Here is a 144,179-nt window from a genome sequence, read left to right on the forward strand (position 1 = left end):
CAACTGGACTTTCTAGTTTTTTTCTTTGAAGACGTTTCACTTCTCATCCAAGAAGCTTCTTCAGCTTTGACAGGATAGTGGGGAATGGACGGATTTATATTCCTTGCAAACAGTTGGTAATTTGCATCCTGCTTTGAGCTGAAGGACCTTTTTGGATGAGAAACGAAACGTCTTCAAAGAAAAAACCAGAAAGCCCAGTTGCCTTGTGGAAAAAGCATCTTTGGGACAACCATGACATAGATGGCTGAGACTCTCCATAGATAAATAGGTTCTTGTTGTTGTTATCACTCGCGACTTTTGTTGCCGAGTGGAGGCAGCAGCAACTAGACCGGTCCATTACTGTCCCAGGATTTTCTTCTGTTTCGGAAAAGAGGTCTTCCCTGAGGAAGGAAAACAGGATACAAACACGAAGCTTTGCCTTATGTTCCGAAGTTACGTCCGCCGTTTCGGAGGTCGCGATTCGTCGGAAGTATTGGCCGGGTCTCGAGCGCGCACTTCCGGGGCTTGTCTAGCCGCGTTCCTTCCCCTTGGTGTTGGTTGGGAGCGGCCTGGGCGAAGTAATACTGTAGCAGCACCATGGCCGGCATCAAAGGTAGCCTTGTTGGGGGTTGATTTCGGGGGAGGGCACGGGGAGGAGGGGAGCTACTTGGGGACCGGATCCCCCATCCAGATCAGGTCGTTGGTGGAGGGGAGGGACGTTGCCCCCACCCTGACGATGACGCACGCCGGCAATGTTGGGGGGGGGAACCTCGCTGCGTTTCCATGACAACGCAGCCTGCCCCGGTGCAATGGCTGCGCCGCTGAGGTTTGAAAGAGGGCCTGTGGAGAGCTCCTATTGTCTCCTTTTCTCTACCTCTGCCCGATCAGACACAGGGCTTGACTAGGCAACCGCTGCAGGGCAGCCTTGAAAAGCACAGTGAGAGAGAGGCCTGTGCTTTTCACTGGACTCAACTTTCAGGCTGTTAGGTCTAGAATGGCAGCTCTAGGTGGCTGTGTTGCAGATAAATATACGTGATTATTAGTCCTGGCGGTTTCCATAAAACTTCCGGCTGCAGAGATCTATGAGTGCCAGATAGCTGCATACAGGCAGGGTGTCAGCTGATGGACGGGAATTAGGACAGGAATGAAATCTTAGGCTCCACCAGACTTCACTAAATTCATGCTCTCCAACAATATTCGACTGCGGTCCCCGTTTTTCATCTGTCTGCATGTAGATGCTCATTCTTGCAGCATTCTTAAGATGAAATAGATTTTTAGTGGGATAAGCCTGGCAGGAAGAGAATATATAGTCTGATATAGTCCTGACACAGATCAATGCAATGCATATTACTATTTGTGAAATAGACTTAATACCAGTACTCGTATGGAGTTCTTCACTATTCAGAAATCTCTAATAATTCTAAATAAGTTCTGTATGTATATGTTGGAAATGCATATCTTTTTTATATCGGTTTGATAGAAACATCTATTTTGTATTAAACACAAGAGTAAAAAGATAGCACTACTGTACATTTAATGAGAGAGAGTGGGAGGGAGAGGGAGAGAGAGAGAGAGAGTGTGTGTGTGTGTGTGTGTGTGTGTATTTTGAACTTTTAGCTTTGTTTGATGTGTTTAAATCATTAACCATATCTATGAGGACCCATAGCAGTATTTGTGGGTATTTTATATTTCTATTTTCCATACATACATGGAAAAAGGCTGAAATATGTGTGCTACATAGCAATTTAGGGGAATATTACAAGGAGAATCATAAAAATAACAATGTGACAAGTTGAGATGCTATTTATCATAATAATAATAAAGTTTGGTTAGTATACATGGCAGAACCTGAAGATAGCAGAATAGAACAGAAAGAATTGGAGAAAATCACAAAATACTGAAACCTGCAAATTGAAATAAAATGACTGTGACAAAAGAAAGTGAAATGCCAATAGTAATAGTAATGAAATCCCAAAACAACCAGACCACCACTTGAACACATTCAACATTGACAAAATAACCATTGGTCAATTTGAAAGGGCAGCTTTACTTGGAACATCTTGAATCCTCTTATCATACCTTTAACATTATCAGACATCAACATTTGCATATCCCAGGCCCTTGTGAAGTACTTGATAGGTGGCTAAAAATGCCAAATACAGTCTAAATACCTGGCTGACTGTGCAACCAACCATAATAAAATATCCACTGGAAGCTGCCAGTTCTTCCACTGGTTTTGATCTTCATATGCATTGAGTTCTTCCCAAGAACCTAGAATGTTGTAATGTATTGGCATTCTATATGTGCAGTTCCAAGCAGCATGGCTTATTGTAATTGATAGATGGAAATTTTGTTAGTGCACAAATTTACCAAGTTCTGCCAAAGAGTTTTTGATATGGCATCCAGTCTATCAATAACTACTGGGACCACAAGGGCCAGGTTATGCCATAGTATTTCAATTTTCACATCCTGGTACTTTGTGATGTTCTCCAGTTCATTGTCTTCTGCTATCCCCTGGTATTGCCCCATCAATTATCCAAATGTTCCTCTTTTCATTAACAGTTATATTTGGTGTATTACGAGCCTATTATTATATATACACAACAACATGAAATCATAGCTGCCAATTTTTAGCTGGGCTTTCATATAATCATTATTATAGTTGGTTGCACAATCAGCCAGATGTTGAGGCTGGATCCTAGCTGCCAATTTTTTAGCAGGGCTTTCATATAATCATCACTATGATTGGTTGCACAGTCAGCCAGATGTTGAGGCTGGATTTGGCATTTTTATCCATTTTATTGAATCCTATTGAAGAATTTGGGAGAGGCAAATCTGTCTGTCTGTTTGATGCCATTAAAGGTATTGTTATTATGGTTTGTCACCCAGATGTTTAGACTGGATTTGGCATTTTTATTCATCTTTTAAGTCCTTCCCAATGACTTATAAGCATATATTGTTTATTATTATTTAAATACTAATAAGCTGCTTCACTCAATTATAAAGATTATTGATGAAAAATCATTTTACCACGCAATGTATTATGTCAGGTGTTTATTGTTCAAAGAGGAAATGGCTGTTTTGGCAAAAGAACCTGAGTCAGGAGTGACGTAATAGTACCAGGCAAAACTTGCTAGAGACTAGTTACAAAGCTGGTGGGAATTGGATGCTGCAAAGTGGGTGGAAACACATCAGACATTTGAATGAGCATACTTTGACAAAAAACATGAGAGCCAGTTTGGGCTAGTGATTTAGGCACCAGGCTAGAAATCAGGAAACCATGTGTTCTAGTTTTGCCTTACACATGAAAGCTGGTTGTGTGACTGAGCCAGTGACTCTCTCAGCCCAACCCAATTTATGAGTTGTTATGGGGAAAATAGGAAGTGGAAGGAGAAACATTAAAGTAAAACTGGTCATAAATATTTGATTATTGATCAGTAAGGTTACAGTTAATGTAACTAAAACATAATACAGTCCTTATCTCAGAGATTAGTCACATAAATGTTAGTGGCTCCAGGATCTTGCTTCCTCTATAAATTCATAAAGACAATTCAGTTTTTTCTCAATATACCTTGACCTCCTATCTTTATAACAGCAATACAAAGATGATTCAGGTATTTTCTATAAATTATTTTTAACATCAGTGAATAGTTTTTTGAATTTTCCTGTGTTCACGATACTTAATGTAGTATCAATTAATACACTATTAATGTCCTGGCTTTTCTCTTGAAAATCTGCAGCAATAATATAAATAACAGTAAAACCTGTGGCAACTTGGCAGAAAGAGACAAATAAGAAAAAATAGCCAGAAAAATCAGTTATCAATAGCAGTGCCATATTATTACAAAGCATAAACACGCATATATAAGCTCTTTTTTATTTTATGGAATCATTACATATAAGAATATAAATGTAATATGGAAAATACATAATATAATTTATAAACATATCTAAATGTGTGTGTAGATAGATAGATAGATAGATAGATAGATAGATAGATAGATAGATAGATAGTAGATGATAGATAGATAGATAGTAGATGATAGATAGATAGATAGATAGATGATAGATAGATAGATAGATAGATAGATAGATAGATAGATAGATAGATAGATAGGGGTATTTTACATTGAATGTTTCACTTTTCCTTCAAGTTTATTGGAGTTTTTATGGTAAAAATATAAGTGTTCTGTATTTTAATTATGCACAATAGTTGAACAAGAAGTAACTCTTTCAAAAAACAGAAACAAAATATTGATTTTTATTTTTCCTATATTTAGTGTTTATTGATGCAAAACCATACAGTTTTGTAACTGACAAGGGTTTACATCTGCCTTTACAGCTTTAATCAGCTTGTCTTTTGGAGGAGCTGTTGGACTAATGTTCCTGATGCTTGGTTGTGCCCTTCCAGATTACAGGTATCCTACAATATTTCCTTGTTTTTTCTTGCAGTTTATAAAATTAAATAAACAGAGAACACCTGTGCTGATTTCAGTAAAGGTCCAGCAGCCCTTTGATGCTGGGAGAGAGTAAAAGAAGGCAATTCTTCCAAGCTAAGAATAGCCATTTCAAACATTCTATGAAATTATAGTTATGTTTTGTTTATGTTGACTGCTTTTCAGCCTAAACTAAAGTAGTACCTTGGTACTCGTTAATTGACTCTGGGAGGCAACATGAATACCAAACAAATTTTTCTCATAAGGAATAATGTAGTGAATCAAAGGCAGCTGACACCAAAAGCTCTAGTTTGTGCATTGAGTACCAAACAAATGATGAATACCAGGACAAAATGTTCACATCAAAATGCATTGTATACCAGTAAGTTTCAAAGCAGTTGAGTATCAGGGTACCACTGTATCTTCCAGGTTGGCATGTAACAAACACATCTTTTCAAGACTTATAGTAAAAGTGACAATTGAATTTCAGTCTGTTTTATAATTTTCAGCCTGTTTTATAATTTTCAGCCTGATTTATAATGATATGCAAATGGAAATATTTGGAAGTGCAATATTTTATTCCTAGTACCTTTAATTAATCACTTTCTCCTGTTCTGATTGAGGGACACTTAAAGGACCATGTTCTGATTAGATTTCAGGCTAACACAATGTATTACACTTGCCTGCCAAAATCTGTCTGTTCAATTTCTTGTTTGTGCTATCTGCACATTACTACCTGGGGATTCTTCACCTATGGAGAAACTATTCCCAAAAGCTACTACAACTTGATTAGCAATATAGGTGGAGAGTCCTGTCACTAGCCATCTGTTACATACATCATGCTGAGTATTGTCTTTGTGTGGTATTTTCGGCTGTCATAAGAAAAAGTATTTTTAAAACTAGACAAAACAAGATAAGTTTCTCCACACACCCACATCCACACCCAATGGGAAAATAGATAAAATATTTACATGAGAGTAGTATGATTTTTGAAGCAAATATAAGTGAAAGAATATCTATAAAATAAAAACACGTCTTTTTATTTACTTTCAGCAAATATTGGCCACTGTTTGTTTTGTTCTTCTATACCCTATCTCCAATTCCATATTGCATAGCAAGAAGAGTTGCTGATGATACAGATGCTACAAGTAATGCTTGCAAGGAACTTGCCATATTTCTTACAACAGGCATTGTTGTTTCAGCATTTGGACTTCCAATTGTATTTGCCAGAGCAGAACTGGTTAGTAATTCCTTCTTTTTAGCAACCTTCCTTTAATGTTTGATACCTGCTTTCAGAATAAGACACAGGTCTGTAGAGATTCTCAGTCATCCAGGTCACAGTTGTCTCAAAGGTGTTTTCCCCCCCAAAAGGCAACTGGATTGTTTTTTCCTTGAGGGAGATGTTTTGTTTCTCATTCAAGATGCTTCATTGATCCAGAACTGATGAAGCTTCTTGGATGAGAAACGAAACATCTTTCTCAAGGACAAAACAGTCCAGCTGCCTTTTGGAAAAAAAAATACCTTTGAGACAAGATGCAGAAGCCTACAAAGCACAAGTTAGCAAGATTTTGTTAATATATGCAAACTGTCATTAAGCGTTGTGATGGGGGGAAAAAACCTTGAAAGTTCCCCAGATTAACATTTTATATATCCTTTGATACATAACATTCAGTCAGTGGATGTTGGGCACCACCTGGTAAAAATAGTTTGAGGGTATTGAAATTCAGAGGATACCAAGTTGTTTGCCTTCCCACTAGGCAACTAAGTCTAAGTGTTAACAAATACTGTAATTTAAACATTGCATTAACTTATCTGGATCCCTTTCAGTCTGGATTCAGGCCTGGCTTCAGCACGGAAACCGCTTTGGTCGCACTGACCGATGATCTCTGGAGAGCCAGGGATGGAGGTCATGCCTCCGTCCTAGTGCTTCTTGACCTCTCAGCGGCCTTTGATACCATCGACCATGGTATCCTTCTGCGACAGTTACGAGAGGTGGGGGTGGGAGGCACCGTCCTTCGGTGGTTCTCCTCCCTCTCAGACAGGTCGCAGTCGGTGTTGGTCGGGAGGCAGAGGTGGACCCCTAGGCCCCTGAAATAGGGGGTCCCACAGGGTTCGGTCCTGTCCCCCCCTCCTGTTTAACATCTACATGAAGCCGTTGGGTGAGATCATTCGGCGGCACGGGATAAAATACCATCAGTATGCGGACGATACCCAGTTGTATCTGTCTGCCCCGTGCCAACTCAGTGAAGCGGTTGACGTGATGTGCCAGTGCCTGGAGGCTGTCAAGGTCTGGATGGGGGTTAACAAGCTTGCGCTCAATCCAGACAAGACCGAGTGGCTGTTGTGTTTCCCTCCCAAAAATTTGGCTAGTATTCCATCACTCAGGCTGGGGGTGTGAAATTTTACGCCCCTCAGACAGGGTTCGCAATTTGGGAGTCCTCTTGGACCCACAGCTGACCTTAGAACATCATTTGTCGGCTGTGACCAGGGGGGCATTTGCCCAGGTTCGCCTGGTGCACCAGTTGCGTCCCTACCTGAACCGGGAGGCACTTGCAACAGTCACTCATGCCCTCGTGACCTCAAGACTGGACTACTGCAATGCGCTCTACATGGGGCAGCCCTTGAAGAGCATTCGGAGACTTCAGCTCGTCCAGAATGCAGCCGCACGAGTGATTGTGGGTGCACCTCGGTACACCCACGTTACACCTATCCTCCGCGAGCTGCACTGGTTACCGATTGGTCTCCGGATATGCTTCAAGGTGCTAGTCGTCACTTATAAAGCCCTTCATGGTATTGGACCTGTGTACTTGAGAGACCGCCTGCTGCCAATTACCTCCCAAAGACCCATTAGATCACACAGATTAGGCCTCCTCCGGGTTCCGTCTACTAGCCAATGTCATCTGGCTACTACCCGGGGGAGGGCCTTCTCTGTGGCAGCTCCGGCCCTTTGGAACAAGCTCCCCGCAGAGATTTGGACCCTCACCTCTCTCCAGGCCTTCCGAAAAGCCGTTAAAACCTGGCTGTGTCGGCAGGCCTGGGGTCGATGAGTTCCCTTCCCCTCTCGAATCGTGTAGCTGTTGGTTGTTTTAAATTCCCTGTACTTTTTGTTGTAGTTCTTGTGTTTCCCTTCCCCTCCTTTGGGTTTGTGCGCCGCTCTGAGTCCCGCCCGGAATAGGGCGGCATATAAATAAAATGAACCTTGAACTTTGAACCTTGAACTAGAACTACTTTGTGAAAGGATGTTTTCCCCATTCACAGAACAATTAATGTATGTTGGGGTTTTTTTGTGTATGTAAAACTTGCCTTTCCTTTTTCCACAGATTAAGTGGGGTGCCTGCGCACTTGTCCTCACAGGAAACATAGTCATATTTGCTACCATCCTAGGGTTTTTCTTGGTTTTTGGCAGCAATGATGATTTCAGTTGGCAACAGTGGTGAAAAGAGTTGGAGTGAGAACTATCAACATGTCATGTCATTCAGTGGCCATCCATACTCAAGAAAGAATGGGCAATAAAGTGAATGTACTGTTTTCACAGAGGGGACCTGGGGTAGGACACTCGGTAGCCACTTTTCTTCTCTTTTCACAAAGAACATTAACATTTTGCTTGATTTAAATTTTTTAACAGGTTGATGCTGTTTTATTTTAATACTTTATTTTGATGTGAGAACAGAATGCTTAAATGTGATGTTTAAAATGTATCTTTTTTAAAGAACATGATAGTGGTGTTTAAATATAAAGTCAAACTTTTCACCATTGATTATTTTAAAACTAATGTCTGGTTATGAAACCAAGAAAGAAAGAAAAAAACAAGAATGCCCCAATCCAGTCAAAAGTATGAAATTTTTGACTGGGTCATGGGCACAGGTTTGGAAGTAGCTGCCAAATTCAGCAAAGATTATGGTTATGCAGAGAACTGTGCATATGGCTTGTTGATTTTAATAAGAGAATTAAGCATGTGTTCAGTACTCTTAATTCTTTTCTGAAAATTAGTATGATTCTGGAATGCTGAAGTGTGCCCTTCAAGAGCAGTTATGGATTTTGTTGTGGGATTTTGGAAAAGAACTGAAAAGAAAAGCATTCATAGTAGCTGGCTGGTAGTTTTTTTTATTATGTATGCGTCTGAAAATGTTACATTTCCATTAATTCCATTTAAATGAGAGTGAGCGAACTTTTTATGATAATGGAGTATCTAAGTGTTCATTACTTTAAAAGTTTGTCCAATGTACACATATTTTGACAGTTTTTATTTTTGATTATCTGAAGGGGGGGGGAGATGGAATTTTAATTTTTCTTGAGGAATAGAAGACAGGACATTTAATGTTAATTTTTAAAGCCTTTTCTGAAAACTTTGTGTTTATGTATTGTATGATTCAACATTCTATATCAATTGTTTTTTACGTTTTACCAAAGGAAAGTGTAATGAAACTACTGAGTATAGTTATAACCAGGAGGAGGAAACCCTGCACCAGGCATGTGGAAATAAGTGGTCCTGCTCCTTTACTATTCACTTGTACTTATTACCACAAAGTATAAAAAGATAATTTCTGCTCCCCCGTTTTTTACTTTGTACATGGTATAAAAAGGTTTTTCAGATGTAGATAAACATTCCCACTGTAGATAAACATTTACCTGGAAGACTAATTACTGCATACATATACAGTCAGAGCTTGGTTGCATTGCAAATCTTTGACTCTGAACATTTTATAGTAATTCTGTTAATGTTTTAGTTTATGCACTAATGTATTAAATGTTAGATCAAAAGTGTAGTTCTGTTAAATATAACACATGTAATTTGCAATATTGAATATCTGTTCCATGCCACTTGGTTTTTTTTGTTTCTATTAACCATAAATTACCATGTTTGTAGATATAATTCTTTTATAGTCATGCTTTCCTGGTAACTCCTTAATAAGATACCCAAATGTCTCTGTCTATGCTTGCATGTTATCTTATGCAAACTAGGCAAGATTTGATATAGTCACTTAAACATAGTCCCATTTTAAAACAATGCTATTGACATAGTCCTCTCCATTATCAGCCAAGTCCAGAGTGCCTTGTCTCCTCTCTCCTTGGCTGCTCAGTAGATGTATATGTTTCACAGTGTGTCAGATCCATGGTATAAGAGACAGGTAAATGCATATAAAGGTACTGCGCAGAGGTGTCCATTACAAATAATGCTTGGGGCACTGCAATACTTGGCTTGAAGAGAAAGGAGGGACGAAGACAATTTACCGATCTCTTTCTACTGACAGAACTCCGACTGGTGAAGTAGAGTTGAATCATGGTCTACGTTTGCAGAGTTCATAAGATAAAGTGAATGTTATACAGACTGTAGTAGTTATCAGTGCGGCATTATATAAAAAAACAAGGATTCCTATGCCTCTCTTTTAAAACTGTATGATATAGATTTCAGATAGAGAATGAACTCTAAAGCCCGATAATTATTAGTTTTATCTGTACTGCATTGAATCTTCAGAAATATTTTTTCCTGAGAGTTAAAGACAGAAAATTGGCAAGTACAAGTGTACTTTGCAAAACCTGCAATTATTTACATCACAGTCCAACTTTTAAATCTCTGAACCATAGCAGTCTTAGAAACTATGTGCAACTTCTGTTGCATGATACTAAGATTGATGCAATCACGTCCCTGAAACTCCCTGCACTGCACTGATGGTGGACTAGGCTTAGCCATCATATAGACAGATGTGAACTCATTTTGTGATTCCCCCGCAATCCTGTATTGTATCAAGATGGGTTCTCATTTTTACTGTAATATTCTTGCTTTATGACGACAGGCTACTCTTAGAGAGTGCCTACTCTATTATATTTTATAGTAATGTTTGTCGTCTTAATATTTTTGGGCAGCATTGTGGCTACAGAGCCCATTAGACATACCGCTGCCTCCAATTATCAGGTGTTAAGATATTTGAGACATATGTCTTTTCCCATGTAATATGCACTGAGAAGCATTGCCATCCTACAGGCAGAAATTTTGATGAAAAAACAATAAACGATTTAAATATCAGATGGTTTTGGATTTTTAATGAGCATCCCTTAGCAATAAGTTTTTTTATAAGAAAAAACTGTTTCATTCTTTAGCAGAAAGGAAGTTGTAATAACTTGGCAATATATGTAGCTTTTGACATATTCTATGCATTTTATTACATGTACCGGTAAATATAATGCTACCTGCAATAATTCAAATTCTGCTAATTTTGGCTAATTAGTAAGATTTGAAATAGCATTTGTAAAGATCGTTAGCATTTTCTTTAAATTTAAATTAAAAAACAAACAAACCGAGAATACACTGAGGTGTTTTAAGTGGGAACTGATATACAAATGTTTTAAATTAATAAAGAAACAAAAAATTGCTGTAATAAGCCATTTAAACCTGAGGTAGGGGAGGGAAAGGGATGAAATACAACTTGATCTCTTATGTGAACCATGACCAATTACTTCTTTTGGCAAGAATATTTCTTAAAGCAGATAAAAATGGAGGGAAGAAAAAGTCAACATGCAACTGCCCTGGTAATTTTAATTTTACTATTTTTATATAATGTTTTTCCCTTGTTACAATAAATAAGGGGCTCTGCTGTGTGCCAGAGTATCATATTTCATTCAGAAGTGCAAATTGCTTCTGAAATTTTAAATTTCAATTTTAAAGTGGCGCAGTGGTTAGAGTGCAGTAGTGCAGTCTACTGCAGATCATCGTCTGCCAGCAGTTTGGCAGATCGAATCTCACCAGGCTCAAGGTTGACTCAGCCTTCCATCCTTCTGAGGTGGGTAAAATGAGGAGTTGGGGGGCAATATGCTAACTGTAAACAGCTCAGAGAGGGCTGCAAAGCACTGTGAAGTGGTATATAAGTCTAGGTGCTATTGCTCTTGAGATTGCATAGTATTCTTACGAAAAGTAAGTAGAAGCTTCCAATTTAGACATTACTGGATACATTCTTTTAAATTACAGATTAACCAAAACACCTTTTATAATAAGAAAGAGCTTCCAGTCTAAAGATGCTGGTATGTATCTCAAAATCTAGGTTTGGAAGGAATGGTTTTGACAGAATTTGTAGATTGGGTTACTTTGTAGTATAATAGTTTGGTACTAGATTTGGAAGGTAAAATTACAACAACTTTTTTTTAAAAAAACAAACCCTAATGTTCGACAATGCAGTATCTTTGGGAGCATGGATTCTATTAGTTAAATATCCAACTTGCTGCCTAAAATTCTCCCCAAGTGGAGAAAACTAAGTGGATGGCCCTACATTTTCTATTACTAACTACTAATTTCCAGGAACTCAATAAAATATAAATTTTTAATGCACTTGGGAACTTGGTCTTCTTGGATGAGAAGCCCCTTACACACTGTAGAAAACCAGTTGTTGCTTGAGTTATTTGGGACTAATGACAGGATAATAATTATAGTACTAATCTATTGGACTGACCCCAAATTGGAATCAAGTTTGAAATGGACTCTATTATAATGAATACTAAGAAGATAACATCAAATATCTAAAATAATTAGAGGTCAGAATGGTTTACAAAGTGTGCTTTGTTCTCTGCCACAGCTTTGCAACTAGTGTTCTGCAAAAACATCATTAGACTGCAGATTCCAGTTGTTAAGGAGATTTTTTTTTCTTTTTTGGAAAATGCAATGTGGATCCTGCAATTTAGGTTTAAAAAAGAGATTACAGCTGGTGATGATGTGTTATATGTTTTTCTAATTTCTTTCATCCCATGAAAATGTGATGACCAAATTCTGAAGGGCTGGGAAATTCATTTGGCTTTATTCCTTCATTTTGTTTATTATGGTAACATAGCAGTAGGAGAATACAACTACATAGGTCTGTTGTCTTGAAATTAATTAAGTTTATTTTGTTATTTCAGTGTTGGAGGAAAAAAACCCTGCATGTTTATATAGAATTTGATTTTTTTAGAAGATAAAAACTAATACAAACTAAGAAAAACAAACCAAAGAGAAAGTTAAAAGTGCAAGGAACAAAAAGTAAAAGAAAAGAAAACAAAGAAAAAAGGGGGAAGAGACAAAGATGTAGTTTCTGATCTTTACAGTAATCCAAGTATAAATCTAGCTCTTAGTCTTTGGCTACAAGTATAAAAGCCCGTTTTAAACAATTCTATTAGATCTTCTATATTCATATTTTTGCTAACATCTCCGTCTTCTCTCATTTACTCTTGAAACCTGCTAATGCACTAATTATTTTAGTTTTCTCATTAATGTTTCAATTCCCTTTAAAGGATCTTCCAGGAGCAAAACTTTCAAGGTTTAAGTTATACTAACACGTTCAAAGTTTTCCAGATTAGGGTGGGCCAAAAACTAAAAACCCCGTGACCAAAAATATTCAGAAAATTTTCGAGGCGGAAGACCTCTCGACAGTCAAAAAGCCAACTTGTCGCCACCTAGCGCCGCACCCCCCCCCCCCCCCGCTGGGCACGCTTGCGCCCTAGAGAAATCGCGAAGCACCATAGAGAGCATTACACGACAACAGAACACGGGTCTCGATTTACTTCCGGTATCAAGGGGGCATGTTCAGCTGTTTCCTCTGCTCGTATAGTTCAGTTACTTCTCTACCTCTGTCAAGATGGCGGCGGGCGCGGGGAGCGGAAGTGGCTCCGGCGCGGCTGGAGCTGCCTCGGTAGCCTCGCTCTGGAGCGAAGTGAATCGCTGCGGCCAGAATGGGGACTTCGGGCGCGCGCTGAAGTCCGTCAATAAAAGTGAGCAAGTGTTGCCGCCCTACCGGCGTATTATTCTCTATTCTTTTGAGACGGAGTGCGGGGAGGGGGGTCAGTGTGGACCGGCAACCCTACGTTGTAGACAATTGCAGGAGCACAAGTGACGATGCATTTGTCTTCAGTGGAGTTCTTCCGACTTTGCGAGGCAGATTGCTACCTGCCTTGCCCCTGCCGTAGGTAGAGCAGCGGCAAAGGAGTAACAGCTGATCTTGCCTGAGGTGAAATTCAACTGGAGCTTGTTATTCTGGAGTGCTGCGCTTCTCTATTAAAGATACAATGTATCTGTTTTCACGCTGATCTCGCCATGAAAGGGGGAAAAACTCGCCTCTGAGAATGGTTGCTGGCTACTTTGCTTTGGCCTTAGCCGATTAATGTGCCTTTTTGCCCCAAGATCTGTGATATAGGAATGGTAGTAAAGCCGGTGTTTACTTTCTGCGACTCTGTAAAAAATAGTGTGACAGAATGACAACTACTACTCAAAAATATTTTATAATAAGTATATAGCCTTTAATGGAGTTAAACAAGCTTCCGAAAGTGTTGTTACTGTAAAGCTTCAACAGAAATGCTTCATTTCTATTAACATGCTCTGCAAAATATCCATTTCATGAGCAAACCCTTTTCTATATGTTCATCTCAAGCGAGCTCTGATGGCTTTTAACAGCTGTGTGACAGGTAGGAATTCATTACACGCCTTTCTAGTCACTGTATTAAAAAGTGCTTCCTTTGCTGAATGGCCCCTTGTTATATAGTTTTTAAAAGTATAGGGAAAATGGAAAGTTAACAGCCTTTCATGGAAAAAGCACCTGTACTTACTATAACAAGCTGGCCTTCCTCACAATTGTCCTAAACAGCCATACCTTTTTAATGTTTCCAGGCACAGCTTAACTGTAATTAGGCAAAAGAAAAATTAACTAATATTTATGATGATCCCATTCCCTAGTAGTATTAGCATATTATTTGTCTCCTTTATCATACTATGTGAATTTAAAACTCAGTTCCATTTTAAATTATTTGGAGAAAATTGAGATAGACATCCTTTCAATTAGATACAGTAGTTCAGGAAAGACAGTAATTATGTTAGTGATTTTAGTCCAATATGGAAACCTTCCACCAAATAATTCACTCTCCAAAAATAAAATTGACATGCACATGAGCATATATTCTTCAAAATGTTCAGTTTATAAATCCAGCTAAGTTTTCAAAATCAGAGATATGAATAGGTAACAGGTGCAAACCATTTTTAGTATATATTCATTCTGTAGCTTAATGCATTGAATTTGCTTCTAGTACTACAAATCAGTAAGGATGATGTGACTGCTTTACACTGCAAAGTGGTATGTCTTATACAAAATGGAAGCTTTAAAGAAGCCTTGAGTGTGATTCACACCCATGTCAAAGTATTAACTAGGTAAGTATTATTAAATATTATTAGACAGACTATCTCTGCTATGTTTTCTGTATTTTTTGAAATATGAAAAATTACATAGATGTGTAAAAGTAAAACACATTTATAGAAAACATAGGGATGCACTTAATTCAAAACACATTTGAAGGAAGTTTTTCAGAACTCATACAATTACTATACCTCTGATACTTATTAAAGCAACCCAGTCTTTCTCAGTTTTGTGAGCCTGAAAAAAAGAAATGGCTGCCTTAATAAGTCCACTGATGAGATTGTTGGAGCAGTCATGTCTTTTCAGGTGTGCTCATTAATTATCAATGCATAGAGAGCTGTATTCTCTTACAGTGGGGCAAAAAAGTATTTAATCAGCCACCAATTGTGCAAGTTCTCCCACTTAAAAAGATGAGAGAGGCCTGTAATTGACATCATAGGTAGACCTCAACTATGAGAGACAAAATGAGAAAACAAATCCAGACAATCACATTGTCTGATTTGGAAAGAATTTTTTTGCAAATTATGGTGGAAAATAAGTATTTGGTCAATATCAAAAGTTCATCTCAATACTTTGTTATATATCCTTTGTTGGCAATGACAGAGGTCAAACGTTTTCTGTAAGTCTTCACAAGGTTGGCACACACTGTTGCTGGTATGTTGTCCCATTCCTCCATGCAGATCTTCTCTAGAGCAATGATGTTTGGGGCTGTCGCTGGGCAACATGGACTTTCAACTCCCTCCAAAGGTTTTCTATGGGGTTGAGATCTGGAGACTGGCTAGGCCACTCCAGGACCTTGAAATACTTCTTACGAAGCCATTCCTTCATTGCCCGGGCGGTGTTTTTGGGATCATTGTCCTGCTGAAAGACCCAGCCACGTTTCATCTTCAATGCCCTTGCTGATGGAAGGAGGTTTGCACTCAAAATCTCACGATACATGGCCCCATTCATTCTTTCCTGTGTACACGGATCAGTCGTCCTGGTCCCTTTGCAGAGAAACAGTCCCAAAGCATGAATTTGCCACCCCCGTGCTTCACAGTAGGTATGGTGTTCTTTGGATGCAACTCAGCATTCTCTCTCCTCCAAACACTACGAGTTGTGTTTCTACCAAACAGTTCTACTTTGGTTTCATCTGACCATATGACATTCTCCCAATCCTCTTCTGGATCATCCAAATGCTCTCTAGCAAACTTCAGATGGGCCCGGACATGTACTGGCTTAAGCAGGAGGACATGTGTGGCACTGCAGGATCTGAGTCCCTGGCGGCGTAGTGTGTTACTGATGGTAGTTTTTGTTACATTGGTCCCAGCTCTCTGCAGGTCATTCACTAGGTCCCCCCCGTGTAGTTCTGGGATTTTTGCTCACCATTCTTGTGATCATTTTGACCGCACAGGGTGAGATCTTGCGTGGAGCCCCAGATCGAGGGAGATTATCAGTAGTCTTGTATGTCTTCCATTTTCTAATTATTGCTCCCACAGTTGATTTCTTCACTCCAGGCTGCTTGCAGATTCAGTCTTCCCAGCCTGGTGCAGGTCTACAATTTTGTTTCTGGTGTCCTTCGACAGCTCTTTAGTCTTCACCATAGTGGAGTTTGGAGTGTGACTGTTTGAGGTTGTGGACAGGTGTCGTTTATACAGCTAACAAGTTCAAACAGGTGCTATTAATACAGGCAATGAGTGGAGGACAGAGGAGCCTCTTAAAGAAGAAGTTACAGGACCGTGAGAGCCAAAAATCTTGCTTGTTTGTAGGTGACCAAATACTTATTTTTTTACCATAATTTGCAAAAAAATTCTTTCCAAATCAGACAATATGATTGTCTGGATTTGTTTTCTCATTTTGTCTCTCATAGTTGAGGTCTACCTATGATGTCAATTACAGGCCTCTCTCATCTTTTTAAATGGGAGAACTTGCACAATTGGTGGCTGACTAAATACTTTTTTGCCCCACTGTATAATATAAGGTGACTCAGAATGCAGCTACAACTATATATGCTGATATATATTATCCCTCCTGAACTTGATATTGAATTGAAGTAAATCTGCTCATATAAAATGATTTTAGAATATTAGTATCCAATTAGTAAGTCTGCTAAATATTCCAGAATTTCAGCTTCATAAATACATAAGTGTCCGTGGAGACAGAAATAATATTATTCTCTATGCCTTTTGTTTGTTTCTGCCATTGGTATAGCATGCATTGTTTTAGGTATTTTTTGCTATTACTTCCATGGTAATCCCTTTTCCCCAACCTGTAGATTTGTTAAAGACCAGATATAGTAATAGAAGTCTTAGGAATGATGAACTCATTCTCTTAAATCCTTTATTTTGTAGTTTAACAAATGTCAGTTATCCATTAGGGGTTAGGTTAGAAGGTAAATGCTAAACCTTAGCTGTGTTACAGATGCACCTGAGTTAGTCTCGGAACTGGCAGTTTTATCTATTCATTAAACCTCTGCTAACATCCTTTGCAAGGTTTTTATGCTTATATTTACTCTTCACGGGAAACAGCTGGGTTTTCTTAACTTTTAAATACTTACAGTGCATTAAATTCCAGTATGTTGTGATCATATTTCATTACATTAATATCCTCAACATAGAATATAGGTTCAGATGTGAATTGCATCAATTATAATTAATCAATTATTATTACATGCTGCAACTTTGAGCAGTTCCATAATATGTTTCTAGAATTTAAACTTTATTCTCCATTGTACAGTGTAAGAAAGTAACCTCTCCCATAGGTAAAATGTTAAGCTACATACTAATATAATATATCAATGTTTTGAGAAAAATGAATAGTGAGAAATAACCTCCGTATTTCATTTATATGTTGCAGTGACTTGATAGCTTTTGAGAAGGCTTATTGTGAATACAGGTTGAACAGAATTGAAAATGCTCTGAAGACCATTCAGGGAGCCAGCCACCAGACAAACAAACTAAAGGAGCTCTATGGACAAGTGGTAATTACTCCTTTGTTTCAAATGCAAAGTCCTCCTGTTGGTCTAGTGTACATTTAATGATTATGCAAGTAAAAAAACTGGAGGTCAACCATTACTGCCCCAAATGTAGCATTAATTATGAAATAACTTGATATTACATTTCCTTCTATCATATTAAAGTGTAAACTAAAAATATTGTTGGACATTATGTGTCCAGGGCTCAGGTCTGAGGCCCCGAGGGTATGAAAGAACCTGTCTCCTGGTTATGTGGATGGTCGTTTTTCTCAGTTACTACATATTTTAATTTTTGTACATATATTTGTTTATTGTTTTTATTTTTATTATTATCCATTGTTTAGTGTACACAATTTTACAGAAAACCTTTTCCACAAAAAGTATTTTGTTTTTTTCCACAAAACAGTTTTTTATATCCAAGTGTTTAAATATTGTGAATATCATTATGACTGTGTGATTATTTTTTTTAACTTCACACTTTTATACACTGTAGATTCTTTCAACTATAGAGGAAAGAGCAACATTTTACACTTCTGTGTAGGTTGTGAATTGAGGGCAGATAAAAATATAGCTGCTACTGGTTAGAAGTATCCTGACTCAGATTGAGGAACCAGCTTTGTCCGAAAACTTGTAGAAGCTTTCTCTGTTGTTTTTTGGAATTGCTAAAATGTGATGCTAAATAAAATGAACTGCAGTAACTGTATGTTTATCCAGGGATTTGATTTTATACATGTTTATTCTGTATCTGATTTACCAAGTTATTATTTTTTTTCTTTTCAGTTGTACAGATTAGAGCGTTATGATGACTGCTTGGCTGTGTATCGGGATCTTATCCGTAATTCACAGGATGACTATGAAGAAGAACGGAAAACCAATCTTTCTGCAGTAGTTGCTGCACAGAGCACCTGGGAGAAAGTGGTGCCAGTAAGTAAGTTTATAGTAACAATATATAGAATATGTGAATCATTCCTTTCACACCTCAGTTCTGTCACTCTGCCATAGATTAATTATTCACCAGCATTGTTATAAAATGACTAATGAGAATGGAGAGATTAAGAATTGTTCCTGAGCCATAGACTTATGCAACTGCTTTTTCATCAGCTCTAACTTGGCAGCAAAATTAAAAGAAAGCAAAAAAGAAAAAGAAAAAAGTTCATCAACACATCCTTTTGCTGTGTGAAAGTGTCAAGTCTCTATAGTACCCTAAGGGGTAGCAGGATTTTCCCCTCAACTGTGGCATCCATGGATCTCAGTTCTCTATAGCCAAAAGGGAGCAGCAAATACAGCGAAGACCAAAGTATCTACAGTAGTAGCGAACAAGTTGTACATCTTGTACATCTTCTCTCTTGCCCGAGAGAATTGTACATTGGCAAATTATAGTCATCTGTGACCCAACAATAATGCTGCCTTTCCGAATCAGTAGAAGGTAGAGAATCTTAGTTATAGAATCCAGTGATGAAACAAGAGTTTTACTAGGTATGCACTCTGAAAATAAGGATTGCAGTCTTTTTCTACTTTCAAGATATGAGCATATGTTTTAAGCATTGCATTGATTTTTCATATCGTATTTCATACTCTGCCTTCTTTTAGATAGGAAGCAGAGAAGTAGAGTTTGGGAGTTATTAATTTAATTTAATCAATTCTAGCTTTAACAACGCAAGTACCCCTCCAATAGTCAAGCAAAGAACTAAGGCAAGTGTCCTTTAGCATGCCACCGTTATCTGTTAAGCAGGCACACAAGTTGAGAAATTGCACCATAGCTGGAAAGATACTGTGCTAGAGAGGTAACATCTTTTGATGGTGCTGAAGAAAGATAGAGATTGGAGAGCCACCCAGACCCTGAGGCCTCAAAATATATTTGCCACACATTGAAGTTTACAATGGACATATTAATAGAAGTCTTCCTATGGATAATTTCCTAGGTTTTGGTGGATATGACAGAGACCTATCAAACATCACAGAGGCCCATCACACACTTCTCCCTTATCAGAGGTCTCTCAGGTTTGGATCCAATAATGATCAATTTTAGTTGAGAAAGTTGTCCTTCAATCTGATATCAGTAGCAAAAATATTCATTGAGGTGAGGGTGGGACTTACAAGTCATTTAGGATGCTTATATGTGCTTGCTATGACAAGTTGTTTCAAATCCATATCCCTATTTATTTATTTAGCGAATGGCATATAAGTATAATCTTTATTGTCATTATACTTAAATACAACAAAATTGGTTTTAACCTCACTGGTGCAAAATTATTATGGTCTCATAAACTGTCCATATGACTCCAAGGTTGAGGTCCTTAGACCCTTAAGTGCATTATGCTAACTGTTAGACATTGTCCATTTAACTTACCAGTTATAATTTGGTTGTAACAAGAGGATGTACAATAATCACTGTTAGCTTAAGTATGTTCATGCAACTGAAGGGAAGATTTTTTCCTCCATGAGATAGGAAGAAGTACTGTCCTCTAGCTCTACATGTAGATTTCACCCTTTCCTTCAGATGATCAAAAAGGTAAATTTTGAAACTACCCATTCATATTGGAATAGTTTAAATAAACAAGCAGATGCTATTTAAACTTACTCAAACTAAATTTCTTCTTAATTAATTTTGCTCTGCTCAGGAAGACCTGGGCCTTCAGGAAGCTACCTATGAACTGTGTTACAATGCTGCCTGTGCTTTGATTGGACAAGGCAGGATGAACGAGGCAATGAAAATGCTGCAGAAAGCTGAAGGTAATGAGTAGTAAATTTAATTCCCTTCCATATTTAGAAAAAAATATTTCCCCTGGATTTTGTGTTTATAAGCAGTGGTATTCAATTTTTTTAGAACAATAAATCTGAAAAAGTACATTAAAAAGATCATTCATTCGTATGTCCTCAGTTCATTGCTTGATCCATCTGCCTAGTTAGATGGTAGTAAATAACCAGACTCAAAAACAGATTGAAACCTGAGTAATATCTTGGTGGACAAAACTAGGAAATTACAGAACTTCACTAGGTGTTTTAATGTACTTGTTAGAGCCACTTATATACACACACCATATCCAGGGCAAACTCGTAATTGGGCAGAGACTAATGATACCACCTTTCACAGCCCAGTACTCACAAATGTTTTCTCATATAATTCAATTTTGGAGGCTAATGCGTTGAATGTTCATGCTGATGCTGCTATATTGCTGGTGGAGACCGATGCATACAATGAGCTCCAGCTTGGGGAAATAATCATGGCTCATCAGGAGTGAACTGCATTCTAATGTTTATAGATGGTTTGCTTTCTGATTAGTTCTTCATTCTTGTCCCTAGAATCACTGCAAAAACAGCAGTAATCTAAACACTTTAAATGTAGCTCTATTTCTTATAAATCTTGAAACCCGAATGTTTCTGTTGGGGGAGGCGTAACTTTTTGACTTGCTAACATTCTGTCACTGCCTCGATGTTTGATTTGTGGTTTTGTATCTTCCAAAATTAATTTGTTACATTTTCCCTATAGATTTGTGTCGCCAGTCTCTCTCTGAAGACTCAGTAAGTGTTTCAGTTCAATTGAACAATATATTTTTGTGTCAAATATGTTTAGCTGGTTGTAGCTGATATTTGCTATCCAAAGGTTTATTAAATTGGGGAAAGTCATTTGTGTTTTGTATTTCATAACATTTTAATGTTGTTTTTATATATTTTGTACTTATTCTGAATTTTAATTTAGAATTATAAACCACCTCAAAATGTGGGCTGAAATATAATAAATAAACAGATAAGCAATTTATAAGAATCATTTCTCAGAGATTCTGAAACAGCACTCTTTCTATGAGCCTTTAAGTAACATCGTATCTTTTTTTCTAACTCCTTCACTAAAATGTAGTAGTGAAAATCTAGCTATAGACTTGTTAGCAAGGTCTTTAAAAGATAAATAGTAAAATTGCTAAGTTTCATTGTTTTTTAAAAGTTTTAAATACTTGCAGTTACTGATTTGTAGCAAAATATATTTATTGTGTTTGTAATTTAATCTAATGGGGTTCTGTTATCATAAATCATGTGCCATATTATTTGTTTTAGGATGTTTATTGATTTCTTAAAAGCATTTAAAAGTTTAAAATACTTGCAGTTACTGATTTGTAGCAAAATATATTTATTGTGTTTGTAATTTAAACTAATAGGATTCAGTTATCATAAATCATGTGTGTCATATTATTTGTTTTAGGATGTGACTGAAGAAGATGTTGAGGCAGAATTGGCCATTATTCATGGTCAAATGGCTTATATTTTGCAACTCCAAGGTCATACAGAGGAAGCACTACAACTTTACAATCAGATAATCAAACTAAAGTAAGTAGTTGTCAGTGTATGTTTTGATAGTGCTTTTAACACTTTTAAAAAATGTCATACTTTCAAAAGTGGATGTATTCTATTTTTACAGACCCACAGATGTAGGATTGCTTGCTGTCATTGCCAATAACATCATCACTATTAACAAGGTATAGAATATTTGCCACAATTCCTGAGAAGTCTTTGTAATATGGTACTGTTTTGAATTACATTATATTTTTGTAAAGCTCCGCCTTCTGCTTGCAAAGCAGTAGATGAACAGATTGTCATAAGGCGCTTATGAAATACCACATTTATGTTAATTCCATTCTACACCTTTCACAGGACCAAAATGTCTTTGATTCAAAGAAAAAAGTTAAACTGACCAATGCTGAAGGTGTTGAACATAAACTGTCCAAGAAACAACTCCAAGCAATAGAATTCAATAAAGCTTTGTTGGCCATGTATACTAATCAGGTAATGTAGATTTTGTACCAGTTTAAGTGGATTGATTAAGACAAGGCATCAGATTAGAACTCAGAAGCCTGAATTCTAGTCCTGCCTTGGATACAAAGCCAGGGTGAGTCAGTCTGTCTCAATCTTGGGAAGGAAGCAGTGGCAAATCATTTCTGAAATCTTGCCAAGAAAACCTCAGGGGCTCATCCAGGCAAACACAAGGAGTCAACTCATTTATTATGTCACATGGCTCCGAAATACACAGCTTAAAAATATGTGACTTCCTCACATAAGAAAGTAAACATCCATGCATATAAGAATCCTAACTTGCTAAAGAAAGAGTAGATCAACAATTTCCTAAAAAGCAGAGAGCTTATGTTAGAAGGAAGTTTGTGATACAAGAGTCCTGTCTCTAAAGAATTATGTTCTCAGTGGCTTTTCTTTCTCCAAAAAAGCTTTGTAAAATCTACCATACAATTGTTGCACTGTCCTAGGCTCATATGATCACCATTTGTAGTCTTCTCAGCTGGCTTCCAACAAGCAAAGTCAATGGGGAATGTCAAATTTGCTTAAGAACTGCATGATTCACTTAATAACTGCAGTAATTTGCTTAACAACTATGGCAAAAAGGTGATAAAATGGGTCAAAACTCCCTTAACAACTCCATGTATACTATTTTGGAAAATTACAATAGCAATAGCACTTAAACTTATATACTGCCCCATAGCACTTTACAGCACTCTCTGGGCAATGTCAGCATATTGCCCCCAACAATTTGGATTCTCATTTTACCAACCTCAGAAGGATGGAAGGCTGAGTGAACCTTGAGCTGGTCAAAATCGAACTCCAGATTGTGGGCAGTGTTAGTCTGTAATCTAACTACTGTGGTGTCTACATAGGTTCTTTATTATAATTCCTACACATATATTATATTCTCTTTTGAGAAATGTTGGGCAAAGTCACTACAAACTGGATATCCTGTTAATGTAGTATTCAAGATGTTTATTTGTTACATATATGTCTAGCCTTCTTTCTTTTGAATTGGTTTTCTGAACGTGACAATTTTTTAATCTTACCTCTTAGGCAGATCAGTGCCGCAAACTGGCATCAGGTTTACAGTCGCAAAGCCCTGAACACCTCCTTCCTGTTTTAATCCATGCAGCTCAGTTGTGTCGAGAGAAACAACATACTAAGGCAATAGAGCTCCTACAGGTATAGTTGGCTACTAGAAAAAAAAAACAATAAATTTCCTGCAGGGGGACAAATCAACATTCTGATACAATTTTCCCCAATGGTTTCCTTTTAAAGATTCTTTTATTTTGATATTTCTGTATATCACTGAAAATCATTTCATTCTCTAATAATCATGGCCCATGGTAAACTGTTAGTACTAACTGTATTTGTAGTCTTATTTCCGATAGAGGTTAAAAATAATCAATATAGATGTAATGCTGTTAAATTCCTAATAGAGGTCTATAGCAACCAACATCTTTCTCCGATACTTGCTCCGATAACATTAGTAGAAATATTATACTGCACTACAGCGGCTAAACTTCTAAGAGAAAATTAGTATATCTGGATTTTTTTAAAAAGCTTGCAGCATAGGCAATAAAGGAAGACATGATGATTCATAACATTACTTCTGGTATAGAAAATAGAGATAAGTGTTCCTCATTTCCAACATTTAAATTTTGAGGGACGTTCAAAGCCTATAAAAAGAAGGTCTTTTTATATAGGTCATAGTTAAGCTATCATTAATTCTATAAAGACTTTGCTCTCGTGGCTATTAAGCTTTGCAATCTCCAAGATCATAGGCTACATGTCTTGGATATTGCTGCTAGGAGAAACAGTGGAATTATGAATCAACCTCTGTGCTTCTGATTGGCCAAATGCTTCACTAAGTGACCAATCAGCTTGATTCAGCAGAACTACTTTCTTAGGCTTTTACAATTAGACTAGTCTTTGCATATTCACATCTAAGAGTTTATTACTGGGAGGTAAATATTCCCCTATGTCATAGTCACTCAAAATAAAGTTCCTATTTTGAAACAAAGAAACTCTGATTTGAATTCTTTCTTTTTTCTTTTTGCCCTGAAGGAGTTTGCAGATCAACATCCTGAGAAAGCATCTGAGATTAAATTGACCATGGCACAATTAAAAGTTGCTCAAGGTACTCTGCCCCCACTCCCCAATTCTTTAAAGAACTTTCATATGCTTACAGTAGCACTGTTACAGTCATATGTTGTGTTTTTGTGTTCAATTATTATTTCTGTGGAACATATTGCTGTTTTCTTGTAAGAATAGCATTAGAAGAAAATAGTTAATTGAGCATCAGTTGTTGGGAGACACTTAAGACAGGAATTGCTTCTTTTGTGCTTAAGGGTCAGATGAATTCTTTGCTTTATAGAAATATTATAATTTTAATATCATTTATGGTTGTGCATTTTTTAATATTTTGTATGGTTGGTTTTGATTTTCAAAGGAATTATATAAATAATGCTGTGACCAGAGTGACATATAAATTTGATAAATAAATAAAAACTTAACTGTGATGAATCGCATTTGTATTCCGTCATCTCTTGTGCTTCTAAGATTTCAGGCATTTCCTATATGTTTGTAAGGATATTTTTGTATTCATTAGAGGCAGAAGCCTTCTAAATTTTTCTATTAACTCTTGTCTGCTTAAATAACAACCAACATTCCGACAATGCTGGCTTATGCAATATTGTATGTCTGCAAGCCACCTGGAGTCGCTTCTAGCAAGATTGGCAGCACACCGGTTTAATAATAAATAATTAAATATTGTGGTACACCAGTAGCTCTAACTGAAGATTTGTTTGGTGTTGCCCTCTTTCTTCTTATTTAGATGGTAAATTTAATGTCCAATAAAAGACAGGATAAGAATATTGACAATTATGTCATTTGTTCTCTATCAAAGGCAGTGTCACGAAAGCATGCATCATCCTAAGGAGCATAGATGAGCTAAGGCATAAACCTGGCATGGTGAGTTATAGATATAATTCAGCATATATGAACGTAGTTATAAATTCCATGATAAAACAAATTCAAAATTTGCTTTGGGAGTCATTCTAGCACAACTGACAACTAACTTGTACAAGCAGTGACATTGAGAATCACGACCAGTGTATTGTATTATAAAGGAAGTTTGTGATACACACACACACACATGGTCAGGATGCCTCTTTAGTTATGCATAAGAACAAGAGTTGCAGCCAATGCAATAATAGCAATAATAAGTAATAGAAATATGCAATTTCAGTAAAAATTTTGATTACAATAATTCTTGTGCTGGACATTTTATAGCAGTCTACTCCCAAAGGCCTTCTGGATTAGGTTTTTATGAGCTTCTGGAAGGCCAAAAGAATAGGGCTATTCCTTCCTTGGTATATTATTGGCAAGAAAAACTTTTTTGTTTATAAAATTTGTATCATTTAGTTGTTTGATTTTATTTTAGTTCTGAAAGATATTTTATTTCTTGAGTAGTGATTCAATTACTCTTGATTCTATTCATTTTACACACAATTTATGCAGTGAAAAGGTTACAATTAAAACACAATGATAGTCTTTGTTTCAGCATTTATTACTTAAATAAATGTTCTCTTTCTGCTATCGCCTATCCATTCCTGAATGGCTATAGATATCAGCATTGGTGACAATGTATAGCCATGAAGAAGATATTGACAGTGCAATAGAAGTCTTGGCACAAGCCATTGAATGGTATCAAGAATTCCAGGTAAGTTATAGAATGTAGATGTGATTCAAGAGATAAGGTAGTAATGTATATTTATAGGAGTGAAGATCTTGCTTTTGAATTAAATGCCATTTTCTCTAGAATAGTAAGCACCCAGGTGTTTATTTTCTTAAAAGATTGCTGTGATTTCTTAAGCAACTCTGGGTGGCTTACAATTATCATAAAAATCAATAAAAACAACAATAAAAACAATAAACAAAACCCTCCACATTTGAATAGTTTCTTTCCTCCTTTCAAAAAAATCTGCAATGCCATGGTTATTCCATTAGGTTTTGGGGCAGGTTGAATATAATGTATGATTTAGAAAATTCAGAGAAACAGCAGAATAATCTATTGAAGAAGTGCAGATAGAAATAAGCAGTAGTTCTTTATTTTGCATAAAGTATGCCTCCAATTATAATTAATAATAACAACATATCCCCCAGTTATCAGATAACTGAGACATTCTATGGCCTGTAATTATGCATTATCCCCATCTCAATGGATTACTCTTGTTAGGTGTTAAAATAATTCCACAACAATAAGTGGTTTTTTTTATAGCTGTAGCTTTGTTGATTTGGGACAGAATTGGTAAGGAACAGAAATGTGTATTCAGGGAAAAGATTATTGATAATTGGGAAGTACTGAAATCAATGTACTATTTTTTTAAAAAAATTAAAAACTATATCATCTAGCTTAGCCATTACTACTTGCCTACTTATAAATTATTTCTTGAACTTCAATATTAAAAAACTTGAGTTTCAAAGGCATAAATTTTCTCAGTGTTCTATAGGATACTGTACTACAATAAATATCTATGTATAACAAAAATTATATATCATTTGTAAATTCTTGCCAACTTATACTTCTAATAAAAAGTTAAATATAAAAATAACCGAAGAAGATTATACATGAGCTTCAAATCGGGATATAGATTTGCTACTCAGATTGATAAATAATTGACTTTGGAGGCCCCTAACGTTCTGAAAGCCCAGAGCAGGCATCATCTCACACCAGCATATTAGTTGCTTTCAAATTAATTGTAAACAAATACTGTATTTTTTCAGCCCAAGTCTCCGATACTTTTGTCACTAATAAGAGAAGCTGCTAACTTCAAGCTAAAGCATGGCCGAAAGAAGGAAGCCATCAGTGACCTTGAGGAACTGTGGAAGTAAGTCTGTCTGAGAACCCCTAAAAAATGAGGCTTACCAGGAAGTGAGAAAGACATTCACAAGTATGCTCCTGAGCAAATATATTAAAAATAACATACACTTAAGTATGTTAAATCCAAACATGGTAGTAATTAAAGCATGGATAAAAATTAAACATGGTCTAGTTTCACAGTTCATAACTTTGAGACAGATGGATAAAAATAATGATTCTCCTCACATTTCAGCCAGGCTAGAAGTATTTTGAGACATTGTTCAGGAAACAAAGCTCAAGGGTCCCTTGGTAAATATTGAAAGAAAAATTCACTACAAATATGGGTTTAACCTGTGTGTTTATTAATAGGCTTTAAAAAGCAATTTTTAAAGCAATCAAATATATAACCTGTTAGCCAACATTCAGATAAAGTTTCATTGCTTTTGATGTTTCATGATCCAAATTCCACACTTTTCCTCTTCCCCAAGAGCAATTTCATTCTTTTGTTAGAGAAGATTGTCTTTTCAGTTAAATACAAAGTCCCATGGCTCCTTGCCTCTATCTTTATCTTGGTAGTTCAGTGGATATTCTATTGAATTTAAAATTGAAACATTATTCCTTACATTATTCATTAGATTTTTTAAATTGTTCTTGGACTAAACATTTATGAATAAGCAAACTTATAATCTTCCTCTTAGAGAACATATTAGCTACCCTGTGATTCTTTCTAGTTTGCAAGCATTTGATGTATAAAATCTGACTTAGGGTACTGCCACTGCACTAAGTGCTCTCTAATAAAAATAGATTTTTGGATGCAATTTAGATTTTTTACCTTACTATTTTTGTATACAGTGGTCATGTTTTGTTACATTAACGGATCTGATGTTGTTTAGAGAAATTACTATAGATCTTTGTAATAATCCTGTGAAGCTGGTCGCTGTTGAAGTATTTTGGCAGATTTGGTAGAGCAAAGGCAGCACTTTCCACAGTAGTCGGTGGTTTTAAATCTGAGTCAATATTCAACCTCAGTTAATTCAAGTATAGTGGTACTTCAGTACTCATTGTTAATTGGTTCTGGGAGGCACAACGAGTACCAAAAACAATATCACACAGGTTTTTCCCATAAGGAATAATGTAGTGAGTCATGAGGCAGTTGACACTGATAAGTTCTAGCTTGTGAATTGAGTACCAAACAAAGTATGAGTACTGGGACAAAGTTTTCATATCAAAATGCATTGACAACCAAATTTGATGAGTTTCAAAGCAGTTGAGTACCAAGGTACCACTGTATTATATTGACTTATCTCAAGGTTTTTTCTAGCTGTAGCTTGAATAAACTTATTCCATCCAGCAAAATCTTAGGTTTGTAGCCATGCTGATTCTTGGCCAAGTAAGTGAGGGTTGGGTTAATAAAACAATATATAAATCATCTCAATCCAACTGGATTTTCCTGTCTCTTTTCTGATATGGAGGTAGGTGACAAGCAACTGTGAGCTACAGCTATGCTTGAAGTAAGAAATAAAGAAATAGCACTGGGATACTTCATGGTTGCTAATATCCAGAAATAATTTATCTGCTGTTAGTGGAAAAGATATCTGATTAATTCAGCTCTTTATTTTCATAGACAAAATCCAGATGATGTCCATACCTTGGCTCAGCTGATTTCTGCCTACTCACTGGTTGATGCTGAGAAAGCCAAAGTGTATCCTTTCTATGAGATTGAGGAGATGAATCTACAGGCAGTGTTTGGTCATTCCATCAAGTAGACCTGTTTGCCACAGTAAACTTGTACATCAAGTTATTTTTTTAAATTCATCTTCATGTTGTTTGTTTCAATATTTAAATCATCCCCTTGCTTTTATTTATTTTATCTGTTGTTATCCCTAAACTCTTTCCTTGCAATAGTCTCAGCAAACATTTGCCTTCTTCAGACACAATGTCTTTGAAAGTAGATATAGAGGCACTGGAAAGCTCACATGGAGCAACATACATTCGGAAAAAAGGCGGGAAACCCACAACTGAAAATCAACAAAAAGAACAAGGGTAAAATAAGCTTTCTAAACTGATTATAAAATGAATTATAATGTCAAGCAAAGGGGATATGGAGAAGACCAGTTCCATAAACAAAACAAATATACTGGTTATACATTTCTTTCTTTCTCCCTTTGAAATTCTAAATCAAAGTCCTAAAATTTATCTTGGGCAACCATTAACTTCAAATCTTCTCATGCACTTCATTTCAAACATTTTCTTGCTTTTTTTTTTAGGCAAGGGGATGTTAAGAAAAAGAAGAAGAAAAAGAAGGGTGAGTGTCTTATTGTTACAGTACTAGCTTGTTGTAAAACATACATTTGGGGATTTGGTTATTAGGATCTAAACACTTCCCAGCTAAAAATAAAATTGAAAAATATAGATTTGATTTGATTTTATATTGCAGCATTAGCTGTAGCCTCTCTTACTAAATTATTATTTAGAAGGTAATACATTTCTAATATCTAATTGCTGGATGAAACAAAGAAGACCTGCTATCCTGCTTCCCAAAAGTAATTGTTTAGTCACAGCTGGATGCAAGATTAGATAGATTTTGGTAGTTTTTAATGCATCTTCTAAACTTCTAAAAAGACTGCCATGCTTGAAACAAATCCAATTTCCACAAGCCCGAGTTCCATCTTTGCATAGTATGCTATTTGTGGTGATATTGTATTACTGCAAAAAGGGACCTTAATAAAAGGCATATAGCTTACAATTAATATAAAAGTCAAAGTCCCATACATAAAACGTTTGGATTATATGAGTTTTGCAGTGGAATAAAATTTTGGGTTATATGAGTTTTGCAATGCAGCTATTCTTAAACATACAAATAATCATTATATTCCAAACACTATGTAGGAAAACCGCCGAAGAATCATGATCCTAAAATGACACCTGATCCTGAACGGTGGCTTCCAATGCGAGAACGCACTTACTATCGAGGGAGAAAGAAAGGCAAGAAGAAGGACCAAATTGGGAAAGGAACTCAGGGAGCAATGACAACAGCTTCCTCTGAATTGTGAGTAATTAGTTATCTAAACTTATGGATGTTAGTTTTGGGCCTAGTGCTGCCCAAGAACTAATACAGGTAGTCCTTAACTTACAAACATTCATTTAGTGACCATTCGAAGTTACAACAGCACTGAAAAAAGTGACTTATGTCCATTTTTTATAGTTATGGCCACTTGGCAACAGGAAGCCAGACTCAGCAACTATGTTACTAACTTAACTAACTTAACAACTGCAGTGATTCACTTAACAACTGTGGCAAGAAAGGTTGTACAACTGTTATGCTTAGCAGTGGAAATTTTGAGCTCAGTTGTGTTGTAAGTTGAGGATTACTTGTAAGAAGGATGAAAGGATAGATATTTCATGTTTGGAACAAAAGATGGTAATTTTTTGCTGTGATAAATAAGCACATTGACCAGGAATCCGAAATAATTTTATATTAGATATATATAGTTGCGTTTAGTTAACTTATAATTAATTATAGTATATACAATGAGTTGAGAAAAGGAAAGTTGGGTGAGCATTTTATGTTATAGACAAAGGGAAAAGTAAGTTATAAAACAACAATGTTCTGTTCTGAATTATGTCTTGAATTACTTTGTTTGCCTGCATAGGTTTACTACATGGCTACTTCTATACACAATATTCTTCTTATACCTTTTTGCAGATGTTCTCTTTTAAGTATTTTATCATTAATGCTGTCAAGAAATTGCTTTCTACTGTCTTTGGAAAAGCAGAATGTGGGGCACAGTGTTGCTGCTTAGTTAATTGACACATTGTGATCTGAAGTGCTCAGGAAGATGAGGTTGCCAGTTTAAAATCATTTAATATGGCTTCCTGTTTTGTCCCATAGTGAAGCAGATGAGGCTTTTCTAACTTTGGGTACAGGTAGTCCTGGACTGCCCATTTAGCAGTCTGAAAGTATGCAAATTTGAGTAGATAAATAGGAACCACTTTGGTGGGAAGGTAACAGGGTATCATGTACCTCGTCATATAGTTTTGCTGGCCACATGATCATGGAAATGTCTTTGGACAATGTTGGTGCTCTCGGGTAAGAAACAGAGATGAGCACCGCCCCCTAGAGTTGGAAAAGAACTGGTCAGGGGAAAACCTTTACATTCACATTTATTCACGGACTTAACACTTTTTGTTTAATGATGGTTCAAAGTTATGATGGCCTCAGAAAAAATGACTTGTAACCTGTCCTTAAAGTACAATTGTCATACAAACACCAGGGTCATGTGATTATAATTTAGGCAATTGGCAATTGCTTGCGGTTACAACTGTTACAGCAACTTGTGGTCACATGATTGCAATTTGTGACCTTCGTAGCTAGCCTCTGATAAGCCAATTCAATTGGGGAAGCCAGATTCACTTAACAATTGCATGATTTACATTAACAGATGATTCATTTAACAACCATGCTAAAAATGGTCATAAAGTTCGGTCTGATCATTAGATAATTTATTTATGACTACACTGACAGATATTCTGATCCCAATATGGTCATAAATTGAGGATTACCTGTATTGCCTTCTTAATATCTGAATAGGGAAGGCAAAGGACAAGTCTTATAGAATCCATTGCTCTCAAAGTATGAGCCTGCAAACAAAAGCGTGATGTGGCAAAAAATAGTATCTGAGAACATTCTCACTTTGTTCCAGTTCTTGAAGCCCAGCTTTCTATTCAAACATCCCCTTTAGTCCCATTTCTGCAGCTATTTCTGCCGTTTCCTGAGCAGTTCAGGCAGAAGTTGGAGAGAATGGAAGGTTGTAGTTCTATTTGGGGAAATAGTAATTTTATCTTTTACAGTTAGGGCATTCCATGGGAAATTTTTGCTTTTTAAAAGGCTTTGAAACGTTTTGTGGTAGCATCGAATGGTAGCATATCTCCATCTTTAGTCACCTCTAATCATGGGGCAAAAGCTGCTGCATTTGTTGGTTTTGAAACAAAGGATGTGTAATAAATTTGGCATACCAAGCAGCAAGCCATCACAACTATCTAGTTTACTTTCCCACTGCTTAGTGGACATTATTGGTCAACTATATATTGCTGTGTGTCTCTGAGATAAATTCTCTACAGCTTAATAACAAAATTGTTTACAAGTTCTTTGATTAGAGTTGGAACTCAGTACAGATTGTCAAAGATAGTAAGTTGTCAGATAACTTCTTGTAGATGGAAATTAATCCTTGGAAAATAGCCTTATATACTATTTAAATATTTGTCAACCTTACAGAGCTTTCTAGAGGAAGAAACCACTGCCATGTTGGTCTAAAACTTCTTTTATTACAATAGATTTAGTAACAAAATATTTCAAATCTGAATGTGCTTCCTCCTTATATTTTATCTTTGTATGGATTAGTGAGGGGGACTATCTGAAGTGTTTTCTCAAGTTACCATAGTTTCTGGGAAAGGACTCAGATCCCACTTGTCTGATTGTTGCCCTGGTAGCAGTTCTTCCAACTGTCCTCCAAAGCCATTTTCAGTGGCCTCTTCAGTTCTTTGCAAGCAAAAGTTAGAATTCATATGTAGTTTATCTGTCTTAAATATGTGAACACTGTAAATTTTTTGCATGTAATGTATTTTGGTCTGTTTGTAACTAAAAATCAACTTTATATTACTCTTTTTTTTTTTTGCAGGGATGCTAGTAAAACTGCTAGTAGCCCACCTACATCCCCACGGCCTGGCAGTATAACAGCTATTCCATCAGCATCAACAAGCAACATGATACCACCCAGGCACCAAAAGCCTCCTGGTGCAGCAGCAACAAAAAAGAAACAGCAACAGAAAAAAAAGAAAGGTGGAAAGGGAGGCTGGTGATCAGGACAAGCAGCTGAAATTGCTATATTTTTTTCTTGTTATGACAACTATGAACATAATAAAGGTCAAACAAAAACAAGGTGAATTTTTCAAAATTGTGTTTGGTCTCTAAATTTTTTTACAGAGAAAGCTTGTTTTTGTATTAGAATCTATTGTTGGGGGCATTATTTATTTTTGAATTAACTGAACATTTCAAGGAGACATTAAACCAAATGGGAACTGAATAGCAACGCTAAGAAGGAATTGAGTTCTGATTATTTTTTTTACTTGAAAATGTTTTAAAAATAATGTCTTTAGCTGATTTTTCCACATGTTGACTGGCTAGTAGCAACTAGCAGAGATTGCTAGATAGACTGTTTATGGCACTGAATGAAAAATAAAAAAGCCTGGAACTCCTACAGGTTCCATTCTTTTCTATGACTTGAGTTTTGTTCCAATTATATCTCTGACCTTCTTCAAGTTTAATTTCATTAAAATGCACTTAGAATAGCCTAACAAAACTTGTGTATTGATAATATAAGAGAATCAAAATTGAGCATAGATAACAAATGCTCAACATTTGACTCCAAAATGGAAAAAAAACCAGCTATAATACTGTCATTAAGCATTTTACTGCAGTAACATTTTAAAATGCTGTATCATGCTTTTGTATTTTATCCGTTTCTATATTCCCTAATTTTCCATTTATGGACTATTAAGAGAGTACAAGTCATCCTCGACTTATGACCACAATTGAGCCCAGAATTTATGTTGCTAAGTGAGAAATTTGTTAAGTGAGTTTTGCCCCATTCAATGACTTTTTTGCCACAATTGTTAAGTGAATCACTCTAGTTGTTAAGTTAGTAACATGGTTGTTAAGTGAATCTGGCTTCTCCATTGACTTTGCTTGTCAGAAAGTCGCAAAAGATGATCACATCACCCCGGGACACTGCAACTGTCACAAATATGAACCAGTTGTCCAATATCCAATGAAAATCACATGACCATTTGGATGTTGCGACTGTCATAAGTGTGAAAAATCGTCACTTTTTTGAGTACTGTTGTAACTTTGAATGGTCACTAAATGAACTGTTGTAAGTCAAGCACTACCTGTAGTTTAGTTATGATAAGGTACTCATCCAGTTTAAAACAATAAAGTGTAGCTCTTGGCAAGTTCCAAACAAAAAATGTAAAAAAAGGGGGGGGGGGGACAGGTTTTTAAGCAGCAATGCACCTTGCAATCGCGATGTCATAAGTAAACGAATGTTGCAGTAGTATTTAAACTTTTTTAAAATATCTAATTGGTAATGACTTTCTTAGTGGGTAGAAAATATACCCACTTAACGTGTTCAGAAAGAGCCTAGAATCAATGATCTGTATTTGCGCTCAGGCGATAGCATTGCTGGAGCTCTTGAATCAAGTGGTAAAGCCATTCCTTGCCTAATTTAAAAGAAACTGCATATTAGTGCAACAGACTGAACGCCAAACGCCATGTCTTGCGCAAGTAAAGCGATCCTTTCTCTGGCTGCCCAGAGCCTCTGAGAGATTTTATCGCTTATCCCTCTCGCTCGCTTCAGTGGGAATAACTGCTCCGTAAACGAGTAGGCAGGATCGTGCTTTAGGCCCCAAATCCTACACGCCTGTTGTTCGCACAATACTAAGGCTCATCCGCTTGGAAGAAACCGCAGGGACCCTCCTTCCGGCATAGGTTGTTGGGGACGCAGCGGGGGCGGAGCCCCAACGAGAAGAGGCGGGCCTTGGAATCGGGCTCCGCCTCCGCACCGGAGGGGACCGAAGTAAACGTCGCCGATCTTGTTGCTTCCCGTCCCGCCCGAGCTCCCCGCCCGAGCTCTTTTCTCCCGGGCGGTCATGGCGGGCAGCCTGCGGCAATTCGCGTTCGTGGGCACGGCGGTTGCCGTCACCGGTGGGGTCGCCTATGCTCTTTGGCGCAATTACCTCTCCCCCCAAGAGCCTCCGGGACGCGACGATCAGCAGTCTCGGCTCCGGGTGCAAGAAGAAGGCACAGGGCCGCCGGCGGGACAGGTAGTGAACTCGTGGGAATTAACTTCCAAGGCTGCAAGTAGAGCCCCGTGCATTTAGGCACTGTTCTTGTCAGTAGAAGTCGAACGGGTAAAACTCTAATTACTTGTAACTTTTTTTCTTTAAAAAAATGTAAACTGTTTGCTGCTTCTCCCTTTTCACAAATGGAGTTAAAGAAGAATGGTTCTGGTGGGAACTGTATTTTTGGGACATTTTTCCTAATCTCAGTATTATAACAGTTCTGGTCGGAAAGAGGAAAGCCACGGGGAAAAAAGTAATTCAACATCTACTTTCTGGAAAACCTTGCAAAAGTGGTTTTTTTAAAAAAAGAAGAAGATGGTTGTTGGTTTAAAATTAGGTGTTGGGTTGAAATATGGGAGACTCAGCCTCCTGGAAGTCAAAACATTTGCTCCTGGGTAAGTACAGGTAGGATCAGACCACACTATTGATGGGAGGTTATAAAAGAAGAATGTTGTTGTTAGTTGTGAAGTCATGTCCCACCCATCGCGACCCCATGGACAATGTTCCTCCAGGCCTTTCTGCCCTCCACCATCCTCTGGAGTCCATTTAAGCTCACACCTTCTGCTTCCATGTGACTCCACTCCATCCAGCCATCTCATTCTCTGTCGTCCCCTTCTTCTTTTGCCCTCAATCTTTCCCAGCATTAGGCTCTTCTCCAGTGAGAAGAATAAATAGAAACAAATCTTGCTTTATCCCACCTGCTTAGAATCTGTCCATTTGATTTTGGTTCCAACAGTCACTCAAAGCAAATAATAATCCGTAGAAGTTTTTGTAAAACATAATTTTGTAAGGTATAATTTGTAAGAATTTTAAGTTAGATTTAATTGGGGAATTATATGAAACTAGATTACATTTATTTAAATTAATTTAAAATTTTAATTAATTAGATTAATTGGCAAGTTAGTTTAAACGTGCCAATATACCACTACCCTAAGAGGATAATTGGTGTTCATGGTATCTGCTAGTTAGGTCTAGCACTAGAAGAACAGGTGTTGAAAACTATGGCAAGAAGTTACATTTTAACTCTGGTTTCCCACTAATTTTTCCAATGGGAACATTTATTTCTATTATTGTTGGATCCTCATCTGTTTGGAAATTGTTTGGGTTTTGCCCCAGGCGTTGGAAACAAAAACAATTCTTCCATTTCAATGTTCCACCAAACATGGTCATATCACTTTGTTTTCCAACTATACTCATTTGTTTGCAGGCCTGATTACAACTTGATTGCATTTGAAGATTTTTTTTTTTAATAAGGAGCTACTAAAAGGTTATACATCAACTAGTAAATTTATACAAACTTAGCTTTTGGAATAAATACATTGAGGAAGAAAAGTGGCCAAGACTGTAACTCCAGATTTTGTAAGCTCTTGGTTCTTTTTAACTATCTGAAGGCAGGCATAGATCTTAACCATTACAGATTTATTTATCTCTTTGAGATCATGAAAGGCTTAGATAAAATCAGTCAGGTAGAATCCTATTAATGCAGAGTGGAAAGAGATAAGAATAGAAACCTTCCAGAGGGCTAGCCCTCCTTTGTTTTACCTTGGTATCTTAGCAATTTGAATGCCAAATCAACATAATAGTGAGCCATTTGGATTTGTTTGTTTCATTGCTGTTGTGTACACATATCATTTTCTTCACTTGATACAAGTTTCTGTTATGAGATGACTATCAATATATGCTCTTCTTATTTATAGAGGGAAATCCAAAAATCTGTTGTCTTTGTTGGCTGGTGCATTACATGGAGGCAAATTAATGAAGGAAGCCATTTTTTTGTTTCAGTTGCCTTTCCAACATCCTAGCATGTTTTGCACATCCATTCTGGATACTTTTATAATATTTGCACATTATTGGCTGAGGCCGATTTAAAGACATGAAAGATTTTAGATTGAGAAGACTGGTTTGTCTGTTTTGATATGTTACTATTGATGGATTTGGTACCCATTATGATTTTTTAGGATGGGAAATATTTGACCCTCTGGATTTGGTCATTATACGTTTGATTGGTTAAGGCAGCCCAAATTCCAAGAAGACATGTTTTGTAGAGCTACAATGCAGAACATCCTTGGTTATATTGGCTGCCTGACTTGAAGTTTAGTAACCACTGGAGCAGAGGTGTCAAACTGGTGGCCTGCGGGTCAGATGCGTCACTTGCAGACCGTGCCCACTCCCGCTCCTCAAATGAGGAAAACATAGCAATACGCCATATGAGAGCAATGTGAAGTGGCAAGTTCGACACCCGTGCACTAGAGGATCACCAGATACCTATCCCAGCTGTAAATGATGATATCAGTATAATTTTCCGAGTATTACGCATGTTTTGGATAGTAGTTTATAGGCTTGTCTTTAATTATAATCCCTTTGTGTAGTTTTCTAAGGTCCAGATTTCTTATCTACTTTTACTTGTCTGCTTAGAACTCTTAAGTATCTATCAACCCAACTAGCTACTCCAATTATGATCAGAAACAGTGAACTACGATTCAACAATTGCTATAACAACATTTGGAAAATTAGCTATTTCGGTTTCTAAACATCTTTTGTCACTTGTAACAATTTTATGCTGATTTAGCCAAAACAAATCTAATTAAAACATTTGATAGATACAGTACTTACATTGAATAATGTAACTATGCTGACCTGGAATTCTAACCCAATTTATGTGTAGTCGGTATATGTATGGTCAGTCACTAGTAAGGAAGGTTGACCACATAATCACCACTCCATTATTTTATTTGTTCAAATGTCTACTTTTCTGATAATTGTTTTGTCTTGTATTTTGTAGGATATACCATCCAACAAGCAAATCTTGGTTCTAGGCTTAGATGGGGCAGGAAAAACCAGTGTTCTCTATTCACTAGCAACTAACCACGTAAAGCGCAACACAGTTCCCACCAAAGGTTTCAATGCAGTGTGCGTCAACACAGAAGAAACAAAGATGGAATTCCTAGAAAGTAAGTATAGCTATCTTATAAGAAACACATTTCACATTTGCGAACCGATAGGGAAAGTAAGTGAATACCATCCCTGACACAGACATTCAATTTAAAAAGTGCTGTGTCATAAGATCCATCCCATCTATTGGTCATTAAAGAGAAGTCATATTTGTCAGGGTTCCAAATAGCATCCAAAAGTAAATCAGAGTCCAAAGCAAAGTATTGCTCAAATTTTGTTATGGCTACATAGCATCTATCTCCATACAATCCCCCTCCCATTTTCCCACAATAGAAAATGCATAGTAGAATAATAAAAAGTGTGGCAGGGCAAAAATCCAAAAAAAAAAAAAGATGGATGCAGGCCTGACAATATTATCATTTTTTATTCTATATCTTAATTCCAGTTGAATGTATGCACTTTAACAGTATTTTTCTGCTATATTTTGAATTATGCATGATAACTTTTGGCAAGATTTTCTATCATGTACTTCAGCATTTCCATGAAATGAGTTTGAAACGTAGCTGCCTCCCGTTGAAAGTTTTACTATGCTGATGGGAGTTTTAATTGATAATTGCTGATTCTTTTCCTATATTATTGATTTACAGTTGGGGGCAGTGAGTCTTTAAGAGAGTATTGGAAGATGTATATGCCGAGAGTCCTGCTGCTGATCTATGTTGTAGACTCAGCAGATCACGAACGCTTCCCAGTTGCAAAAACACTTCTTCATCAGTTGGTCCAGAATAATTCTACGTTGCCAGTAATGATTCTAGCCAATAAGCAGGTAAATATAAGCTGTAGAACCCAGAGCAGAATGGTAGCTTTCTGGTGAGTGTGTGAGAAACCTTAATTCTATAACAAGAGTATCATTCAATAATTTCTATAATGGTTCAGTGCAGGAAGAAAGGATCAGAGTTGTGGTCCTTGATTATAATCAATTTGTCTTAATGGTATTGCATTATTATTTATGCTGCACTTTCTGTAAGTAAAATTAATGGTTTGGTTCAAACAATGACCCTTTGGTTTTCATTTCTAGCAAAATATGTGCCCAGCTATATATACTACTGTATATATTGATGTGCTAATAGTATATGGTAGCATTGTTTGTTTGTTTTGGGACTTCAACTCAGTCTTGATGTCTGGTGACTACCTGGTCTAGTCCCTGTACTTTTCTTGCAAATATTTTTTGAAGGTGGTTTGCCTTTTACAGTTTCCTAGGTCTATGCTATGGTTTTCCTAGTTGCAATGTATGGCTGTGAAAGTTGGACCATTAGAAAGGCTGAGCACCAAAGAATTGAGGCCTTTGAACTATGGTGCTGGAGAAGACTCCTGCCAGTCCCTTGAACTGCAAGGAGATCAAACCGGTCAGTCCTAAAGGAGATCAACCCTGACTGCTCTTTAGAAGGCCATATCCTGAAGATGAATCTCAAATACTTTAGCTACCAAATGAGAAGGAAGGACTCATCGGAGAAGAGCCTAATTCTGGGAAAGATTGAGAGCAAAAGATGGAGACAACAGAGAATGAGGTGGCTGGATGGAATCACTGAAGCAGTAGGCATGAGCTTAAATGGACTCCAGAGGATGGTAGAGGACAAGAAGGCCTGGAGGAACATTGTCCATGGGGTTGCAATGGGTCAGACACAACTTTGCAGCTGACAACAACAAGGACTGAGAAGAATAACTGAACTGACCCAGCTAAGCTTTATGCCTAAGACTGGATTAAAACTCATGGTCTCCAGTTTCTAGCCTGGTGCCTTATCCACTACACAAAACTGGGTCTCCATATAGGAGCATGGTAATGGCCAGGACAGTGGCTTCAAATCCCCGACAAGCTTCCTGACCCATATTTTATAGACCTCTTGTACTTACATACGGCAAAGTATATGTAATTTCTATCTATAAAACCTAAATACTGAATGCTATTCTCTGGTATCATTACTGTAGTTGGGATTATTTAAATCTCAAAAATCATTGGACTTTATCTCAGAATTAAAGAGACAATTGTTGAGACAGATGTGATAGCATTTACTAAGATATTTGCCAAAGCCAGATAACAGTAATATGTTAGGTAAAGTTTGTTCTTCAAAGGTTTTCAGCTTCCATTTTAAAACTTTTCCTAGTTATCTCCTGGTTGGAATGAGCAAAAATATATTCTAAAATCCTATAAAATGTATTTTTTTAACTATACGCTTTACCTTTTAAGTTCCTTGGATTCTGCTTTCGTTAGTAATTGCATACAGGTATTCCTCAACTTACAACCATTTATTCAGAGTTATTGCGGTGCTGAGTTATGCTCACACTTACAACAGTTATCCAATGTCTCTTGTGGTCACATGATCAAAATAGGGCCCTTGGCAAGCGGCATGGATTTATGATGGTTGCAGCATCCCAGGGTCATGTGATCCTTGTTTTTAATTTTCTGACGGCCTCTTATAACTAAAATCAATGGGGGAAGCCAGATTTGCTTTGCTTAATGAACTCAGGGATTCGCTCAATGACCACGGCAAAAAAGGTTGTAAAATAAAGTGTGGTTCACTTAAGAACTGCCTCACTGAGCAAGACGTCTCAAATGTGGTCATAAGTCAAAGACTATCTGTGGCCAATAACAGCTTTCAATCAACTCTCAAATACAATAGAGAGAGAGCCTCTCTTGATTCAGATGTCCAAGAAAAGGTTCAATGTTATCTAAAAACTGATGACAGAATTTTTTTTGATAAATATCAAAATTATCATCTCAGTAGCTTCCTATAGCGGCAAAGAGCAGCAGAGAAAGAATAGAAACTTGTGAGGTCTCGCGATACAAATGCTTAGCAGAAATCATCTACTGTAAATCTGCGATGGTATTATTGCTACAGATAGGAAGGGATCCATCCATCTCTATTATTTTGGTGGGATCTACCAGAATAAGCTGTGTTATTTTGGCGTGATCTACTTATTTATTTTCTCTTTTAAGACAGTTGCTAATCAGTAAAATTATAAAAGTGATATGCAAAAAGCAAATCCATCTAGTCAATTTACTTCTCATGTTATCAAATCAATAAGAAAAGCAAGGAACCTTGAAGCAAGTTATCTATCACATACAAAAAGTCTTATGCCATCCTTAGAAAATTAATCTGTAAGACTTTTGCTTGACTCTCATTTGGGGCTTAGTTTCTCAGCCTCGGGGCAGTAATAGAGGACTACCTTTTTGTATTTTATCTTACAGGTAAGAACTGTGAACTTAGAATTGAAACTGAAAAGATCCAGGCAGATAACCTTTTTTTACCACAAGGCTTGTTAATTGATTTTATATTTTCTGACACCAAAAATCTGTACAGGGCCCCAGCAGGTGTTGTCACAGGGATCCATTGTGCACAAAGAAAAGGATTGCTTTAAGCACAAGCTCTTTGAAGATGAGATCAGTTGCTCCAGACTTCAGAGATAAAACAAATCCAATACAAAGTAATATTACAGCATTTTAATCTGTTAGGATATTCAATTACAGAATTTAAAATTGCTATCTTAGAGCAATCAAATTTCTCCAGCATCATACAGCTGAATTCATATCCATCAAAAGTCTATCTCAGAGAATCTTAACCCACACAATGGATTTTTAATCTTTTGTATGTATGTTAACATGCACTTTCAATCACTGTTAATTGCTGGTGACTGCCTGAATTAGTCCTTGCAATTTTCTTTGCAAATCTGAAAGAGAAAACATCTTCCTAATTTTTATTCATTTGGAGAAAAAATTAAATATCATCCTGAGAAATATTTCAGCATGTACTGTCTCTTATAAGTTCAGTGGAGAAAAAACAATGGAGAAGATTCCATTCAGAAAAGATTCCATGTAAGGAACATTAATTATATATGAGAAAGTTAAACAGTCAGATCTGGTTAAAATGTGGATGAGATACCCTCAAGAATTTGCAGCAATGTAGATTGAAAAGAAATAATGGAAGAAGACAAGTGTTTCCACATTGCATCTGTATCTAAATAGGAAACAGATATAGCTAAGATTGATCTTCCTACAGGTTTGTTGAATTTCTTATGCATCAATCACTGTCCTAACAGATTTCCCCCTCCCCCCAGTGCTTGAACAACAGAAAAATGCTGCTTCTGGGACGTGTGTGGCCCAAATGACAGCTGTAAATTTGGTCTTTTTTGAATGCCTATATTTTAATGTATGTAGATTACTTACAGTACATCTTGTGTAAAGGACTCATCCCATGAAAAACTTGTATAATAAAATAATAAATTCTTTGCCCCTAGGAATATTGTTTCTTCATAGTTTTACTAGGTGTTTTGACAGGTCTGTGAGGGAGATGATTGTAACCCTGCTTTGAAAAAGCCAAACTGAATAGATTAATGTCTCTTTTCTTTTGTCGGACAGGATCTTGCAGACGCATATTGTATCACAGACATTCATGATGCTTTGGCTTTATCTGAAATTGGAGACGAAAGGAAGATATTTCTGATTGGTACACATGTGGCAAAGGAGGGCTTAGAGATCTCTTCCGGCTTGAAAGATACCCGGGAACTGATTACACAGCTGGTGTCAGAAATTGTGTGATAATGAGACGGAATGGAATGCCATAATAGGACATGGAATGGCAACTATGAGTAGCTCTCTTCTAATCTTGATGGCAGTCAGACCCCAGATACAGAATTGCTAGGAAAATGGTTTTGAAATGGAAAGAAATGTTTTGTTTAGAAGTGCTTTAGCAGAAAAGAAGACAGTATGCTCTGAGAGCCCAACATTTCTACATGAAATATGTATTTCTCCGAAACATTTCTTTTTCTAGGTTGTTTCACATGTGATCACTCCTTCAATTTAAATGCATATTTCTGTGTCAGCTTTCCTTTAAAAAAATACTATTGTGTAGCATTTCAGAGGAGGCCAAAGTTGCTAACCTGGCTAAATACTTATTATCTCTAATATACAGGGCATAGAGAAAAAATTATAACCTAAGAGTGTTTTAGGGACTAGAGATTTCATGTTCAAATAACTCTGGAGGTTATAAATTATTTTCTTACTTGAGAAAATTTAATGGAAAACATATATAGAAGTATACCTATTCATGATCTTTCCTTGGGACACTCCAGGGGAGAATAATTAAGCAGAACTACTCCACAGTTCTTTTAGTATTATCTCAGTTTTGTTTATTAACAATGCTGAATTCAATTCTGGAATTAAAAAAAAGTAGGATATAGTAGTGATACTTTGGACTTTGGTGTTTGAGGAGCCCTTTTCGAAATACGATTAGACAAGAAAACAAATTTACAGATTACAGAAAAAACCTAGATCCCTCACTTGAGGCAAAAATAACCAAGTTCAAATTATATTTTAAACTTAAGATGGACCATTGAGAAATCTATAATTCTGGGAAACTGGCAGGAAAGATGATGGACTTGATTACAGAAGTGGTGGGGCACCACTGAAAGGTCTAAATTTTAGGGACAGAAAACATCCTGGAGAAAGTCTAGGAGATATAAACATCTTAATCTCCACTACCAGTAAACTCCATGCTCGCATTTCATCAGCTTTAGCATGTGTTCAATTACCATCTTTAAAATTTGGTTCTACCAATTTCTTCACTAATGTTTATTTACTATTTAATCCCTCAAAGTCGTATTTCTAAAATCAAGAGAAATGAGACCTTCAAAACTGGCTTTTCAGTCAAATAACCAAATTCCAAGGCCAGTATTAATAATAGTAGGATATTATTAGATTATTATTAGATAGGAGGACCCAATAATGTGGCTGTGTTCCAGCATTTTAACATCTCAGACTTCTGCCTAATCGGGTTGGTTCATTGGAAATCTAAAGATAAAAAACATTGATATGGCAAATGAGTGAGAATTGATATGAGAATGAATAGGGTGGTGTTTGCTTCAATTGGTAAAATTTACCCTGAAGATCTTCAGTAGATCTACTCCAGGTGATAGGGTACACTCACCTTTTTGTGCTCCAGAGGAACTTCTATTGTAGAGTTCATGCTGATTTCTGAAAATTCAGTCCCTGTTTAAATTTTAGTATTAACTTCCACCTTGACAGTAATCACTTATCATTAATAGACTCCTTTTCCTTGAGTCTACAGAATAGGACAGCTGCCTCTCAACCTTGCCCCCATCTGTTTTGTCCCTCATCTGATAGATACCATCCAATACAGTCTAGTACAGTGTTCCTCAAAGTGTGATCCTTTCAGGAGTCTGCAAAATGAAAAATATGTGCCAGCTTATGTTGAAAAACAATACATTATTAAAATGCCATCAAATGAAATGAAGCACATGTCAATTTAATACAGTAAATGTTGATGAATGTAACCTGTGCAAGTAACAGCTATTTTGGGGTTCTTTGTAAGTGTTAAAAGTGGGAAGGAACCCTGGGGGGGGGGGGAGGAAGAAACATTATTTTACTTTTACTGCATCTTAATTTCTTAAATCGTAGTTCAACCATTTGAAACAAATCATTGGTATAATCAAGGATACTTTTAACATTTTTTGCCACTGTTCAAAAAAGTGACTGATTTACCTCAGAACTGCCTAATCAAACTCCAACCCATTGTTCAAATAAAGAGCCCAAACCTTGGTTTGTAAGAATAGTGTTTGAGTGAAGGCTATATTAACCCAGTTTATAGAAGTGCTCAGTTCAGCAATGATTCTCCCTATCATGAAACATTTCTTATACTAAAAGTGTGATAAAAACATTCCTTAGAGAGAAAAGACAATACTATACATTAATGAAATAGAGTTCTAACAGGCAGTAACAAATAAAGATGATTGTTCTGGCATTTTATATTATGCATCCTTTGGTAGTGATTCTCTTGGCTCACCATATCTGATGCATACCCAGGTTGGTCCCCAGCTTCACATAACCAGATCTAAAACTGATTTTCCTGTTTTAAAAATGGTAGACCCCAGGTCAAAATAGGATTATGCCAGAATGGTTGAAAACAAATCCTTATTGATGAGTCTCTCTGTTAGCCCTCCTACTTACTGCCATTAATAATTTTTCACCCCAAAGAATTGGATAATTCTATCACTTATTATACAAGTAAGGTGATGGGCAAAACCAATTAATTATTGCCTAATTAAATTAAATAGTAAATTCTATGCTCAATTTTTGACCATAAACTTTTATGGACTGCTTGTATTCGGAGAATATCTTGGTCCCTGAACCAGCATGCTTTGGACCAGGATATTCCACCATGGATCAGTGTGCAATTCTGCACCATTTAGCTGCAAAGTATTCCTAGCCTAATGTTGCTCTCATTTAGGTCCTTGAGAAGAGTCTATGAGGAAATTACCTGCAGCAAGCATCCATTGATCATCACTTGTCAAATTTTGCTACATCAAAATGCAACATGGGTTAGAGGCAATTGTAATGGCAATTTAACAACTCTGTCCACAGACAGGTCGAACAGTGTGATAACCTTGACACTTTATTGTTTAACCTCTGCATAAATGACATTGATGTAGCTCTTTTTATACTAGTAGTTCCACTACTCCCAACACTTGCCCATTAACCTATTTCAATTCTCTTGTACATAGGAGATGCATCCATATTATCAGTAATTTGAAAGGATCTTCAGAGGTGCCTAGCTGCTATAATGACCTGTCCTAGGAAATTTCTTGATATCAACTATTATACTCTCAAGTTTAGATATCTTTAGAATACACCTTAAGTCCCTTGTTAAATGGAAAATTAACTAATTGATTAGGTCAAGATTGGACAGGAGAAATAAGAGGCAGTTGAGGATGTTTTATTATAATATCAGTTTTATAGTCCTGCATGCTGGCTTAATTCTCCTGTGCTACATTTTCTACTAGGTAGACAAGATAAGCATTTCATATCTGAGCTCTGGTACCAATGTTACTCAATAGCTACATTTTGTTCTATTAAATACAGTATGAAAATCTGCTTTGGGCTGAACTCAATAAACTGGGGTTGTCACCAAATCTATACAGGGTTATACAAATCTAACCTTTGATTAACAAGGGCAATTCTGGCACTCTGGTTGCTATGGATAAGGAAATCATTGCAGTCATCAAGCAAGGATATCACATGATTGCCATTTGCAATCTTCTGCCATGTTCTCCATTGACTTTGTTGGAAATCAGCAAATAAGGTGCCAGTGGTGGCCGCCTGAGGGCGGGATGCTAAAATGGTAGAAATTCCAGGACTAGGCAAAAGTACCACTGTTCAAATGGTTGCTAAATGAGTGATTGTTAAGCAGGAAGCACCTTAAACATCCATTAGATTGTCAATTATGCCACTTTGTTCCATTTGTAACAAATACAGCTTGGTTCCTCAAGCTATAAACTCAGGGTGACATTTCATTTTAGTTTTACAAAAATATTAACAATTTTGATTTGATTTCAGGCTTAGCTGGTTGGTATATTTTAGATAGTTTATATGGCTCTTACCTCCTATTTTTATATTGTATTATATAATTTATTTGCTATGTTATCTCATGGTTTTGAATTTCTGTTTGTTACATTGATTGGTCATTTAATAATACTAGCAGTCTTAATATAAATTCCTTGAAGAATTGAGAGTGTCTTGAAAAGTTTAAGTATCCCATATAAATTGGGATAATGTCTTTATTTTTCATATAACATCATACGTCTTGTTTTTATTGTTGTAATAACTTTATAGTCCACTCAAAAAAGTTGCGGTCAAAACTGTTTGTGAAAAGATGAATCTGGCTTTGTATTTCCAAGGTCTCAGCCAATTCAGATGTGATACCAAGCACCTTCTTTTGCCGATTTTCACATAAACTGCTGTCACTTTTAAAGAGTCAGCCGGAATGACCCAAGCGGTCAAAACCCAATCTTCAAAAATGGGTTCTCATCTTTTAAAATAGTGCGGTAATGTTTTAAAATAGTTCCTCCACCCAGTTTTCTGTCTTAAGACCATAAGCCTGGATATTTCAGTGTAAAAGTGTGCCCCTATGAATTGGGGGCAGGGACAATTAATGGGAAACATTTCCTGTGAAATATTAACGGTAGAGAACTCTCATTCTTTGCTTCACTGTGTGGCATGTTTATCTTTCACAACTCTTGATGGCCTTGGCTGGAGAAGCCTGATGGCTCCTGTGATCTAATCCCATTCAGTATCGTTGCAATTTTCAGCCTAGAGGTACTTTCAGCAACGCAATAAAATTATTTTAAGAAATATTTGGTGGTGATAGTAGTGCTAGGTTACACTGACATTGGCAAGAAAATGTAACAGAAGACGCTACTTTTGTTTTTAAAACAAGTTTAAAAACTTTTTTAAAAAATTGTAATAATAAAAATTTTACCAAACTTTTCTAAAATGTTTTCTGCTTGAATGTGATTTTTTTTAAAAATTAAATCAGAATCTTTTTTAATTATGCATTTTACTGATATAAAAGTATTGTACCGTGTTTCCTGCAATGACCTCTCCTTTTTTTGCTAAGACAAATGCATCCGAAAGAAGGTGATAGAAATGTCTTGACTTCCTTTCCTTGGTTTTTCATATTTTTAGAGCAATGTTTCTCAATCCCGGCAAATTTTAAGTCATGTAAATTTCAACTCCACGGCTGCATGACTGAGGAATTCTGGGAATTGAAGCCCACATGGCTTACAGCTGCTGAGGTTGAGAAACACTATTTGAGAGCAAACAGATAGTGAATATTCATGTTAGATATAGTAACAAGGGGAATCAAAGCAATGTTAATAATTGCACAGAATCCTCTTGCATAGAAAAGCAACTAAATCGAAAGGGCGAGCCGAAGCGACTGGACTGCACTGTTAAGATAACCTGCGGATTCTAGGCGCCCTCCCACGGCACAAAAAGGAAGTGCAAAGAAAGAGAAACAAACGGCAGTGTTGTCGTGGCGACGGGAACAAAGAAGAACGCAAGGTGCGCTCCCGAGCACCCGCTTTTCTACAACTGCAAGCTGCTGCGTGAGCTAGGAGAAGCAGGGCTATTCATATCGCGCAGGATGGTCCAGCAACGATCGGGTCAGTAAAGGGTACACCGTCTAAAGCGCCACCGTCTTCCCGGGTAGAACCTGCCCTCTGTTGGGCATTGCAATTATGACACCTCGCAGAATGAGACCCCTCAATGCACAGAATAGATTTTCGCGGGAGGGGAAAAGCAAAGATACTATTTTATTTTTACTTTTGATTTAAGAGAAAAAGTGGGTCTTGAAGGACAAGCTATCATCACTATCGTGGCTAAATAGGTCCCTCTCGCTTATTTTTTCTTCTTTGTTTAAAGACAATAAGATTGTACTGATTCCACCGTAAAGGGAGCACTTTGCGCAGCTGGATGGATTTTATGGAAACTATCTTTTATTTTACCACTTGAGCGTAGCTGTCATTTCTCATTGTTTACAAATGGGGTGCAACAAATGTATTTAATGCTGTGCTTAAATGCTGTACTTAAAAAAAACTAATTGTGTAAGTTTCTGAAAATCCCATTAATAATTTGCTTATCAATCCCCATAATGCTCATTTATTTATTTTTAACTCTTTGTGAACTTAGGAAGGCCAGGAGCAGTGCTAATACTTCTGTGTGCAAGCCTTGTCTTTTGAAATCTAGAGATAGCAGCTAGTCTTTTTACTTCTTTTATTTACACCCATGTACTATTTAATTTTTTTATTGCTGTAATAGCTAGAATTTATATATCACATGGAACTGCCTTTGCCACTTAACCACCAACTGGTAATTAACTAAATAAAATAGTTCTCCAACCCACATCCCCTGTGCGGCAGCCATCCAGTAAAATCCTTTAGAAAATAAATTTATTGGGCCTCAAATTTCAGAACCAATATAGGCAATAGTTTTATGGTAGCCAAAAACTCAGAGATTGGTAGCACTCTTTCTGACTTAACAAATTTTTATTAAAAGGCAGTAGGTTCTGTGAACTACAGTTCATTACAAAATTATTAGAACAAAAACAATAAAAAACCAAAAGAAAAATACATCGTTCATTGAATTAAGCCCTTATTTCTTCATTATATGAGATACCTGAAAGTTTAAGATAATTGTAATTCCTAGCATTCCTAGCTAATGGAGCTCAAGTGATGCTCCCGATATTTTGGGATGATGATTATTATTCAATTATCAGAGTGTTACAAACAAATACAATCATGTAGACAGCTCCAAAAATAAATGATCTATGTAACTATTAACCATGCCAGAAAAGTTGCACATAGGGTGTATTACATAGGATAAACTTCCATAGCACTTCTCAGGACCATATAAATCCATGGAGCAAGGGTTCCCATTCTGGGGTGCTCCACTCCCAGGGTGTGTAGGATAGAATTTCAGGGACTACAACGAAGAATGGCTTGTGATCTTTTGTGATGAGTCACAAGTCACAATTATTTTTGTACAGGGTATGAACATTAACCAAACATTTCCTGAGGGAGTGGACCATAGAAAAGATTGGAAACTACTGCCATAGAGAATAATATACTCTCTTTTTGTATTATAAAGCATATCCTGCTTAAGGTGCTGAATAAGGGAATCATGCTAATATTTGCAGCCCAAAACAAAAGTCTTTTTGGTACCTTAGAAGCAAATACTAATATTAGTTACAAAAGCTTAACTAATGAATTCAAGAATATATTAGCATTCAGGATGCTGCATGTCTCTTGGATGTTTAATGTAGCTGCAGAACTAGCTGTGCCCTTTGGACCTCAGAAACCCAGAGATTCATGGCATTTTTATGAGCCCTATTAGCACTTTATCAATAAGAATTTTCATTGCTAGGACTTCAGTTGTTGGTTGCTACTTTGGCAATGTCCCACAGAGGTAGAAAAGGATTGGAGGATTGAATTAATGGACTCCATGTGTCATCTTGTTGATTTAATCCCACTCCCAAGCATTACTGAATTACTTACAACATATAATTAACTATAGAATATGGACATCATTTTCAGATCCATTTGTTCTTTTCTGCTTCTCTTGCAGCTAGTCCCCATGGGTTTCATTCAAATGAATGGTAAGATAAAAATCATCAAGCTCCTATATCTAAGTAGTTTTATATAGATACATTCAGGAATTGCAGAGTGATATCCAAAGTGATACATTCAGGCTTCAGTTTGCAAAACAGGACATGCCTCTCCTTTTCTGAATTCCTCCCCAATATTTGAATCAGAATGATTACAGAACTGAGTTTGAGGATGTGAAGGCATTCTAGAAAGGGGAAAAGTTATCTTGTCTTTTCCCATGATCAATTGGGAGGAAAAAAATCTGAATGTATTTATTTATCTTGACTTTTTGGGTAACCAGTGAGTCTTCTAGTATGCATGATGTCATAATTATTTTCAATTGTTTTGCAGTAGCTGGCCTGCAGACTATCTTGATTCTATGAAAATAAATTTAAAATAATTAAAATAATTATGGAAAGTAATAACGTATAATACTAGCAGGAAACATATGCTGTACCCCTGAGAAGGTAGATGATGACTTCACAATCATTTCTTCCTCAACACATTGCTCATAGATGTTGATCAGGTTTAATTTTGCATTTCAATTATTGTAGCAGAAGCAGAACTGGAGAGAACTGCTAACTCTCTTTCTCCTTCATTGTCAACTTATCCATTATCACTCTTATTTCTCTAGTTTATACATATGGGTCAGAGATATTGTACAGAAGAATCAGGGACAAAAATGCTATCAATTTTAATATTAGTCTTTATTTGGGATATAACAGCCATATTTACTGTATAAGGAAGAATTCACAGAGAGTGTCAGAATGTTGACAATACCTATTTGACATAAATTTAGATTTAACTTTAATTGCGTAGAAGATTACTTTACAGTTAAATTGTTGCTCATAAGAAAACTAGAAAAAAATTATCAGGGCTCAGACAGTGACCAATTTAGTTTAATATTTTGTTCTAGCCAGTTTAGTGGGTGGAATTGCACTTGAGAGGTTACATTTTGTGTTTCCTGACTTTTTTTCTTCTCTACGTAGGACAGTTGATAGCAAAGAAAATGGTTAAATGTTTGGGCAGAAAAATTAACTAATACTCTGGGAGGCAGTACCTAGAGGCCTAAATTCTGTCCTACCACACATTTTGTACAACAACCGATGGTTGTTTTTCCTACTGGGAAGTGATGCTGGTTGGGAGAAGAAAGGACAAAAGGAAACCCATCAGTAGCTGATCTGAAACTGTCCCCTATTAAAATTTGTAAGACTGCAACACCACCTAGCCTTTTTGCTTGAGTGTAATAAACACTCATCCTGGGCGAAGTATATATACTTTGCTGTTGACTCTAACAAAGTGAGTGTCCAAAAGAGCACTGATCCCATTCCTTCGTGCACTGGCGTGTTCGCACATTGTACACTCTGATATACAATCTGGAACTACAAGCTTGACAAGCTTATTTTTAGCCTGTGTTGCTAATGGCTGAAGAAGGAAGATCTTTCTGTCTCTTTCACAGTGTCTATCACTGGCTGGGAGAAAGATTCTTCCTCCTTCCATGGCAACTATTCTCAAGCTCCTCTCTCTTAACACCATTATGAACTGGAGGTTGGTGTTTGGCTGGCAAGGAATGTTTCTCCTTGAACAAGTCTCAGCCTGAATTAAAGGCCTACCACCCCAATGTATCAGTGCCTCTCAATGAAGCTTTTGCCTAGAAGCAAGATTTATACATGGTAAAACCCTATTGGAAATTAAATGCAATCAGCTAAATGTATTATCTGGGTTTTTGTATCAAATGAGCTTGCAATAATAATATATAATCTCCTTGTTTAAGGTTTATTATTTATAGGCCGCCCTTTTCCCTGAGGGGATTCAGGGCGGCTTACAATTTATAGGGAGGGGAATACAAAACAATAAGACATAAACAATACATAAATTAAAATAGAACACAACATTCATTCATCATTCGGGTGGGGACGGATTACAATCTTTATCCCCAGGCCTGACGGGATAGCCAGATCTTGAGGGCTGTGCGAAAGGTCTGGATGGTGGTGAGGGTGCGAATCTCCACGGGGAAATCGTTCCAAAGGGTCGGAGCTACTACTGAAAAGGCTCTCCTCCGCGTAGTTGCCAGTCGACACTGACTGGCGGATGGAACTCGGAGGAGGCCTAATCTGTGTGATCTAATAGGTCGTGAGGAGGTAATTGGCAGGAGGCGGTCTCTCAAGTACTCAGATCCACTACCATGGAGGGCTTTATGGGTGGTAAGTAGCACCTTGAAGCGCACCCGGAGATCAACAGGTAGCCAGCGCAGCTCGCGGAGGATAGGTGTTATGTGGGCGAACTGTGGGGCACCCACAATCACTCGCGCGGCTGCATTCTGGACTAGCTGAAGTCTTGTTGATTCCCTCTCAGTGCTCCCAGAGCAGATCAACAGTAATGGAAGTTAAAGATCTGAAGGAATGCAGCTCTGGTATTTGCACTTGGTATAATTAAATGCAAGGCATGCTTGGAAGTTGCTCAGTGGAATTGGGAAGATTTGTCAGGCTGTAAAATTTTAGACAATTGACTTTCCACCCCATCACCATGTAATGTTTTTAAAAAAATCATTTTCCAGGTTACAAGACCTTGCAAAACCAAAGCCAACCAAAGACGTATGGAATTATCATCGGTGAGTTAGATATCAAGGTATAGTTAGCTACAGATAAATCCTCAATTTACAACCATTTGTTTAGTAACTATTCAAAGTTACAATGGCGCTGAAAAAAGTGACATAAATGGTCTTCACATTTATGACTACAGCAGCATTCCCATGCTCACATGACCAAAATTTGTCTGCTTAGCAACCAGCATGTGCTTGTAATGGTCTCAGCATCCTGGGGTCATGTGATCACCATTTGCAACCTTCCCAGATGACTTCTGAGAAGTAAATTGTCAGAAATGTCATTGGGGAAAGATGGATTCTCTTAATGACTGCATGGTTTGCTTAACTACTGCAGCGATTAACTTAACAATCACGGGGGTGGGGGGTGCGGGAGGCTGTAAAGTTGGTCATGAGTCATTTAACTACCTTGCTTAGCCACATAAATTCTGGTTGCAATTCTGGTCCTAAATCATGGACTACGTGTGGACTTTAAAGTGTTTTTTAGGTGTGGTGGTCAGAACATTTGACATTTACCAGCATATGTTTTAAGTACATTGATGAGGTAGTTGTCATCTGGTCTTGCCTATTCAACCGGGTAGATGAGGTCTTGACAAAATGCCCCATTTATTTTCAGTCAATAAATAAGGCGGCTGCTTGTTTGTCATGCTTCTTAACTTCCCAGGTTACTCCTTACCACCCCAATTTACTTCTGTCTTTTTTGAAAGGAGACTTGCAAAGAAAGCATTGGGCTCTTATCATTCACTATTACCATTTTCTAAAAATGACTTTAGAACTTCATGTCAGTGTTTTCAAAATCGATAAGTTTAAGATATGTGGACTTCAACTCCCAGAATTACCTAGCTAGCCAGCCAAAATGCTGGCTGGGAGTTTTGGGAGTTGAAGTTCACACATCTTAAAGTTACCAAGTTTGAATATGGAGTTCAGATGGTACTAGAGGTTGGGGTTTGATTCTGCAACGTGCTTGCACTGTTTTGTTTTAATTAAAAGAATCTAAACATACTTATACAGACACATAAAGTAGAGAGCTTGGTAGACATCAAAAGAATATTCCAGAGCAGCTGGGTGACAGTAATTACCAACTTGCTTCACACTTCTTTAGCAGGTACAGCACTATATAGAACAATTCAGATACTTTATTCAGTTGACTTATTTCCTCCCTGCTAAATTAACTTCTTAGGTACAAAAGGTATTTGCACTAATAATACTGAGCATCAGTAGAGAACAGGTTAGTAGCTACTCCTCCTGGCAAGCTACCATCCTAGTGCAGAGTGTAAGACACATCAATCTTTCTGCTTAAACACCTGTTTCAAGACCCCTAAGGTAAAGGTAAAGGTTCCCCTTGCACATATGTGCTAGTCGTTCCCAACTCTAGGAGGTGGTGTTTATTCCTGTGTAAATATACTGTACCAAGAACTGTGTAATTTATTAGTATGTAGAGATGAATCACACAGTGCTACTGGCAACTGTTGTTCTTCCTGTACTGTCCTGTCCCTTTCAATTTGTATGATGGCAACAACAGTTACAGGTCTGCTCTTGTGAAGTCCCGGCAGAATTTAACAACTCCCAATTTATGGGTGTCTGTTGCTGCAGTAGCATTTATTGCAGTCTTTTTTCAACCTTTGCAACTTTAAGATGTGTGGAATTTGACTTCCAGAATTCCCCAGCCAGTCTTTTTTGTGGGGAATTTTGCCTGGAGGCCAGATTTCTGTTTCTGCCTTAAAATGATATTTTTTTGTCTGTTTTCAATTTGCTAATACTTGGGGGCAGCAGTTACATGAGCTAATATATATGTATGAGTGAGTTTACATGAATTGTGAGCTGTGTTAGCAAATTTATAGATCAAAACAAACCAATCTCATAATTGTTGGCATATTCTCTGCCCAAATAGTTTTAATTTACCGATACTTTGAAGAGTAATAGTTACAATTACTACTGTATTTAGATAGTAGAAACACAATCTAAAGATCAATATTTTTAATACTGTGGGGTCAAGCATAGATCTTACGCTGTATAACAAATATTTTTTTCTTTGGTTCAATCATGTCTTATTTATTTATTTATTTATTTATTTATTTATTTTTATCTTGCCTTTATTATTTTTATAAATTACTCAAGGCAGCAAAATACCCAATACTATTTTCTCCACAGCCACATTCCTTTGAGGTGATTTGGGATGAGAGAGTAAGTGGCCCAAAGTCACTCAGCTTGCTTTTAGACCTAAGGTGGAACTAGAATTCACAGTCTCCCAGTTTCTTGTCTGGTGCCTTCAGAACTTAATTTTAATTAAATAAGTTCTTGAAGAATGCCTTTTCTTGGCAACATTTTTAAAAAATGGCTTGCCGTTGCCTCATTTCTGAGGCTGAAAGAAAGTGACTGGCCCAAGGTCACCCAGCTGGCTTTGGGCCTAAGGCAGGATTTACACGGTCTTGGTTTCTAGCCTAATGACTACACCAAACTGGTTCTCATATAATAAATATAATATTATATTATTTATACATTATCCGCGTATGTGGTTGTATACTCATTTTGACTGGTATTTTGCATTTTGTATTTATAACAGCAAGTTAATCTGGGGAAATCAAGATCCAATATGGCCTGTCTCTCCAAACACTTTGCTGAGGCAGCCCAGTGCAAGAATCCTGAGTCTAGCAAGGCCAAGGGAAGTGGTTGAACAACCAAAGAGGTTTGCTTTCATGTCCTTTTTTGTTTCTATCTTTGTCTTGATCTCCCTTATTCCATGCCACTCGGGTCAAAATGTTTTAATAAAATTTCTTAAAAAGCAATACTTACAGTATAAAGCAAATTTCTTTTGAAACCCAGGAAAGTTCCTCAAATGCAGCTTATGAAATAGAATGGTCAAATATTTAAGAATTGAGATTTTCCCTTCTATGTCCCATGTAGCGGAGCTAAAGTCAGCTGCTACTTTTCTTACTTGATCTCCTTTGGTTCTACCCAGTGGTGGGATTCAGCCAGTTTGCACCTATTCGGGAGAACCGGTTGTTAACTTTCTAAGCAGTAACCGGTTGTTGGAAGAAATTTTATTTTGTTTTTTTTCCACTTTACAAGGCTAATCCTGTAAGGAAAGCAGGAAGAAAACATTCTGGTGTTGTTTGTAGACTAATTTTTATTGCCTTGCTTACAGAAACTGCCTCTCCAGTTAACCCTTATTGCATTCTAACAGCTAAGACAAAGCGCCCATCGACGTGAGTGACGTTGAGTTTGCCACACCCACCCAGTCACATGACCACCGAGCTCCGTCTACCCAGCTCGTCATTAGAGCAGAGAACCGATTTGGTTCTACCGCCTCTTACTCTTTGGGCAATTGATGGATCAAATATCATTATATGTTAATTTCATTTTTTTCCCTCCATAAGGGAGTTCCTTGGTGTGTAAAAAACAGGAAAGAAAAAGAATGCGGAGAAACAGTGAAAACACACAATACTATTAACAAATAGAATATAGTATTACCTAGGTACTCCTAAGATTCTATGAAAGATGGAGAACTTATTCAGAACCATTCCAAGATCTAACCATGACTTGTAAATAGCCAGGAAGGGAAGCCAACAGGAAAGGACCAGATATACTAGGAAATCCAATGTTTATTGCCAGGCAACAATAAGATTGTGTGAAATAATTTTTTGAATTCCAAGAAAGACTATATTAGTTCGTAGTTTTGGAAAAGATATCCCACATACAAAGTGAACATTTTATTACTTATAGGAGAAACTATTTGTTCAGGGTTGAACTGTGGAATCTTTGGTGCTATCTGAGTTTGGTTGTTTTCTTGCAGATGCTTCATTGCTTAACTAGGTAATGTCTTCAGTGTTAGTAGCACTGAAGATGTTACCTAGTAGGGTATGAAATATCTGCAAGAAAACAATGAAGCTCAGAGATCACCAAGGATTCTACTTTTCTACTACCTAGAGAAAAGATTCTTGACTGAAAGGTCTTTGTAGAAGAATAAAACTGTTAAATAAAAAAAAGTTACAACTACTATGTGACTATTTTTTGTTAGGAACTCAGAGTGATGAGTTAATTATTCTTTCAACACTTCAGTATACTAAACTGGATACAGGAGGTGATGTTTCTCAACTAACAGATGGCCACCATCCATTTAGGAAATGGCAATTAGCATGCTGGTTTTTTGCCAGCCCAGTACCGCATTTTGAGTATGATACGTACGTTGAAGTCAGGATAGGCTGAGGGAAAATCTGGTTATTTGGAAGAGGACTTTGGGAAGCAGCAACTTCACCAACTGGCAAATAGATATGGACAAATAGCCCAAATATGGACTTGGTTCACCTTATTGAGGGCCTGATGCAGTGTGGAGGGTAGAGTCACTATTGCAGAGCTCAATGGCAAATCTGAAATTTGGTGGGCAGATATCCGAAAGAAGATCTCCCTTTCTTTCCACCCTTGCCCAACTTTCAATAAATAGACCAGTTTACCACTGAAGTCCCATTGATTTCAGTGAATGAACTAGTTAAGCATGAAATAACCTCTCTCACACTAACATCATTGGGACCAAACCATCACTTGGTGTCCACTGCTATGCATTGTTTTGTCTTGGTATTGGAGATGTTGTTTTGCTTACTGTTGCTTCAATAAATATTATGTTTGTCCCTAAGCAGATGCTCCAGCTATTGCTTCTATGGGGGAAAAACTTAAGAACCATTGTCACTCACCAGTGTAGATATTGTTAAAAAGTTATAAATATCATGTAAAATCTAATACCTCCTACATTGCAGTTTCAACTGCCAAATGCAAAAGTTGAAAAAAATAATAGTTTTGATTAATAATAATGAATTTGTTCAATATGAATACAATTTTGGTGCCAAAAAGGATGAAAGAAAAAGTTGTAGGGTAGCTTCAGACCGTAATAGTAAAGTTGATTGTTCACAAAAAGGGTATAGCATTTAACATGACTGCCATTGCTGGCAAGATTGACTCATCGAATAAGCATCTGTTTATTCTGGAATGGTTGGATGTTTTAATTTGAACCCCAAGTCTGACATTGAATGCTTTTGAGTCCCAGTAGCAACAATGGAACATTGTTAAGCGCAGCTTGTGAAAAAAATACATTTATTTACTTACTTAGTCCTGAACTTCTTTCTAAATTTCCTGTTTACACCAGAGGGCAGAAATAGGAAATTTAAGTGTATATATGTACAGGCATGGAAAAGTGCTTGCCACAATTCTGAAGAATAGCATAAAAATGCACCAAACACCAATAAGCCAAAATTCAAACTTTGGGATGATTAAATAAAAAACAGACAAAACATTAAAAGCAGCACACCTGCAGGAGATGACAAAGCTGAGTCTGAGAGAGGGGTAAAACGTGTCATCAGTCTCGAGTCCCTTCACGACTACAAGACATCTTAAGTTCAGTCCACTTTGTATTCCAGTGATTCTTATCTACTGCCAATTTGCTTGGACCGTTAGTAGTTCAGATTCTTGTAGGGACCTTAAACCTTTATAACCATTTAAACTGCCTGTATTTTCTGATTTCCCTGGTGCTTGACATTAATCTGAACTACTAACAGCCAAATCAATTTGGCAGTAGATAAGAGTCAAAGAAATTCATGGTGGGCTAGACTTAGATCTCTGGTGGGCATGAAGGCACTCATGATACATTGGACTCCTCCCTCAGGGTCAGCCTGGTCATCTCCTACAACACCCGTAATTAAAGTGCAGAATAAACAGGTTGCTGAAAAGCATTTAATTTTTAAAATGTTATTTTAATTTAAGAAAATAAACTATCTTTGATTCTTTCTAATCCATCCAAAAGGGATACAGGAAGCTGTAATTGCTGTTTTCAACTAATGAAATCACAGCTTTTATAAGATGAAGCTGTACAGATGACCTTGAGTAATTGAAGTTGCAGTCTTAACCTGATTCTATTATCTCACTTCTCCTTGTGGTTTTTCAGTCGATCCCTCTTCTGGTACAGCTGTGGACAAATGTCAGAGATTTGGAAACGTTCTTCAGCAGTGTATTCTGCATTGCCATCGAAGCGATTGCTGAAGCTAGCAGAACCCAGGCCAATTTCTGCAACTTATCTGAAACTAAGGTGAGGCCCTAATGGTAGTGAGTTTTTCTAATTGCCGCAGGCCAGTGGGATTTTCAGTATAGAATTCAGGCAAGAAAGCCTTTGAAAAATAGACTGGTATTCTAATCTGTCAGTAACAGTTCTAATCTTTTAAAAAAATCTTTTAAAAATACAATCCAGAAAATTTCTGCCCAATTCATCTCTTTAATAATGTACAGTTAATAGAGTTTACAGATTATACTTGACTTGTTATGTGAGCATTGCATTGTTTTACATCTTTTTGCCACAGTTGTTATGCAAATAATTGCAGTTGTTAAGTGAATCGTGCAGTCATGAAGCAAATCTGACTTTACTCTTTGACTTTGCTTGTGGGAAAGTGACAAATGGTGATCATATGACCCTGGGACAGTGCAACTGTCATAAATACATGCCAAGCAGCTGAATTTTGACAATGTGAACATGGGGATGCTGCAACTATTGTTATGTGTGAAAAATGCTCATAAGTCAGGTTTTTTCACTGTCCATGGTAACTTCAGTAAATGAATGGATGTAAGATAGGGGTGTCAAACTCAAAGCCTGCAGGCTGGATCCAGCCCATGGGGCCAACCTGGAAACAGTGAAGAATGCGACCGCAGTGCCTCTGCCAGCGAAAATGGAGCTTGGGATGGCTGCGCGTGGCCAGCCCAGGCTTAGTTTTTGGACGTGGCAACCTCCTGCAGCCCTCTACCAGCAAAAGTGGAGTTCAAGGGTGCCACACACAGCTCTGGTTTCCCTGGCAACTAGTGGCAGGAGGCCATTGCAGCCAAAAACAGAGCCTCAACAAGTGACGTCAAGCTGGCCACACCCCCTGGGCATTCACCACCACCACCCTGACATGCCCCCCTGGCCCAGCCAAGGTCAAACACAACCCTGATGCAGCCCTAAATGAAATTGAGTTTGACACCCCGGTGTAAGTCGAAGACTACTTGTGTACTAACAATCTGTCTTGTCTGGCTAGAATGATCACAAGGCTTTGGCTAAGCAACAAGCTAGATCAAGACTGGGATGGTCTACATTTGACATCTGTTTAATGTGATTTTGTGAACTTTGCATTTTTTAAAACTGTTAATTGTGCAAATATTTATTGCTGCTATTTTCTGTGCTGTCTTCATTTGGTATGCTTATTCTTTGACAGCTGGTCAAGATTATAAATAAAGCCAAATCAAATATTTTATCAGGTGTTAGCTATCTGCAGAATCTCCACATTTTCTTGCAGAATTACATAGTCATGCAGGACACTAATAATTTGCTTCTAAAAATAATATGTGGATTATTCCAGATATATGTTTCCTTAATATGCAGCTTGCGGCCAGTTTTCCATTTGGGGAAAATCTAAATGGGAAGAAGTCGTGTAACAAACTGTAAAGGTTGTCCCTTGGTTATGTTTCTCCTATTACTGTGTTTTGGGCTCCGAAATGAACACCAGGGCCTATTGTTGGGGGATGTCTTATTTAGACATAGTTTGGTACTGCATTGCACTGATAATGTTAGCTAGTTTGGGTAATGAAACTCTGAGAGAAAACAACCAAGCTGAGAAATCACTGAGGACTCCTTAGGTGATGGGTTTTCTAGGCATGGTGGCTCAGCTCTACTCTCAACTGTTTGCAAATTTAACAATCGGCTCCAGGTGAGCCAGGAAACCTCTGTGAAGATAATATAAAAGAATGATTGCTGTAAAAAATAAGGATACATAATTGTATGACATACGCAGAGAGAAAAAAAGATAGTTGCAAAGAATGTGGTCAAACAGAACCCGAGAAAAGTTTAAAATGAACAAAGCAATAAAAATACAGGTAGTCCTTGACTTAAAACAGTTCATTTAGTGACTGTTCAAAGTTAAAATGACACTAAAAAGACTTATGACCATTTTTCACACTTATGACCATTGTAGCATCCCCATGGTCAGGTGATTTATATTTGGATGCTTGACAACTGACTCATATTTATGACAATTGCAGTGTTCTGGGGTCCTGTGACAACCTTTTGCGACCTTCCGACAAGCAAAGTCACTGGGGAAGCCAGATTTACTTAACAACCATGTTACTAATTTAATAACTACAGTGATTCAGTTAAAAAATGTGGCAAGAAAAATCGTAAAATTGGGTAAAATTCACTTAACAAATTTCTCACTTAGCAACATAAGTTTTGGTTTCAATTGTGGTCTCAATTGTGTATGTGTGTGTGTGTGAGAGAGAGAGAGAGAGAGAGAGAGAGAGAGAGAAAGAGAGGGAGAGATTTAAAAATTGGAAATTGTTGAAAGGGCTAAACAAAGAACTTTGAATTAATAAAAGTGATGATTTGGGAGGTAATTGAAATGAAGGAATGTTTGAATGAGAGTTTCAGAAATATGCATGAGAACGATAGTGATATTTTGAAGAACAGAATTGCTTTCCATGCTAGTGATCAAGAAAAAATGACATGCAATATAAATAAAGATATTGTGAGACTATAGTTAGACAGTTAAATCTAGCTGTGAGGATACCTGGTATTTTGACACTGTTTAGCCACATTATAGCGCAAGCATGTTCAGGCAAATTTCGGATCTCTAAAAATTGACATGTTCTTGGTCACATCAAGAAAGAAACTGCAAACTCTTACATTGTTTCTGAATGCTCAATTAGAAAAATACATTCAATGATTGAAAACTGCGTAAATTATTATCAGACAAAATGTAACTTACCAAGAAGGTGGTCTCAAGTAACTACAGCATCTACAACATGTCAGATGTTTTAATTTTAAATACTTGAGAATGAGATCAATAAGAAATAATCCCAACAAACACAATTTTGCATACTGAACAGAAGAATGTATGTTCACGTTAATAGAGGCATTTGATTAGATTTGCACATACAATCTTGGAAAACACTATGAATTTGAATATACAATTTGGATGTAGTCTATTACAGTCTATAAAATGGCCAAAAGAAATTTGATTTAGATCCATTCCAATTATTATTGAAAAGAATTATGTATGGTTTCTGATATGTCACTGGCTGGATCATACATATTCAGTAATGCTAAATGTTGCTAGCAATATTAAAAAGTAATCTTCTTCTCATATTTCTTTTCCAAACTTCCATCCGTGGCTAGTCCTATCTTGGATACTAAAACTTGCAGACAGTAGAGGTGGCACATTAGCAGTATTGTATTTTGCAGTTTTGCTCAATCGCCATGCTCATACCAGCCGGGAGTTACAATAGGTGAAGGGAGAGAGTAAAGGAGAATAAGTTCTAATGCAGGTATATCCAACCCACAGCCCAGATATGGTCCCAGACAGCTAGTAATGGGCCCTACGAGACAATTTAACATTATGGGATTTTTAGCAATATTTATATATATGAACTATATTATATATTTTATATGCGGTCCAAAACAATTCCTGTTCACTCAGTGCAGCTCAGGCAGGCCAAAAGGTTGGACAACCATGTTTTAATGTATACCCAATAGAAACTTCACAGACCTTTGAACCTCTGTAGGCAGGGAAGTCTGGGAGTGAAGCTTACTGAAACCTCTGTGTGATAAGTGAACTTGGTCTCAGGATGAGGGAAGAGACAGTTGTCTCAATTGGGAAATGGACTTCCCAACCACAGCAAGAGCTTCCTGACCAAAGTTGGATTATCCCACTTCAAAGAAAGTCATACTTACCCCATCTATAGAAACAATGGGTGGTAGAAACATATAAATCAAATCTGAGACTTTAGAATCGTGAACACGGCTACTAGGAAACAAAAATTGCAGTTGCTCTTCTGTTCATTTACAGGCCACGAATTTCCCCTGTGTGGCCTATCAGCTCCTCCACACTTAGTTGCAAAGCTTCCCATCGGATTCTAATCCTTGCTCAAGCAAGAGGTATCCATCCAAACTTTAAATTTCCAGAACAGGTAATTATGAAATAAAGCCAAACAGTAAAAATGATTTGAGTACATCTTTCTGCATGCATGATGTGGCTGACAAATCATGTTAATTTAATTTAATGCTTTTAATTCATGGGGGTGGGGGGCGCAGAAAACCAAATGGGGGCTGTGCAAAACTTCAGGTTCTCTTCTCACTTCTTCACTTCTTTAAGAAGTGTGTGGACTGGAGACCTCTACGAGTAGTCCTTGTTCAGCAACCACAATTGGGAGTGGCAGTTTGATCGTTAAGCAAAGTGGTGACTAAGGGAAATTGTGATTGTGCTTATAAACTTACTTCATCTCTTCGTTACTTAACAGACCTGTGGAAGTCATAAATGTGAGAATCACGAAGTTACTTTTTCATCATTGTCATACCTGCGAATGGTCACTAAATAAGGCAATTGATAAATAAGGGCTATCTGTATGATTGTCCAGCTGTTTATTTATCCTCACAGGTTTCTTTAGCATTGTTCAGTGCTTGCATTGGTGGCAACTATCTGTAGGCCGGGTATAGGATGAGGGTGGAGGTTTGTTCTCCGAGCTTGTAGTTTGGTTTACAAACATTTTGTTACCAGGCTATGTAGAATTTTCAGCAGAGTTTAGGGGATGTCAGTATCAGTGTTCTGCTTATAAGGGCTTCTGCTTAGTAGGTCTTGTGATAGGGTAGTCACATCAGGTGAGGGTCCTGTGATGGGTCAGGTGTGGGTCATGTCAAATGGAGACTTTGTGATGGTCTTGTGAACATTGGTGAGGTTAGGGTCATTGGAGGTAAAGTGCTGGTTGTGGGGAGGTTGCATGGGTTGATTGAGGGTTGGTGCCATCACTGGTAGTTCAGGGCTTTGGCGCTACTGAAGGAGAAATTTGGTAATAACCTGATTGATCAAAATCCTAGGCTTATATTAGATAAAGTAGATTTAATTGGGTCATATTTTACCTCCATGTTCTACAGAAAATTCAGCACAATTTTCTTTCTTTTTTCTACATTATTTTATAGTCATTGACCAGCAATTTTATATAAGACTTAAATTAGATGACTAATAGAAATAAAGTGGTTCATACTTAAGGCAATACTTGTAGAATATGAAAAAAATCTAAATACTTAATACTAATTGATTAAATTATAAAACTACTCTGCGGAAAAAAAATGGCAACACTCTAAAGTGAAGGTTGAGTCTTAGATCCCAGGATCTGACCATAGTAAGTACACTATGAGTCAAGAATTTAAAAAACTACCATATTTTTTGCAGTATAAGATGCACCAGAGTATAAGACGCACCAAGATTTTGAAGAGGCAAATTTTAAAAAAGGTTTTGGCACTCTGCAGACCTCCCAAAACGGCCCGTTTTTTGTGAAAATGGATTCATTTTTTGTGAAAAAAATGGCACGTATAGCCTTTAGGAGGCTTATAGAGTGCTCATATTTTTGCTCATTTTTGCCCTCCCCAGCCCCCAGGAGCACTGTGGAAGCCTTCTAAAGGCTATGCACGGGCCATTTTTGCAAAGGGGGCGGGGTTTCAGGAGGCTAAAAATGCTGTATTCAGTGTATAAGCCGCACCCAGATTTACACCCTCTCTAGGTGTGTCTTATACTCTGAAAAATCCAGTAAATATAAATGCAAAAATGCAAAATCATTTAAAAACAACTAAATCTAAATGCAAAAAATAAAAGTATTAATCCAAATAAGAGTATGCTTATAAAAAATATAAGATTTAAGCTATAGCAGTGATGGCTAACCTTTTTGCAAAGGCGTGCCAAAATTGTGAGTATGTGCGCGCCCACACCCACAATTCAATGTGCCTCGCCCACCTGTGCATGAGCAACCCCCCCCACGCATGCATACACACACACCCTCTACATGTGTGTGGGGGGGAGTTTTTGCCCTCCCTAGGCTCCGGCCTGGGGAGGGTGAAAATGGCCTCCCATGGAGCCCCTCCGGAAACTGGAAACTGATCATTTCCGAACTTTCGGTTGGCCTGCTGGGCCCGTTTTTCTCCCTCCCCAGGCTGCAGAGGCTTTCCTGAATCCTGGGGAGGGTGAAAACAGTCTCCCCCAGTCCCCTGGAAGGGCAAAAATTAACTGGCCAGCACACTCACATGCTGGCAAATATGGCTCCACGTGCCACCTGTGACACGCATGCCATAGATTTGCCATCACAGAGCTATAGCGTAAGCTTTTGAAAAATAATTGATTTACCTAGTGATACTGAAGGCTCAATTCCTTGCCTGGTTGTTTAGAATAATGCCTACAAGAGTCTCCTATGCTCTCTTCAGATTTTAATGTACAGATCTAAGAGGCACTTGAATTAAATGCTGCAGGAATTGTTGCTCCTGTCATTAAGTTTGCAAAACTTACCGAGATTTGTTTTTCCAGAAAGCATGTGAATTGTCTGAAACTCAAGAATCATCTTCTACCATCTTCTATAGTGCCTTTAAGAAATTAGCTTGTTCCAGCATATAGCTTAGTCAAATTATTATTTTTTCTTGTCTTTTTTCTGAAGACATTGAAGTCCCCCCCCCCAAATCTCTGCTATCCAAAGCAACAATGAGATAATACCCCCCCTCCCAAAATGAGCAAAAAATGAGCAGATGCCAGTTATGCTTCCATAATGCAGTGGATGATTTATTTGGTTTTTTTTCTTTTGGGGAGGGCTGGTGGATGGAAGTTCATCCTCTGTTAAGGCTAATACTTTCCTGGCATTTCCCTTTGGGGTTTTTTGTTTGCTTGTTTCTCTCCATTAACATTTCATTCATTTCAAACTTCAATTGATGTAATTTCTTTGTCAAGAACTACAGTAGTTTAATACAGAATAGTGACAGAATTTTTGCTGTCCATCCAGAGATCTAGATTATCTTTCATCAATGAAGGGACAATGCGGTTGAGGTCTGGCCATTTCTTTAATTTAGTCATTTAGGTATACTGAATGACTAATTTTAATTTAGACTTCATTAAAAGATATTCATGCAGCAAGGGTCTTTGGTTTCTCTTTGATCAAGTTCACCACTTTCCAAGACCTTCAATTTTGGATCAGACCTCTGACTTTCAACTTTAGCCAATATGCTGTAAGGGTTAGTTCACTTTCAAAAGAAGCAAATTGTGGTCTTATTCTGGAGGGCTACTTCGTGAATGTCCCTGCAGTTAAAGACAGAGATGATAAGAGAAGCTTGATAGTTGTCTGAATTAAGCATACCATTTTTTTCAGTGTGAGAGTTCGTGTAACATTTTTTAGGAGAGGTCTCATGTTTTGATCAATAAATATCTGAATGCAGAAAGTTCCAAAGCGTTCAGGAAGATCTTCATTTTTAGGAATATGGATGGTGTTATTGAATTACTGAAGAACCCCTGAATCCTTTTTCCAGCTAGTCAACATGAACAAGGTTAGCAGCAAGCAACTATCGATGAAGTAGATGGCTTAGAGAAAAATAATCAGAGGCTGTAGAACCCCTTCTTCCTACATTAATGCTTTTCTTAAGAACTGAGAGAACTAGCTATATATGTGAGAGCAGAGGGTTTTTTTGTTATCTGGAATGAAGGAGCACAATAATTACCATTTTTAACCTGCTTATAAATTAGTAAAGTCTCTTTCTGAGAATCTGTTTCTGTCAGAAGGATCCATTATGGGTATTAAATCATAGAACCATAAAATCATAGAATTGGAAGAGACCTTGGCGTTCTTCCAATTCAATCCCTGCCCAGGTCAGGAATCAATATTTTCTTCACAACATTATTTTTTACAGAAATAATTTTTAATTGATCAAAAAGGTTATTATAGTCTGGGCACTTATAAGGGAATGTTAAGTTTTAAAGAGCTTTTTATAGTTAGAATGTTATTTAACTCATCAGTGGGAGAATTATTGGAGGTACAGGTACAAATGCAATCTTCAAAGTGAACCATGCATAATAAGCTTTTTTTAAAAAGCCATCCTTCTATAGGAATCAATCATTTTCACTTGAGAGAGTAGAGTTTGGTGTATCATCTCATTGCTGAGATAACACTTGAAATCTGTTCACAGAATTCCGAGATTCTGAAATTAGAAGCCTTTGAGGTGAGGAGATTATTTTCAGTTGTTTTGCAACCGTTGTTGGTTTCAAGAGTCTAGGGCAGATTCTGGGTTTTCTTTTTCTGACCACAGCAACAGGAATATTATCTTGCAGGTTATAGAATTACATTCATAAATGTAATTGAAATAATAAAATGATAAAATAAGCAATCAGAAAGAGGAAAATGTAAGAAAAACCAGCTGGAAAAAAATTATATAGTAGTTCTTGACTTACAATCATTCGTTTACTGATTGCTCAAAGTTTCAACAGCACTAGATTATGACTGTTTTCCTCACTTATGGCAGTTGCAGCGTGCTCATGATCATATTAGTGTTGGAAGAAATGTCCATCTGGTTTCAGTTCCAAGTAATGAGAAAGACCCTGGAAACATGGAAGTTGTTAGGAAAGATGGGTTAACGGTGGACAGGACCACATGGATTTTTTGGGTCCTGGGCAAAATGAGCACAGGGATGTGTGTGTGTGTGTGAGAGAGAGATATTTATATCCTCTCTTGGGCCCCGCCTTGGAGTTTCCTGTCCCTGTGGAAGAAATGTATTCTGATTGGTTGTCAGACTCCCATGGGGCCATGCAGGGGTAACTTTGTAGGTTGTCTTGAGTCCCAGGCTTGGTTGAATCTTGCTGTAATGAAGAGGGGTTTGGGCAATTCCTATTATGACTAAGGGCTAATCCTACCTTTGTTGGATCTTGGTGAGGTTATTTGCTTATGAATAGACCTAGCCATCTCTTTATCTCTTAAGTGCTGACATCTGTGGGTTATTGAGGAGGGTGGGGGCTATTAAGAGTGAGTCTGTTTTCTGCCTAAAAAAATATATGTTTCTCCATTTCTCATCCAGGAAGGTATAATATTTTGCCTTTTAATATTTCCTAGAATATTTCATTCTTCTAGGACCGTGATGGCAAACCTATGGCATGCGTGGCACAGTTGCACACGGAGCCATTTGTTAGGGCACACGAGGCGTTATCCAGTCAGCTCCAGGTTTGCCCGTAAGGTTGTTTTTCGCCCTCCAGAGGCTTTAAGGAAGCCTCCTGAAGGCGCTAGAGGGTGAAAAACGGCACTACGAGCAAACGGGAAGTCTATTCCTGAACTTTTGGTTTGGCTGTAGGGCCATTTTTTGTGATCTGGAACCTTGAGGGAAGCCTCCTGAAGTCTCCAGAGGACCTCCGGGGGGTAGGATAGGCTGTTTTCACCCTCCCCAGGCTCCTAGAAAGGCTCTGGAGCCTGGGGAGGGCGGAAAATGGGTCCATCACGAGCCAAAAGGGAGGGGCAGGGGTCACACACACATGCGCTCATGGGGGTGGGTGGGGATCGTGCACATAGCATGGGGGTGGGCATGCCCGCGCACGACCCCCCCCCCTGTGCTCCCCCTGCTTTTGGCATGCGATCCAAAAAAGGTTAGGCATCACTGTTCTAGGGGAAGGGTGGGTGCTTACTTTCTACATTAGCAATCTTTGAACGTTTGGCCACTGACATGTATTTATGATGGTTGCAGTATTCCAGGTTCATATGATCACTTTTTGTGACTTTTTGACAAGCGAAGCCAATGGGGAAGCTAGATTCACTTAACAATGGTACTACTAACTTAACAACTACAGTGATTTACTTAACTCTGGCATGAAAGGTCTTAAAATGGGGCAACATTCTCTTAATAACTCTCTTGCTTGGAAATGGAAATTTTGAACTCAATTGTGGTTGTAACTTAAAAACTACCCATATAGAGCTTACTAAAGGAGGTGCTATTGTTATTACTTTAAAAAAGAAAAGAAAAGAAACCATGGCCTATATGTGTCACTTTTATATGCTGTAGATCAGTGTTTTTCAACCTTTTTTGTGCAAAGGCACACTTTTTTCATGAAAAAAATCACGAGGCACACCACCATTAGAAAATGTTAAAAAAATTTAACTCTGTGCCTATATTGACTATATATAAAGTGTTTTTCCCACGGCACACCTTACACTATGTCACGGCACACTAATGTGCCGCGGCACAGTGGTTGAAAAACACTGCTGTAGATCTTGGGAAGAAGAGATGAAGCACATATCCTTTCAAAGCAATACATAGAAGTTATCATGTATGTTGCTGGGACTTGTATATGTATACAACAGAGAGTTACTCAAAATGCATTCGATGTATGAATATATATCCAATATTCAGTTGTGTAACTTTTTCTTCTTTGGATTATAATGTGATTATGAATTACATTAGATTTTACCAGCATCTGCAGAAAAACTAGTTTAAAATATTAATGCTTCTACTCCTTTTAAGTGTCTAAGAGCAGCTTATTCTTTCAGCATTTGAAAAATTGTTCCAAGAAAATAGAAATAGCATTCTTAACTATGGTATGCTCTACTGTGTAGATGATTCAAAAGTAAGAAACATCGGCAAATCCATATTTGATGTAGAAATGTGGAGGGAGGGAAGAAGGGAAGGAGGAAAAAAAATAGGAAACAGTGAGGTAGATAGCACATTTTTGCCACATTTTTGTTTCCTGATTTCCATTCACAAAAGGTTTGATCTGTTAGCCTGCTGTATCTTTTTTCCTCCCTAGCAAATTTATTGTGCCCATGAGCATTAACAATTTTTACACACACCCTCACATACACAAAATAGTAGCCATAAAAAAAGAAAGAAAAATCCATAATCAGAATATTTATTAAGCCAATTGAAGGTTTATAGAACATTGTTTCAATTGGTCATTAAGTATGAAGAAGCTTACAAGCTGTGCTGATAATTTCTGTGCCCAGCCTCATCTCTTTTTCTTGCTGCTAATGTTTTTGTTTCCAAATTTGAGCTGGTGTATGAAAACAGAGTTTGCTTTCCTGAAACTTTGACGTTCCCATCTACCTCACCACCATTATGTTTCAAAATTGTGTATTCCTTCCCCTTTACTGCACTAACACACATAATGACGTTGTTGTGTTGAATGCTTATGAAACTTCCTTTTTAAGTCTGTTTTCAGCTGATTGCTCACCAGTAGTGCTTCAGCATCAGACAAGGTTATATGACCTGTCTTGCACAGAATGTTCATAAAAATTACCACTTTTTGTTCACTGACTCATTGCCTATTCTGTAATATAATGACTAGCATCCTGTCAGTTGGACTATTAGGTAATGTTTATTGCACTTGCTCAATATTGCTTTAGCTAGAGATGGATTTTTACTTATAAACACTCATGTTAAAAAAATTCAATGGATTCTCAAAGTTCCATCTTTTCTGTTGCAAGCATGATGAAATCGTACCCTCCTTTTTTGTTCCAGTATGAAACAATCTGCTAACCATTTGTTGTGAGGCTGTCCTCACAACCAAGTTTCCATTTTAGTGCCAGGATCAAAGCTGGATCAACATGATCTAGCGGGCATTTTTTTTTTTACCTGGTGGAAAATTCAATAAAACTTCCTATGCAATTATACTGGTTTGCAGGGAGGAAGGAGGATCTTCAAGGATGTCCGCAAAATGCAGCCCCATTTAGCCAGCTACAAGACCATTCCTGTTCATGGCAATTTCTGCTTGGGTTAACAGAGACACCAAAACCTCCCATTCAACTAACATTTTTTTTTCTTGTTAGACTCTTGGTAGGAAGAGTGATCTTACAGAAGATATGTCTGCTTTTTCTCCATCAAGCTTCCATACTTGCTGGAGAGGAGAAAAATCTAGGGAATCCTTTGCGCTCCCTACTGCCTTTCCTTGTGACTGTATTTTCTGCAAAGCAGCATCCAACCACTTCAATTCGCCCACCCCACACTCCCACCACACACACATACACATTTGCTGCTTTATCCTGGAGGTGTGGCAAGAAAGATGCTCTGAATGGATGGTTTCTTTGAACTGGGTATCAGAAATGACGGGAAAGGTCATTGCTAGGCCTTTTGCTTTCCTTGGGGGGAAAAAGGACATAATGAGAAAAAGGGAGCTGAGAAGAACCATTTTCTGTTGTGCTGAGAATTGGCAATGCCTGAAGCACCAAGGAAGTGAAAGCCACACGGGATGGATTTTGTAATACCAGTGGCGTGGACTTTGTAGTATAAAAATATGGATGTCGAGGCACGAGCCTAGAATCAGATTTGGCCTTTAGTAGCAAAGGCAGCTCTTTTTATCCTCATCCATGGCATTGAAGAAAGAAGCTGTTGTTCATAGACTTACAAACTTTGACCCATTGCTAAGGCCGGGGAAAACTTGCTTTTCAAAATGGCTTCTTTTGCCTCTCCCTCCCTCTTGAGGATATGCAGCGCTTTAGATTCTACATTACAGAAGCAGTAATAGTTGCAGATAAATGGTTATGATTTTCCTAGACTACACGTTCTTCAGTCTAGCTTTTACTATGTCCAGAAGGCATTGGGCAAGAGGACCAATTCCCCCTAGTGGAAAATGGAATGCTTCCATTGGCTGCAGAGCTTCTTGATAATGAGAGCTCTGCTAATGAATAAACGTTAAAGGTGGGGTTGATTTTCCTTCTGTATGGAAGCAAAGGAAGAGAGAGTCATGTAAATCCTATATTACAGAGGGAACAAGTACAATATCTTGAAAACCCAACATCAGATGCAGCATTTTGCTGAGAAATTAATATAAATCTCTAGAAATATCCAGGGTATCTTTATCTTATTTTTTAACTGTAGGAGCCTTGATGGCCATATCCTTGAATTATTATTTGTAGACTGTATTGTAGACTACTTTGGAAGCCAGTTTTGATTTGGGTATGTACTTCATAAAAGCCTAGTCAAGCATAGTGATCCTTTCATGAAAATTGCCAAGCAGAGATGTCCTTAAAATATCATAAGTGCTAGAAGGTTTATAAATAATTAGAAAGCTGCTGGTTGCAAAAATCAATTTTAAATTTGGCTACCATTGTTATATGTAACCCATTTGCTTCAAAGACAAGAAATAAGAGGTTCAAGATCAGAAGTATTGTTAACAGAGTAGGTTTGCAGGTCATTGATTGGAAGTAAGTACCCAGAAAATGTGACACAGACAAAACTTAAAATCTGACCTCCAAAGCTTTTCCTTCAAGAGAGAAGATGGCAAAGTACTAAACAGTGTTTTAAGCACAAACTCCCAGGGATCCTCCCATGCCCTGGATGGATGAAATACCAGATGAAATTGGTTTGTAGGCTAAAGGTTTTCTATCCTTGGTCTACACTATCTTTGCTGAACCTTTTTGCTCCTAATTCACACTGAAGAACCTGTTGTTTCAGCAAGCTGAGAAAATCTTTCATACTACCTTAGCCTTCTACCTTTGGCTTATGTTATTGTGCAGTTTGAATTTTAAAAAGGGATTTTTCAAATCTTCTATCATGGTAGACGAAATTGTATTGTAAAATTCATTGGCTTCCTTTTGAGAAGACAATGTAATTTTCATTGTTCAAAAAACATCTTTTTGATTTTTAATGTGCTGCAAAGCAAATCTCTAACCAAATATATCAGTTGAAGCCACAACTCCTCAGTAGTGGGATTATAAGATGAATATGGAAAGAGCAAGTTTAGCTCTAAAGCTGAGATGAAATGATTGTGAATAAGGGATGAAGAGGTTAGAAAGATTTTGACCTAAATAACTTCTGCTATTATGATGAATCTATCCTTGTCCTGTATTTACCCATCATCCTTGATTCTTTGACTTTTCCTAGGAAAGGATTGTGATTATTTTTCCTTCTGGAAAGAAGCTTAAATTAGAAAAATGACAGAGAGAAATACCTGATGAACAGCAGAAGAAGGTTGAAGAAGAAATTGAAGGATTAAGAACCTCTGCTATAATGCTGGAAGTAGAGAGGAGAATACTGGGGGGGAGGACATGAGATTATTGGAGCATTTCCCAACTTTCTACACGGATTGTTAAGAAAATTTGGAGCAGTAGGGCCAGTTACAATTGTAATTTGCTTTTCTGCCCAAATCACATAACTGTAAATTGCAAAACTGATCATAAGGCTGGGAGAGAGGAGGGAAGAAAACTGAAGGCAATCTTTGCCCTAGAACTCTGAATTAGCACTCTGAGAAATACATTTATATCAAATATGTAGATATATTTGCCTATGATCTTCTGGTTTTGGGCTGTTCGTTAGCATTATGTGTTTTCCAGATGGGCTGAGTCTCAGATGAGCAGCTCTTGAGATAAAACAAAACTGCTGGTCTGTAAATTTCCATTTTCAGAGCTGGGGCAATGAAACAGAACTGTACAGTTCTGACATCTGGGTTTCAATGTCAGGATCGACTTACCTGCATTCTCACATGAGCGCGAGAATTTATCTCATTTACACAAGAGGAAATGCTATCTCTGATAAGAATACATTGCCGTGTGCCTTCCCAAAATTGGAATGAGCAAATAAGCAGATTTTTTTGTGTATCATAACTATTGGTGCAACCTTTCTCTATACAGGTCCTTTCTGCTCTACTGTGTATAGATTAAAGATTTATCAGCTTGAGTTGAGACTAAATAAGTATATATCCAGCCTGCTCTTTCTTCTTCCAAAGGATCTTTGGGAAATGTTTCTGCGAGAGAAAGAAATGTGTTTTTCTGAGCATCTGACCATATTTCTTTTGGTTGTTTGATTGGTTTGTTGGTTTTATAATCAAATTTACTTTATTGTTGGTTTATTTTTCCTATCTAGACTGAAAGAGAGATTTCAAAGGCTGCAAGAAGAGCTGAGGCTACCCCAAGATTACAACAACTTGCCCATCCAGTAGTTAGGAAACAAAGGCAGTTTTATGAAAATACATGCATGGAGGCCCCAATCCGCCAAGTAATTTTTTAAACTTTTGATACTTCTGTGTTGATATAAGGGATAAGATTGCAAGGTAGGGTCAACCAGTTATCCAGCTGGAAAGAACCATTATGTAAATAGGTCTCAACAACTTCCCAAGCCATCAAGAGACTTGCTAGTATTTGTTGAACGGAAGCACTATTTAAAGATCAGAGCATAGATCTGATCATATATATATCATATATAAAGGCCCTGATTTCTGTTTCTTGGCACTGTGGTAGGCAATCTGTTTTGTCTAAGGCTTATTTGTTTGTAATAAAATATTCTAATTTAGCTGAATTCTGCCTGGGAAGCTTCTATCAAGTCAATCCAAGGGCTGAACAAAGAGTCAAAGGTCTAGAGAGCTAGGATTTACTGCTGAGCTCAAGTGTGAAGTTTTAATATTGAAGTTAGCCAGGGATGAATGTTCATCATTGTATGCATAGGATTAATAGATTTAACAGAGTTGGAAGGGACCTTATAGGTCATCTAGTCCAACTCCCCTCTCAAGCAGGAGACCGAATACCATTTCTGATAAATGGCTAAAAGATAAATTTGTTAAAAGCCTCAGTATAATAGACCTCAATATAATGCCCCAAATTTCCTATGTCTGACCACACCCTCTGTCCTTTCCCACTTCTCACTGGCTGCCACCATAGAAGGTAAGACGTAGGAGGAGAGAAGTAGGAGGAGCCGAGGTGGCGCAGTAGTTAGGGTGCAGTACTGCAGGCCACTTCAGCTGACTGCTATCTGCAGTTCAGCGGTTCAAATCTCACCGGCTCAAAGTTGACTCAGCCTTCCATCCTTCTGAGGTGGGTGAAATGAGGACCCAGATTGTGGGGGCAATATGCTGACTCTGTAAACCACTTAGAGAGGGCTGAAAGCCCTATGAAGCGGTATATAAGTCTAACTGCTAAGTAGCTACCGGTACACAATCAGTTCCTCCTCCCTCCATGACCATTCAGTGTCATTGTCAATGCCTTCCTATTCAGATTACCTCTGTGTGATGTTTCTCATGCTACATAGGAGCCAAGGTGGCGCAGTGGTTAAATGCAGCACTGCAGGCTGACTAGATCAGCAGTTCAGCGGTTCAAATCTCACCGGCTCAGGGTTGACTCAGCCTTCCATCCTTCCGAGGTGGGTAAAATGAGGACCCGGATTGTTGTTGGGGGCAATATGCTGACTCTGTAAACCGCTTAGAGAGGCCTGAAAGCCCTATGAAGCGGTATATAAGTCTACTGTTATTGTTATTATTATTGCTACTGGCACCCTCCCCTGATTACTGCTACTCCTGTAAATGCTCAATAAACAGCATCCAAGTGAACATTTTTATAAGTGAGACCCTGTACCATTTGTCTGAAACGTTATTGTTGGAAATGGCCAGACTGAGTCCGAGGGAAGGGTCAAACGTGTCATAAGTCACAAGTCACTGCATAGCCACAAGAGATCTAAGTCCAGCTTACCTTGAATTCCTTTCTATCCTTAACTCCCACAAATTTCCCTTGACTGTTAGTAGTTCAGATTCTTGCAGAGAACTTAAGCGTGCAATAAATTTTGATACTCATTTGAACTGCCTGAATCTTCTGATTTCCCCAGTGCTTGAGAGATATAAGGTCTCCTGCTTGAGCAGGGGATTGGGCTAGAAGATCTCCAAGGTCCCTTCCAACTCTGTTATTCTGTTATTCTCCTGCCATGCCTATAAGATGGATCACCAACAAGGTCTTCCATCCTGTTACCTAGGCAGTCTTGACTTAATTCCTTCCTCTGAGGAATGTGACTTAAAAAGTTCATCCATTTCTCTTTGGAGAGTCAGCAGATTTTATTCATCTGAGGGATTGACAGAATCCCATATTCAGCTATTATTGGGACCTGTCACACTCATTCTGCTACCTTCAGAATCCTGCCAGAAGTTCTCTCTGTAGCTTTGCCTCTATTTTGATTTCAGAGATTATTGAGGGAAGGGGAGAGTCCGTAGCTCCTAATCCAGTGTTTCTCAACCTTGGCAACTTGAAGATGTCTGGACTTCAACTCCCAATATTCCCCAGCCAGCATTCGCTGGCTGGGGAATTCTGGGAGTTGAAGTCCGGACATCTTCAAGTTGCCAAGGTTGAGAAACACTGTCCTAATCTTTTGGGGCCGGATTTATCTTGTATCTTAGCTTTTTCACAAATGTTCTGGAATAAATCTCATGTTCAAAAATCAGCACTTCTGTTCTTCTGTAGATACCTCTGACTACTCTGCAAGCAGTCCCAAGTCCAAGGCTACTTGAACTAGCTAGACCAAAAACAATCCCTTCTGAGAGTGCCATAGATCGTTCCCCTGAGTGGCCTGTGTCAGCAGCAGCCAAGCAGGCAGTGGCCTCTCCTCGACTCATGGAGCTCTCGCACCCTGCCAACAGGTAGGCTTTCCCAGATAATCTGATGGCTGTGTTGATGGTCTCACCAACTCTCCAATTGAGGAAAAGGATCTTGGCCTGTAGATAACTTTTGAAGGCTCTGAGGGACCTATGGGCAGAAGGACCCTCTGAGCATGCACTGCATCTCACGACAGTGTCTTATTCTTTCCATTGTTTTGTCCATTAAAATTAGTAAGGAAGAATGTATGAGGAAAGTTATGAAAATATATTTGTATGATTCCTTCATTTAATGAACTTGGCAATCCTTTGAAATCAGGGGTGGGATTCAAATAATTTAACAACTGGTTCTCTGCCCTAATGATTTCTTCCAACAACCAGTTCACCAAACTGCTCAGAAACCTAACAACCGGTTCTCCCAAAGTGATGCGAATTGGCTGAGTCCCACCACTGTTTGAAACGGATCGATCTCTATATATGGAGCCGATGGCAATTGGTACCTTTGCTCACCTTTCATAAATGCCTGAAGTGCCTTTTTTCAGCATGTCATCCATAGCTGCCTATGCTAGACATACTGTATTTTTTTGCAAACTGTATTCTTTCCAGTTATTTGCTTGACAGGTGACTAAATAGCATTCTTCCCAATGACGTCAGTGGGAACTATTAGGTTTGCTGAGAAGAAAGAGCCCTCCTGAATTGGATTGTTAATGGAAAGATATTCACTTCATTGCATATAGAGATGGAGTGATAGACTACTTTTTTTACTGTTTTACCGCAGAATATCATTTTTTAAAATTATTTTTTCTTCTGCTTGAGCCAATGGGATTTTAAAAAGCAGCAGAAAACACAGTGGTATCATAATAATAGGGACAAGAAGCTAGTAACAAAACACATGCTATGACTTATGACAGCGCAAACCTCATGAGTTACATACAACAACATCAGGAAACAAGTGCAAAAAGATTTGTGTTGTGAAAGCATGACATATGTTTTGTCGACTGGTTTGGAGAAATTTAGAACCAGTCCTGGGAGGTTTATTATCCTACTGACAGAAAAATTATCTGCTAAGAAAACAGCACAGATTTTAGTAGTGTTAATCCTCCCGCCCCCCAACCCCCAATCCAGCATGTGAAACTCTCCGGTTGGATTTCTTTGTTAATCTTGCAGAGAGCTTTATAAAAAAGGAGCAGCATTGAGGCTAATGACTCTTTTCATATTTCTTTTGTCAGGGCCCCAACCAATCTTGTGCAGTTTAATCCAGATGCCTTTATTGTAAAGGAGTCTGCTAAGAGAGCATTTTGTACAGAAAGAGTCAAGACCTTAGCACAACCAATTACTCGTTGATCACACTGATCACCCACATCTAACTCTACGTGGTGTTTTCAATAAATTAAAGGAACTATAGTGGCGTGCTTTGTCTACTTCTTGTACTGTTGTGTTTTGACTTCCACAAGTGCATAATAACATCTGAAAAGTAACATCAGCTTAGCTAACAACACAGTTATTCATGTTTCAGCAGGAGCCTGACTTTTAAATATTAATGTTTGATTTGTATTTTCTCTTGATCCAATGTCATCCCACAGCTAACAATAGAATTTAAATCAAGATAAAAATCAATATACTGCAAAAAGCAAAGCAACAATAAAAGAAAAACAGAATTAAAAATAATGCCATAAAACAGTACATAAATAAAATGTTAATATCCTTAGAACAGAAATAATGAAATAGTATAATAAAAAGTTAAACCCAGGAGCCGAGGTGGCGCAGTGGTTAAATGCAGCACTGCAGGCTACTTCAGCTGATTGCAGTTCTGCAGTTCGGCTGTTCAAATCTCACCGGCTCAGGGTTGACTCAGCCTTCCATCCTTCCAAGGTGGGTAAAATGAGGACCCGGATTGTTGTTGGGGGCAATATGCTGACTCTGTAAATCGCTTAGAGAGGGCTGAAAGCACTATGAAGTGGTATATAAGTCTAACTGCTATTGCTATTGCTATGTCTAAAGCCCATGCCAGAAATTCCAAAAAGCTTGCCTTTGCTTTGTGCTTGCACGGAACTAACATTTTCTGCTCCTCAAGAAATAAGGGCAGGTGCCTATTCTGGAGACATCTAGATATAGTTTTCAACCAATGCAGCAACATTCACAATTGAAGGGATCTGGATAGCACTAGCTCCTGGAAGTATCAGCAATATAATTCACTGTGAGGATGGAAAAAGTGGTAAGATTTAGTTCAGAAGTATTGTATACTTTTTTCTTTTGTTGAAATGTGTCTGATGCAATTTCCTTGGCAAGGTGTTTCAGAAATGTTTCACCATTGCCTCCTTCCTAGGGATGACACAAGGTGACTGGCCCAAGATTACCTAGCTGGCTTTGTGCCTAAGGCTAGAACTAGAACTCACAGTCTCCTGGTTTCCAGCCTGATGTTTTAACCACAACACTGAACTGGCTCCCATTGTATAAACCATAACCAATTAAATAATTGTAAATGTCTGTTTCTCCATTACAAAGAGAGGGCCATTATTAAACTTGTGCACTGAAGAAGCAAAATTCTATTGTGTAAAACCAAAAGATTCTAGGCATCTCCAAAGTTCTAAATCATGGCTGTCAAACTCCCGGCCTGTGGACTGGATATGTCATACGCTGGCCACGCCCATGTCTGGTTTAGGATATGTAATGTGACGCCACTATGACAACGTGAGTTTGACACCCCTGTTCTAAATGGTGCTCTGCCATTTTCCACATGATTGTATTGCTACTGAACTTGACAAGCCAAACTGTTGATTTTCTTCTCCAGTAACACATATTTAATATTATTTGCATTCATAGGATTAAGAGTGCATACTTATAACCTCAGCAGCTGCATGAAATGCCTGGTATCTGTGTTTCTTCTATATGGTGCAATTGAAATAATATACTACCTTTGGAAAGCCCTTGCCTTCATTATTCTCCAGTGTTTATTAGGCAACTAACACCCCCCTCCCCCCCAAAAAAATCTGGAAGGCACAAAGCAGGTCAAACATTTGATATTCTGTCTCCCTACAATCTCCTGGTTTGGAATAATGATTTAGCACAGTGGTAATGTTACCCTGTAGCATGGAATGTATTATTATGAAAATGCCCTTCCCTCTCATTCATCCCTACTGAATTGCCTCTGGATAAGACAACAGCAGCAGTATAGAAAAATATTCCCCCTTGACATCTCATCCATCACTTTCATACATGGAATGGAGTTTGGTTATCTACATTTCTCGTGTTCCCTAGTGTTTGCAACACTATTAACAATATCTCAAATGCTGTGGAAATGTAGCTATGATATACTGAACTCATAATTACCAACTTTGAATAATTTCCAGATTTGCGCTGATGAATGGAAAGAAAGGAAGATTTGCCTACACAACAAGTATTCTTATAGAAGAATAGAGAAAAAAGTTCCTAATATTCAATTCACTATTTTTCCTCTGCTGTGTTGTGCGGGATTGTAAACTACATTAATTTCCCAATCTTATGATCCTTAACCATGTTGAGATACTATACATGTAGGAATAATCATGGAGAAATTCAACACTCCATATTCTCTGAGCTGGAGAGGTTGAAGCAAAGATGGTTGTCTTGCAGCAGCAGTCAAAAGAGAACCTGGAATCTAATATGAGCAGCACAGATGATTGCAGAGCAATACTCCAAGTCAAAAGACTTGAAGAAAAAAGTATGAGTTCTGAGTCAGAACTAGAGGTGGGATTCTTCCGGTTCACGTGCTCAGTGAACTGGTTGTTAAACTGGTAGGACAGCTAATACTTTCTCAAGAACAGTTGCAGAATGTAAACTCTCAGCATGAGGAGGAGAGAACTTTGCATCTTCAGCCACTCAAAGGCTCAAGGCTGATGCAGAAGCCAAATTATGAAATAATTGTTAGGACGTTATATGAAATAAATGAACAGCTAATGCAATTGGACAGGATATTTCAGGTCAGTAACAGAGAAGTAAAGATTTTTGTCTTGGTAGGATTGTAAGCAATATGATGAAAGAAAAACTTAAACTGGAAATTTCCCAGAAAAGAATATAGTTGGTTCAAGAGAGTTCCTTAGAGAAAGATAACTAATAGGCTGTGAGAATAACCTTGAGGAACAGGAGGAAGAGCTGCAGCCAAGCCAATGGCCAGTGAATGAGTCAGGGCAGAATTTGAGAAAGCTTGGCTCTCCCTAGTCCTCTTTAGGATAGAGGCAGAGAAGGCACATTCATAGGTGCAAAATTCTATTATTGTAACTCTATAATAACAACAGTAGCATTCATGATGTTGGAGTTCCAAATTTGGTCAACCTCAAAAGGCTGACAATAACTCAGGACCTTGGAATGAGTCTTAATCTGTAAGAACAAAACATGCATTATTGAGCTCCTGCCGTAAGATCAAACAACAACACTGAAGGTTGTATTGTTATTTATTTATTAGCTTATTTATTTATAAATAGCCCAGCTCATGATTGTCCAATTGACTCTGGGTGACATACAAGGTTTGAAACAACAATCCAATCCAATAGAATAACATTCCCATCCCTCAAGAAGATGTTCCTAATGGAGAACATACATTACATAGACCATAAATGTGCAAAACCAATCCCATAGTAGACATACCCACACCACACAAGTCCAAGGCCCGGAGAAAAAAGCCAGGTCTTACCTGACTCACCTGAAGGAACTAGCCATGATGGAAGCAAGAATACTACCTTATGGCCCAACTACACCACTTCCTAAGAATTTATTAGTACATATTCCTTGTTATGTGAATGAAGCAATGCCTTCTGACTAATATTCATATTCTCTCGGGAATATCCAAAAGATGATAATTATAGTTTAATGCATATGGCCAACACTTGACTATGAAAGATTAGCTTAAAATAATGCACCTGAATGCTCACTGTCCTTGACTGATCTTCAAAGACTAAGTAGGTCTGATCTATTCATATTTGGCAATTACATAGATGGTCTTATGAAAGATCAGGAATCCTCAGGCTGTAGATTAGATTTGGAGGTCAAAAGAGTTCTTGAACAAAGGCAGTGTCAGGAAACATGCAGAGGTGTGTCCTTTAGGTCACAAGTAGCTGATTTCAACTAAAAGGAGGCTATTTCTGAACTTTTGATTTACTGAGCTCTATTACATTCAGATAGTGAGCAATATTAGAGGTACTCATGACATAATGTGAGTGTTTCTTCACTGAATTGCATTGTTTCATCAAGAGTTTCATAATGTCCCAACAAATTTCTTTATGTGGGTAAAACATCATCTCCTTATAGAAATCCACAGTTGTGAAGAAATGTCAAAACAGTTCCACGTTTTTCCTGTTTTTGCAAAACAAGAAGTCGGCATGTAAATTCAGTCTGATTTATCTAGCCATTTCCTATCTAAAACAAAATAAAACAAAACAGCAGCAATTCTCCAAAACGGCAAACAGGGATTCATTTGGAGATGTCAGCAGCCTTTCAACCTGAGAGACTTTGGGTGTTCACAGAGACCTTCTCTGCTGAACTATAGACCTTCATATGTTCTGATTCTGTCTTTGTTGCATGGATACTTCTTCAATATACTTGCTGAAATAATTTATTACATATTGTTCTCATTTTGGCTGGAAGGATGGGTCAAACCCTCACTCCACCCATTTCAACATTCCAGGTTTGAAGTCATCAGAATTGCTGTTGTGCACCTCTAAATGCTTTTGAACTTCATTGACTTCTCAGAGAATTATAAGTACAATGATATATTTGCTGTCAGCACAGAATACTTCTCTGGGCACCCACTTTTCTCCCCATTGTATTGCCCACTGAAATCAATCACTCAGTAATGTAAGTAAATGGGTGAACAGATTGTTAAAACCTTGAAGTTCAATTTTAACTGGTTTGTTTTGCTGCTTTGAATGAGCAAGCATGATGAATGGTTCATTCCTATGATCACTTCATCTATTGACCTATACTTTGAAGCAGCCTTCCATGTGTAGAACATGAAGCACTTGCTTCTAGGCTCCACGTGAAAAAAGGCCCAATTTGCCACACATCGTTGTGGTTGTGACAGATCCTTTACATAAAATTGAACGCATTGTGCAACTGTGATGAAGAAATAAATTCTTATCTCTGTAGGTTTTGTGTAGGCCTTTCCTCAGAAGTGGCTTTTTCAGAGATAATAGTGTATGAAATCAGTTGGACCCCCACATCAAGTCAGCGTACAATATGTGATGCATTAACATAACCAGAGAAAAATACTCTTTTTCATGCACAGCATTAGAATTATTAGAAATATGCTTCTTGTATTCATTTAATTATGTTGACGTCTAATGAACTATGCACACAAGCCACCACTTTTGGTGGATTTGGCTAGTCTGTAAACAACCCATGTATGCCTTCTGCCAGATATCCAAGACAGAGATGAGTTAGAGGAAAGGTAAGGAGAAAGAAGCACGGTGCATTGGCATCTTTTCATTCCTATCATTTTTATATACAGGTAGTCCCCAACTTACAACCACAGTTGAAATTTCTGTTGCTAAAGTGAGACAGTTATTTTACGATCTTTCTTGCCACAGTTATTATTTTATGATCTTTCTTGCCACAGTTATTAAACGGTTCCCTGCACTTGTTAAGTTATTTACATGGTTGCAAAGTGAATCTGGCTTCCCCTTTGTCAGAAGGTCACAAAAGGTGATCACATGACCCTGGAGCACCACAACCATCATGAATATGGGCCAATTGTCAAGTGTCCATGGAGTGCTGCAACAGTCCTAAGTGTGAAAAACAGTCAATGCTGTTATAACTTTGAACAGTCACTAAATAAAAGATTGTAAGTCCAGAACGATCTGTACTTCACCTGCTGGCTAGCTGGGCCTTTTCATGATCTGATTGCAACCAAGCTGCACTAGCGGGACTCAAGATACTATACAGTGCTCGCGATTGCAGAACGTTTCACAGTGTTCATTAGTATGTCTGCCCTGAATTCACAATGGATTGTGTGAGTTTTCTGTGTACATAGGAACTGAATATGGACTCAGGCAAGATGGAGCTTGTTCTCTTGTTTGTGTACACATGAAGGCCTTTACAGACACCACATGATGGATCATGCCCAAACTTCTTTTTTGTAAATCTAGTTTCTATAAGATGTTAATGGATGCAGTTGATTCTAGATTTTGCTTTCCTGAACTCTGGTACTGAAGCTATTTTCTCATAGTACAGTAGACAAGAAAAGCACATTGCTCCTTCCTATCAATTTTGCTGGAATTAATAGAAATATTAAACCAGATCCATTAAGTTATCACTGTATTTGCAATAGGCACAGTTTGTAGCTTTTTCCTTGTAAGTTTCATAAAGGTCTACATTTCAGTCAGCATGCACAATTTCATATACTTATTGTCCACCTCTAGTATATACATTTTAAATAAGCAGTAGGTTAAATAATAGGAAAAAATATTTTTGACAGTAACATTCCACAGAGAGAGCGATAACTGAGCTGCTGTCCGTTTTCCAGGGATGTCTCCAAAAGGGGGAGCTTTAGTCAATCTCTGACAGACCTGGATTCTGAAGGCAGCCCTTCCGATTTCCTCCACTCTCCCAGCCGCTTCTTGAACCATTCCTGGAGAAATAAAGGAATGTTTCCCAATGAGTAAAGAGGACAGTGGCTACAGGTAATCCTCAACCTATGACCACAATTTAACCCAACATTCCTGTTGCTAAGCAAGACATTTGTTAAGGGGTTCTGCCTCATCTTATAACTTTTCTTGCCTCAGTTGTTAAGTGAATCACTGCAATTGTTAAGTTAGTAACATGGTTGTTAAGTGAATCCGGCTTCCCCATTGACTTTGCTTGTCAAAGGGTCACAAAAGATGACCACATGGCCCCGAAGGCACTGCAACAGTCATAAATATGAACCAGTTGCCAAGCATCTGAATTTTAATCAGATGATTATGGGGATGCTGGAAAGGTCATAACTGTGGAAAATGGTCATAAGTCACTTTTTCAGTGCTGTTGTAACTTTGAATGGTCACTAAATGAATGGTTGTAAGTAGAGGTGTCAACCCTGAAGCTGGCCTGACTGAGGCCATTTTGAAATTTCAGCACTGGCCCACTGGAGAAGAGGGTCAGAGAGTGGGGAATAGAGATAGTTGGGGTGTTGTAGCCAAAACAAAATACTTTCTCTTGGGAACCAAGGACATTGCTGCTGGTGCTCATAAGGAGGGGACTGGAGTCACCTTGCAACTGGACAGTATCCTGATTGGACCGTGTGACTGATTGCTTTGAGAAAGTGAAAAACCTTTACTTTTAATTAGGTTAAAACCACGGTAATAGGAAGAGTTGGTTTTCACCAGCCTGTGCTAATATGACATATAAAATATGTCATATAAATAAACAAACAAATAACTAAATAAAATTGTTCTTTGAGGAATCTACCTGCCTCAGAGTTTTGCTTGCTGTGGTATGTTACTTGGAACTCTGACAGGAGGACTCCTAGTACTGGACACAAGACAATGAGAGTTTGGCAGGCAATAGTAAAATGAGTGGTGAGCTACAGAGAATCTAGGTTTTGAAAGGAGAAAAAAAAAAGAATGGCCATTCCATCTGGGAAAATGTAGGCATGGAATGGGCGTTATCATTTTGACCTATTAGTAAAAGAAAAAGAGTTTTGAATCCTTACTAAAAAGTGCGGGGGGAGCTTTCGTCAAAGAGAAAAATGCTTCCCCAGCCCATTCCCTATTGCTTGTTTGGTGTATTGAGGGAGGATGAATTAGTTTTTTAAAAAAAAACAAAACCAAAAGACTGAGCTCTCTTATCTGTAGCCAAATGTGCTGTGATTCATTCTACCACCTCTACAGCATTCTACCACTCCATTTCTGATCCACTGTGGAACAGGAGAGTCAAATAGCATAAAGGATTGATCCCACCATAAACATCCCACAGTGGTCTCCTTCTATCAGTAAGAAGATTCTGATTCCACAGAAGGGATTATAGGCAGATTCTCATTCCTCTCCCATATGTTCTACAACAGTGATGGCGAACCTTTTGGCACAGAGTGCCCAAACCAGAGGGCACGTGTGCACGCCATAGAGCTGGAAACCCGATGACCAGCTGGCCAGCGTGCATGCGCACATCAGAAAACCGACGGCCAGCTGGCTGAACTGGGGCATTGGTGTGTGTGCCCACAGAGAGGGCTCTGCATGCCACCTCTGGCATATGTGCCGTACATTTACCACCACGGTTCTAGCAGGTGATGCCCTAGCAAATGCTGGGAGGAAATCAGAAGGAATAATTTATTGGGAAGCAATATGGTACTTGAAAGAAAGGTGGTCCAGAAATGAATGGATCACCTCAAGATGCAAATGGTTGTATTTGAAGTTAAAAGACACGACTACTCACTAGAACCTCTTCTACTGATAGCCCCGCCTCAGCAGCGATGAGATCAAGGGTGGCACGATCAGGGTTCTTGCTGATTCTGGTGAAGTTGTACTCCAAAATCTCCACCTGGTCTTCTCTGATAGCCTTTTCTGTGGACATTTTCACTTTGTACACGTTTGATAGCACACAGAGAGCTAGGAAGGCATATCAACATAGAGAATTAGATTCTTATTTTTTTATTTCATCAAGCATGAATTAGTTAACAGATATATGTATAAACATGATTATGAATATATGAAATGGATACAAATACAAGGAAATATTATGACAGGGATGGTGGGCACTCTGCTGCGCTTATGCATGCTCCTTAAAGACCTCTTAGGAATGGGGTGAAGTTAAAGTTTTTGTGGGTTTGGGGAAGAAACCACATTGTCAGGTAGTGCATTCCAGGCATTGACATTTCTGTTACTGAAATCGTATTTTCTGCAATCAAGTTTGGAGTGATTTACCATAGGTTTGTATCTATTGTGAGCTCGGTTACTGTTGTGGTTGAAGCTGAAGTATTCATTGACAGGTAGGACATTGTAGCATATAATTTTATGTACTACGCTTAGGTTGGATCGGAGACGGCGAAGTTCTAAGTTGTGTAAGCTCAAAATTTCAAGTCTAGTGTCATAAGGCAGTGTTTTTCAACCTTTTTTGTGCAAAGGCACGCTTTTTTCATGAAAAAAATCACGAGGCACACCACCATTAGAAAATGTTAAAATTTTTTAACTCTGTGCCTATATTGACTATATATAAAATCTTTTTCCCACGGCACACCTTACACTATGTCACGGCACACTAGTGTGCCGCGGCACAGTGGTTGAAAAACACTGTCATAAGGTATTCTGTTGCAAACAGAGGAGTGAAGGACTCTTCTAGTGAAATATCTCTGGACTCTGTGCAGGAGTTATTATTTGCCTGACCCCTTTGATTCAATCACAACAAATGTTTTTGCCAAAAGTTCCATTTCCATATTAAATACACAATCATCCCATTACCATTTCCGTGCAGCACAAGGTAGAAATTTATTAGCAACTAAGAACCAGTTTGATGTAGTGATTAAGGCACTAGGCCAGAAACTAGGTGATGTGAATTCTAGTTCCACTTTAAATACAAAGCCAGCTGGGTGACCTTAGGTTAGTTTCTTTTTCTCAGCCTTAGGAAAAGCAGGCAAGAATAAACTACGTACTTATGAAAATCTTTTTAGAAAACCACAGGGACTTGTCATCAAAAACTGACACAAAGGCACCAAATAGAGAGTTTTCTTTTGACAATGGTCAAGTGGGAACCCTGACAAGCTGCCCAGTGTGAAATGCAATCCATCATTTTATGCCAATGATCAAATGCAGTGAACTGCTAAATAAAATTGCATATCTGTTGTACTCTGAAATATAATCGAAAGCTAATTAGTTTTAGGTGCCATCTATCAAATGCTACCATATTCAATTCTCAAAAGTTATATGTTGAAAAGAGGGACAACTCTGCGCAAACAGTAATATTACATGTTTTTTGAATATTTATAATATAATGATGTTTTATGATTGATTATGTGCCATCAAGTCAGCATCAGTTCAGAGTCATCTTTTAGGGGAGATGGGTGGCATCAAAATTTAAACAAGCAAGCAAACAAAAAGACCTTAATGACCAAATAGCCTTTCTTTAGGATGACTTGTCTCCAAACTGGCCCTTCAGATCTTCCAGGAAAGCTCTATTAAAATTAATTCTTTTTTTAATGTTTTATTTGTTTTGTTTATATTACTTTCCATTTCCATCAAACTGTATGATCTGAATACAGTTATTTGAACAGTCATAATCCACATATTTTTTTAAAAATTAAAAAATAATTTTAAATTAATTCTGATGAATTTTTAAAGGTACTTGGGATGGGATTTATCATATAACAATCTGATATTAGGATTAAAATTAGCATATTATAATCCTAACATATTCTTACAATATTCATAGGGATTGTAAAAGAGATTAAAGAATTTAGTATTTATACAACTCTCTAAAAAGGATATTTCCAGAAAAACCTTAGTTACTGAACTTTAGTGAATTGCTTCAAATTGTGCAAAAAAAGATCAAATCCAGACAATTTATTAATTGTAATTTTATTTATTAATAATTTCTCTTACATGATGTTTGAACATGTATGTCAGAAGTCCTATATTGTTTCAGCATGTTCAAAAGGTTTAAATCTCCAAGATTCTTTGGGAAAATAAAATAGCTTTAAAGTTATTAGGTTTATAAGGTAATACAGAATATTTCCAGATAGAAGGTTCTAGGGCAATCAGTTTGTTGATAGTAAACTGTGAAGAGCTAGTGCCCTGTTTTTTGTTGTAAAAATTTTCCATTGGTCTAACCAAATGGTTTACTTTGCACAATATAGTTAGAGAGATAACATCCTTAATTCACTCTCCACTTCTTATTCTCATTTTCCTGACATTTTAAAGTGGCTGCTTCCCAGACTATTTCAATACCATGATGTGCCTAATAGTTATCTTTTCTTAAATTGAAATTTCACTTTTTGAAAAAGTATGTGATGCACATAGCAAAATAATTAAAAGTAAGCTTCTCTCCCCTTCCCACCGCCCAGTACTATAGTTGGTCACATCAACCTCTCCATGAGTACCAGACGGCCAAATTAAAAAGAAATAGAATTAAAACAAAAAACAAAAACCTAAGTACTAAGTAGTTGGGAAAATAGATTTCTCAGATCAAAGAAAAGGCTTGCCTATTGTTGAGGGAAATGTAGAAAATGTTGAGTTGTTACAGCTTGGAAAGTACAGTTCATAATGACCAAAGGATGAGAGACCCAATGGTCTTTGGGTCTCTGCCATGCAGGTGTGGGGAGCATGTGCATGACACATGTGTGCAGATGCCCACACCTTGAAGTTTGGGTGGGGTGCACACGCATATGCGCACACTTTGCATTTGGGCGCACAAACGCACTTTGGGCACTCGGTGCCTAAACGGTTTGCCATCACTGGTTTAGAGGGTATTCATTCAAAAAACAAAAAAGGAATTAAAGTCTACCATTTGGAAAGGGGCGGACCATTTGCTTTGCATTAGAAGCATTGCCTGTGACTGAATTGGATTTGCTATAATCTTTATGAACATAATCTTCCAGGAGAAGAAGTCAATTATTGTTATATGGATGGCTTAATTATATCCAACCGAACTAAAAATACTTGCTTTGGGGGTGGGAGCGTGTAGTAATATACTCCAGTTTTCTGTATCATGCTCAGCATGGTTAAATAGCAGATTGCAAAGGACAGTCAATTTTTTCAAACTGAACTTATCCAACAGTCTGTGCCTACAAACAACAGTTGGGAAATAGAAGACTGTAGAAGTGGTAAAAAGGTTCAATGTTTGGAGTTACTAGCGCTCTCTCTTCCTTGATACATAATCCTCCAAGTGGTTATAAATGGCTGCATGCATCCCTATTGTATTTCAGTCCCAACAAAATTACGCTGCAGAAATGCAAGGAAACTTCAGAGAAAATAAAGCCACAAAAAGAAATCAATGATTTTTGCTGTCTCCATCTAAATTACCAGATCGAATTTAACTTGGCAATATCCAGCCTTTTGCAGAAAGATGATGATGAAAATAACCCTATGGAAACTTTTGGTGCCATCTAAAAGGGACTTGACATCCCACATGAAAAATGGTAAACTATGTGGCATAAGATCATCACACAAATGCCACAATTTATATACTTGTATGAGAAGTCAAGAAGTGACATTCGCATGATGACATGACGTTGCATACGATCTCATTTTAGCAACATGATTTATTGTGATGCCATTGACTTCAGACCCCAATATATGTGCACCTTGTGGCATAATGCTCATAGAAAGGTTGGAGGTTGCATGTGAAGTAATCTGCCTGACTTACATCTCATTTGAAATGTGGGATGCCCCAAGAGGGGGACACAGCTGAGCTCTGACCTCTTCTGCCAAAGGGAGAAATTTAAAGCAGGGCTACCCTCTAAATAGTATAGATACATTTTGCCCCAGATTACAAATGTTGGGTGCCACAGAAGGACTATAGATAATAGTTCTTCCTGGTTCTACTTTCTATCCAATTCCTGAGAAACTTGTTGATTCCCCTTGCCTGAATGCTTTTGAGCAAAAATGGGATAGCAAGGCCATCAGAAGTATTGGTATCAGGTATTCAGCAGGTTCTGACCAGTTCTGGAGAATTGGTAGCAGAAATTTTGAGTAGTTCGGAGAACCAGTAAATACCACCTCTGACTGGCCGAGCCCTTATCTATTCTTCCAAGTCCCAGCTGATTGGGAGGGAATGGGGATTTTGCAGTAACCTTCCCCAGGAATGGGGAGGGAATGGAGATTTTACAGTATTTATTTATTTATTTATTTATTTATTTATTTATTTATTTATTTATTTATTTATTTATTTATTTATTTATTTGACTTATATACCGCTTCATAGGGCTTTCAGCCCTCTCTAAGCGGTTTACAGATTTTTAGCAAATTGAGTCAGCAAATTGCCCCCACAGTCTGGGTCCTCATTTCACCCACCTCAGAAGGATGGAAGGCTGAGTCAACCTTGAGCCGGTGAGATTTGAACTGCTGAACTGCAGATAACAGTCAGCTGAAGTGGCCTGCAGTACTGCACTGCAGTACTGCACTGCGCCACCTCGGCTCATAAGTATCCTTCCCCTGCCACGCCCACCAAGCCACGCCCACAGATTCAGTAGTAAAAAAAATTGAATCGCACCACTAAAGGACAGGCAAAGCATTTTCAGTTCAAAACATTTCAATTTGGAAAGAGTACATTTCAAACCCATTTTGAGTTTGGAAGAGATATTCTGGTTTTATCTGAAATATTTAGCTAAGTTCTAACCATTGTGAGAACGTTCTGAGCTTGAAACAGCCTCGTTTCACATTGAACCACCCATTCCAAATTTAAGACAAGAGATTTTTGCTGGACATTAAACCTTAATGAAAGTTGAAACATGGTAAGGTTGCAGAAGACTGTTTCAAACCCAAAGCAACTGTTTCAAATCTGAATTTTTAAAAGAATTGCACACCTAAAATCTCTGTCAGGGAAATTTTAAATGGGATTACAAAATGAAGCTGGTGGCTGGATTTCCAACTGATCCTGTGATGTGTTCCAATATAATACCCAATACCAAAGCTATACGGCAGTGGTGAAATCTAATTCCCCCCTCCCCCAGGTTCTGTGAGCATGGCTTGATGGAGTGTGTGTCATGTGACTGGGTGGGCGTGGCCAACTTTTTTTTCACTTTCAGCTATTTTTTTTAAGCTTTTTAAAACATTTTTCCCTGCCAGTTTGGGTAAACTAGCAGGGGGGAAATGCTTTTAAAAGCTAAAACAATAGCTTCTGATGATCATGTGGCTCAGCTGTGAGCCGCGCGATCATCGGAAGGTTTTTTTAAAGCTTTTTAAAGCATTTCCCCCTGCTGGTTCACACAAACTCGTAGGGAAAAATGCTTTAAAAAGCAGAAAAAAACCTTCCGACAATCTGAGCTGAGTCACGCGATCGTCAGAAGCTATTTTTTTACTACAGGTTCGCAGAACTAAGGGCAATTGTGGCTACCAGTTTGGTTGAACCAGGCCGAACCGGGAGGATTTCACCCCTGTGATATGGGCTATATTCATATACACATAAGTCCCGAACCATATATATCTGAATACAAGTAACCTGTTTTCCTAGATTTGAACAACAGACTGAATCAGAAATAATCCCCAGTGGCTGGGTTTGCATAACATACTAGTTTACAAATTGGTGTTGGTGATGGCAGTGATAATAGTGTATCATGCAAATCTGGTTTAGTCTACAGGCATCATCTAGTCTAAAATACCTCAAGCAGCAAGTGTCTGTGCCTGCATTTCTTTAAACTGCAACATGGTAAAGCAACCTTATTTGGGGTCCTCCACCTGAAATTATTATTGTACTTGTTTTTAACCGATTCTTCTACCAAGAGAAATAAATAAATTTAAAGAAATTAAAGAAAATTTTTTAAATAAAATTTTCTTTAAAAAAACATTTGAGGAGGAAAAGTGCCAGCTGGTAAGCTTTGGCTTTCCACAACCACCCTCTCATTCTTCACTTTATATAGTATCATTCATTTATTGTAGCAATCTACCTGCCCAGGAAGAAGATTGGCCATCCAGGTGCACATCTGTATTTGTATATGGGAATGACCTGGGATGGGGGAGGGGGAGGGAAAGATGCATACTGGACAACCAGCATGTAAAATATATCTCAGTCCACATAAGGGGGGAGGGCATTGGAAGCATTCAGAAGAGACCCTCCCTAGTTTTCTGAAGAGTAAAAGGAAAGGAAGGGAGAAATACTTTCAGTCTTACTAGAGCCTGCTAATATAACCTTACAATAAAAAAAAAGAGCTAGCACTGCTGATTGTGGGTTTTTTTTGTCTGGACTACCTTACAGGGCTAACAACATCAACACATTTTGACATTATTATGCATTCTAAATATAATTTTCTATCACTATAAGAGTTTATCACTATATAAACTCCTATATGAGTTTATATTTCCTAGATCTCCTTTTTCCCTTGTGTCATCACTCTGCTGAATACCTACAGTAATTACCACAGTACTATCTTATATATAATGATGTTTACCCATGTTGTGTGGCTGAATTACTATTATCCTTTTCATCTTTTCTACTACCTTCTCATGTTGGCACCTTATGATTATATTACTTCATTGTTTTTATGTACACTGAGAACTCATGCTGAGAGACAAATTCCATCACACTAGGCCAATAAACTATTCTATTCTATTATATCCTAGCCCATTCCATCAAAACCTCTACAGCAAAACCTCTACTGCTGGGAATTTTAAGACTTGTGAACTTCAACTCCCAGAATTCCCCAGCCAGTGTGTCCTAAATTTGGACACCCCTGCTGTACAGGAAGCAACTCTATGAGAAATCTATAGAATGGGGAATGTATAAAATATCACCAGATAAGAGGTTGTAACCAACAAAGCATCAAAATTCCCACGTAGTTTCATCACAGTCCCAGATTCTCCTTGAAATAGCTATTTGAATAAAGGGAGATCCAAGAACATTGGCTCATGGAGAATCAGGGAGCTGAGAATCTCCCACTATATATGGCATCCTGAAACGATTCACATGGTGCCTTTGAAATGGCTTTTGAAGGAAAGAGAACTGGGAGGTTTTTGTTCCTCCTATGCCCACCTCTATACAAATGGCCTGGTATAATTTTAGGACATAACTTTGCTTAAATAGCTTTAAAGCTTCTTAGTTTCCCCCTGTGGACAAGAGGTCACTGAAACTACAGCTCATATCCTGTGTATTGCCCTCTCTATAGGGACTCACAGACTCATGTTAACACCTTACCTGATTCAATATCTGGGGGATTCTGATCATTTTTATGTAAAACTTATTGTCGGATCATTATGATTCAGTTTCTCTGACTGTAGCTAAAATTGGTTATACTGTCTGTAAAATTAGGCAGGCTTTGCTCACCTATTGATTTCACCATGAAATGTAATATATTACCATGCCTTGTTCTGTTCAGTTTTGCTTTATTTTAATGATAATTTTTTGTGCTGGTCTATGACCCTAATAAATATTTAATTGAATTGACAATGTTTTTAGAAGCTTTTAAGCCATTTGGAGTTTTAAACTACTTGCAGCCAATTTGACTAAAGGAAACTTTTCCTATGGATAATGTCTATTAGGTTAACCCTTTTCCTCCTCTTCCTTCTTCCACAACTAGTATCATATAGATATACAATAACATTCCCATTTGAAGAAGTAGCAGAGACATTGGGATGTGGCATAGTCAAGTCATGTCCATAGATGTGGCTCTAAGGAAACTTATAGCCAAAGTAAATCTGATGATTTTGGCATTTAAGATACAGGTGCTACAAAACCAAATATTGCAGTTTTGAAACATGCAAATACCATAGCTATGCTGACCTTAAAGCAAGCTTGATGGTGCCTTAGTGTTTTGCCCTTTAGTGAAGCCCAAAATTAGAAGCTATTATTTGCACTTGGAGAGATGCCCTCCCCTTACAAAGACCTAAACAAGGACTGCGAGGAAACAGATAAATTCCCGGCTCCTCGCGGCCCCTCTCTTGGAGGTATTTGCAATTAAAATGAAAAAACAAAAGTGCACATCAAAGACAAAGACAATTGAATGCAAAGTCCATTTTAGCTTCCATCTGCAGCGACTCTGTTTTCAAGCAAAGGCCAATCAAAATGCTGAAGGTCTTACATAATGTTTTGCTGGCTTCTGAGTCCCAGCCAATGATCCTCAACTCCCTGTCACAGAAGCCAGTTGCCTTGGCACTCCTGAGGATGGAGAGGGGAAGTACACAAGGCCCATTCACCAGATGCTGTTTTTGGGGTTGTTCTGTCCCAGTTTTGAATAGAAACATAATCCTAGTTCATCTTGTCTTTGAGGGAACACAGCTTTGTGACTTGCTCTTGTTTGCTTTGTTGGCAGCCATTGTGCCCTGGGTAAAGAATGGGTGCTTAGCAATACCAACAACAACCCTCACCCCCACTTAAAAATACGACTAGGCCAAGTTGGGCTCTGCATATTAATTTGTTGAGTGTTGCCTACGGAAAGCGCCCTGGAAATGGATCAAGACTTCTTCTCATAAATCCAGCTCAGAGACCTGCTTAGTTAACAGTGAAAGACAGGGAGATATGTGAAGAGTGAAGCAGACTCTTTTCAGTGTTACTATTGGAAGGTAAAGATCAAGGTAAAAGGTAAAGGTCCCCTTGCACATATATGCTAGATGTTCCCGACTCTAGGGGGCGGTGCTCATCTCCGTTTCAAAGTTGATGAAAGATGTCACTGTGGTCATGTGGCCAGCATGACTAAACGGCGAAAGTGTACAGAACATTGTTACCTTCCCACCAAAGGTGGCCCCCATTTTTCTACTTGTATTTTTACATGCTTTCTAACTGCTAGGTTGGCAGAAACTAGGACAAGTAACAGAAGCTCAGTTCGTTACGCGACACTAGGGATTCAAACTGCCGAATTGCCGACCTTTCTGATCGACAAGCTCAGCGTCTTAGCCACTGAGCCACCATGGCCCTATTAGAAGGTAGAACTATCAATTGCAAAAATCCTGACTTTGGCAGCAAAGGGTTAGGTTTTCTATATCTTTTTGCTAACTTCTAGAAACCATTCTGATTTTTGTAGCCCAGATCTGGTAGTCCTATTATTATGTATTATATGTGGGCCAAGACGAAACCAACCAACCATAAAAATCCCCTGTAACCTAAGGGGGCCACACCTGCAATGAAATATTGTTCCACTAGGCAATGCTAGACTGGATTATTAGTGATCCAGCATTAGATTGGATTACTAGCTTAAGCCTGGAATACTAGTGATAATATTTACACCTGTGGTAACAATTTCCCCACTTTTATAACAATGCCGATTTGGTGGAAAATTGAAAGAAATGTAATTGAAATAAAAGGAAAAATAAAAATATATTTCTATTTAGTAGCATATATCTGACAGTGGTTGATATCTGCTTAGCTATATGCTACTAAATATACTGCTAAGCAAAAGCGAAATTGGCTGAAATTGAGATGGGAGACAACAAGAAAATCTAGAACTGTAGGTGACAATGGGAATGGGTCGTCAAAAGATACCCAGTAGAAAGCAGTGGCAAACCATTTCTGTCTCGTTACCAAGGAACCCATGTCAATGTGTCCACATATCTCGGTGAGCACATATTTCTGTGGGTTAAGCTTGTCTTGTAAAAGTCTTGACTGAAATATAGAATTCTGGAACAATAGATTGGAAAGGGACTGCTCTTTATTTGATATTGTGACTTTCAATTTTGTGGCCCATACTTGAATGTATGATGCATAACTTAGTCCTAAATTATTTTTTTCCCTTTCTGGAGTGATTGAGGAGAGTAATGGAACAAAACTGAGACTAGAGTGCTGAACAATGGTGTTCCAGTTCTCTTCTTGGGGAAAATAGTTGAGAAAATGGAAGGCCTATATCTTCACAGTGTTTCAGAAGAAGAGGAGTCCCTGCACCCATCATAGTCAATTTCAGGCCAGGATATACAACAGTATTAAGATGGAACTGATTACACTTGTGGATGGTAGAGGGGATGGACCCGCGGGTAGGGTCAGGATCTGAGGTGATATTCAGCAGGTTCTGACCAGTTCTGGAGAATCGGTAGCAGAAATTATGAGTAGTTCGGAGAACCAGTAAATACCACCTCTGACTGGCCCCGCCCCCATCTATTCTCTGCCTCCCGAGTTCCAGCTGATTGGGAGGAAATGGAGATTTTGCAGTAATCTTCCCCAGGAGTGGGGTGGGAATGGAGATTTTACAGTATCCTTCCCCTGCCACGCCCACCAAGCCACACCCACAGAACCAGTAGTAAAAGTTTTTGAATTGCACAGGATTCAGGTCAGGATGGGGTGGTGTACCCGAGCCCATTTTTTGCTTGCTTTTGCATTGCCAGCCCAGGGATATTAAAATACTAGCTTGGTCAGAAGAAAACATGGTGTGACTGCCTTCTGCCCCTTTTTGTTAAGCAGGTTACTTCTTATGACACTATAGTAAGTTAAAGGAAACTTGTTTTGATAATAAACTTGTAACTGAGTAATTAGAGCAGATCAAACTGCTGATAAAGGGATATCAACAATCTGGTTTTCTGCAAGGTGTGAGGCAGTGGTGGGTTTCCAAATGTTTTACTACCAGTTCGGTTGTGCACTCTCGGACGTGCACGTGATGCTTCTGTGCATGCGCAGAAGAGTCTGGGGTGTGTGTGGATGGAGCCTCACACCATCACTACTACTGGTTCGGCTGATCCAGTCCAATCTGGGATCAACCCACCTCTGGTGTGAGGCCCCACTAGTGTTTACTTGCTTAAAAGGTAGCTAGGGATGAACCAGGAAGAACCCCCATAGTAGTAGTAGTGAGTGAGGATCTTGCCTAGTAAATAGTTCATCCTGTAAACAGGCATTCTTCCATCACCTATTTAGGGAAAGAGGTGGAACATGGTACAGACAGTCCTCGGCTTACAACTATTCATTTAGTGGCTGTTTGAAGTTACAACAGCATTGAAAAAAGCGACATGACCATTCTTCACCCTTATGACTGTTGTAGCATCCTCATGGTCATGTGATCAAAATTTGGCTGCGTGGCAACTGACATGTATTTCTGATGGTTGCAGTGTTCCAGGATCACCTTCAAACAAAGCCGACGGGGAAGGCAGATTCACTTAACAACTGTGTTATTAACTTAACAATGGCAGTGATTCATTTAACAGCTGTGGCAAGAAAGGTTGTAAAATGGGGCAAAACTCACTTGACAGCTCTTGCTGACCAACAGATAATATCTCTTCTTACTCCAGTAACAGACAGAGAGGTCATCCAATGAGACAGCCCGAGGAGATATCTCCCCGTCTCTCTTTGTCTATCTCTCTTCTCAAGCACCCACATAGACACAAGTGTTTTGGAAAATGTGAAATTGCTTCCTCGGACCAAACAATTACCTCTAACAACTGAAGGTCAACATTATCTAGACCAGAAGGTGATCTTTTTGTTTACTGCATTTGGTGGGAAAGCAAGAAATCAAGGGCTCTTGAAGGGAAATGCAGGCAAGTTGGAAGGCTCTCATTGAAAATTTCCAGGCAATCCTCCAGTTCCCCTGAAATAGGTGTACAATACTATTATTTTTGCAACTGGTTGCAGAAAATAGTCTATGGCTGTAGAGGGAGATGCCATGGACTAGCCATAGATTTCAGCCCTATAAGTGCTCTACACTCTCAGTACTATACATTAATTTTCCTCCCCCCTAATATGTTTCAGCCCTAGCAAAGCCATGGCTATGAACAACAGTTATATCAGATTATGATAAAGGGAAAAGGAAGGGTGAGTATATCAGGACAACTATATATAGTTCTCAGATATACATGTTAGTGGCAACTCTGAAGAGGCCTCTGAAATCTGAAGAGAGCTCTGAAGCTGGATCTCCAGCTACAATCAGCACTGGTTAGAGCTCCCCAATCTGGGCTGCCAAAATCAGGTTAATAACTAGGGAGTTGCCAGGTGATGTCTTCTGGAATTTTACAACCCCAGTTTGGCCTCCTATCATATCCACCCAGCAAGGCACTTTTGAAATAAGATCTCGATTCATAAAATATATGAAGATTGGTTACAGGAATTAGTCTAATAAAAAGAAGGACTAGGGGTGACATGATAGCCATGTTCCACGATCTAAGCGGCTGCCACAAAGAAGAGGGGGTCAACCTATTCTCCAAAGCACCCAGAGACAGGACAAGAAGCTATGAATGGTAACTAACCAAGGAGGGAAGCAACCTAAAACTAGGGAGAAATTTCCTGACAGTGAGAAAATCAACCAGTGGAATAACTTACTTCCAAAAGTTGTTACTGCTCCATCACTGGAGGTTTTTAAGAAGAGATTAGACAACCACTTGTCTGAAATGTTATAGGGTCTCCTGCCTGAGCAGGGGATTGAACTAGAAAAGCTCCAAAGTCCCTTTCAACTCTGTTATTCTGAATCCTCTCAATTATATTTGCAGAAATCTCTGTATATCCCTCTGGTGCCCTCCATTTTCCTCACTAACTTGCTTCTTAAGTTTCACTTTTGGGTCACAACTTGGAGAAGCTGCCCATGGGACAGGAAGAAGAGCCTTCAACAAATATTGCTGGTGAAAGAACCCATTTGACTGGCATGTATTTAGTCAGCGCCTATTCAGTAGAAACAATGGGAAGATTCTAATTCCCCTAGGAAACAAAACTGTCCTTAGATGCACTCTCTTTTCTTCTTCCCGAAATCAGAAGTGGACCTGGGCATGCCTGAATAAGACCAGTTTCTCTCATCTCTGCCACCTTACAGCAATCATCACAATATTTTACTCTTTCGATGATGCGGTAACTCATTGCTTCAATTGCTATTCTTAACCTGTTTATTTCTTGCTTTGTCACCCTTCTGGCCAGATTATCATTATGAGAAGCTTTACAGAAATGCGATTTCTCCATGGGTCGCCCATGAGGCCAATGATGAAGGAAGACTCGGACACAGGTCTTTCTCCGGGATGAGACGACCCGGAACAGAGTCCGGAGGCCTCTTTTATTGAGCATACACAAGGAAAGGGTGGAGTCACATGGTCTATGTGGACCAATCATGGTTGTACAAGTCTATGGTATATGGTAACTCATTTACTTCCATGTAGACCTCTGAACCTAAAGAATGCCCATAGTCAGCAAATAAATCTTTTACTAGAACGCAGACTTTTGACCCCTAGTTAGTGCTGAGAGAGATAGCTATGCATGCCTACACTTATGCTACAACACAGAAATACATCAATTTCTGCCATATTACTACTGTGTGACATTTCTTACCACACAACTTATGGAAGATTCCTCTTTTCTTTAAGATAGCACTAATAGGGGTAGAAAAATCAGTTATCTGTGCATGCTGAAGGTTTTGAATCACCTGCAACATGGAGATGCTTGCTTACTTAATGGCATTTGATGGTTAGTAGCTACTCATGTGTAAAATGTGTGCCATGCCACAACTATATAGATAGAGAAAGAACTCTTGAGTTTTGCAAAGAAACTTTCGGAAAAAAGTTGTGGTTGACAATTCCTGCACTGTGGAAGTGATGGAGCAGGATTCATATGAGATTTAAGTTCCAGCAATCTTACAATTATTTGTGTAGTGTGCAAGATAAACAATAATATACCAAAAATAAAAGACAATCATAACACAGCATCATCACTACTTTCATGTTTGAAATAGACAATTACAGTAATTAAAAATCCCTATGGCACTTACCCTAGTTTGTTAACAAAAAAAAAAAAAAAAGCCATCCAGAAGAACTGGAGGTCAGCAGAGTCAGAAAAACTGTACCACAACAAAAAACTATATTACAAAATGTAGGCCTTCAGATTATCCTGTCCATTTGCCTTCCTAGCTCATCACCCACCTCAATGGATTCCTCATAAATGAACCCTTTTTAACTAATTAAGTTTACAGGTTCTTTTCCTCAGAATGAAGGGCTCCCATGAAGTTGCCAGGAGAATAGACAACAATAAATAGAATTCTGAAACAATGTAATGTCAGATTTCTAATTTTACTACTCAAATATAACTGGTTGAAAAAAAAGACCCTGGACATTTTTGAATTAAAAATTGAAATCCCTATTTTGAAATGACATTTCCTTCTTGAAGTGGGAATGTTCTGAACTTGTTTGCCTTTCAAATATCAAAGGTACAAAATTTCCTAGTATATAAAATCACATTAATACCTTTCATGTCAATCCTAAAATACACTAGATACTAAACACTAAACACACGCATGATGGAGCAAGCCCTACCCAAACCCTCACTTTCATATAAACATCCACAAGTGTGTCCCATACCTCTCCCTTTCTCTGCTGTTTGCTTTCCTTCCCTGCATTGCTTCCCTGTCAAAACTGAACTGGCAAAGATGTTAGAAAAAAACCTGCATCAGTTTTATTTTTGGCTTTTGCTATTCTGGGAAGCTTTATTTTAAAAAGGTCAACCAATTTTGTTGTATTTAAGTACAATGGCAATAAAGATTATACATACTTGTAACACCAGCAGCAAAAGTTGACAATCCCTGCTCTTAAAATACAGGATTTGAAACCTTTAAACTTGCTTCCCTTCCTAGATCCTTCTGCATAAAGGTGCCCAAGCCCCACTGCACTGGAGAAGCAGGAGCAGAGATACTCTGGGTTCAAGTCAGCAAGATCTGTTGCTCAGTCTGGTACTTACCTGGCCCTCAGGAGATCTTCTCTGGAAAGTCAAGGTCCTCGATGAAGGTACCTACAGAGGCAGGAAACTCAGACAGCACCTTTATCCCTAGATGTGTGTGAGTGTGTATGAATGAGTGAGAGAGGGAAAAGAGAGAGAGAGAAAGTGTGTGTGTGTGACAGGCAGGTGTGTGTGTGACTTGAAAAACCTGCACCACAGACAGGCTGAAACTTAAAGCAGTTGCTTAGTCCCTTTCCCTGCTGGCAATTCAGGTTTGGCAGTCAGCTTGCTTATGTTGGGGAAAAAAAATATATCTCCAAATCGGTCTGCTGAACTGAGCTGCAGCTCCCTCACTCCTCACTCTTTCCTTACAGCGAAGCAGGCTTGCTTTGGAACGGATGAAATAGCAAACACAAAGGGCGAGGGAGCGAGGACAGATTTTGGGCTCCACTCCCCGAAAGCAGAGATGCTGCAATCCTTCCAAGAGTGTTTTGCTGCTGCTGAAATCCTTATCAGGAGTTGGACTTTTGCCACTGTCAGTGTCATCTTGCCAGTTGCCTCATGAAACCACAAGTCGCTTCCCTTTAGGGTTGGAAGGCAGAGGGGAGGCACGTCTGTCTGTTGCAACTTCAATTCTGATAGATGCAAAAGGGCTCACTCAATCCACACCCAGGATCTGAGCAGAGATGTTGGAAGAGGTTTGCTCAGAATGGATGAAGGGCCCTCTGTGTTGGGCAAGGGAAGAAGGCCCATCTCCTGACTGGTCCCACTCCCCCAAGGCCGAGGATGGTCAGGCAAGGTGGAAAGTAGCACTGGCTTCAATTTCATGTGGAGTGGGCTGGGACACAATTTAAAAGAGGCATTTTGATACAGAGTCTGGAGGACATCTGAAGATTCAGTTATTTTATTCCAGTTTCTATTCCACACTTTCAAAAGTTGTCACATGCCAGACATCGGCCCCTCTAACCTGGCACTGTGTGTCTTGCCTGGGAGAGTCCCTCAAGGTTTCGGATATGGAAGACCTCCATGGAGATTGTGAGCTGTTAAATCTCCACCTTCTGCCTGTAAACTTCCCCACTGAGTTTTTAGAGCTGAGAGTTTGGGCAGCTGAACAATGAATTATGTATCGGGAGGCTCAACGATTATAGTCAATATATACTCAGTATATTCAAGCCACTTATTTCACTTAAAAAGTATTATTTAAAGGAATAGTTTTTCCCCATTTATTTATCAGGGATAGGCTGAAGTCCAGGACTTCAGACTCATGGGAATCGTTAATCAGATCTTTAAATGCCATAGAAGTTGTTTTTTCATATGTTTCAATCAGTCAAATGTTTTCTATTATTATATGGGAACTTCGGGAAGGGCTGGCAGTTATGATCAAATGGGCCTCATTATGTCATGGATGGACTTTCCCCCCAGGGCTGCAGAAATGAACTCTTTGCCTTGGTTTTCTTCTAAAGAGTTGATGCTTTTCTCTTTTCCAGAGGAGTTATATTGCAAACATTTCTGCATGTTGCTGTAGTTTTGAAGCAACACAGAACATACAGGGCTTCAGAAGGAAACAGAAAATCACAGCACTGATGTGGCTATCGCCATAGGTCAGGCGATAACTGCTTCTGTATTTGCTAGAGATGCATTGCAGGTAGCCCAAGGCAATAGGGGATAAAGCCCTATGCAGCTTTTGATGAGGTGGAGAAGGCACTATTTTCTACATGATGAATAAATATTTTCCTAATTCTAGTTCCCAGCTACTCATAAAGCACCCTTGGATCTCCGAAGCCCATTTAAGGCAATGCCCTTGCTATTTTTGAATTCTAGCATGATGTATCTAGTGAAAATAGAATTGTACAGATGCTATTCCTGATCCAGCATCATCCCAAGAATTGGATTGTGCTTACTGGCGAAGCAAAAAAGCTTCCTGTAGATGAATGGGGCCTTTGCCCACTTGCTGGTGGCTACATGCTTACATAAGTAATACTCTATCATGTGAGATTTGTCACAGATACCAAAATTTGCAGGTTCTGGGAATTCTTGTGTAACATGCATGGTTATGAATGTAAAGAAGGATCAACAGAATGATTGCTGTACCATTCTGGCAATGAAAGCAAAAAGCCAGGGGAATGCTGAAAACTCCAGGATATTCTTTAGATAACAAACTGTTCTCAAGAATGGCTAAGATGCCAAAATGAATGAGTTTGCCAGGCAGAGTAGAAAACTTCTTCCATTGCATCCATATTGTTGGAGCACTACTGTTTAAAAATTCAAATGTTTATTCTGCTGAAACAAAGGGAAAGGATATAAATCTTAATTCTGCAACTAAGAAGTAAACCCTTCAGCCAAGTTAAAGCTCCAGTTTGCCTTTGCAGTTGATCATAAGCCAGCTGTAGTGCTACTTAATTCATTTACTGACAGCCAAATAGATTTATGTTATTTTAGCAACAAGCAAAGTATGCAATTTATATCAGGAAAATACTAAAATCTCTTTTCCCAGCCTCCTAACATTTTTCTAGCTTGAGATCTGCCCCTTGGGGCTGAAAAATCTCAGAGACTGATTTAGCAGACTGTACTGTACTTATATTTGATTCATTTTACTTTATCCCATTTTGCTCCCAAATACTGAGTCACATTGAGACAGATTTTTTCCACCCTAATTTTCATGTGCTAACGTTTAATGTTACCTATATTCAAGTTGTTTCTTTTTTGTAACACACATGCACACACGCACACAGACACATTGTCCCTTTCTATGTTTTAAGGATAAATGTACCTTTTCTTTTCTTTTTCTTCATTTCTTTTCTTTTCTTCCCAAAATGATGTTAAAATTGTCAACTGCTGCAATACTTAGCTTTGCTATTGTCTAAAGGGATCTTTCATACTGGAGGATATTTTTTAAACATTTCATACTGCACTGTTATAAAACACTGCAATATAGAAATTGAGTCAACCGAGAGTTTTATTACTGTTTCCTTGGGAAGGTGCTTATAGTGCCAAAGCCTTTTAAGAATTACTTTTTTATTTGGCAGAGTTTCATGAAATGTTTGCTGTTGCTGTAAAACAGCGATCGCTGCCATGTTTCCTATTAAATTGGCAGGCACAATTAGATGAGGGCATGTGCCATCATGCCTTCTTAAGTAACACAGGGTTCAGTCCTCTAGCAAAATTCCAGTCCCATGACTCTTACTAGGAGTAATTCTGGACAACTAGAACAAGTCTCCTCCCTCAGAAATATTTGGGAGGCTCATTTAATGGTGAGAGGAAGGATTGCACATATGAACAGTGGTTTCTGGGAAGATGTAGTAAGTGTTGTTCCTATGCTCTTCCCACATAATTACCAGTTTTGCGTGAAGGCAATATAAATAATTGTAACTGCCTGCATTTTTAGCCCTAGAGGCCTGTATGTGTGTGTGTGTGTGTGTGTGTGTGTGAGAGAGAGAGATCCAATTTGCAAAAGCATTGCACTTCACACAAAGCCATACTTCCCCATTTTGCCTAGATTATCAATGTCTAAGATAGATAATTGTGGTTTTGTCAGCACTAAAGTCTCTGAAAATTGTGTCTATAGTTGCTATGTGAATGAAACTAGTGAGCTAAGCCCAAAATATGTGTGTGTGGGTGTGTTTGTGTGTGTGCGCGCACACACGCACGCCAGCAAAAAACTTGATTATTCATTTAAAATAGTTCAATTGCGCCTCCATTTGGCTGCTGTTGAGCCATATGGTGACTATAGTCAAAGCCTTATTTAGATCAATAGCTGAGGAAAACCCTCCAAAATTAAATTTTCATTCCAGTTCATTGAAAAGTGAGCAGTCATAAAATTAAGGATATCTTCATTGGGAAGCTAATTCAGTTGTGGGGTACCACAACAGAAAAGGCCTTGTCTCATCAATCCTCTTGCTATAATTTTAAAAATCAGTGAATCAGACTCAGAAATGGCATAAATCAGTGATGGCTAACCTTTTGGGCTCTGAGTGCCGAAAGCGTGTGCATGTGCAAAAGCATGTGTGCACACACACACACATACACACACACATAATACAATGTGCATATGACGCACACACAGACCCGTGTGCCCCCACCATGCATGTGGGCAGAGACCTGAAAACCAGCTGACTGGCAGGAGGCGTGCGCGCATGCGCAGCAGGGCTGAGCTGGGGTGACGGCTCGCGTGCCATAAGTTCACCAGCACAGGTATAAATGCCTAGGCAACTTGATGTTATTTATGTATCTTGATTTATATGCCATTCCATTTCCCAAAACTCTGAGAAGCTAGATAAGCAATTCTATTTTCAGAAAATCATTAGCATAACTGTAAGCTAGAAGTCCACAAACTGTCACCATTTAATTTAACATGGTCTCTAGGTTATGTTAAATGCTGATGTCAACCAAATACAAAGAGGTGAAGAAGTAGCAACAGATTTTATGTCTCTGAGCTGAAAATAAATAAATAAATAGGAATAGTGACTGTAACCTTGAAATAAAGAGCTCTCTCTCTCTCCCTCTCCCTCTCCCTCTCTCTCTCTCTCTCTCTCTCTCAATGTCATTGATGCTTTTGAAGAACTCATTTTGATGATCATCCAGGCAGTTGCTTCAGTTTTTTTCTTCTTCACATAAATCCTAGGAGTTCAACTGACTTCCACAAAACATCCATATCGTTCTTCTTGTCAAAAATTGATAAAATCAGTAAGAGTACTAAAATCTGGAAGACTTACTGAAGGCACTCTCAAAATGTGAGTGCTAGGCAACAGCATCGGACAGGCTACCATTATCCTGAACTTAACATCTGCTGATCTTTCACTCTTGTATCAGATGTGATTCTGTGGTGTTTACATGGGCAAGAGCCCAAATGCTTGGTACAGTAGTATTTCCCAAGGATTAGTTCTTGCAGTGTCCTAAGAGAATTCTGAATATGATTCATAGGTAAGACATTCACATACTCCAACGTATCATTTATGCTCTTCGTTTGGATAATCATTTGGAGGTATTGCCAAATGGCTACTTATTGCTTATTCTCGAGACAGAAAAGACTTATAATCTTGGAACTATGGAAGAAGGCTTCTCTAACAATTACATGCTTGAAGTCCACATATAGAGTATCTTCCAGGGATTCTTATCCAATTACAATATTCATTGCCTTGGTGTGATTGCATATTTCCCACATATTGGAGATAATAAACATTTGAATATTGTTATATATATTGTGTTATTATTGCTATCTTCATCAATCATTCACAACAACCTACCACCAATATTTAAAGCATCTAAGTGTGTGTGTGTGTGTGTGTGTGTGTGTGTGTACACTAATAACACAATCACACACACACACACACACATATTCAAGATGAGGAACATACCCAAGCTAAGTAATATTAAGTAACATTAAGCACACCAAAGAGTACAGTAATTAAAATAAATACTTAAGATTAATAAAATAACAGGGGTATGTTGTGCAATATTTTCTTATCCATGTAGAATGAGAGATATTTTCTAAATGTTATAGTTGCTTTTCACTTTCTTTGTGTTTAAATTGTAAGTGCTTCTCAGCCTCTGTTCCAGTAAGTCCTCAAATTTCTCCATTGTTTGATGGGCTTTCCACATGAGAGGTTAGAGTTCAGCAGAAGGACTCATGACCTTGGCTATTTTATCTCCAGATTTTACTTCCCACTCTAAAGGCAATTCTTGCTTTAACTTTATTTTAGAAATTACAATCAAATCACACAAAGCTGAGGTGAGTAATCTAACAATGGCCATAAGCTGCTTTTGATATGTTTTCTGGCTAGGAAGTGCTATACATGAGGCCATGATATAAGACAGAGTGGGACCAGCAGCCAGAAATAATAAAATAAAACTAAAACTCAGAGTGGTATGTAATATAAATTAAGGGCAAAAAGAAGTAGTTCAGCTGCCAAATGGCAATTTACTACTGACAGTTGTCAGCAAATTATGCTACCAAATTTGGACAGCAGACTTTAATGGATTCCAGAGAGCAAAGTTTGACAAAGGTTTCATTGATTGTCTACACTGTGTAGACTAGGGATGTCCAATCTTGGCGACTTTAAGTCTTGTGGATTTCAGCTCTCCCAATACCTCAGCCAGCCATGCTCATGAGGAATTCTGGGATTCCAGAATTGGGACTATGGATTGTTTACCCCAATTTAAAGGCTAAAAGAGACTTGTAAGTTTTGCTTTCAACTGCCACAACCATAGGACTAGTATTTAATTTGAAGGAGAGTGGGTAGAGAGCGGTAATACTTTGCTCTTCCCCTGCAAGCCTTCCTTCTTTCAAAGCAGTGTTTTGCAAACTTGGCAATTGAGAGACGTGTGGACGTCAACTTCCAGAATTTTCCAGCCAACAGGCTTAACTACCTTAACAGGATAACAATGCGGTCCTGTTGAAAGCAATGACTGATGCCATGCTAGAACATGATTTTATGAACTGGTGTCCTCAAAGTATGTTGGACTTTCATTTTCTTAAACATACCATCACATTTGCACAACTTTCCCATGGGTGGACTGATTCATTTCAACTATTTTTAGCCAAGTATGAGAATGACATCAGCTGCCTTTCAGAGCTGCCATTTTACGCCACAGTAGAGCTCACATTGGCAGGTTATGACCCTTGGGGGGAAAAGAGCCAGGATAGATTCATCTCTATCTTTTGTCAGCTCTTGAGAAACAGTCTCAGGTTTTATAAAGGAGGAGAAACAGCTAACTGTTTTTTATAATATAATATTCTTTGTAATGTGTTTTTTATTTACTCCCCACTAGAACTGTGAAAGCTATGGAAAAACAGATAATCAAGAAAAATACAAAAAAGATATTGCCTTTGCCCCTGATCTACCCAGGGTAAGAGAGGCGTTTCTTAATCCATCTCTTCTTTACCTTCTATGGTAACAAGAAGAAACCTTCTGAAAAAAGGAAATTGAAATGCCTTCAAAGGCCACCAGAAATCTTTATAAGTCCTGCTACAGATAAAGAGGTTGGACAAGCTTTATAGAGCAATAATGTCTGATTATAGTGTATGCAATTAGCAGAATGAAGTAGTAAAGCTTCCCGTGAACAATGAAACATTAGATATTTCATATTCTGGTACAGATAAAAATATGTAGATAGAAATGTATCAAGTCAAAGAAAAGTGTTATTTTAGTCTTCCTTGAAATGTAAGAACAAAAAATGTACAAAGAAAACTGCTGAATCATATCATATCTATCAGTGACGTGCGGTGAGGTTTACGGTTGATGAGGCAAGAGCGCGGCGGCAGTGTTCCCGCCGCTGTCCCCGACAGAGGAGTCTCGCGTTTATGTCCGCCATAGATGCGAGACGCCTCTGTCGGAGGCGGGGACGGAGGAGGCGGGGTGCGAGGCGGCGGATTGTGGCGGCGGCAAGAAGCAGTGTCCCCCACTCCTTTTGGAACCGCGAGTTATGGGCCAGGTTCCTGGAGCGCTTCGAGTGCTTCCTAATAGTGAACAACAGGCAAGCCGTTGACGAGGCTAGGGCAGCAGAGCTGTCCGAGCAGTCTACTGTCGAGATGGCCAGGTTCCTGCCTCTGTCTCATCTGCTGGCGCCACGGTCCTGCCTGATAGACAAGCTGGTCCCGCTGGTCCTTGTGATGGGAGACCCCAATAGTGGTCCCTGTCAAGGCTGATGGGTCCATCAGGATCTGCGCCGACTACAAGTCCACCATCAACCTTGGCCTCCAGGCAAACCCCTATCCAGTCCCTGTGGTGCAGCATCTGCTCTATTCCTTGGGGCGGGGCTGCACCTTTGCCAAACTGGACATGGCGCAGGCCTACCAGCAGCTCCCGGTGGATGATGATGCAGCAGCCACTCAGACTATCGTCACCCACCATGGGGCTTTCCGTTGTCACCGCCTCCAATTCGGCGTTTCCATTGCCCCGGGGATCTTCCAGAGCCTCATGGAGCGCCTGCTCCATAGGCTCCCTGGTGTCATCCTGTACTTCAATGATGTCCTGATCGCTGCTACCAGCCTCTCAGGGCTCATAGAAGTACTCCGGAAGGTCCTCGACCGTTTCAAGGGTGCGGGTCTCAAATAAAGCGCAGCAAATGCTCCTTTGTTGTGCCTAAGGTGGAATTCCTGGGCTTCATGACTGACGCCCAGGGAATCTGCCCCACCCCCTCTAAAGTAGTGGCCATTCGGAACGCCCCTGCACCCACCTCCAAGGCAGAGCTGCAAGCGTTCCTTGGCCTTTTAAATTTCTACGCACCTTTCTTGCCTTACAAGGCATCACTGACCGAGCTGCTGCATCGGTTGCTCAACCGATCTGCGGCCTGGCGCTGGGGCAGCCGCGAAGCGCATGCGTTCGCGGCTGTCAAAGCCATGCTGATGTCAGAGGCAGTTTTAGTACAATACAGTGACAAGATACCACTGACGTTAGCATGTGACGCCTCCCCCATTGGTCGGGGGCCGTTCTGAGCCACGTCCTTCCTAATGGCTCAGAGGCCCCCATGGCTTTTTATTCCCAGACACTCTCCTCGGCTGAGAGAAACTACAGCCAGATTGACAAGGAGGCTCTGGCTGCAGTGTCCGGGATTAAAAAATTCCATGACTATCTGTATGGTCGGCATTTTACTCTCTACACTGACCACAAGCCTCTCCTTGGGATTCTGGCCGGTGATAGGCTGACCCCACCTATCCTGTCTCCCAGGATGACTCATTGGACAGAGTTTCTTGCAGCGTACTCCTATACGCTGAGATACTGTCCTGGCAAGCAGCTGGGGCACACCAATGCCCTTAGCCACTGCCCCCTCTCCTACACTGACCCACACCCGGTCTCATGTCTCTCGGTCCTGTCCATTGCAGATTTGGACCTCCCTCTGTCAGCCACTGATGTGGCCACCCACTCTGAAGCCGACCCTGTCCTTTCACAAGTCATGGCATGGGTCCTGAGGGGCTGGCCTACAGGGGGAGTCTCTTAGGAGTTCCACCTCTTTAAGACACGTCAGTTGGAGCTGTCCCTGCACTGCAGGTGCCTGCTGTGGGGCGACAGAGTTGTCATTCCCCCCTCCCTCCACCCCCAGGTTCTCTCCCGTCTCCATGCGGACCACTCCGGTATCGCGCGCATGAAGGCACTGGCCCAGAGTTACATCTGGTGGCCCCGCCTGGATGACGAGATTGAGGGTTGGGTGGGGAGATGTGTTCCCTGCCAGGTGTCCTGCCCTGCTCTCCCTTCCTCCTCCTCCCGGGAGTGGGAGTTGCCTAGGGGGCCTTGGTCCCGGCTACATCTCGATTTTGTGGGTCCCTTCCATGGGCAGGTATTCCTGGTGGTCATGGATGCCTACTCTCGCTGGGTGGAGTTGGTCCTCATGTCCTCCACCACTGCCAAGAGTACGGTGCAGGCCTTGCGGTGACTTTTCACCACCCACGGCTTGCTGGACATCGTGGTGTCCGACAGCGGCCTGCAGTTCTCATCCATGATGTTCCAGGCATTCCTGGCCACCCAGGGGATCCGCCACATGCCAGTGGCCCCTTACCATCCAGCCAGCAATGGCCGGGCGGAGAGGGAGGTCCTATTGGCCAAGGAGGCTTTGGGCCGCATGGACCGTGGTGACTGGCTGGCAAGAGTGGCTGCTTATCTTATGGCCCAGCACTCCACTCCTTGCCCCATCATGTGGAAAAGCCCCATGGAGCTACTGATAGCCTGGCGCCTGCGGACTACCCTGGATAGATTGCACCCTCTCTATTCAGGGGAACAGCCTGGCAACCTGGGGGCCCCTTCCCGTTCCTTCCAGGTGAGTGACTTGGTCTGAGCCAGGAACTACACCGGGGACCTTGGTGATGTCTGCCACCGTCACCAAAATAACTGGTCCCTGTTCCTACAGGGTCTACCTACCCGATGGCATCGAGTGGCGGCATCATGTGGACCAACTAAGGCACCACCACCTTCCAGAAGCCTCGACTCCATCTGACCCGCAGAGGCCAGCCGCTGTCACCTTGGAGCCATCCCTAAGCCCGTCACAGTTTGCAGCCTCCGTTCCGTATGAGGCCTTCCCCAAGTCAGGCCTCTCCTACCAGTTGCCGTGCCCCAGCAACCTGTTACACCGTCTCAAACCGTTCCCACATTTCCCAGTTCTGCCAGTTTAGGTTGTCCATTACCAGGCCTTCCCAACCCCCTTGTCACCTGCCAGCCAGTTTGTATTTCCCTGCCTGTTCAGGCCACGACCCCACCGCCCAGCCTCCTGGGATTCCGCCATCTGGACTAGGCCTCCGTGATGTCACCCAGAGCTCCACTCCCTCTGGGGAGGAGCTGCTATGGGGACATCTTACCTCTCCGGTGCCACCTCTCGAGCTGAGACGTTCTGGGCGTGTCCACCGTCATCCCGCCTATCTTCATGAGTATGCCTGCACCACGTCGACGAATACGCCCTCACTGGGTGGGGAAGAGGTGTTTTAGTCCACAAGGCTACGACTGACAGCCAGCAACAGCCAGGCCGCGCCTGATTGGCTAAGGTGCGGCATGGCTGAGCATGGGCTGTCAGATGCGTGCCTATTGGCCTCCCTCCTTGACAGCTCCATATAAATAGCTGTCAAGCAGGGCGGAGCCCCGATCTACCACTAGCCTGTCTACCGTTCAGTCTGTTCTAATAAAGCGTTGTTAACTTACCTCACGAGCCTCCTGCCTCATTCTTCCTCGGTCCACTTCAGCACACACACACAAATTACTCACAATAAAAAATTACTTACAAATTACAATAATTTTGAATGCCTCCCCCCTCCCTCTGTCTGACCCACATATCTTTTCCAGCTGTGTCACAGAGGATTTCAACTCTCCTCTTGTCTGCCATGATGAAAATGTGAAAATGTAAAAAGAAAAAGGCAAGAGCTGCTCTAGCCAGACTGGGATAGTTGCTGCTAGAGTCACCATGTGGATGATTTTGCTTAACTGTTAAAAAAAAGCCTCTAAAAAAGTGCCCTCTACAGGAGGAGGCGAGAGAACCATGTGCCTCATCTACATAAGGAATTTTTTGCCTTTTAACCCTTGCTTAACTCTGCTCAAGTGATCATAAAGATAGAGTAAAGAAGGCACGTGGTTCTCTCGCCTCCTCCTGCAGTTAAGCACTAAGCAGAGTCATCCACTGTGACTCTGGCAGCAACTACTCAGCCTTTTTCCTTTTATTTTTTTTTCTTTTCAGGATGACAGTGGTGAGGCCCTGCCTCCCCTGCCTCCCCTGACTGCACATCCCAGATATCTATAGACATGAGAGTTTTATGGTGGTGTTCAAGAACATGATTCCTGCCATATTGTATAAAGTATTGTCATTACATTAGTGTATGTCTGTGGTAGGTAGCTTTGGGGTTAGGGGTGAAATTCAGCAGGTTCTGACAGGACCTGGAGAACCGGTAGAGGAAATTTTGAGTAGTTCAGAGAACCGGCAAATGTCACTTCTGGCTGGCCCCAGAGTGGGATGGGAATGGAGATTTTGCAGTATCCTTCCTTGCCATGCCCACCAAGCCATGCCCACAGAACTGATAGTAAAAAAATTGAATTTCACCACTGGGTTTAGTTAGAGTTTTCTTAAGACAGCCTCACAAGAGCTATGAAAGATAGGCCAATAAAATCATTCTTGTACTGCCTACAGTCAGCTGAAGATGATTTTAGCTACTTTTTATTTATTTCAGCTTCCCTCAGAGTGGCATTCATCAGCTCCATGTCCCAGAATTTCTAGCCAGTTGTATTAAAACATGTTGGTCACTTTCAAGGAACCGAAGGTAAAGCTCTTAGGTTTATCTTCAGAACAATCCTGTATTTAAGATTGAATTGGAGAGACTTATGGCTCAAATCATTGTACTTCGTGGTAATTGATTTATATCAGATTGTGTTGTTCAAACAAAGCTCAGTCTCTTAAGCCCAAATCAGGACAACTTTGTTGGTTCTAAGATGGCTATTTCATTTCTAAACAAGCCCCTCAAGATGGCTGATTTGCTCTTTCTATCCTCCTGGCAGGCATACAGATGTTCGACTTCTGTCAAATATTACAGAGGCAGAACTAATCGTCTTTGTGCAGCAAAAAAACCCTCCTTCTAATATAAGCCTCACCAGCTGGGTCAAAACCTCTCCCAGCTGGGTCTAAAAGAATCAAATACCAGTGTCAATCTCAGCTTTTCATTCCGAAGGCTTGAAATATCCACATTGCTCCCACTTAGCAACATGCCAACCAAAACATTCTTTGCAGCATCACAAGCAGAAGTGATATTCAGCCGGTTCTTACCGGTTCAGGTGAACTGGTAGCGGTGGCTGCTGGGGGCTCCACCCCCATCCCAACTTAATGCGCGATCTTCTGCACATGCGCAGAAGGCAGTGGTGCGGGTGGGCGAAATGCTCACATTTGTGAACCGGTAGCAAGGGTAAGTGAATCCCACCACTGACCACAAGCCAAATAGGCTAATGTAGTGATGTACAGTGAGCATCTCAAGATGAACATGTCAGGGGGATACAATTCCATACATGTGGCAAAGTGGCTGGAGTTTTCCCTGGAGATGTAGAAGATTCAGGTGCAACTGCCATGAAATTGACAGTACGGGTAGTCCTCGACTTATAACCATTCATTTAGGGACAGTTCGAAGTGACAAGGCACTGAAAAAAATGCCTTTATGACCATTTTTCATACTTACGACTTTTGCTGAATCCCATGGTCACATGATCAAAATTCAGGCACTGAACAACTGGCATATATTTGTGATAGTTTATTCTCCTGAGGTCATATATAACCTTCCCATTTGTAACCTTCCCAGCTGATTTCCAACAAGCAAATCCAATGGGGGAAGCCAGATTCGCTTAATGACTGCATGATTCACTTAATAGCTGCAGGCCGGATTCACAGTCAACAACTGTAGCAAAAATGGCTGCAAAGTGGAGCAAAACTCACTTAACAGCCACCTTTGTTTATTATGGAAATTTTGGGCTCAGTTGCAGTTGTAAGTCGAGGACTACCTGCAATGTTTTGGTTGGCATTATGTTACACACTTCCCAATTGTCCATTTATTTGAAGAAAATATTAGCTTTTCTTCTTTATGAGTTCTTACAAGATTTATCGACATCGTTCATTGAAAGTCCCTACTTTCCCTCTTCTGTTGGTTTGTTCTTCTGACTGACAATTTGAGAATGATGACTCATTTTAATCTTGTCTGTCTTGTTTTCTGTTTTTCTTAATGTTTGTCCCGCATGGCTGTAGTGTGCACTTACTTGTCCACTTGTTTGAGCTAGTTCTTACACAAACTACCAACGCATGATGTGGCAAGGAATATTTTTTTCAAATTGCTCTTTGCAGTGCTTGATCGTGAGCTACGAAAGAGTGACTGGCTCAGGGTCACCCCACTGACTTCTGTACCTCTAAGGGAGAACTAGAATCTGGGATTTGGTTTTCTTAGCCCAACATCTTAATCACAACACACTATGTATTGGCCCTTATTAATCCTTATTAAAGTTAATTTCTTATCATTTAAAAATAAACCCTCTGGATATGTTTATTTCTCATACAATAGTAATGAACTTTAAAGCAATTTTAAAGCAAAACATTTGCTAGACCAATTCTCGAATACAGCTCATCTGTCTGGAACCTGCACTGCATATCTGACAGTAACACAATTGAGTGAGTCCAGAGATATTTATCTTTTGGTAACCCAGACAGCACTTTTGAAAATGACCACACAGGGCCACAGTTAACATCAGTGCTATCCTATTCTTGTTGCTCTTTAAGGATGAGGGTGGGATCAGTTGAAATGCAATAACAAGACGCAAACAAAGAACCAAATGCCAGATGAAAATCAGTGCTTGTAAATCACTCTGATATTAAACTATAATAGAATAATATGAGGGTTCTCCCTTGTAGAGAACCAGCAATTTTTATGAAAGCAGATGAAAAGCCTACTAATTCTATACTATACTATATTTCAGTAGCTTAATATGACAGAATGACATTACTGCATCTTCTGGATGCTTTTATGCCTCTAACACAACATTATAAAATATATCCAGTCATTAAATGCTAATGATAGGAAAAAGAAAACTGGGGATGGGGAAATTGTGTGACATTAATACCAGCTGCAAAGTATTTATGTAATAAATTCTGGGCAGAAACTGCCTAAGTAAGCCATGTGAATGTCAACGCCAAGACATGTAATCCCTCAAGATTTGTAACCATGCTTAACTAATTCCTGAAGAGTTGTAAAAATGGGAGTCTGCCTTGAGGGTAGAAATGAGTAGCTAGAGGATCATTTCTCAGAGTGCTCATACTTTTATTTTTACAGGAGGGCATGTGTTGGCAAGCTTAAGCAGCCAACATCAGACATTGTTCTCAGCTACATCAGCATGGAAGTACCTGAACTCCATTCTTAGTACTAATCATACCAAAAGATTGCCTGGAAATTCAAATTCCTTTCACGTACTTCATTTTACTACAACATACACCAAGGCAGTAGATGAACTTCTTGGTGGGTTGTAAAGGAAGGTCCCAGTTTGCTAGCAATACCACACTCAATAAAGAAGGGACACAACTCTTAATTCCTTCTGTTAAATATACTGAGTGATTATATTCATTTAATTCTTGACTTACAACACTTACAAATTCTTGAATTACAACAATTTATTTAGTGACTACTCAAAGTTACAATGGTACTGAAAAAAGTGACTTATGACTGGTCAGATCATAATATGATCCGATGGGCTTTGGTTGGAGTTACAGACTCTTATCAGGCCATTCTTGTAATCACAGACTCCATGAAAGAGTATGTAGGTCTCTTATAGGATAATATGTCTTCAGTATTTACATGGAGTTTTGTGTGTGTGTGTGCGTGCGTGCATGCATGCTTCCTTGTGCCAAAGATGTGAGACAAGAACATTTGGTTGAGGAATCTAAAAAAAAACAGAAAAAGGGGAAACGCCTTTAAAAAGATAAAGAATACTTTACAAAAATACATGAAAGGAGATATGAAGAAAGATATCTGAGGTTGGGGTGGGGTGCCTATAACTTTTTGTAGGCCAAAGATATATACTGTGTTTATCTCTACTTTGCCCAACAAATGCTTTGGCCCTGCCTCTTTTATCTGCATTTTCAGTTATGGGAACAGAAGCTAAAAAGAAGTTTCCAATTGGTTCAAGATTAGAACTGCTGCACCCAGCCTGCAAAAATCCAGACTCCTATGGATGGAAGCAAAGGTTATGTTAGATGTACCTCTTTTCTGCCAACTAGTGGTCATCCATAGCTCAGACATGATACAGATAATCCTTCTGGCAACCCTCCCTTGCTTCAGCAGTCTCAGCCCATTGCCAGGGGTCATGCTGATGTATCTGCCCCATGGGGTGGGTTTGTACGAGCCCACCCTGGACTTGCCAAGTGCCTGGGTGCAAACATTCTAGCCTGACCTGCTGCCTGCAACAGCTTCTGCCCATTAATTTTCCCATTAGGTGGGAAAAAACCAAGCACTTTTCTATAGTGACAGATAGATTAATCAAGTGTACAAAAGAATGTAGCTTATTATTTTCTCAATCCCATAAAATCTTGCCTTAGCATATACTGCATTTCTACGCTTAATTGTTGTTTGTCGTTTTATGAGCTCATTTAATTTAGTTCTGAACTTTGAAGGCTGAATGCCAAACAATTTGAAAGTGAAACAGGCCAACCCGAAAAGAAAACAAAATTAAAAATCCTAAACAGGTCTGACAAGTCTTCAGGACATACAGAAGTCGATAGCAGCTGAGCTTATAGTAAGGTGACCAGACGTCCCGCTTTTGGCGGGACACCCCTGCTTTTTAATGCATTTTCCCACGTCCCGCACGCTTTTTTAAAAAGCATGCTTTTTTTGGCGCTCGCAGCTCCCGCCCATCAGCTGCTAGCTTGCTGGGCTGGCTCATCGTTCTGTTCTATCTGCTACCTACAAATTTAAGCCAGCCCAGCCTGCCGCTCACTGATTTAATTGGCCAGGACTCCAGCCAATCAATGAGCTGGCTGGGATGGAAAATTTTCCATCCCAACCAGCTCACTGATTGGCTGGACTCCTTAGCCTGAGGACGCCTGCGCGAGTCTCCATTTTCCTTTCGTCTTTTGGGGTTGCAGCTGCGCTTGTTGGTGAGTAATGATAATCTAATCTAATCAGAGAATTTTCCGCTCGCCGCGGCAGGAGGAGAGGGTGGGGGCGCTGGCAGCCGCCCGGCAGAAGTTCTCTGCTGGCGTCTGCCGCTGCCCCGACCTCTCCTCCTTCCGTGGAGTCCGTTCGTGAATCAATGTGATTCGCCGCGGAAGGAGGAGAGGTCGTGGCAGCGGCAGACGCCAGCAGAGAACGTCCTCTCGCTTCCGGGGCTCCCGCTGCTGCCCAGACCTCTCCTCCTTCCGTGGAGTCCGTTCGTGAATCAATGGGATTCGCCGCGGAAGGAGGAGAGGTCGTGGCAGCGGCAGACGCCAGCAGAGAACGTCCTCTCGCTTCTGGGGCTCCCGCTGCTGCCCAGACCTCTCCTCCTTCCGTGGAGTCCGTTCGTGAATCAATGGGATTCGCCGCGGAAGGAGGAGAGGTCGTGGCAGCGGCAGACGCCAGCAGAGAACGTCCTCTCGCTTCTGGGGCTCCCGCTGCTGTCCCGACCTCTCCTCCTTCTGTGGAGTCCGTTCGTGAATCAATGGGATTCGCCGTGGAAGGAGGAGAGGTCGTGGCAGCGGCAGATGCCAGCAGAGAATGTCCTCTCGCTTCTGGGGCTCCCGCTGCTGTCCCGACCTCTCCTCCTTCCGTGGAGTCCGTTCGTGAATCAATGGGATTCTGTTAAGGTTACAATTGGATGTGTTGGACGAATCTTAAAAGATGAAACTTTTATTAAAACGTTTGACTTAACTAATAACGTCTTCCTTTTTCTTCTTCTTCTTAAATATGATTTATTTATTTATTTTTACTTCAGAAGTTTGATGACCGTTGTACAAACTAATCCAACCTAAATGTAGAGGAGGAGAAGAAGGGGGGGGATTTAAAAAGAGCAGAGGAAAAAGAAAAGAAAGCATGAAGAAAACATAAAGAAAGGGATGGGAGGGAGGGAAGGAAGGAAGGCAGTTTATGTTGAAACAGAAAATATTATATAAGGAAGAAAATGGAAATAACTTAGGAAGGAAGGAAGGAAGGAAGGAAGGAAGGAATTGCACTTAATATTGAAGGAAAAGAGAATGAAGGAAAAAGTATTGGAAGGATTGAAAGAAGGAAGGAGGAACAAAGAATTACACTTAATATTGAAATAGAAAAGAAAATATAATGAATGAAAGAAGAAGTATAGGAAGGAAGGGAAGGAAGGAAGGAAGGAAGAAACAAAGACTGTTGAAACAGAAAAGATAATATAAGGAAGAAAATGGAAAGACGTATAGGAAGGAAGGAAGGAAAAAAGGAAGACAATGTTGAAATGGAAAAGAATATAAGGAAGAAAATGGAAAAAATTATAGGAAGAAAGGAAGAAATGTACTTAATATTGAAACAGACAAGGGAATGAAGGAAAAAAATATTGGAAGGATTGAAAGAACAAGGTTTTCCTTGTATGGGATTGATAGTGTCATTCTTAAATTTATTCCCCAAAATTTTTCCCATTTGTCTAGTTCAATGTTATAGCCAAAGTTCTGTGCCCATTTTATCATTGGTTCTTTTACAGTTTCCAATTTCCTCTTCCATTTGATACTTCAAGAGGAATTTGTATATTTTCCCTATCATCTTTCTGTCCAGACTTTGAATAATTTTATTCAATTTGTGTGGTTCTGTTTCAATACCATATATTTTAGTGTCTTTATTATATTTAGTTTTAATTTGGAGGTAGGTTAGCCAGTCACCTTTCATATTCTGATCTGCCAATTCTTCAATTGTTTTTAAATTTCCCTGTCTGTCAATTAGATCTCTGTATCTTAGAATTTTGTTCCAATCTGTAAAATTTGGGTGTGTCGTTCTTTCTGTTGGTGATAGCCAATTTGGGGTTTTCACATAGTGGATTTTTTTGATTTTGAGCCATTGTTGCAGTAAATTTCTAATTAAATGATTTTGAAAGTATTTGTGCGTTTTATGTTTGTCATTCATTCCATAAGAAATTATGCCAGCCTGCCTGCAGGTCATGGCCTTCTAAGATCAGAATTCTTTTACTCTTTAACTCAATCCAATCCTTCATCATTGTCATTGTTACTGCAGTTGCGTATATATAGGCTCCCTGTGTGCTTCCATCCATCCCTACGAAGATCTGCTGACTCTGCCTGCCTGCTGGTAAGTGAGCTGGGTTTTTTCTTTTATTTTTTTAATGTATTTTAAAATAATATTTTATTTATTGTGCATATGATTTTTAAAAATAGTGTTATTCTGTGTTGATTCTTTTTTTAAATTGTCTTAAACTATTTAAAAAAAGATTCTATCCAAAATAAATTGAAACAAGCCATTTTTAAAATTTCTATGCACAATACTTTGAAATGGACTCAGGAGTCATGATTGACACTGAGTGAATTTGCACTTTTAATAATCAGGAAGATACAATGGCATTGAAAAAAGTGACTGATGATCATTTTTCACACTTAGCAACCGTTGCGACCATTTTTCACACTTAGCGACCGTTGCAGCATCCTCATGGTCACGTGATCAAAATTTTGTTTGGCAACAGATTCGTATTTATGCTGGTTTCAGTGTCCTGGGGTGACCTTTTGACAAATTTTTTTTTTAATCAAGCCCCCCCCCCCCCCCCCGGTCAAGGGCGTCCCTCTTTTCCAATCTGAAAATCTGGTCACCTTAGCTTATAGGCATGATGGGTATGATCTAAAGCAGGGGTGTCAAACTCAATTTCATTGAGGTCTGCATCAGAGTTGTGTTTGACCTCTCAAGGGGTGGTGGTAGATGTGGCCAGGGTGGGCGTGGCCAGCTCGATGTCACTTGTGTTGGGGGCATCTGCGGTGGCCCAAGCACTCTGCCAGGGAAAACCGGCTCCCAAATTCTGTTTTCAAATGCGATGGCCTCCTGCAACCCTTTGCCAGTGAGCTGGGGAGAGCCGCATGCCTGTCCGCTGTTTCTAGGGCGGCCCAGTGGACCAGATCTAAGCACCCCATGGGCCAAATCTGGCCCGCGGGCCTTGATTTTGACACCTCTGATCTAAAGACTCATGAAAGATGGATAGCTGTCATAGAAGCAAAAGCACATTGTTAGATCAATGACTGAGCAAAAAGCTTTGGAGCTGCATAGGATCTCCCCTGAAGGCCAGGTCAACTTTTGGGGATTCACATTGTTGAAGTTGTTGTTTATTTCTTCTGAAATATTGCAAATATCTTGGGGTGGGCAGGGTAGGTCAGCTGATTAGCTGTAGTCAATTGGGACAGTGGTCTTTATACAATACAGGTTTTGTGGTGCCTTTCCAAGTGTGGATATTTTGCTATACGTTTTTGATATATTTTTGAATTTTTGCTATTCAAGGTTTTTGTTAGACATGTTTGGGAAGTATTCTCAGTAATAACTGAGAATGTGGAAAATAGGGGGTCAATAGAGGGGTCAATAGAATCTAAGATTATTTTTTTTTTAATGGAGAGGATGCTTTGAATATATGGTAGGTTTCAGTTTATCTTACTGGCAATAAGAAATTAGTTCAGCCAACCATTTTTTTTTCTTTTGTTGGTTGACAATAAGGGGAGATGTAAGTATTTTTCCTCTGTGATCATTTGGTACTCAAGCATAAAATGATTGACTACATGGGAACTTAGCCATACAGTTGACCATGTGTAGGAATTGTATTCATTCTTTTGTGAATGTTGTGTTTTGCTTCTCTTGGTCCCTTTGGCTGATGATGAATTTTAATTCAGGGTAATGCGAGTTTTCCACTTTGCTCAGAGTTCACTATATTTATACGATGGATGAATTTTGGTTGGGTTTTAAAAAAATATTGTTTGTAGTTTTGTTTTTGGGCAAATAGTTGCAATGAGTGGCTGACAACAACAACAACAAAATTAGTAGCAATAACAATAAATTTACATTAGTAATATATGTTAGCCTGGATATAATTTGTTTTTGTTCTACCTGTCTTACCACATTTCTGCATCTGATTAGCAATCTGGGCAGACACCAAAGGCGGAATAAATTTCCCCTCACTACTTGGCAGAGCATGCAATCAGTTTAAAATGGCATTGCACAAACACAGTGCTACACCTTGATAAATAATGATTTGGGTTCATTCTCATCCTTTGCGTCATTCCCCACTCCCCCCATGCTTCTTTTCCCAATGCTGAGTTAAAATACTCTCCAGTTAAAATGCTCTCCAATCTTTCTTCAGTCAGCAGTAAACTTCCTGGTACAAAATCCACAACAGCCATTGCTGATCCCTGCTCATTACTCCTGCCATTGGTTTGACTCATTGTCAAATGGTACTGTCCAGAGTATGCACACACAGAGCATGATAAGCAATGTGATTGGCTGATTCCTCTGGCTTTGCTGTTTTCCTTTTTCTATGTCAACAGCTGGAGGAACGGGAAACTACCAGTCACAATGTTGTGGCAGGTGTAGGGTCGATCTGATCTAAGGGTGGGTTCTGGCAGGCACTATTGCCGGTTTGCTTGTGTACATGCTGCACGCACATGCACAGTGCAATTAAAATTGTTCTGTGCATGCATAGAACTGAAAAACAAGATCGCTGCACCTATGGTGCCGCCTAGGGGGCCAGTTCGGGGGCATGGCACGCCTGGGTCGCTGCTGGTTCCAGGGCCCAGGCTGCCAAACCACTACCAGTTAGGCCAAACAGGGCCAAACTGGTAAGAACCAACCGCTGATCTAACATCTCAATGCTCCTTCCGGTGTCCTGTTCTACATTCCATTTTGTCTTAACTATAGTTGACTAAAAGAAAAGAAAAACACACAATCACAAAAACATACCACACCACATCAAAATCCCTTTCAATTAGGATTTCTGTATTTATCAAATGCATATTCTTTTTTCCTTTCTTCAATGAGACTCCGTGCTCTCCTCACAAGCCAGTGAGAAAGAGGGTCCCCTCATTTCCTTGTTTTGCTACAATATTTGGCAAGGACCAAACTGATAAAATGATGGATGCAGTATTATGATGCAAACCCAACCACATGCATGTTAAAAAATAGCAGGGCTTGCATTAATGATACTTCAATTCATTCTCTTGCCAATTTTGAATTCAGCCTTTACACCCATCCCCACAGCTGGAATCATCTTAAGGGGGAAGCAATATTTGTAGTAGTGATACAGCTAAAAACAATTTCAGCACATTTCTGGTCTACAGACATGGCAAAGACATTATCATGGTGACAGAATAAAAGTAATTTTCTCCTAGGACATATTTGTATATCACAATACAAGTGGGAGAAAGCCATTGTATATGTCTGCATCTCTTGTACATTCTATGCTCGTGTTTTTCATGTATTTTATTCCATTTCTCAACCTTGGCAACTTTAAGATGCGTAGGAAATTCTGAAAGTTGAAGATTAATCTACAGCGTGGCTCATCTCTTGAATTCTGCATTTTTTAGCTTACGTTTTGCTTCTAGCATTATATATTTTGCATTGCTATCACCAAATTCTATTATTTAATGGTAAGATGTATTAAGCTATAACTGTCCATGAAGATTCTCAGTCACCCAGGTCATGGTTGTCCCAAAGACAACTGGACTTTGTTTTTCCTTGAAGATGTTTAGCTTCTCATCCAAGAAGCTTCTTCAGAACTGAAGAAGCTCCTTGTATGAGAAGCAAAACATCTTCAAGGAAAAACAAAGTCCAGTTGCCTTTTGAAAAAACACCTTTGAGTTAAGCTACAATTCCTAGAATTCTCAGCTACCATTTATTATAGTATCACATCTGGAAGATATTGAGTGGGAAAATGTTGGCTTTTGGTGTATCACATAGCTGGGATTATTTGGCGTCAAATACTTGACAAATATGTTGTTATAGCTCAGACTTTTTCAGCTCTGTCTAATTTGTCCACTAAGTATAACCACTCTTTTCAACCATATTAAAACTGTAGAACAGAAGTTGATTAATATTCTATTTCAGACTGGTAAATTATATTCCTATTTTAAAATTATTTTAGATACTTTATATTCATGAATGTTGTATTTGCTATTTTACAAGTACACTGCAAACTGACTTCCAAGGTCTCTTTAATTTGTATCATACTAAACTGACATAATGGCATTGGTGACTGCAAGGTCAAATAGAAAAGATTTTTTAAACAACAGCTGTGTAAATATGAGGGCAGCGACTGGAAAAATTGAGGCTTCTTGGATTAGTGATTATACATGTTCTCTCTGTTGTATTTTATTAAAGAAAGGGCGTCCCCTTGTGATGGAACCAATTCAACAAATTTGCCCAGAGAATATTGAGAATTTGTACACATTGCTTCCAAAATTTGATAATGAAGAAAGTTTCACTATAGGTGAATTATAGGTGACTCCTTTGAGAGAAAGGTAGTGCAATCACACATAACCAGAGTGGACATTATTTTTAGTCCAATGCTGAACAGTCCTTTGATCATCTAAGAAGAATATGTATCCTAAATAGAAAAAATAATTGTAGTGGCAAATGAACTTCAATAAAGTCAGTATTAACTTTTACACTAAAGAGACTGTCCACAAGTAGGCAATAAAGCAGTGGAAGCAGGAACAGCTACCAACTTCCTCCTGGCTTTACCATTAACTTTGCTTGTGGAAAGCTGGCAGAGAGTATCAAAAATCACAATCGTGTGACCATGACAACACAGCAAATGGCCAGAAGTTTGTGAATAAAATTAGTCTGAACAAGGTGGAAGTTTCAATTCCACAGAAATTGGATTCTTCACAGGACCTGGATATTTTCACGCATTATTTAAGTTAGCCGATTTTAGGTAACTTTGATTCATTATACAGTATTTTGCAGCATAATGCAGAGTTTGGGTTAGCTTGAGAGTACAAACAGATAAGTACGAGAATTCTAGTAGTATATGTATTCAATTAAAACCCTGTTTTATGTCCTATTTTGCTGCAAATGTTTTACAGCATGAATAACTCCTATCAGTAATTCAGTTACTATCTGAGAGTTACAATTACTATCAGTAATTTTTTAAAGATTTAAATTTATAGATTTTTAATAGATAAAACGAAGAAATTAGTTATTTGTATGACTTTTGGGATATAGGTAATACTCAAACTTATAACCAGCTGTATTATGACCAAAGTTACAACAGACATGGAACGGGTACTTTACAGCCCATTAAGCACACACACACACACACACCGCTATCACAAATGGTCATACTGACCCCATCACATGACTTCATATCAGGCAGGTCAGCTCTGGGACCCATTGTGGCATTCTGCAGTCATGTAACTACAATTAGACCTAATGACCACAGCATTTGCTTAACCACCATGAAAAAGGCTAGAAAAAGACTTCCTGTTATCTGGGTGCTTCGACTTATGACCAGATTTGCAGTCCCAATTGCAGTCATTAGTTGAGGCCAACCTGTAAAGCTTTGAAATATCCCTAATTAACAACCAATGATTGAGACATTAAAGAATATGTAATAGGCCACTGTAGCTGCAATATGAGCTTAACAGTCCCATGATCATATAAGTATTTCAAGTAAAATAAATAAAAGCCATATATTTCGGTAAATGTACCGAAAATGTAAAATACCATAAATTAATTGTTCATGTTTATTGGATGACATTAAAATGTAAGCCTTTAATTAGTTTAATCAATGTTATTATGTTAAGAAAAATATATTGAAAATATACATTTTTAAAATATTGAATATTAAAATAATGGAAGGGATGTATATTTGAAATAGGCTTCGGACATAATCATATGGCTTAAAAATTTGTGATTTTGAATTCTACACCAAAACCCAAGAATTTATTATAAAGGGAGAGAAACTACAGTTACTGAGCAAGGGTATAGGAAAACAAAAACCAAAGTAGTTGATAATGAACAGTGCGAATTTGCAATATCTTGGGTTAATGGTCATGCATTCATACTGTTTATGAATTTACTCTTTATCAAAGTAATGAGAATTCTGAGCAATACGGATCTATGTGACGAAGGTTTCATGGTGCATATAACTATAAATCTATAGACTTTTTTTGCCAAATATATGCTTATGTGTTTTCATATAAATAGCTGTATAAAGGTAAAGGTTCCCTTCACACATATGTGCTAGTCGTTCCAGACTCTAGAGGGCAGTGCTCATCTCCGTTTCAAAGCTGAAGAGCCAGCCCTGACTGAAGATGTCTCTGTGGTCATGTGGCCAGCATGACTAAATGCCAAAGGCGCACACCTTCCCATCAAAGGTGGTTCCTATTTTTTCTACTTGTATTTTTACATGCTTTAGAACTACTAGTTGGCAGAAGCTGGGACTAATATAAATGGAAGCTCACTCCGTTACGCAGCACTAGGGATTCGAACCACCGAATTGTCGACCTTTCTGATCGACAAGCTCAGCATCTTAGCCACTGAGCCACCACATCCCTATAAATAGCTGTATAAGCCTGTGAGAATGTTGCATGTTAACAAGGGGCGTCAAAAGACCAAAAGGCATTGCCTTCCGGGAAGAACATCATAACAAGGTGAGAAACCAACTTAGTCCCATTTCTGATCAGAGAAGGAGCAAATTCTCCGTGCTAGAAAGTACATTTGGTTCCAAATGTTGATTTCCTCAGTCTGAGTAAACTTAAAGGAGCATTTCTTGCTTTCATCCTTTAGTTGGAGGCCAAGAGCTGCCGATTTCTATATATCCAAGTTGAATTAAGCTTGGTCCAAATGATCGTACAGTACTTATTTCTTCTATTGTTTCAGAATGATTTCTTTAAAAAAATAGGTTTAAATATAAAAACAAAAACCCACAATTTTTTTAAAAAAAGTTATTTCGACAAAACATTTGAAGTAAGCTGATGCAGAAGTTGGACAAAGGCATGTAAGCTTGCATTTATTTTAACAGCTTTAAAGGCACATTTAAAGTGAGTATGGTTTCAACTTCTCAGCAGATTATGGATCTGTTTTTTCTGTTCCTTGAGCCTCCTCTCATGAACAGGCACTCTTATAGGCAATTTGTATGTCCTTGTCCTTCTCTCTGTAAGGGAAAAAATCAGACACACATTGTTAGATTATGCTAGCATGGATTGAAGTAGGTACTGCAAAGATTTCTTTTCTTTCATCGCTTTCAGGAGAATGTTAATAGGCTTTTCATAGGAGATAAAACTAGCTTTGCAATCAAATTTTGCTACATTTTATATGTTCCCTTAGAAAGCAAAAAAGGCAATTATTTTCCTCTTATTTTCAATTATTTCAATTAATAATTATTTTCTATTATTATGAGTTAGGTGCTTTCATAATTGTTTCTGTGACTACATTGCTCAGTCAGTTCAAACATTATGGAGCAGAAAGACTATGAGAGTTTTTAAAGAAAAACTGAGAACATATTCAGCTGAATAGTTTTTACATAGGACCAGAGGAGACCTCTGAGAGGAAAGGTGAAGACAGAATAAATTTGACAAATGGAATCAACAATCTCTAGAAGCATTATTTTTTGGTGTTAGAATTGCAAACTGGATTGGAAATTGATATAAATTACCTACCGTATTTTTCAGAGTATAAGACACACCTCCCCCCCTAAAAGAACGTGGAAATGTTGGTGCATCTTTATACACTGAATACAGTCATTTTTGGCCTCCCAAAGCCCCACCCCCGCATCCCACTTCTGTGGAAAAATGGGCCATTTTCTGCAAAAATTGAAGCTTTTTTACCTTCCCTCAGTCCCCAGCAGCACTCTGCAGGCTTTAACAGGGCTGGGGCAAGGCAAAAATGCCCCCATTGTTGCAAAAAAATGGGTTAAAAACGGGCCATTTTTCACAGTAACTGAGGCTTTTTTCCCTTCCCTCAGCCTCCAGCAGGCTTCAGCAGGGCTGGGACAAGGCAAAAACGGCGGCGTTTTTTTGCATTGCCCCTGTCCTGCTGAAGCCTGCAGAGTGCTGCTGTGGGCTGAGAGTTAAGGCGAAACCTTTTTTTCTTACTTACTTACTTCTTTGAAATCTTGGTACTCTTATACACCGGTGCGTCTTAGTCCGAAAAATACGGTAATTAGTGTGTGTGATCCTACTATAAATGATCTGTTTGATTTACACTGTAAAAACACAACTCTTTATTTGTGAAGATTGTATTATTTGTATATTCTCCCCCCAAAGTCAAATATTATTAAAACAATATTTTTAATACAAGATCATGTAAAGACCCCCATAAGAAATAAATAAAACAAAAGAATGGTTATTTCTAGGTAAATATCTAACTTTTGGAAATAGCCAATACCGAATACTATCAGATAAATAACTGGTTTCACAATTTTGTGACTCTCTCCTGTCTATAAATGTTGGTCAGATGTTACATTCTTCCAGAATGGAAGAATCATTCACTTCCCAATAGGTTTTCAGAGGGGCTGAGAAATAGGAAGTTGAAACGAAGTAAATAATTAAGCACAGATGCCTCAACAGATTTTATAAAGTTCATGCCACCTTGCATAGCGAATTATCTTCTAATTTCAAATTACCTGTTTGTCATACAAAGCATACATTCATTTGCATATGTTTCTCCATCAGTTCCGCAAACTGGATTAAAATTCCTTGGGCATCCAGGCAGGGTGTACAAGTTACACTGAGGCTAGAAATAGACAGATATACCAATATATTACTTAAATTCATATTTTAAAATGTTTCAACATTGTAGTTCAAGTATGTTTAGGTGAACATATATATTGAAAATATTGCTTTCAATTTACCCTATAGCACAAAAATTATCCATTTTTATAAAGAACAAATATCAATTCACATAACTTAAAATGATAGACCAGTTGCCAAGTGGCTCCATGTAAAATAAGGTCCAAAACAGCAGTACTGTGAAAATTTCACAATTTAATAACTTATTAAATTTGATCCAGATCTGGACACTAGTGATGAAATCAAGGAATTCAATATGTGAAGACTTGTTAAAAAAAGATTTAAAAGAAATGTTATATCACAATGAATTTCATCTATTTCAGCCAGTTCTGATTGCAAATCTTCTTCCTCTACTTAAACTTAAAAAAGTTCAAAAAAGCCTAACTTTGTGTTCAACGCATTTAATCCCGAAAAGATTCAAATAATTTAAATGAAGTGGATATATGTTACTTTAAATATAGCTATTGGCCTTTAATTCATGCAATTTGACACTTTTACAATAGATTGAACTCTGTAGGTGTTTGCTTGCAGTATAAAATATTTTAGATTCTCTCATTGAGAAAAAAGCATTAATCAAAGTATACACTTTGGAAATACATTTTGTTTACTATTATTATAACCCACTCACTTCTGGTAAAACTACAAGCCTTTGAAATACAATCTCTGAAATAAAAAAACTTCAGAAACCAGGAGACTGAGTTCTAGTCCTGCCTTAGACCCAAAAGTCAGCGTGACTTTGGGCAAATCACCCTCTCTCAGCCCAACCCACCTCACGGGGTTGTTATTAAGGGGGGAAATAGGAGGAAGGAGTATCAAATATGTTCACCTCTGTGAGTTATTTGTAAAAATATTAGAAATGGGATAGATATAAATAAATAACACATTTAGCTATAGTGACATTTTTATAAAACAAACCTGATTAAGCAAAAACAAATTAGATATTTAACATATTAAAATGCTCCTGAGAGCCATTCAATGTAAAAGTTCACTGTGAAATTATTAACAAAGAACTATGTTAGAAGGTTATTAACAAACATGATAAAATTCCTTTAGGAGTATCAAAACTTAAGAACTGAGCAGCAACTTCCCCTCCATTATACAATTCCCTATGCTTTGGCTACGGAGATCAAATTCTTCCTTCTTTTACAATTTTTTTCTTGTATTTCAGTGACTTCCAAATGGTCATCTTAGATTTCTTAATTAACATTTCAACATCAAATGATTTTTCTAAAAATTTGATGTTGAAGTAAATAGAGAGGACAAAAGGAGGAAACTACAAAGTCCAAACTTTCAACCTTGTCTCTTGTTTGGATGAGATTCTAAACAAAAACCTAGTTGGTAATGAAAGCCTAAGTCTAATATTTATATAGAATAATATTTCATTTATTTCATTTCATTTATTAAATTTATAGGCCGCCCAATCCTGGAGGACTCCAGACGGCTTACAATGAAAGAAGAAAAAAAGAAAAGAAAAATAAGTAAAAAAAAATAGTTTAAAATACACAACACACATACTAATCGGGGCTGGACCTTAACACTAAGGTCAACAGCCCCAGGCCTGCCAGAACAGCCAGGTTTTAACGGCTTTCCTGAAGGCCATGAGAGTGGGTAAGGTCCGGACCTCTGGGGGTAGCTGATTCCACAGGGTAGGAGCAGCCACAGAGAAGGCTCTCCTCCGGGGGCCCGCCAGCCGACACTGACTTGCTGACGGTATCCGAAGGAGGCTAAGCATAGTGAAAACATTCCAAATATCTGCCCTTCGTGAAAAACCATAATTTTCTAACCCAATAATCTTTGCAGCAAAATGCACAACTCCATATGACAATTAAAACTGAAGATTGGGACACGGAAGGCTAGCCTTCATTTTCAAAAGAGGGCTAGCATTCGTTTTCAAAGGACAAAAGATGTTGCCTAAAATGCTTTTCATTTCTGTTAGGATTTAGTTTCCAAATTGCTTTTTTCCCCTGTGCAGCTAACATACCCCAGAAACATTTTGGTTCATGTTTATTCTCTGCGGACTATAGCTTGAAGCCCGAAAACGCCATCATCATCTTTGGGCATACGGTAAACAGATTATTTCCTTTCTCAGCTGCAAAGCTTTCCAGCAGTTCTGTGAACTTTCCAATTATGGGCAGCAACTTTCTGATCAAAAAGAGGGAAGCTTCTCATCTGAGCTCTGACTTCTATTTTGACTCCCTGATAGCTATGAGCGCAAAAAGCCTGTCCCCATTGCCATCCAGGTGGCTCAAACAGCATGCATGCACGCACCCACACACGCACACATACACACACGGGCTTGCTGCAGGATGAACCAGCAACCCTACTTCGAAATTAACTTTTGAATGAACTTTGCAAATTACAAAGTAACTCTTGAGACGAGAAGAACTTGCTTACTCCTTGGACTCTCAATACTCACATCTGTGGTACTTGTCGCAAGAGAAAGCATCAACAGGAGTCCTGGGGTGCGGATGGAAGGGAAAAAAGGATGGAGAGGTTACTAGGGGAGACCAAAGTCTCGCACAAATAATTGCCATGATTACCGTACCACAGTCCCTGGAGCCCCCCCCCCCCAACTCGGTACTCTCTCGGGGTTGCCAATTGACCCCCACGGAGAAAGCAGTGCCAAGGATTTCCCCTGTGACCTCGGACAGCGACCTGATGCAAAGGAAAGCATCGCGGGAGGCGCATAGGGATTAACGTTTCAAACGCGGCCGGGGTTTGCTAGAAGCAGAGCAGCTGGGGAAAGCCGGCCACCCGCTTCCCACGTTTGAGCAGGGAGAGAGACTCGCGGCGGTACCTGCCAGCGCCCACAGCAGCCGCACCATCAGCTTCTTCATGATGGGAAAGACGGGGAAAAAGCAAACGCCTGGCGAGATGCGCTCGCCGCTCCAGTTATAGCGTGCGCCTGGAGAAGCCACACCCCCTGCCATCGGCACAACGACGGTTCCGCCCACCTGCCCCCCCGAGTGCTCCGCCTCCTCTGTGCGCGTGCGCAGTGAGTTGGCTGGGTGCGCGCGCGCCTAATACCGGTGGTTCAATGCGCTACCGAGTTGCAGGAATGGAGTAGACCAGGGTAGGGTGAGGTAGAATTAGAATAGAGTAGGGGATGGTAGAAATTAGAATAGAATAGAATAGAATAGGCTGGAAGGGACCTTGGAGGTCTTCTAGTCCAGCCCCCTGCCCAAGCAGGACAACCTATACCAATTTAGATAAGTGACTGTCTAGACCAGTGGTTCCCAACGTGGGGTCCACTCCCCACAGGGGGGCAATTTGATTTTTAATGGGGGCAATTTGAATATTTTTTAAACGAAGTTCATGGCCTTTTAGGCTTCCTTAGCATGAGTAGAGTTCACTTTTTGAGTAAAGTAAGAATTATATGTCAGGAGAGGGGCATCAGGATTTTAGAGATGCTTAGGAGGGGCATGGCCAAAAAAAGGTTGGGAACCACTGCTTAGACTCTTTTTAAAAACGTCCAGTGCTGGAGTGCCCTCAATTACTGGAGGCATACTGTTCCACTGGTTAGTTGTCCTCACTGTAAAGAAGTTTCTCCTTAATTCCAGGTTGCTTCTTTCCTTGGTTAGTTTCCATCCATTGCTTCTTGTCCTGCCTTCGGGTGCTTTGTAGAATAATTTGAACCTCTCTTCTTTGTGGTAGCTCCTCATATACCAGAATACTGCTATCGTGTCACCCCTAATTCTTCTTTTCTTCAGACTAGCCAAACCCAAATCCTGCAACTGTTCTTTGTATGTTTTAGTCTCTAGGCTTTGATCATCTTAGTTGCTCGTCTCTGAACTTTTTTTTCAAAATCTCAATATCTTTTTTGTAGTATGGTGACCAAAATTGGTTGCAATATTCCAGGTGTGGTCTTATTAAGGATTTATAAAGTGTTACTAGAGAGAGCCCCGATGATTCCAGTGACGTATATCATTATCCAAGAATGCTGGCATTCATTTTCAAAGGTTATACAAATGGTTATACAAATTCAAACCAGGCTGATCGAATGTCGAAATAATGGGTTTTTTTCAAAAGCAGCTACCACACCCTCCTGTGCCTGTATTGCAAATGGGTGGGTGGATGGGGAAATTCCAGCTTTGCATCCTGCGAAATAGAAAACCAGCTCATGAAGTTTTCACTACAGGTAGTCCTCAACTTACAACCACAATTGAACACAAAATTTTTGTTGTTAAGTGAGAAATGTATTAATTTGCCCCATTTTATGACTTTTCTTATCACATTTGTTAAATGAACTACTGCAGTTCTAAAATTAATAACATGGTTATTAAGTGAATCTTGTTTTCCCATTGACTTTGCTTCTCAGAAGGACACAAAAGTTCACATGATCATGGGACACTGCAAGGGATGCTGAAGACCTCAGTGTTTAAGCTAAGGCTGGGTTGGCAGAATATTGCAAGGTTTATGCGACCTGGTTTTCTGCAGTTGCACCACGCAGAATTGTTAAATCATCAACCTCTGATTCATACCAATAATAGATCAAAATGGGTTGATCCGTGGGATCAGAGATGCAGACTTGGAAGGATAGTATGGACTGGCAGTTTCAGCAGCTTAGAAATGCAGTCACTGTGATCTATACTCTTCAAACGAGATATGCAATTTGCTGCTTAGGCTGTTCCTGGATTCCATATGGCATTTCTTTAAAAGGCATATAAAAGTTGGTAAATAAATTTCAGCTTACATTTTATTGGTATGTGACATCAACTGCCAGTAGGAAAAGATCACAAGAAATCTAAGAAATTTTAGTAAACAGTCAGTAGCTGTGCAAGTTTCATTATTTTGGTACATTTTTGGGGCGGAGGTGCGGGGAGAAGATAAAAATGTCATTGCTGATCAATATGAAATATATTGTTTACACTTGTCTGAAGAGTTCCAAGTCCAGCACTTAATCTAGGCGATAAAATGATCAAGGTTAATTTCCACTATGTGGTTACCTGTTCATTCCCAAGTCCAACCACTTTGTGCAGAAACCTTCAGAAGATCTCTTGCAGACAAGCTTATTTCCTTGGGCCATTAATCCCACCAAATTTCATAGAATCAAGATGGGAGGGGATCTTGGAGGTTTCTAGTCCAACCTCTTGCCCTAGGGGGAGTTTGTCATCCTGCATATGGTTCATAATAAATACGTGCATTCTCACCTTTGTTTAATTTGGCTAATTTAAAAGTTGTAATTGAACAAAAGGGAAGTTCCAATGATTTCAAAAAGAGACTTACAGTAAGTATCCCATCAAATTCACAAGTGAAGCAATGGAGAATCAGTGACTCTTTAGTGGTTGCTGAATGACAGTTCCCAAATGTTGTCCAAGCTTGGTGAGACTGCTGGGAATTATAATTATCCAATTTATGAAAAGTCATAGATCCCATGCCTGCTAAGGGCTTGCTTCAAATATATGTAAAAATCGTGGGCAGCTCTTGTCATCCACTGGTACATAAAGTAAAAGGCACAGGAAGGAACGGGATAAAATACCACCAGTATGCGGACGATACACAGCTGTATCTGTCCACCCCGTGCCAACTCAATGAAGCGATGGACGTGATGTGCCAGGGCCTCGAGGCTGTTAGGGACTGGATGGGGGTTAACAAGCTTGTACTCAATCCAGATAAGACCGAGTGGCTGCTGTGTTTCCCTCCTACTAATTGGCCAAGTGTTCCACCTCTCAGGCTGGGGGGGTCAAACAGTACGCCCCTCAGACAGGGTCCGCAACTTGGGAGTCCTCCTGGACCCACAGCTGACTTTTGAACACCATCTGTCAGCTGTGACCAGGGGGGCATTTGCCCAGGTTCGCCTGGTGCACCAGTTGCGTCCCTACCTGAACCGGGAGGCTCTCACAACAGTCACTCGTGCCCTTGTGACCTCTAGACTGGATTACTGCAACGTGCTCTACATGGGGCTGCCCTTGAAGAGTATTCAGTGACTTCAGCTTGTCCAGAATGCAGCTGCGCGAGCGATCGTGGGTGCGCCTCGGTTCACCCACGTAACACCTATCCTCCGCGAGCTGCACTGGCTGCCTGTTGATCTCCGGGTACGCTTCAAGGTGCTAGTCGTCACCTACAAAGCCCTTTATGGTATTGGATCTGGGTACTTGAGAGACTGCCTACTGCCAATTACCTCCACTAGACCAATTAGATCCCACAGACTAGGCCTCCTCCGAATTCCATCAGCCGGCCAGTGTTGACTGGCGACTACCCGGAGGAGGGCCTTCTCTGTGGCTGCTCCGACCCTCTGGAACGAACTCCCCATGGAGATTTGTACCCTCACCACCCTCCAGGCCTTCCGCATAGCCCTTAAAACCTGGCTGTTCCGACAGGCCTGGGGCTAAAGACTCGCTCCCCCACTTCGAATGGTATGATTGTTGTGTTTTTAACTATGTATGGTTTTATGTTTTGTAACTTTGTTTGTTTTTCCCCTCCCTTTGAGTTGTGAGCCGCCCTGAGTCCCTTTCAGGGAAAAGGGCGGCATAGAAATAAATTAAAATGAAAAAATGAAAATGGAAGGAAGGAAGCAATTGTACTATCATGAGAAGGAACCTCAGAGAAGCAAAGAAACCATTCAAAAGAGTAGTTATTTACAGCAACAGTGTGCAATTAAACATTGCTTAGGTAATAAGCAGGTAATAAGCACCTGCTGTTGGAGAGGAAACAATGCACGCCTAAATAAATCAAATTGGAGTTCCGTGTAAATTCTTGTTTAATTTTATGCTACAATCTCCTTTTGTAATTCCTTTGTTAAAGGATTAAAGCTTTCAAAGCAGCAAAATATCCCGGGAATTTGAAATGTTCTTGCCCTAGTTACTGAATGTTGACAACATCTCTAATCTTTAAGCTTGGGTCTCTTTGTTATTTTATTTCATTTTATTTTTGCAAATGTATGACTTTTCTTCACTAGGCCAATAGGAGAAGGCTAAAGTTGAAAGGTGTTTCTTATTTACTTACATTAAATGAAAAGATATATCAGTGTAGATAAATTATCAAAGCTGCACAATTGACGTGCAATTTAACGTTAATAAAAGATTAACCATACCAGACAAAGTGCATTGAGTTATTGTTATGATACAAAAAGATTAGAAATCTTGGAACTTTATGCCAAAATCTCCACTATATTGTTATTTGTTAGTACTAAACAAAGAATAAAAAATTAAGTGGAGGAAAAAACCTCTACTAAAGTAATATAGACAAATATTTGTTTTGTAATTCTCTCCTCTTTGTACTCCAACTAAAACATAACTATAAACATAGACTTTAGAAACCATACTCTTAAATCATGGTTTCTCAAACATTTCTTTTCTCTCAGGACCCCTTCTCACTTTTACAAATTATGGATGACCCCAAAACAGCTTTCATTTGTACAAGTTTTATTAATTGGTATTTACCACATTAAAAATTAAAATTGATAAATTCGCTGTCACTATCACTTTGCAAAATTGTTGTTGCGATTTTAATATTGTCTTATTTTTCATCATAGGATGGCAAATAATTTTGATTTTGCGGACTCCGGGGAGGGTCTTGGAGGACTCCCTGAGATCCTGGGACCACACTATAAGAAACCTGCTCTGTTTGTATTTTGTGCTGCTGTGTGATATGTAGTACAGGTAGTCCTCTACTTACAACAGTTCATTTAGTGATTGTTCAAAGTTACAATAACATTGAAAAAAAGTGACTTATGATCCTTTTTCATACTTACAATTGTTGTAGCATCCCCATGATCAAAATTTATATGGTTGGCAACTGACTCACATTTATGATGGTTGTAGTCTCCCTGGGTTATATGATCCACTTTTGAAAACTACTGACAAGCAAAGTCAATGGTGAAGTCAGATTCACTTAACAACTGTATCACTAACTTAAGAAATGCAATGATTCACTTAACAACTGTGGCAAGAAATGTCATAAAACGGGGCAAACTCACTTAAATGTTTCACTTAGCAACATGAATTTTGGGCTCAATTGTCATAAGTCAAAGACTACCTGTATGTAGGGAAAGCATTTTTGCTGAAGTTTAGCTAAACCTCTGATGTATATATACTGCTATGCAGATGTTTTCGTTCGCCACACTAGAGGATGGACAATTGAATACACTCTTTAGCAAGAAAATTTGGTTGAACTCTAGGATGTGGTCCTTCTGTTTGTTGGAAAGCCTATTTTGATGGAAACCAGAGCCAATCAGGAAGAGGCGGGGAGTCAATATGGCTTGAGCCTTGAGTTCAAATTCAGATGCTTGATTTTTAAAAACAATTAAAAATATTTAGATTACAGCTCTCACATTTTAGAGCAGTTTATTTTATAAACTTTACTTTATAAAATAAAGTTTTTACTTTATATCTATGTCTATGCATTTCAGAAACTGGCTGCTCTGGATCTCTAAGATGACTAGTAATCAGCAGTTAAAGATTTGAGAGATGATTGCAAGCAAGAGATATAACAACTATATATACCTCTTCACAATGAAATGAAGATCATCAGTGATAAATTGGAGTAGTTTCATTAGGGATATTTAATTAGTAAGAACAAAAAGGAGACACCTTCCTGTTGAAAAGTGCTCTGAAATTTGATAAGATCGAAGCTGAATTCACACAAATTTAACCTGCTGCATTTTCTAGAACTAAAAATTATATCTACAGGTAGTCCTTGACTTATGACCACAGTTGAGGCCTAAATTTCTGTTGATTATGTTTAATTTCTAAGCTTCCTTTCATAATCTCCATTTGCGATTTATATAGAATTTCCTCTTAACAAACCAATACATATATATGCATTATTATCATCAATCATTTATTTAACTATAATCATTATCACTTCATTTTATACATAATACTCTAAATTTAACTAAATGTAACTAAATTTTTATTATCAGCTTTCATTACATCAACCTGTGTCTTTCCAGTAATAGTGCAGTCTTATGTCTTTTGCCATTTGTAGCATTAGCATTCTGATTAATTTCTTGGTAAGTCTTTTTTTTTTTTCTTGGTAAGTCTTATATAGACTTCTCTTCGCAAGTTATTGTTCATTTCATTTCTTATGTAAACTCGAAACCATCCATTTGCTTCTTCAATCAGCTTATCTTTAGTTATCACTCATGCTTCTGATAAAGTTTCTCTTCTTACTTCCATCAATTTTTCTCTCTTTTCTTCTTCTGTACTTTGAAGTCTGGGATAGAGTTCCAGTCCATCTATCTCCCCTTTCCATATTTCACTCTTTCCATTTCCAGTCAGGCTCAGTTTACTATCAAGATCAACAGTTTTCTTCTTTCTTTGATTATTTTTCCCTTCAATTTTTAGAACTCTGTCCTCCACTTTTTCCATCAAATTTTATTGTGCTGTGTTCTATATTCCCCAATCTCTTCTCAATTTTTTCTGTTACTGCTAAGATCTTTTGAATTCCAAACATGATCATTTGCAATGTTAAGGTTTCTTTTTCTTGTTGCGCCATTTTCCAATTTGTAAACACTGCCACTATAACATTCAAAGCTTTTTGTTAGATCTGAAGTGAGTTCATTTATAATCTTTCAAAGTCAAGGTCTCTCCTCTCTCCACTCCAGCTATTGAAAGAGCTCCCAAAGAGCACCTGTATAAACAACCCGTGCTCTTCCCACTATGACTCACAGTAAACAAGCTGAGAGACCTTGAAGTGTAAAACAAATGATCAAAGAGGGAAAAAAAAACAATATTTCCAGCCTCCAGTCTCCAAGTGGCAGTGTTACTTCCTTTTCCTTCTATTGTTACAGACCTCTTTGTATTCCTTTTAATATCTTCTTTATAATCCAAACTTACAGAGAAAAGAAAAAAACTTCTTAAATGGAGAAAAAAACATCCAGTCCAGCATTGTAAAAATAAAGGAAAAGAAATAAAAAGTAGTAGAAGAAAAACTAATCCATTCAGTTTAAAAAATAGGAAATATTTGCAAAAGTTCCATCCATGAAAAAAGATTTTTAAAAAACAAGGATAACACACTGTCTACCATAGCTTAATTTCACTGCTTACTTTCTTCTGTTTTCAAATTTAATTTAACTTTGATTTTTTGGGGTAATCTCTTGTCTAATAATAAAATTTCCTCACCAAACGGCACACTTTCTCTTTCCGCTTTCCTCCTGTTCTGGGGCTGTCCCAACTTCAGCAGCTTCAGTGGCTGCGCTTCTATCACCAGCAAAAAGTGATTCTCCTGGATCAGTCAGGGACTTTGTGGTGTCCCCGAGATCAACAGGATGTACTCTTCCCTATCACCGTCTCTTCAGGATGGTTTAGGTCCAAAAGGACCATCCAGCGGCAAAAGTATCGACTGCCATCTTGAATCCAAGATTGCATGTCGTCTCGTTGCAACGTCAGCAAAACAGTTGTTAAATGAATTTTGCCCCATTTTTTTATCTGTCTTGCCAAGTTGTTAAATGAATCACTGCAGTTAAGTTAGTAACACAGTTGTTAAGTGAATATTGCTTCCCCATTGACTTTAATTGTCAGAAGGTTGTAAAAGGTGATCACATAACCCCGGGACACTGCAACGGTCATAAATATGAGCCAGTTGCCAAGTGTCTGAATTTTCATCACATGGCCATGGTGATGCTGCAAGAATCATGGATGTGAAAAACAGTCAGGTTTTTTCAGTGCCATTGTAATTTTGAATGGTCATTAAACAAATTGTTGTAAGTTGAGGACTACCTGTATAGGTGAGAGTCCCTAGGAATGAAGTAGAATGTATGAAGCTAAGGTCATGGAAATCAACTGAGTAATTTATAAATTTGACCATAAACTAGTGTTCATCTTGTACAGTTGCCACTTGCATAGAAATTTTCTTGATTCTACTCAATTCATGAGAGTTATGTCCAAAGACAAAGGCATAGACAAAATTGCTCACTTCTTATATGGTTGGATGGTCATTTGTAAATGAGAAACCTGAAGCCAATAATCATAGCTGTCTTTTTTCCACAAACCAGTTACTCTAATGCCAAATTACAGAGGAAGGCCAAGGATGCTATCCCTGAATAGTTAAGAGTTATTTCAAACTTGAAAAAGGCAATCATGCTAAATAACTAAACACTTAAGAACAACTAATTTGAGCTTTCAGTGAATCCTCTTGAGGACTACTGTGTCTGTTTGTCTGAACATAGAGTTGTACTTTAAGCTGTACGCAATAAGACACCTTGAGAAAGACAGTAACTCCCTCTATCAGGAAGAAAAGGGTCATATTTAGTCCTATACAAAGAAAACAGAAACAGATGCCAAAAAGCCTTAGAAACCAGATAGGAGTTCTGTAGAAATAACTTCATTCCCAGTGCTTTCTGGGAAATTTTGTTATCAAGGAATTTTGTTTTCCAGATCTTGAAATAACTTCTGAAAACAATTTATGTTCCTGGTTCAAATCTCTCAGTGAACTGCAGTCGACCTTGGCACAAGACCACAAATGATTACTTTATGTACATAATGACTGTTCCTTTCATTTTCCCATGCTGGATTAATTCTGCTTTTTGAAGATGGTGCCTCTGTGTATAAATATAGCTTGATCTGGGACACAAAGCATTATGTATTAGAATTTCTATTAGAGCTAGTGTGATGGAGCTGATCAATGCTGGGTTAAGATAAAGGAAGCTTAATTTCAAATTTCAAAATCAGATAATTTCTTTGGTGTCTTTGGGTCAATTGCCATTTCTCTGCCTAAACAACCACACAGATTGGCAGGTGATGATAACATTTGGAGGGGGGATTATGAGGGGAGAGAGTCACCTATATGCTGTACTGAGGTTCTTGGAGGAAGATGGAATGTTAACCACACTGACTGCAATACAATGAATAAATATTCCCATGTTCTTTTATTCTTGTCAGTTCCTTTAGCAAGAAAAGCACCTTTCAAGGTGTGATTTACATTGGGAAAAATAGCCATAAAGGTTATTTTTCCTCTCTCAGTTCTGGGATACCTCATCTCACTTCTCCTTTTCTAATGATGATCTTAAACAACAACAACAACAACAATAATAGTAAAAGAATCGCACAGACTGATTATAAATTGCAGCACAATTCAGTAGCAATGATCCATTGGAATTTGTGCAAAAATTATAATATTAAAACAGCAACAAACTGGTGGGAACATCAGCCTGAAAAAGTCACCGAAAATCAGATGGTCAAGATCTTGTGGGATTTCTGTATACAAACGGACAAAATACTGGCGCATAATACACCAGACATCACACTGGTTGAGAAAAACAAGGTTACAATCGTAGACATTGCAATACCAGGTGATAGCAGGGTCGCCGAGAAGGAACATGAAAAAATCGCAAAACACCAGGACTTAAAAATCGAAATTCAACGACTATGGCACAAACCAGCAGTGGTAATTCCAGTGGTAATTGGCACACTGGGTGCTATTCCAAAAGCACTGGAATTACATTTAAAACAGTTAAAAATTGACAAAATCACCATCAGTCAAATGCAAAAAGCCGCACTGCTTGGATCTGCACGCATATTATGAAAATACATTACGACGTCCTAGGCCCCTGGGTGGGGCCCGACTAGTAACCAATGCCAAATCCGGCGAAACAACTGGCCGCTGTGATACAATTCTGTTGTTGCAAATAATAATAATAATAATCTGATCCCAGATCTCCATTGTTCAGTCTAATTTCTTTTTATGATATATAACATTATTTGTTTTATGGCACAATCTTACATGTTTGACAGATTCCTTATTGCCACTTTAGCTTATAATATCTGCATGTAAGTACTGGTGAATATTTAACTTTTCCTATAAGTATTTCTCAGGGCAATTACTCAGCCTCACACTCCTATCTAAGGCCTTGCCATGGAGATGGAAACAATATGAAATGTATGGAGGAAGTAACAGCAGGGCAAAGCATAAGATCTTGGCAAGAGAAAAGCATCCCAATCCTTTTCCTTTCCTCCCACAATCTTTGTCCCAGGGGACACAATCAATATAGAACATAACAGCAGCAACATATCTGTACAATGCAACAATTGAATAGATTCATTTAGTCAAAGCTGGAATGTAGTCCCTTTAAAACATTGTCAATCAACATAATTTAACCAACTAATGTAAGCAGAGAAAATATATATTAGTAATCAGATAATTACCAAAAGTTGTTTTGTACCTTAATGATTCTAGAATTATTTCCTGGTATATAAATGGTAACAAGAAAAGTAGCAGGCAAAGAGCAGCAAATAAAATTGTAAGCTACAGGAACAGAGGAGTTCTTACACAGACAGGCCTGTAGGCATCCTTCACTCAGTTAACATACAAAGTTTTGCTTTGACTCTGGTTTCATAACCTGAAAGTGTTGGATTCTGGCCAAGTTTAATCAATCAAGGTTTTCATCAAACTTGCTATGACATATTGTCACAGTTTAAAAGACAATTTGAGGGAGTGTCGAAGCTGTCTTTGGCCAGTTCTGGATCATAGAATTCCATTTCTTGATTCCTGGTAATTTGATCTGTCACTCTTAGCTTGATTACTATTGTAATTCATTCTGTCTTGCTGTTGCATTTCCATGCACTTGTGCACTCAGCTGGATTATACACATGACATTACAGTGCACTGAACATTCATCATACCATCCATTAAACTCATGACCCACATGATGACTAAGGGAAGATTATTTGCTGGATATTCTGTTCGTAGGTGGATTCTCTATGGTTCAGTTAGCTCTTGGTTTCTATATGTCCAAAGTATCAATTCCAACAATTCAAAGCTGCTGAGAAGCAGCCAGTGGGAATAGGGCTACCCTTGAAAAAGATTTGGATGCTTCACTACAGAATGTGCCTGTGCAGGCAATCTTGGGCAGGGATGGGTTCCTACCGATTCGGCCTGGTTCGGCCGAATCAGTAGTGGCATGCTGGCCTGGGGGGCAGAACCAGCAGTGACCCAGGCTGGCCATGTCTCTAAACGGTTCCCTGGTCACCACAGTCGCCGCCACCATCTTGTTTTTGAGTTCTGCGCATGCACAGAACAATTTCTATTGAATTTTGCATGCATAGCATGCAACCAGTGCACGCACAAAGAGCGCCCATGAATGAACTGGCTGGCTAGAACCCACCCCTGATCTTGGGCACCCAGACAGTAGCATATGTAAGACCTTTGCTGCATGAACTGCATTGCGTATCAGTTTCTTTCCATGGGACTAGATTACCTACAGAATCTATTTCTCCCCATCACATCAGCCCATCCCACCCAGTCAGGCAGGGAAGATACATTGCAGATCCCGTGAGCTAAAAAATTTTAACTGGCGGGGTCCAGGAAAAGAGTTTTCTCTGCTGTTGCCACTGTCCTGTGGAACATTCTGCTCCCAGAAGTGAGGTGACCGCCCCCCCCCCCCACTTTCCTGGCTTTTCAGAAAGGTGTAAAAACATGGCTCCGTGTCCTTGCCAATGTTCCCTCTAATTTTTTTTCAGTGTGAGCGGAAAAGTATAGTGTTTGAGAGGCACATTTTCATGCCTGAGCACCTGAATTTTTTCACATATGTCACCTAAGACAACAACAAAATCAGTATTATTTGAAACTCAAAGTTATGTTTATTCAAGGTACCCGCTTAATTAAAAGTGTTATATAATATCAGTATCACTTAACAACGCTCCTGCTTAGCAACCAAAATGGTGGCTCAGACAGTCTGGCATTTGAAGCACGCAAGTCTTAAAGCTGTTGTTACAAGACCCTTGCACCCCTAACCCTTTAGGGAAAAAAACTCCAGGGGTCTTCAAACGTGACAGCTTTAAGACTTGTGGACTTCAACTCCCAGAATTCCTCCCTGAGGGGAATTATATATTTGGACTGTTTCATAGTTACATTAGAGAACTACATTGTTAGAACTTAGCACAAAAGATACCTTTTATCTGAAAATCCAAATAGAGTAAACCTGCTATTATCCCAGAGCACTAATTTCATTTGTCCCAATCTGTTTTACGAGTCTGTATTAAAATAGATAGAAATATTTTCACTAAATTTTGTAGATCTATATTTCAGGAACCTATCAGAAGTTAGGGCAAGATAAGAGTGGAAGAATGAATTTTGTTGCAGGTCATGGGGATTTTTTCAGCATCTTAAAAGTGGAGTGCATGTGCATTGAACTAGCAATACCCATTTAATAATAAAAGGAAATGGCTGAATTAAATTTGGTAAAGTTGCAAGCGAGCTGTAAAAAGCTTGTGGTTTTTAAAATCATAGAATCAGAAGGCATACTGGAGGTCTTCTAGTCCAGCCCCTGGTCCAAGGCATGAGTCTTTATATCATCTGAGACAAATGGCCGTCCAGTCTTTTGAAAACCTGCAGCAAATGAATTAAGATTCCATTGATTTTAATTGTTCTTACTGTCAGATTTCTCCTTATTTCCATCTTGAGTCTCCTGACAAGTTTCCATTGCTTCTTGTCCTGTCCTCAGGTGCTATTGCTGCCACCTCCTCCTCCAACAGCACCAACACATTTGCTGCCCAGCGCTGCGGCTGAGGTGAAGCCGCCGAAGCTCCCGCTGGTGCCCCCGCAGCGTTGGGCAGAAATCCAGCAGTGCTGTTGTAGGAGGAGGAGGCGAACCAGCCTGCCACTGCTGGCCACCGCCAGCCCCGCCGCTCTTCCCGCCCCCTTCCCAGCCCCACAGTCCAGCGGTCGCAGCAGAAGCAGCCCCGGGTCTCCGCTGCCGCTCCCCGCATTTTCTGGACGGGGATCCCTTGGAGAGGGGATTCCTTCCTGCGAGACCCTGTCCAGAAAATGCAGGGAGCGGCAGCGGAAACCCGGAGCAGTTTCTGCTGCGACCGCTGGACTGTGGGGCTGAGAAGGGGGCGGGAAGAGCAGCGGGGCTGGCGGTGGGCGGTGGTGGCAGGCTGGTTCGCCTCCTCCTCCTCCAACAGGCAACAGCACTGCCGGATTCAGTTGCAGCCGCCTGCAAAGGACTTCCACACGTTTCCTTAAGAAATCTCTGCGTGGCAGATAAAAACTGCTGCGCGGGATTTTCTTGCAACGTGCGCGGCCGCGCACGCACGCACCTTAGAGGGAACAGTGGTCCTTGCTTGGGGTTCACAGTGTGATCTAGTAGTTAAGGCCCCGAGCTAGAAAGTGGGAGATGGTTGTTCAAGTCCTGCCTTAGTCATGAAAGCCAGATAGGTCAGGGGATTCTCAACCCCCGGGCCACAGATCACTACTGAGTCATAAGTCATTCAGAACCAGACCGCAAAAGTGTGCACATGAACCCCCACTTCTGCAAGCAGTGGACGAGTCTTTGTCTGTGTGCTCCATTTGTGTAAATGGAGCTCCACACATGAATGCCCTTTCTGGCCGCTTGGGTGGAATCATCCCCCTCCCACCAGTCCGCACAGGCAGAAAGGTTGGGGAAACTGAGCTAGTGACCTTTGGCCAGGCACTCTCTCTCACCCCAACTTACCTCACGGATCTTTTTTTTTTTTTGGTGAGGAAAATAAGAGGAGGGAAAATGTGTTGGGTATCTGCTGCCTTGAGTTATTTGTAAAAATAATAACAGTGATATATAAACAAAGAAATAGCTCCCTGAAAGCCCTCCTCCCACCTTTCGTTAACTTTTAACATTGAATTTTAATCATCCATAACTGTATCTGTCTGTCTGTCTGTCTGTCTGTCTCTGTCTGTCTGTCTGTCTGTCTGTCTGTCTGTCTATCTATCTATCTATCTATCTATCTATCTATCTATCTATCTATCTCTATATATCTATATCTCACAATATGTATGTGTTTGTGTATATATGTGTGTGTATGTATGTATACAGACACACACACACACACACACACACACACACACACACACACATATATATATATATATATATATATATATATATATATATATATATATATATATATATACACACACACACACACACATATACTGATTTTATGTTTTAATACTTTTTTGTACATCACCCAGAGACCCTCTGTGAGGGAAATAGGCAGTTACCAAAAATAGATAGCTAGAAGATAGAAGAAAGGAGAGAGGAGAGAGGGGTGTGTGTGTCAAAGGATCCAACATATTTATCAAGTGTAAATGTCCCTTTGCTTTCACAATGTTTTGAAGAAATGTGATTTTCTCAGTGCCATGTGCACATTATTATAGCAATAGCACTTAGACTTATATACTGCTTCCTAGTGCTTTTACAGCCCTCTCTAAGCGGTTTACAGAGTCAGCGTATGGCCCCCAACAATTTGGATCTTCATTTTACCCACCTTGGAAGGCTGGAAGGCTGAGTCAACCTTACAAGATGTCTTTTTGGTTTCTAAGTTTTCCATGAAAATGTGCAGATAAAAACAAGTGATGGCATGAAGTAGCCTGGGATCTTCAAATTTTCTTTTGACTATAATGTAAGGGAGGTTGGCTCGGGCCTTGATCTTTAATATTTAAGTTTGATATTACAATTTGTCAAAGTGAAATGTTTCAAACATCAGACTTGGGTATCATGACATGAATTGCATACTCTTAAATAAATACTTTCTCATTGTATTTTTATGATACCAAAATAACTGCATTTTTAGTATGGGGGTGAGGAGCATTTGGAATTAATAGAACCATCTAGCTACCTGTGGTTGATGTTTAAAAGCTATACAGAATCATACCCGGTTAGTTCTTGAGTAGAAAAGTAGTAAGAAATACATCTTAAAACTTGTATTTAAAGTGGAGGGGAT

The 144,179-nt window shown here is 38.9% G+C and overlaps 6 protein-coding genes across 7 annotated transcripts; 4 read left to right on the top strand and 2 right to left on the bottom strand.

Moving 5' to 3' along the window:
* The first annotated feature begins 484 nt into the window (after nt 1–484).
* On the top strand, nt 485–10,440 carry LEPROTL1 (leptin receptor overlapping transcript like 1). The gene is made up of 4 exons (XM_032214184.1): nt 485–592; nt 4,322–4,397; nt 5,469–5,655; nt 7,736–10,440. Exons 1-4 carry the CDS (start codon nt 577–579, stop codon nt 7,850–7,852), a joined length of 396 nt encoding a protein of 131 aa, XP_032070075.1. The 5' UTR covers nt 485–576; the 3' UTR covers nt 7,853–10,440.
* A 2,535-nt stretch (nt 10,441–12,975) lies between these two features.
* SRP72 (signal recognition particle 72) lies at nt 12,976–33,113 on the top strand. Its single transcript, XM_032213525.1, has 19 exons — nt 12,976–13,145; nt 14,451–14,571; nt 17,393–17,516; nt 18,291–18,434; nt 20,132–20,243; nt 21,001–21,032; nt 21,706–21,830; nt 21,922–21,979; nt 22,155–22,286; nt 23,349–23,477; nt 24,363–24,435; nt 25,204–25,268; nt 25,924–26,019; nt 27,084–27,187; nt 28,784–28,861; nt 29,065–29,202; nt 29,427–29,464; nt 30,049–30,208; nt 32,838–33,113. Exons 1-19 carry the CDS (start codon nt 13,013–13,015, stop codon nt 33,016–33,018), a joined length of 2,043 nt encoding a protein of 680 aa, XP_032069416.1. The 5' UTR covers nt 12,976–13,012; the 3' UTR covers nt 33,019–33,113.
* A 1,648-nt stretch (nt 33,114–34,761) lies between these two features.
* ARL9 (ADP ribosylation factor like GTPase 9) lies at nt 34,762–44,251 on the top strand. 2 transcript variants are annotated; one of them, XM_032213265.1, is made up of 4 exons: nt 34,762–35,040; nt 37,841–38,009; nt 38,598–38,773; nt 42,362–44,251. In XM_032213265.1, exons 1-4 carry the CDS (start codon nt 34,867–34,869, stop codon nt 42,539–42,541), a joined length of 699 nt encoding a protein of 232 aa, XP_032069156.1. In that variant the 5' UTR covers nt 34,762–34,866; the 3' UTR covers nt 42,542–44,251. The 2 variants fall into 2 exon arrangements, with proteins under 2 accessions (XP_032069156.1, XP_032069157.1); XM_032213266.1 differs by lacking the exon at nt 34,762–35,040 and adding an exon at nt 35,055–35,127.
* A 379-nt stretch (nt 44,252–44,630) lies between these two features.
* Nucleotides 44,631–77,069, top strand: THEGL (theg spermatid protein like). Its single transcript, XM_032213264.1, has 9 exons — nt 44,631–47,961; nt 49,922–49,952; nt 52,499–52,552; nt 55,107–55,229; nt 58,476–58,616; nt 62,395–62,515; nt 73,182–73,313; nt 75,536–75,711; nt 76,896–77,069. Exons 1-9 carry the CDS (start codon nt 47,943–47,945, stop codon nt 77,008–77,010), a joined length of 912 nt encoding a protein of 303 aa, XP_032069155.1. The 5' UTR covers nt 44,631–47,942; the 3' UTR covers nt 77,011–77,069.
* A 6,075-nt stretch (nt 77,070–83,144) lies between these two features.
* Nucleotides 83,145–85,194, bottom strand: HOPX (HOP homeobox). Its single transcript, XM_032214719.1, has 2 exons — nt 85,045–85,194; nt 83,145–83,266 (listed from the first exon to the last, which is right to left on the bottom strand). Exons 1-2 carry the CDS (start codon nt 85,180–85,182, stop codon nt 83,189–83,191), a joined length of 216 nt encoding a protein of 71 aa, XP_032070610.1. The 5' UTR covers nt 85,183–85,194; the 3' UTR covers nt 83,145–83,188.
* A 39,220-nt stretch (nt 85,195–124,414) lies between these two features.
* SPINK2 (serine peptidase inhibitor Kazal type 2) lies at nt 124,415–129,513 on the bottom strand. Its single transcript, XM_032214595.1, has 4 exons — nt 129,335–129,513; nt 128,954–128,994; nt 126,372–126,481; nt 124,415–124,901 (listed from the first exon to the last, which is right to left on the bottom strand). The coding sequence occupies exons 1-4, from the start codon at nt 129,465–129,467 to the stop codon at nt 124,853–124,855; spliced, it is 333 nt and encodes a 110-aa protein (XP_032070486.1). The 5' UTR covers nt 129,468–129,513; the 3' UTR covers nt 124,415–124,852.
* Nucleotides 129,514–144,179: the final 14,666 nt, after the last annotated feature.

The sequence above is a fragment of the Thamnophis elegans genome, chromosome 3 (assembly GCF_009769535.1).
Source record: "Thamnophis elegans isolate rThaEle1 chromosome 3, rThaEle1.pri, whole genome shotgun sequence".
Classification (NCBI taxonomy): domain Eukaryota; kingdom Metazoa; phylum Chordata; class Lepidosauria; order Squamata; family Colubridae; genus Thamnophis; species Thamnophis elegans.

Excerpts from the sequence above, each read along its gene's own strand:
- ARL9 (XM_032213265.1), top strand. The coding sequence starts at position 34,867 with ATGGCGGGCAGCCTGCGGCAATTCGCGTTCGTGGGCACGGCGGTTGCC. Across the intron at positions 38,010-38,597 it reads AAAGATGGAATTCCTAGAAA|TTGGGGGCAGTGAGTCTTTA; the intron begins GTAAGTATAGCT and ends ATTGATTTACAG. Across the intron at positions 38,774-42,361 it reads TGATTCTAGCCAATAAGCAG|GATCTTGCAGACGCATATTG; the intron begins GTAAATATAAGC and ends TTTGTCGGACAG.
- SRP72 (XM_032213525.1), top strand. The coding sequence starts at position 13,013 with ATGGCGGCGGGCGCGGGGAGCGGAAGTGGCTCCGGCGCGGCTGGAGCT. Across the intron at positions 22,287-23,348 it reads TGGCCATGTATACTAATCAG|GCAGATCAGTGCCGCAAACT; the intron begins GTAATGTAGATT and ends CTTACCTCTTAG. Across the intron at positions 30,209-32,837 it reads ACAACAGCTTCCTCTGAATT|GGATGCTAGTAAAACTGCTA; the intron begins GTGAGTAATTAG and ends TTTTTTTTGCAG.
- HOPX (XM_032214719.1), bottom strand. The coding sequence starts at position 85,182 with ATGTCCACAGAAAAGGCTATCAGAGAAGACCAGGTGGAGATTTTGGAG. Across the intron at positions 83,267-85,044 it reads TATCAGTAGAAGAGGTTCTA|GAATGGTTCAAGAAGCGGCT; the intron begins GTGAGTAGTCGT and ends TTATTTCTCCAG.
- LEPROTL1 (XM_032214184.1), top strand. Across the intron at positions 4,398-5,468 it reads TGTGCCCTTCCAGATTACAG|CAAATATTGGCCACTGTTTG; the intron begins GTATCCTACAAT and ends ATTTACTTTCAG. Across the intron at positions 5,656-7,735 it reads TATTTGCCAGAGCAGAACTG|ATTAAGTGGGGTGCCTGCGC; the intron begins GTTAGTAATTCC and ends CTTTTTCCACAG.
- THEGL (XM_032213264.1), top strand. Across the intron at positions 49,953-52,498 it reads GGGTTTCATTCAAATGAATG|GTTACAAGACCTTGCAAAAC; the intron begins GTAAGATAAAAA and ends ATCATTTTCCAG. Across the intron at positions 62,516-73,181 it reads ACTTTAAATTTCCAGAACAG|ACTGAAAGAGAGATTTCAAA; the intron begins GTAATTATGAAA and ends TTTCCTATCTAG.
- SPINK2 (XM_032214595.1), bottom strand. The coding sequence starts at position 129,467 with ATGGCAGGGGGTGTGGCTTCTCCAGGCGCACGCTATAACTGGAGCGGC. Across the intron at positions 128,995-129,334 it reads GCTGCTGTGGGCGCTGGCAG|GACTCCTGTTGATGCTTTCT; the intron begins GTACCGCCGCGA and ends TCCGCACCCCAG. Across the intron at positions 126,482-128,953 it reads TTGCGACAAGTACCACAGAT|CCTCAGTGTAACTTGTACAC; the intron begins GTGAGTATTGAG and ends GTCTATTTCTAG.